The following is a 127,047-nucleotide window of genomic DNA, read 5'->3' as shown; positions in this document are numbered from 1 at the left end:
GGCCCATTTCTTCCACACAGCCTTCCAGCCACTCTACCTCAAGTCTGCAGCATTGCCTGGGGTTATTGTGGCCAAAGTGCCAGGACCCAGCACTTGATCTTGTTGAACTTGGTCTTGTTGAGCATCATCCCCCTGGTCTCAGCTCAACAATCCAGCCTGTCCACATCCCTTTGTAGGGCCTTCCTACCCTCAGGAAGACTGTCACTCCTCCCAGCTTGTCCACAGACTTACTGAAGGTGCACTCAGTCCCCTTGTCCAGGTCACCAATAAAGATGTTAAACAGGGCAGGCCTCAATACTGACCACTGGTGCACCCCACTCATTACTGGCTGACAGCTGGATTTATCTTCATTCACCACCACTCCCTGGGACCAACCCTCCAGCCAGTTCTTTACCCAGCAAAGAATGTACCTGTCTAAGCCACAGGCTGTCAGCTTCACCAGGAGAATACTGTGGGAGACAATGTCAAAGGCTTTGACAAAGTCTAGGTAGACTACACCAACAGCTTTCCTGTCATCCACTGGGCTTGGTTACTTGATCACAAGGATTAGGTTGGTCAACAGGACCTGCCTTTCATGAACCAAAGCTGGCTGGGCCTGATCCCCACGTTGTCCTGCACATACTGTGTGATCTCATTCAAAATGGTCTGCTCAGTAACCTTTCCTGGCACTGAGGTCGGGCTGACAGGCTTGTAGTTCCTCAAATCCTCCTTACAAGCCTTCTTGTAGATGGGAGTCACACTGGAAGCCTCCAGACCTCTGGGACCTCTCTGATTTACCAGAAATGTTGATAGATGGTAGAAATTGGTTTGGCATTCAACCCTGCCACTTCCCTCACTCTTGGGTGAATTCCATCTGACCCCATGGACTTTTTGCAGTCTAAATGGAGTAGAAGTTCTCTCTACCTGTTTCCACCTGAATTGTAGTGGGTTTATTTTGCTCCCATCTGAGACTGCTAGGTCAGGTGATAGAGCACCCTGAGGATAACTGGTCTGATTTTTAAGGACAGAACTAAATAAAGCATTGAGAACCTCAGCCTCTTCCTTGTCCTTGGTGGTCATTTTCCCAGCCACATCCACTAAAAGATGGAGATTCTCCTTATCCCTCCTCTTACTGTTAATATATTTATTAAAAAAAAGGTTTTTTTTGTTCTCTTCTAGCCCAGCAGCCAAGTTCAAGTTGGGCTTTTGATTTTCTAATTTTTTCCCTGCACATCATAATAACTTCTTTCTACTCTCCGCAAGTTGCCTGTCCCTTCTTCCACAGGAGATAGGTTCACTTTTTCTCCTAGAGGCTCAGGAAAAAATTCCCTCTTCATCCACACTGGTCTTCTTCACCGCTGGAGGACAGCCTGCTCCTGTGCCTTTAAAACTTTTTTTCACGAGGGGTAACCAACCTTCCTAAACCCCTTTACCCTCCAGGACTGAACAACAAGGGATCCTCACTACCAGCATCCTGAATAGTTCAAAGTCTGCCTTCCAGAAGTCCAGGGTGGCAGTTTTGCAGGGCTTACAGTTTTGCCTGACTTCACCAAGAATCAAGAACTCTACCCTTTCACGGTCACTCTGTCCAAGAACCCTTCCTGATCTTCTCATCTCCCATGAGCCCTTGTCTGTTTGTGAACAGCAGTCCTAGCAGAGCTCTTCCACTGGTAGGCTCCTTACCAGCTGTCAGGAAGTTGTCTTCCACATCTTTTAGAAATCTCCTAGAATGCTTCTCTGTGCTGTCTTGTATTTCCAGCACAGATCAAGGAAGATGTAGTCTCCCAGGAGAACAAGATCATGCAGATCCTGCCAGCTGCTTGTAGAATGCCTCATCTGTTTCTTCATCCTCATTAGGTGATCTGGAACAGACTCCCCACCAGCATGTCCATCTTGTTGGCCCTCCCCCTGATCCTTACCCATACATAGATACTAAACCTTATCATTCCCAGCCCCCAGGATTATGACACTGAAACTCTCTCTAACACAGAGATCGATGCCACCACCCCTTCTTCCCTGCCTGTCCCTTCTGAAAAGCTTATAGGCATCCATTATAGCATTTCAGCTGTGGGAGTAATCCCGCCATGTTTCTGTAATGGCAAATAAGTCATAGTTCGCCTGCTGCACGATAACTTCAAGCTCCTCCTGTTTGTTCCCCAAGCTGCATGCATTGGTATAGATACACTTCATCTGAGCCATCTGACTCACCCCCAGACCCATCATAGTTCCCCTTGACTCATCTCTAGTGAGCCTGGTTTTACTCCCTTTCCCCTTCATACCAAGCTTTAGGCCCTCTTATTGAGCCCCAGTAGCTCCTGGGCCAGGATCTTCTTCCTCCTTTGAGACAGGTGAGACCCATCAGCAGTCATCATGCCATACCTCTGGAAGAGAAAACATCCTCCTCCCTTGCAGAAACATAGCAGCTTGTGTCACGTATTGTCCTTTTGGTCTTTCCCCTGTATTACTAGATTTCCTTTTCTGACAGAATCTCTTTATCCCTGACAGCTCTTCGGAAGCTTTTGTTGGCCTTCACCTCTCATGCTGCAGAAGGAAGTGGGGGTGATATGTACTATCAGTGGCTTTCAGAGACACACTACCAACCACAAACATGTCTAAAAGAGGACTTCAGTCTTCAACAAACGAAGCGTTGCAGTCTGCCTGTTCACAGGTCATAGATGAGACAGCCTCTCTATATATGGTCCTTATCCCACTTGTCAAACACCATATGTCATTTCTCTACTAAAAGTTATTTAAATTGTAACATATATATCACTGCCAGACAAAAACAGGCTCCTCTGAGGACACATTTTACTGTCTGCTTCTTTGGGCATTGAGGAGTAATTATTCCAGCCTCACTGCTAACAGAAATAGGGTCAGCAATGGAGACGAGTGTTCTCCCCACTGAACATGAGCACAGGTGAGTGAGTGGCTGGCATGGCATCTGTAACTGGGACACTTTGTCTGAGCTCACTCAGTGAACAGCAATGGAGAGCAGCTGTCCACGGCACTGCCTGAAGCAGCCTTGGTTCCTGAGAGGTAAGTTCAGAAAGCTCTGCCAACCCTTATGTAGTTCAAAACTGGAAAACATGTGCCTTCCTTGGGGTTGGCCATTCTCTTTAGAGAGAACAGGATCAGACCTTGGACTAGAGAATGGTGTGGATTCTGCACAAGTATGGCAGGGAAAACAGCACCTGCTCCCTACATGGAAGATGTCCTACACCAAGAAAAGGTAGAAAGAAGATGCTGGTGTGAAGTGTTTGCGGCCTGTTAGTCTGAGTGGACACACCTGCATTTTGAAACAAAACCTTTCTTGTTGTAGTTCCATGGCCAAACTTTTCTCTCAGTGACAATCTGTGCAGCCAGTGTGGGCCTGCAGTCACAGGAGTGGAAAATCTGGTTCTCCTTGCTTGTCTTTCTTTGCACTGCAAGCATATGTTGGAACCTGCATTGGTTAGTGACGGCATGTTCGGATGGAGAATACTTCACCCGTTGTAAGAGAAAAGATCTTTTCAAGACCATTTAACTGAGCAGCTCTCTGCAGCGTGCTCTGGGAAGATGACAACTGAGTCTGCAGTGCAGTTCAGCTGGAGGGCCCAGTGCCTCAATGGCAATGTCCTTTGAGTATTACGTGGTAGACAGCCCTTCTGCTGCCCTGGCTTGTGCCTTTATCTTGCCCTGAGAGTTTCCTCCTTCTTGTCCTCCTGTCCTCTGTTGTCCAGCCTAATGAAAGCTGGAGGCTGAATTGCTTTCAGTATTAGGCTTATTTCACACCTTTATTTTTTCTTTCTTCATCTGAGAGGTCTGTTTTCCTCTGTGGGTGCTATAAATTGTGCTACTGCAGAGATTTATAGGCAGTTCTGTATATCTATCACATAAATAACTATTTTGTACGGGAGTAAGCAATGCGAGTGTGAGAGAGGAGGAAAGGAAGGAGAATACGTAAATCAAAAAACTTTTGGAAAGCAAAAGTATTTTGCAGTGTCAAGACTGGATTTACAGGTTCACTCAGAAGGAAAGGTTGCACCAAGCCTGAACATTTTGGCATTTTATTTTCCATTCCCATCAATGGCAGAGGGAGCCTTGCAACCAGTAGCCCTCGATGCGAATCCTGTGGAAAAGGAGAGGACTTACAGCACAGTTGCTACACTTGCTCTCTCTTCCAGTATCCTGGCTGAGAATCTGCAGCACTCGTTGTGAGCAGCATCCTAAGACAATCTGATGAACCAAACAGCACAGCAGTCCTCTCCTATTTCTTAACAGCTGCACTAATTGAGTAGTAAAGCATAAATTCCCTCACTGATATTTGAGATATGATCAAATCTGATTTGGAGGAGATGTTCTCAGATGCTCAGTGGCTTCAGTTCTCCAAAGGTATACAATCATTGCTCCTGGCTGTTTGTTATACATTTCATGAATGAAGGCTTTGGACTATGCCTCAAGCAGAGATGTGTAACTCTTCCTGTCCCCACCTTTGTAGCTCATTTGTGTGATATTTTATAAAATAAAATATCAGAAAAGGATTAATACTGATCCTGAGCTCTCTGTTCCTTCACCAGCACTGGATTAATTACTGAAAATGGATGTATTTCATCTTGTTAGTACAGCTCTAGTGCTGCTTTAATATCACAATGGCTGTACTGTAGGAGATTACAGTCAGATGTTTGCAGAGGCTCTCTGATCAAGGGATGCTGCAATTAGCCTATTAGGTGTGCCTGAAGCTTTTCTTTTTTGTGTGCATCAGTGATTGAAATTGCACTCCGTAAGGATGCATCAAGGCACTACAGGGAGAACGGGGCACTTCAGAAGACATTGTTCAGGTTGTGCTGGAGGAAGCTTTTTGCAGGGCAGTATTTAGGTGGGAATGGGAGAGTGCTGATCTCTCAGCATGACAGCCCCCATCCTGAGCCAGTGGTGTGAGGAGGAGCAGGGAGACATCACAGCAGCAGTGTGGGGTTGGACTGCTGGATGTTTTCCGTTGTTGCAGCAGTGTCAAGGATGTCTCATGGAGGTGGGAATGGCATCTGCTCCTCCCTCAGTTTCTGCTGGTCATTATGCCTGGGCTGCCATACCTAAGTAATGAAAGTGGAATCAAAGTGCTGTATAAAATCACAAGGGAACTAGATTTTCTTTCTGTAGAATACAGCTGAGATAACAGCTTGCTGCTGATGTGCTTATCTAAGAAAAAGTCACAGCTCCTTTACCTGGCACAATTCTTGAACATGAATTTGTTCAGTAGTTCCCCATCAACTCTGCTGACGTTTTACTTGTTTTAAAACTCATTGCGAGTACTTGACAGTTGGAAGTGGGAAGTAAAACCAACCAGCCTGGCTACAACCAGACACGGAGAATGTGAAGCACATTCTTTCTGTTCTTTTTCACTGCATCTCCCAAACCCTTCACTTTTCTCCTTTCAGTCCCGTGTAAAACTCCTCACCTACAGCCAGGTGCTGGACTGGCAGTGCCAGCAGCTTCCTGTGCTGCAGCGACAGCAGCTTCCTAGGATACAGGTGCTCTGTACTGCTGACCTGTCTCCATGCTAAAATGGTTGTCTGCTGGTGTCCTGACAATTTAGGAGTAAGTATGAGGGCTGTTCTGAAAGTAATGCCTCCTCTTATGTGACATTGACTTGTTACATCCTCTTATTGGATGCATTGGATCATTGGAGGCAGATTTGGTGGCACTGCATAAAGGTTGAACCTTTCCACACATATCCCATCACATTTAGTTGCTGTGGGACAGATGGCAGCAGAGGTGCAGGCTGACACATTGGTGTCTGGTATGGAAGTGCATGAAGCAAAGGGGTGGAACTGAATTCCTCCATGAGGAAAAAATGGCACCCACTGACACTGATCAGTACTTGCTGAATGTTTATGGAGACCAGCCAGTTGTGTGAGCACAGTGAGAGGTGGGTGTTGTGTTTCGAACAGAGATGTTACAGCTCAGGAGTTTACATGGGTGAGCAAACATTCATGTAAACAAACAACTTAATGGACAAACACGGCTGTGCTGAAAGGTGAAGAACTGGGTGAGTGAGTGAATGGGGGTTATTCATTCCCCTGGTTAGTGAGTTCACTCTGTGCTAAATCTGACTTCTTATTTAAAGCACCATTGACTTTGTGGCAGCAGCAAGGGAGAACTGGCAGGCTTTGACACAAGGTCTCTGCATGGAAAGGACAGGGAATGCTGCACTGCTTGCTGGAGGACCCTTGTTTTCCCAGGAGATGTAATAGCAGCTCCTGTGCTGGATTCGCTTGTGTTTGGCTCAGACTGAACCCCAGAGCTTTCAGTATCATCCCTTCTGTTGTGGAGTACCTTACACAGATCATTCTTTGGCTCCAGGCCCCCTGTTTTCCTGCTGGGGAAGTTTCTTCACACCCAGCCCTAGCACAGTCGCTGAGGGGTACAGAAGCATGTCTCATCTTCCTGTGGTTGGGTATCTGCTCCTGTCTCAGAAGGAGCTGCTGGTGGGGATGTGGCACATTGTCCAGACCAACTGTTTGGATCAGAGGCTTGTGAGCATAAAGACAGGAACGAGGAAGCTTGGGATGAGAGAATTCACAAAGGTGGGAATGAACCAGGGACACACGTGGTGGATGGGATGCACTGACCAGACCAAGGCCTCCAGCAGTGCCAGCCTATGTGTGTCTGCGTGATGCTTCTTGCCTCAAGGATCAAGGGATCTGCAAGCCACAAGGCAGTTCTGGGCTCCACATCAGGGGAAGTTGGCCTGGTTTACAGCCTTGTGGGTGGCAGGGGATGGATGAAATGATTTGGTATCAGCACATCTTGTATGCAAGATCTTCAAGGCAATAGCAAAGCAGGCTGATGGTCTGTTCTCTCATTAATTGGATACAAAAAAGTTGTGAACTATTATCTGGGCATCAGGTGGCATCTCTCTAGATGGGACCATATTTTGGCTAATTGATTTTACTGAGCAGAGATGGCACTAGAGAACCCGTGCTCTGTGCTGAACAAAGAAGCTGTGTCTCTGTCTTCTTTGCAGCACAGGTGCACTCTTCTGTGAGTGTGCAGGGCAACGGAGTATTGGACTCAGTCTGCATGAGATAAATCCTGTCAGTGGAAGGGACACGTTGCCTGTTTAGAAACACACACTGACTCAGCAAGGCTTGTACAAATGTTTTCTTTGGACAGCTACCATACAGCCAAGTAGCTGCTACTACACATTTGCCCTTTTATGCCACTTTAGACAAAGGATTATCTGTTAGCAAAATGGTTTTAATAACATCTCGAGAAAAAATGGTAAATGAAAATCTTGCATATGAGATAAAAGTATCTCTGTCTATGAGAATAAACACGCAGAGTTCATCCTTTGTGAGACTGAGATCTTCATCTTCAAAATTAAAGGAAAAATGAAGATTACAAAAAATTCAATAGAGGTGTGACCTGCCAGTTGCTTCTTGATGGTTGTTACTTGCCCGTTCCTCCTTGCTGGTCTAAACGCCCTACAGTGCTAATTCCTAGGAGTGCAAGAAATAGAGGGCAAGAAAAACAGCTTGGTAGGTGAAGGTGTGACCTACCTTGTCTTGTTCCATAAAATATTTGCTGACTGCCGTTGGAGTGAGGATACCAAGTGTCTGACCTTCTGATGCCTCATTTACAACTTACATTTGAGATTTGTCTGCAAAAGGCCTGAGCTGTGAAACTGAGGCTCAGGTCACAGATGTGTCCACCTGCAGATGCAGAGGAGGTTTTCTGTTCCCAAGTAGGATATTGCCAACGGGAGAGCTCAGCAAAATGCCGCCCGTCAGTTACAGTGTATCCTGTGGTTGCTTGTTTGTTACATTGTGCAGCTCTGCATACCTCTGACTGCAGTCTTCTTTGTTCACTCTTTGTTCAAAACCTCACCGGCTGACACATGCACCCAGACGGACCTCTTGAGGAGCAGGAATTCTGAGCAGACCTTTGGCTCTGCAGAGCCATGGAATCTAGAGGTCAGCCATGGGTCTGAGGCAGGTGAGGGGTCTTATGGGTGCAGATGTGCCCGGGTGGATCATCTTCTTGAGCAGCTGACCAAGCTGAGAGAGGAGGTCGCCAGGCTGAGATACTTTCAGCCATCTGAGAGGGAAATTGATGCTGGGTATCACATGTCTGTGTGGGCAGACTGACAGACAGCCCAGTCTTTCGGCCTAGCCAGGGAAGGGTGATAAGCAGGCTTCTGATCAGGTGGGATAAACACATGCAGGGTGATTGGGGCTGGACCCTGGTGTCAGCACGGGTCAAGAGGTTCTCCTCACCCTTGCTCCTGAAGTCCCAGTAGCTGCTAGATTTCTCTCTCTGGTGTGAGAAAGAAGAAATGACAGCAGCTTAGAACTGGTAAGGGGTGATGACATTAAGAAAGTCCAACCGAGGACCCAAATCACCATCAGTGCCACTAATAAAAGTTGAAGTATCTTGGTAAGTGGAGACTCTTTACTGAGGGGCACTGAGGTGCTGATCTGCCACTTGGATAACCTCTCTAGAGAGGTTTGATGCCTGCCAGAAGCTCACATCAAGAAGACAATAAAGCTAAAACTGGACAACTATTATTCTGTCCCGGTATTTCAAGCCAGGTCACACAAGGCTGTGATCAGGAAATTAAAAAATATCAAAAAGGACTTTGTGTCCATTGGTAAGGGCTCAGGAGCACAGTGATGTTCTCCTCAGTCCTCCCAGTTGGAAACTTGGATCTGCGCTGAAGCACGTGGAATGAGCCACTGAATGACTGAGGGAGTGGTGATGCCCAAGGCTATGGCTTCTATGACCCAGGTACCATCTTTGACAAACTGGGACCAGGAGCAGCAGGAATATAGTAGGCTAGTTGCACTCACTGCAAGGGCTTTAAAGTAGAGCTGCTGGGGGAAGGAGATGTACTGCAGAGTGACAGAGGGGTAGGGAAAGCTGAACTCTAGGAAGGCAACTGATGTAATCTACCTGGAATTTTACAAAGCCTTTGACGTGATCCCCCACCACTTCTCACTCTCCAGATTGGAGAGATATGTATTTAAAAGGTGGACTATTTGATGGATAAGGAATTGGTTGGAAGGTTGCAGATGGAGGTTGTGGTCAATGGCTCTGTGCCCACGTGGAGGCTGGTAATGAGTGGTGTCCCTCAGGGGTCCATCTCAGGACCAGCACTCTTTAAGATCTTTATTAATGCCATAGATGATGGGACTGCGTGCAGCTTCAGCAGTTTTGCTGGAGGCACCAACTGGGGGAATTTACATTAGATGTTGAAGGAAGTTTCTTTCTGACAGAGAGTTGAGGTGCACTCTTCTGTGAGCGTGCAGGGCAACGGAGTATTGGACTCAGTCTGCATGAGATAAATCCTGTCAGTGGAAGGGACACGTTGCCTGTTTAGAAACACACACTGACTCAGCAAGGCTTGTACAAATGTTTTCTTTGGACAGCTACCATACAGCCAAGTAGCTGGAACACATTGCCCAGAGAGGCTGTGGAGCCCTTTACATTGGAGGTCTTTAAGGCCAGGTTGGATGAGGCCCTTGGCAATCTAATTCATCCATGTGGGGATGAGAAGTGGTTACACAAAGTCCAGGGAAAGAGCTGTTCTCCATCTTTTCATCCCCCAGCTTGTCTATCATAGCAGCGGTTGCCACAACCCAGATCCAAGGTTTTATGCCTTGATTTGTTGAACCTCATGAGGTTCACTTTGGCCCACTGCTTGAGCCTCTCTAGGTCTCTTTTAATGGCATCCCATCCCTTGAGGGATGTTGACTGCACCCCACAGATTGGTGTCATCCTTAAGTTTGCTGAGTGTGAACTCGATCCCACTGTCAGTACCACTGATGAAATTATTAAAGAGCTTTGCTTCCAGTACTGATCCCTGAGGGACACAATTGTGACCAGTGCCCTTCAGCATCTTGGTAGCTCTTTTTTAATGTCTAGTATGATTTTTAATAGCTGGATAGAATCACAGAAGCAGAGTAGAGGATAGGGAGAAGGAGCCAAGTTCACCTGGCATGAGGAATGAGGACTAAAGCAACACAAATGCCCGTGTGCTGCCCCTTCTGGCAGCAGCAGTCCTGACGTACCAGCTGGGACTCAGCACTAAAACTGTGCAATAGGGAGACTTCTGCTCAGAGCTGGCTGGCGGGATCAGCACTGTCACTGATTTCTCATTCTGTCCGTAAAGCATCCACTGTGTGAAGCTATCTGGTGCACAGACAGTTTGAGACCAAAACACCTTCTTCCTGCAGCCTTGGCTGTGCTGATATTTGTAAAGCACCAGTAGTGGCATTTCTCAGCAAGTGTTTTTTCCATTCAGTCACTCTTAGCTATCAGTCCCCTCTGCTTCAAATATCTGAAATATCTGCAGCCTAATTTTTATTTTTTTATTTTTCATTTTTTTGCCTCCAAGCCTTGAAACTGTTGATCTCAGCAGCTGGCTGCCTCATCTCCCCAGGGCAGGTCTCCTTCCAAGGAACTCCGTGATTCATCTGCAGATGGCTCCCTGGATCTGCAAGCAGCTCCAACCTGAGCCAAGGAAACCAGTGACTGCAGCACTGAAGCCACAACATGAAGCCAGCGCCCTTTCGCATCCTCACATTGGTGACCTCGTGCTTCCCATTTACCTGGGCTCAGTGCTTAGTGGGGAAAGTATCATGCCTTGCAGACACATCAAGACATGAGGGACTGGAGCCAGCAGTGACAGAAGGCACTTACGCTGTTCCAGCGCAGGAGTTCAGATCCAAACCATGTCTCTGGTCCTCACGCCAGCTTGCTCACCCTGCAGGCTGACCTTCCACTGATCTTGCAGCTGGCAGTAGAAGCTGGCTTGCTTGGTGCAGGCCTGGAAATGCCACCCTCCCCATCAGCAGCGAGCTCTTCCTAATGCCAGTGCTTATGCAAAGTGAAGATTTACAGCATTACTGCTGATGCAAATCCTGATGGTTCTGATGATGTACAGCAGCTTTTTGAGTTGCTGCATTTTTGCGATGGATTTATACAAATGTGACCTGGACCTGACCTTCCCTGGCAGCTCCTCTCATGTAATTAGAGATCTCCTGTCAACAAATTCATACTGGGATCCAAAAAGTTTGGTGAATTCCAGATACTTGTTTTTGGCAAGCTGGGGCTCCAAGCAGCCTGGTGTGGCTTCTGGAGCCTCATTGCAGGGGAGGTGCAGGCACTTGGTGGCAGGCAAAGAGGGAAAATTGCTTGCTACTTTATCTTCCCTTTCTTCTCCTTCCATTCCCTTCACTTTGGAGATACATAAAGGTGCTGGCATCCAGCTAAAATAATAGGTTGTAATGACCCCCCCGTTATGAGGAGGTGCCCTTCCTTTGAGGTTTGCCTTCTTGAAAATCAAATGTATGTTTTGTTGTGGTCAAAGTGCTGCAATCTACCACCTCCACTAGAGCAAGATCATTCTGGGAGGCTCTCATGTCAAATGAGAGGACACTGTGTGGCCCTTGCTTCCTTATAATGCTTATAACACAGTGCTCATCCCTGCAGCAGGAGGAAAGCAAGTGGGAAAGGGAGTGGAGGTGCACTCCTGACCCCATGGGGCATCAGCAAACAAAGGGTGCTGAGACGCTTCACCCTTAGTTTTACTTAGCACAACTGTAGCCTGAATGAACAAGCAAACTGGTTGTAGGGACATGGTGAGCTGCCTTGCAATGTTCACCGATGCACTAATTTGCTTAAAAAACATTTTCCAGATTCTATCCATCAAATGCATCAAACATACACCCACAGCAGCGCAGTGGAAATGTTGTTGGACCCACCACAGTCAACTCATTTGAGGCTCATACAAAAAAACTTGCTCTCTGTGATGGTCAGCAAAGAGAAGCTCTGCTGCTGTTGTGAATGGGTCAGTATCAAGCTAGTGATTAATCCCTGTGGTGTATTTTGTACAAGCTGCTAAGATCTATTTCTGTGGAGCCAATAGGTGAGAATGCCTGAGAGTGCTTGCCATAAGGATGTGAGCAGTTTATCCCTTTCTGAGCAGAAAAGATCTGTTTTTGACAGGAGCACTTCTCTGTAAACAGATGACTTGGAACCAAAAACCTATTAGGAAACAAATCAGATATATCTCTGAGGAATGCTCAGCTGTTTTCTTCACCCAATTCCAGATTTTTTATTTTTATTTTTATTATTATTATTATTTTTTAATTTTCTTCCCACAATGTTGGGTAAAATGTAAATAAAATATGGTGTGCATCGTTAAAACCATTTGCTATGCATAGCGTAATGAGGTCTGATCCAGCCTCCATTCAAGTGAATAGTTAAGTTAAACACAAACCCAAGCATTCATAAAGCAATCTGGGGATGGGGGCATATGATGGCTTTTTTTTCCCTGGAGCTGGCATCCCAAGGAGTGCGAGAGAATACATGTGTTTGGACCTGTGTGGGATAAGTTCTTTCACAGAGAAAATTCCTTGTCAAGGGCTTCTTCTTCCAGTGCCAAGCCAGCTTATTCAGGTCTTACACTAAATCAGCTGGACTAAATAAGTACTAGAATAGTGTTTGTGAAACTCTTGGAGACAGAGGGTGAGGTTGTTTTGTTCAGTATCTCTGCTGATTTCCTTCACTCCCGCATGAACCACTTCCCTGGCTGTTGGCTGTCCCTTTCTCTGTGCTTTCTGTGTCACAGCAGTGATGGGTTTCTATATATCCTGGAGCAGAAAGTGTTGCTGGTTTTGGTGAAGAATGAACAAAATTATTAATGCCATGGAACTGGAGGAGGCTCAGACCACACAGGTTGCATCACCTTTAGATGAGAGTGCTTCTCGTGGAGCACCTCTGTGCTGCCACTGGTTGGGTTTTGTTTACTGGGGTGGGAGAATCAGTTTATCACCTCTTGTACTGATGTCCCAAAATCTTGACAGTCCTGACTAATGGAGCTCTCGTCTCCTCCCTTCAGATCCTGAAAAAACAAGTCAATAACTTGCATGACTCAACACCTCTCAGAACCAGGCTCTGTTCCTGCTCTCCTCCCTTCTCTCATTGCAAAAGAGAACTGAGGACAAGATAAGGCAAATGTTTGTAGCTAGCAGCAGTAAGGTTTCTGTAGGCTGAGCCACAAGCAGACATTAGATATATATAAAGCTTCAGGTTGCATCTTCATCAATTGGAAACACAATAAGTTAGAAACTGAGGGGTTTAAGAAATGCCAGGAAGGGACAAAACTTTCCCCACAAGAAAAAGACCACCACCACAGAAAGCAGGAGTTGCTATATCTGGTCAGCTCCATGGCTTTTTGAGTGGGGTGAGCAGGGGGTGACAGCAGTGAAACTGAGCTGCACAGGTGGACAGTGGCAACAGATCTGTGGGAGTTTGGGCAGGGTGTGTCAGTTCTTTCGGAGATGCTGGCCTGCCAAAATATGATGCTTACTCATATCACAGCCACAGACAATGCTGCCACAAGGGAAAAGAGAGCACAGCATAGTTTTCTGGGAGGAGAATGAAGTCAGAAGAGCCAGAAGGGCATAAGTCAGGAGTTGGGAGCTCACAGAAAGTCTTTTACAGGTTCCTAAAGTTCAGTTCTCCTTCCACATCCTAAGAGGGTGGCAGACACAGTGCTCATGTCACCAGTGCTCCTACTGGGAGAGGGCTGCAGAAGCCCACAGCTTACATCTGGAACTTTATTTCTGGACCACATTTTTCTTTGCTAGCATTTTTTATGTCTCTGTGAGTGTTTGCAAGCAAGAAGCAACAACTTGTGACTTGAGAGTGCTCCAGCCACATGCAGCATATGTGGGGTCTCAGAAATAAAAACCATTGCCTTTCTGGGGAGGGAATTAACTCATAAATATTTACAGGCTCCTAGTTAAAGCAATTCAGAGCTATTAACAAGACAGTTCTGATCAAAATATGGGAGAAGAAGGTTCAGCGTGCCTGACTAAGCCTGGTATTTGCCCAGCAAAATCATTTATGAGTGCAAGGAAAGCTGCTTGCCTCCCTCTGTTTTGCAAATAAATCAAGAGTGCACATTAGAGGAACACAGCACACAGACTGTCGAGACTGCATTTTTCAACCAGTACATAAGCACACCTCTTTTTTAGAAGGGATAAATAGCTTTTCCTCCTTCCCTCCTGTTTTTTTTTTTTTTGTTTTTTTTTTTTTTTGTTTTTTTTAAGAAACCAAGCCTGAACACTTATTTGCCAGGTCACATAGCCTGGGCAACCACCAGTGCAAGTGATGCAAAGAGCCCCCCGTGTCCCAAGGCAATGCTCCAAGCCCATCTCAGCCATCTTGCTGATGGTGCTTACATCTCTGGGTGATAACGTGCTCCTGATCTCTCCTGGAGTTCTTTGTGTCTGGGTCACATCTGCAGACACTAAATCATGTCTCTGAGGGCTATGCTGGCCTCCACATAACCAGAAACTCACTGCTGCAAGATGGACACTGTCCTTGTCCAAAGGAGCCAACTTACAGACCCTGCCTTAAAATTAAACAGATTTTGCTTTTAAGAGGAATTTTTCTGTGCAAGTTTTTTTAATGGCCACATGGTAAAGGATCTCAGGGCTTGACACAGTGTTTTAAGCAGAAATACTACATGGTAATCCAAAGGATAGTAAGTAAAAAGACCACAGTAATTAGTTAAGGGACTCCAGCAGCTGGGGAAATTAGCAGGCTGACACAGATCATCTTGTGTTCCCCAATCCAATCCAATCCAATCCAATCCAATCCAATCCAATCCAATCCAATCCAATCCAATCCAATCCAATCCAATCCAATCCAATCCAATCCATACTACTCTTGGGCAGAACCCAAAGGCCTGAATAAAACCATGCAGTCAGACAGACAAGATGCTATAAGGTTTGGACTGGACTGTACAGAGTTCAACAGCATAGAAAGCCTGGCACTGGCTGCCCTGTGCCCTGTCAGCTGCTGAAGTGAGCTGGAACCTAGCACATCTGGAGCTGTTTCTTCACTGAATCTTCCTTCAAAATGTAAGTTATCACAGGAAAGCTGGAAATGTGTTAAAAAATCAAAGCCATGATATGCAAGACCTATTATTATTATTATTATTATTATTATTATTATTATTATTATTATTATTATTATATTGCTGGGGAGCAAGGTAAAAAACCCACACAATTTTTGGTGGGAGCAGTCTTCTGAACTGAAGAGCAGTGATCTCCTTGTTTCCATCTTCTGCATTCATAGCGTTCTTGCAAAGGCAGAGGACGATAATACCAGATCTTTAAAGATAAAACTAGATGTATGATGAAAGTTCTGAAGAGCCATGGTGAATGCAGCTGATATTTTGCAAACTAAGAAATACCTGCAAGCAAGATAAGCGCTTTTTTGATGAGACACAGCCTAATATCAGTGCTGTGTCAGGTCCTACAAATAAGCAGGACAAAAGTAGATATATCAATCAGCTCTGGGGCTAGAAACTTTTGAAATGCATGCTTATGTTTATCTACTTCATGTGTAAATAAAAGTACTATTCTGACAGGAAGAAAATGCTGTATAACTCTATGACAGAACACAACAGAACACAGATGGTCTTCAGCCATTGCTTTTCCCCTAATTAAATCATACACACAGAGTATAGAGGCACTGTTTAAGAAACATGGTCTCTTAAAGCATCTCCTATCTTAATGAAGCAAGTTTCCCTTGTAGGCCATCATCCACATGCAGCTAACATACACAGCATCCCACTTGGTCAACAGGCATGGGGCAGTAGGATGTCACTTTGGTAAGGCATACACAGCCCTTTCATTCACACGTAGCTGGTCAAGTTCATCCCAACTTCTTTATTTTCATTTAAGATGCCACAGAAACTTCACAGTTGAGCTCCAGCTGCAGGTTAGAGATAAATCCTCATCCTAATGTAAAAGACAAGATGTCCAGCATTGTCCAGAGCAAAGGAAAAAGAAGGGGGTGGTGGTGGTGGTGGAAAAAGACTACCTCTCCTCCGTGCTTCTTTTTCTGCTCTGTTCAGGGCTGGGTTTGATTAAAAGTAAGTAAGTGCTGGAAAAAGGCTGCAATACATTCTGTGTTCTACAGAGAGAACACAAAAACAAAATCACATTGGGAATGTTATTAATGAAACCCCATGAAATGCAGCCCCAGAGGTCTGACAGCCTGCTGCACTGCTAACTGTGCCCCCACCAGTGAGACAGGCACAAGGACCAGTTACTGCAGTGGTGGGCTGGAGTGAAACTGCAGGCAAAGGAGAAGTGCATGTGTACACGTAAGCTCCTTGCGCTTCTCCCTGCCTGCTGCATGAAGCACTAAGCTCCCACACCTCCCAGGAAAGCACCATTGCCTGTAATGCTTGGCAGGCCTCACATGGGGTCAAGTGGTGGCCAAAATGCAGGAGGAGGCCGCAGCCTCTGAGACGTGGCAGGCTGCAAACAATGGGGACAACGTCTTTTGTGCAGAGGAAGTGCACCTCCCGGGGGGGAGCACACATTGTGTTTCACGCCACAGAAGATGGAAGCTGTTACAGGGCTCTGTCTGCTAAGTTGCTTGTGTTTTCATCCCTGAAAGCCCTCAGTTCCTCAGCTCCCTGACCGCTGGCCAGGAGAGGCTTGTGAATAAACAATTAAACAATATTGTCAGTGGGAAAGGTTCCAGGAGTTCTGTAAAACATTGCGGTCAGCTGAAAACAAAATAAGGACCGATCCCTGGCAGGAGATGTTCAGGACATTAGAAGATGGAGCCTCTGCTGAGCCAAAACAAATCCCAAGGAGCAACAAAAAGTCAGCAGCCTCCATACTGAACACCGTCTTCCTTCAGTTTATCCACCTCTGTGGTGTTCCTGCTTTGGTGTCCAGGTTCTGAAGAAAGTGTTTTCTCAGAGATCAGGGGTCAGAAAAGATTCTTCAAAAGTAATAGATGCCTCCACCTCTGACAGTATTCAGACCACACACAACTGCCTACGCTGCAAGCTATGGGCATGCCTCCAGAGACAAGGGAGGACAGCTTTGGCAGTGATGTTAACTTCATATTTAAAAGTTTTGCTGCTATTTCCTTAAGAAAATAGTAATAAAGGCTCTATCTACTAGGCATAGAGAGAGGTTGCCCCAGGCCTGCACTTTATGAAAGCTCTCTTTGACGCTCTACATCAACCTCTAGCAATGCATGGACGAAGATAATCTGTCCATAAACGAGCCTCTAAAGGTTATGAGTCAGGTCAGGGAGATCTTTGTATCTGACTTTCCAGACAGCCACACAGATGCTGTTGACAGGGGATAGTGCAATGAACCTAGATTCAAAATGTAGATTGGAGTTTTCAGTGCAGATTGCAAGATTTGAGCACAGAGGATCTAAGTGAGCAAGGCTGACTTGGGGTAGGGAGGATGAAACTTGCTTTCTCCTTTTGCTGGAAAAGGGGAAATCTTCCCTTTTCTGTTCTTGGAGCAGGTAAAAAGTGCTCCCTCCCCCAAAGAACTCTCTCTATCTGGTTTCAAGAGTAGGCTCACCACCATTCCACTTCAGATTATGAATTCAACAAGTGCTGTTTTTTGTTGAAGCTTGCATCCCAGGTATCCCCTGAATAGAGGAGTTTGTCTGAAGCCAAAAACAATCTATGAACTTTCCTGTAGCTGATGTAAAATTGCTGGAAAAGGGTTGCAAGGCCTGAAGGAGTATTAACCAGCAGGCAGAAGTGCCCTAGAGGTATAGTTTTTAACTGTTCATGGTTTTTAATTCTAAGGTGACTTGTGGATGTTTGGGTTGGGAATAACTGCAAAGAATGGATACCCAAAGAAAGCATTCTGAAATACCTCTAGAAATGCCATGCAAAACAAGTATGGTCTTTGTTGCACAGAGGCCCTGGTCCAAGATCAAATATCCAAAACTTAATCACTGATGCAGTTTTAACTGCAGATTTTTAATGTTTCCGTATATTGTCTGTTTCACTTCTTAAACATTTCATGTTATGCTTATACTGTTACGCAACCATTCATTACACACATACGGCTTTATCAGAGCAATCATCAACTCCAAATGGTGAAACGCTAAGGAAGGATGTTACCCAGCATCCCAGACCAAAGTTGACAAAACTACTTTAGGACAGAAGAGGAATGTGCATTTATTTTCTTGTCAGACGATAAAGTGAATCAGAAATAAATAAAAAAAAAAAAAAAACAAAAACAAAAAACAAAACAAAACACATTAGATTCACCTCAAACTTATTTTGTTCCTTTTATTTATAATATCTGTAAGTCAGTCTGAAAAATTAAGGGGGAAAAAAACAGAAGAAACCAACTATTTCTGATCCAAAAAGCAATGCAGTTCTGGGGAAGCTGAAACCATTGGTGCTGCGCTGGGTGGGTCCAGCCTTCCCTTTCAGGGCACTGGGCCTAACCTTGTTGCCACTGCAAATGAGATGTGCCTTAAGTTTTCCAAGTGTGAACAGGAACAAATCCATGGCAGCAGTGCTGAGATGGGTGAAAATAGCAGGATACATTTTCTGGGTGAAAATAGAAAAATGAAAGACCCTACACGCATACAGACTAATATCTTTTTTCTTCTTCTGTCTCTTGCCCAAGGCCAAAATAACACACTGATCCACGTAACAAGGGGATCCCTGCTCTGCCTTGTAGTGGCAAAAACCACGGTCATTCATTATCTAGAAGGCCTGATTGAAAGGATAAGAGAGTCAGCAAAGACAGCTATGGACAGTTTTTGAAGACTACGTTACAAATTAATAAGATGACTTTATGAAGTAGCCTGGGAAAATTCACAATTAGCAAACTCCGCAGAGGGACTTACCATGTGTTTTCCAAGAAAAAATAAACACTAAAAAAATTGGAGAACGGCTTTACAGCTGCCTGGACACATTACACTGTCTCTATGTGGGAATCCTCTGCAGCCATCACCATTCAGCATCGCTTCACTTTGCTGTGTTCTTTCCCATGTACACAAAAGTGAAATGGGAGAGGAAAAGCAAAATGCAAAAGTAAAAGCGAGGAGAGAGAAAGTATGGAGAACTAATGGAGAAAGATGCTGAAAGGCCAAATGACGGGGCTGTGCTATTCCATTGGGTCTTGGCACATGGCAGATGGCTCAAGCTCTGTTGCAGATCATGTGCAGGCAGCCACCTTGGGCAGCCCTGTTGTTCACAGTCCTTGGCCCTATCTGCATATTGCCTCTTTTTCCTCTTCAGGTTCTGTGCTGTTGCTTTTGTTGCTGTAGTTTGATTTCTGACAGCAGAAGAAATGGTGCTGAGTGCATGGGATTCCACCATGGTGACACCTAGATCTCCAACTGAAAGATTTAGAAAGTGGCTCACTTTCTGAATCCCAGTATTCACAGGGAACACAGTCAGTCTGGCTGTACCTGTTGCCTCCTGGTAAGGATGCTTTGGAATGGAGCAGCCTGTGCAGGGAAAGAGCAGATGTGGCACTGACACTTCCAAGAAAGGCAATGTAAAAAGCAGCAGCTCTTTTAAGCTGAGCACAAGACTTGGAGACCAGACCAGTCCTTCCCTTCCCTGCTAGCTAGGGACCTATTCTCCCCACGTGCATCCCTGCTGTATCCTGTGCTACCAGTGCCTCACTCACACCCATGAGCTCCACAAATCCTTCCTGGGTGCTGCTGCCTTGGTTCACACTGCTCTGTCCTCAGCAAGCTGCAGGCAGCTTTGTGCAGAAATTGGTGAATGAGCTCTTCCCCAGACATCTTCTCATGAGTTCACTATGGAGTGTTCATCATCTGAGCTGAAATGCAGAATATGTTCCTAATTGTGTGCAGGGTTCTTTCCTAGCTTGGCTAGCCAAGCCATTAAAATTGCCTCGCTGCCTTCTTTTATGCTCTCTCCTTCTGAGAAGACGGACAGGTTGCTTTATTGCAGAGGAGTAGCGACACAGCAGGATAGGTTTAATGAGTCATTCAGAGCGCAGATGCTTTTTCCAGTGGCAGGGCAGGTGGTTTTGTTATCTGGAGGAGCATGCATCTGCTCCTGCCTGGCAGCCACAGAGCCTCACCCATCTTGTCCTGTCTTCTGCATTGCTAGAGGCTGAAAACATCTGCCATGCTACCTCACTGTGAGTATGTAGCAATTTTTCTCCAAACTATGGAAAAAGGTCTGCTTTTAGAATAACTTAGTGAGAAAGACTTCGCCTTTCTTTGTCAGTCTGAGTTGCACTTGCCTTGGAGAATCGCTGCTTTGAAACTGGTGAATCGAGCCATGAGCTCCAAGTGAGTAAAGGCAGCAGCTGGCTTCAAAACACAGCATTTTGCAGACGAGGAAGGGTTAGAAATTGAATGTAGTCATAGCTTTCACAGAGATTCGTACACAGATGATTCTAAAATGGTTGCTAATGGATACTTAATAGATTTTCTTAGTGACTGGCAATGAATTTTTAAAGAGTCCAAAGGGCAATGAGTTGCTTCTAGCCATCAGTTATTTCCAAGTTACTTGAAACCCACAGTGGCACACATTAGACGTGAAAAAATTTAAATCATGCATTAGCCTGTAATAAAGCTTTTCCCACATAACTTTTGTGCAAGGTAGGACTGTAGCTATTCTGCAGTGCACAATGCCATTCCTCTCCGGGTACATGTTCACAACGTCCTGCAGAACAGATGGCCATGAAGGAGGACATAGGGCGAGACAACTGGACTTTCCTGAATTTTTCTCAAGGATAGTATCCCAGGTTTGGGAAAATAAAAAGTGACATTGGTGGTGCTGTGCTGGTGTATAGGAGTTGTGGTTATAGCACTTGTCCATTATAGGCAATGGGAGATATTACTAAACCTGATAATGATTTCCTAAAGATTTAATTTCAGGGCATGTGGCTGTAAGGAGAGAATTGCTATGGAGTCACCCTGTTCTTTTTTTGGCTTTTTTTTTTTTTTTCTCTTTTTTTTTCCTTCTTCAAAGTCACATTGGGAAAAATTCTTCATCTTTGCAAAGGCACAAAATTCCCATACGAGTTCTTCACACAGAAAATTTTTGGCTAACGGGCCTCTATGACTAGCCAAAAATTCCTCCCACAACAGCTTTGTGGAAAACAGTTGCCAGCTCACAGAGTTTTGATTCGTTAACCAGACTGCTGATAGGAAGTGTTCTGGGAATAGTCTTGAATTAACTGAATGAAATAACCCCAGAGCTTTCTGTATTGCTAGCATGGTCTCTGTGCACTGAGATCCTTTGCTGGAATTGCAGGAGTGACTGCATGCCTGCTGCAGACTGGACTCCTCACCTGCATCACACTTACCTGCTCTCTCAGCCCCACTCACACCAGCACAATGGGCTGCAGTAGAGGACCAGGTTGGATAAGGCTGGTACACAGGAGGGGTTTTTATGACTGTTTGCACAGATGTTTCTTCTTTGCTAATTGCATGAAGCTACAGAGAGGAAAGCATAAGAAACAGAAAAGGAAAAAATTCTGATGTGAAATGAACAGAACTGGGAAACAAAGGGGAAAAAAAAAAAAAAAAAGGCTGGAAATACCCATCTATCATTCATCTTCATGCATCTTCTCAAACTCACGTTAACTGCTCCCCACAGTCCTGACTTTGTTTTTTCCAGAAAGATTATTTCAAGTTGTGGAATCCACAGAGCATCAGACAACATCAAGTCTGATTCATATATTCACAGATCCAATAGACAGTTTTATAACTGAATCAGTGTCCTTGGAGAAGTAACTGCACATTTGTCCAAAAGCTTTATAAATGCCTTAGCAACAGATTGAGACGGAACTTCGTCCATGACACTCCACTAAATATGCAGCTCATGAGTTTAGCAGGCCATTTCTCTAAGAACAACCTATCTTCCTCTGCTTTAGCACACAGGGATTGGCAGAATACCTTTCTGTAGGGTGGGCTGGTTTAGAGGAAAATCTGGTTTTGCAGTGATTGCTACACAGGTGCAGAATTCCATGATTTTATTTATTCATCCCTTGACCCTAACTCAGAGCATCTAAAGTTGCTGTGAAATTCTAGGCAGTGACCAGGGGCTTCCTGAAAAGCTTGAGCTTTATAGCAGTATGTGCTGCAGAAACATGCAGGAAAGAGAATATTTTTGCTCCACTTCAATGGCAACGTGTGACAGGTGGAGGAAACAAGATAGGGCTATAAAGGGCTATAAGCCTTCGCAAATGAGGTAACCCTGAAATGGGAGAAATGAACTACAGAAAGAAATCCCAAGGAGCTTTGGTCAAAAGGAGAAGGTAGAACACTGCAGAGTTAGAAAGTGCTTGAGAGATAAGGAACACAGAATCACAGAATCATAGAATTACTAAGGTTGGAAAAGACCTTGAAGATCATCAAGTCCAACTGCAACCTAACCATACTACCCTAGCTAACAACCCACCACTAAATTGTGTCCTTGAGCAATACATCCATTTTTTAAACACATTCAGGGATGGTGACTCAACCACCTCCCCAGGGAGCCTATTCCAGTGCTTAACAACACTTTCAGTAAAGGATTGTCCTCATATCCAACCTGAATCTCACCTGGCACAACTTGAGGCCATTTCCCCTTGTCCTATCACCTGTCACCAGTGAAAAGAGACCAACCCTGGTCTTGCTGCAGATACTTTTCAGGTATTAGAAGAGAGCAATAAGGTAATAAACAGCCCCAGTTCCTTCTGTTGTTCCTCTTAGGGCATATTCTCCAAGTCTTTCACCAGCCTTGTTGCCATTCTTTGGACCTACTCCAGTACCTCCATGTCCTTTCAGTACTGAGGTGCCCAAGACTGAACACAGTACTTGAGGTGAGACCTCACCAATGCTGAGTACAGGGACAGAATTACCTCCCTAGCCCTGCTTATCACACTGTTCCTGATACAAGCCAGGATGCCATTGGCCTTTTTGGCCATCTGGGCACACTGCTGGCTCATATTCAGCTGACTGTCCATCAGCACACCAAGGTCCCTTTCTGTCAGGTAGCTTTCCAGCCACACCTCCTCAAGCCTGTAGGGTTGCCTGGGGTTGTTGTGACCAAAATGCAGGATCTGACGCATTGCCCTCCTGAAACTCATGCAGTTAACCTTGGCCCATTGATCCAGTCTATCCAGGTCCCTCTGTAGTACCTTTCTAACCTCAGGCAGATCAACACTTCCTTCCAACTTGGTGTCATCCATGAACTTACTGAGGGTGCTCTCAATTCCCACATCAAGACCATTGATAAAAGACGTTAAATATAAGCTGCCCCAGTACCAAGCCCTGGGGGACACTGGTTGTGGCTGACCACCAGCTGGATTGAACTCCATTGATCTCAGCTCTCTGGGCCTGGGTGCATGCCCATCCAAACCGTGAGCAGCCATCTTCTCCATGAGGATGTTGTGCAGGACAGTGTCAAATGTTTTACTGAAGTCCAGGTAGGCCACATCAACAGTCTTACCTTCATCCACTAACTGAGTCACCTTGTCATAAAATGACATCAAGTTTGACCACCTCTATGTGGCTCTTGTGAGGCCCCACCTGCAGTACTGCATCCAGGCTTGGGGCCCCCAGCACAGGAAGGATGCTGAGCTCTTGGAGCAGGTCCAGAGGAGGACCACTGTGATGATCAGAGGACTGGAGCACCTCTCCTATGAGGAAAGGTTGAGGGAACTGGGCTTGTTTAGCTTAGAGAAAAGAAGGTTCTGGGGAGACCTCATTGTGGCCTTCCAGTACTTGAAGGGAGCATATAAACAGGAGGGATAACAGCTGTTACAATAGCGGATCATGATAGTGCAAGGGGGAATGGTTTTAAACTAACACAGGGGAGGTTTAGGTTAGAGATTAGGAGGAAGCTTTTCACACAGAGAGTGGAACAGTTTGCCCAAGGAGGTTGTGGATGCCCCATCCCTGGAGGCAGTCAAGGCCAGACTGGATGTGGCTCTGGGCAGCCTGATCTGGTGGCTGGTGACCCAGCACATAGCAGGGGGGCTGAAACTAGATGATCTCCATTGTTCTTTTCAACCCAGGCCATTCTATGATTGTCAAACAGGATCTACCATTCATGAACTCTATGCTGACTGGGTTTGATGCCCTGATTGACCTTTATCCATGATAGCTTCCGAGATTATCTGTTCCATAACCTTCATTGGCACAGAGGTGAGACTGGTCTGTAACTACCAGGATCATTCTTCCTACCCTTTTTGTAGATGGATGTCACACTTGCCTGACTCCAGTCCACTGGGACATTCCCAGTTAGCCAGGACTGTTGAAGGATGATGGAAAGTGGCTTGGCAACCACATCCACCAACTCCCTCAGCACTCTAGGGTGCAATCCATCTAGCCCCATGGATCTGTGAGTGTCCAGCTTTTGAAGCAGGTCCAAAACTGTCTCATCATAGACTATGCAGGGCCTGTTCTGCTCCCCATCCCTCTCTTCCAGTGCAAGGGGCAGTGTGCCCAGGGAACAACTAGCCATGCTATTAAATACTGAGGCAAAGATGGCATTGAATACCTCATCCTGATTCTGATCCTTGGTCATTTTGTACCCCTCTGCATCCATCAAAGATGGAGATTCTCCTTAGCCCTCCTCTTCATGTTAATGTATTTATAGAAATATTTATTGTTGTCTTTCACCTTAGTGGACAAGTTCAGCTCTAGTTGGGCTTTGGCCTTTCTTATTTTCACCCTGCACAGCTTCACTGTGTATTTGTAATCCTCATTAGCTGCTTGCCCCCTCTTCCAGAGACGATAAACTTTCCTTTTGTTCCTGAGTTCCAGCCAAAGGTCTCTCTCTGTTCAGCCAGGCCAGTCTCCAAACACAGTCAAAAAAGAGGTGAGAAGGTGAGGTGGAGAGGGGAAGGGTCCTGTTCCGTGGCAGCAGAGCTGCAGAAATCAACATCTCCAGATGAAGAAAAATGAAGAATACTCTGTTTTTGAAAATGACACTTTGCATCTGCTATGGTCAAGCTACCTTTTAGGCTTGATTTTTTTCCAGGCAGGCAGATTTTCCAGATCACCTCTAGACATTTATGAGAGAAAAGGTCTCTTAATAACACATCTTCTTGCAAGAATCCATCCCACAAGAATTTCCAATAATCCCTTGGCCCTCACATAGCTTAAATATGGATTTTCCAGCTGTAGGAAGCGACTTGTTAAGCTGAGCAGTCCCAAATCCTGGGATAGCTTTTTACAGCACAGCTCACATGCCTATGGTGCTTTGCACAGTTTTCTCAGAAACACGTGTTTTTATTCACTGTAATAATTTAGAAGATGGACTAGATGATTAATTTGCCTGTTCTGGGCAGAGCTAAGATATGTTAATAGATTTCCAGATTCCTGCTGCACCAGAGAGACAACAGCTGTGCAAGAAGAGATCCTCCTGCATCCACACACCAGGCTGAGTCTGCTCCTGCTAAGGTTAGTCATCGTTACTGTTCTGGAGGGCTGGCATGCTGGCACATGGTCTGTAAAGGGCTTCAGGTGTGTATGGAGTTTGGAAGATGTGATGTTGTCCCCTTGCTGCATTTATTTTCTGTTGTTTTTCTCATGTGCTTTGGGACAGATCTGTGCCTGCTTTCCATCTCTTTGGTCTGTCACTCACCCAGGTTTCAGATGGGATTACAAGCATTTCCTGACCACCCGTGTTGTGTGGTCATGTGTCAGCATAGGAGTTAAATGCTAACTCCAACCCATATTAACCCATGAATTATCACCTTAAAAAAAAAAAAAAAAAAAAAAAAAAAAAAAGAAAATGTTTTTGAATTAGTTTTGCTGTTGTCTCCCTCTGGTTTCTTACTGCCCAGCTCTCCAGTCTGTCCAAGCACAACCTTCTGGCATGTCAGCCGCTCCTCCCAGCGTTGTATCACTGGTGTGCTTCCTGAGGGTGAACACTGTCCTGTCATCAAGGTCATCAATGAAGATATTGAACAAGACTGGGCCAGCACTTACCCCAGAGGAACACCACCAGTCATAGGTCTCCAACTTGAATCTGCACTGCTGATCACAACCTGCTGAGCTTGGCCAGTCAACCATTTCTCAACTCACCTCACCGTCCACTCATCTATCCCATACTTGCTCAGCTTTGTTATCAGAATGTCATGGGAGACAGTCTCTCAGCTCCCCAGATGCTGACATTCTTGACTAGCTTGCAAACTTTAGAAGTGGCACTCTGAATGTAATTGCACAAAATACTGTGAAAGAGACCTGTGTGAAAATAAAAACAGCTATTCATGGAAGGTCAAACTAGTGGCATTATCAGCATTGCTTTCTTCTTCCTCTTCTTCCTCTCTTGTCTTTTGTGTGTGTGTGTGCTAAAGCAGGAAGGTGAATGACATTTTTCATCTTGGATACCAAAGTCTTCTCCTACTGAGCTGCTTGTACCTATCTTTGCACCTTCTGCTGGAAGATCAGCTCTGAGCAGGATTCTGAGGGAACACTGCTTTTTAGCAAACAAACAGGATAAGGACTGGCAATGGTAATCTTGCAGATGTTTGCACATGTGTGATTCCTACCTCTTTTTACTACCACTGAAGCCTAGTGAGCCAAAACATGTCACCTGCTATTGCTAATCAGTTCGTGGAGGATAAGAGTTTGAAAACTATTCAGCACTGGGTTAACTCTTCTCTTTCTGGGAGGCAGGGTAATGCCAAGAACAGTGGAAGAAAATTCCTCAGGATTCATAAGGAAATCTGTTTTAAGCAAGTGTGTAAGAAGAAACTGTGCTTGACTGCAGAGAGTGTGTGCAGTGGGCCGAAGGCTCAAAGGGAATAGGATTCAAACTGCTTTGTGCTGACATTACTCTCTAGATCAGGTGGACAAAGAGCCCTCTGTCCATTAGGGCTGTGTTTTCATTTTCCATTTCCTCTCCACAGCCTCCACACTTCCTTTTTCCAAAATTTTCTCCCTTCCTGGTGTTAACACCTCTCAGTAGCTGAGTGTCATCATGCCATTCCTTTCCAAGAGTCATCACTTCTAGTCTTCCCTCATCAGCTGCTGGTGTTCATTCACAAAATGATAGGAAATGCAGTCAGCACTCCTGACGTGTCTGTGCTAATGAATGATGGATCATCTTTGGAAAGACCTCCAGCAGCCTGGACTCATTCAGATACTTTATTTCTGTTCACCATGTCAGAGTTTGCTGTTTCTCATGTCAGAGGCTGCTGTGGTGAGCAGATACAGAGCAGCTCTGTCTTCTAAATGCTCCTGTTGCAGCTGTGGGGGGAAAGAGGACCTTTCTAGGACCTGCTGATACACTGGGATGAACCTTGGAGGTCAAAAATTCTAGGTATTTGCTAAAGGCGGCCCCATCTTCATGCCTGGAATTCTGAGCATTCCCCTGCTCTTTCAGAAAGTCTCTCCTGACCTTTAAAGCAAAGGCCAAACTCATCCTCCAGTAAGCTCATATCCATTCCTTTAGCTTTCCACGCTCTACACAGTTCTCTGCTTATCACAAACCTTGTGGCACAGCGAGGATTTTTGCATGACTACATCTACAGACTTTGCCAACACCTCTCAAGGACAGCCTTCTGCTGAGCCAATTCAGAGGCTTTTTCTCAATAGGTGTAGAAGGGGCAAGAAGGCCAAAATGCTTCACCTGTATTTGCTGTCATCCTCTTCACTTTTCCTTTGGATGCCAAATTATTTGTTGAAAAAGGAATATCCCAAAGAAAATCACATTTCCCAGCAGCTTAAAGTAGTTGGGTACCCAACTAGGAAGCAGGTAAAATCAGCCAATATCAAACTAAATGGTTATTAATCTTAATTTTGCTTACTTTGAAAACTACCCTTGATAATATGAACAGTTCTCTTGTTTTCAGGGTGCTGCTTCTCCAGGCAATCTCCAGGGTTGAGAACATGCCTAGAAACACACATTTTCCCAACTGGTTGTGGATGAGCACCTGAATTCAGAGCTCCAGTTCTTTCTATAATTAAAAGGATTTGTTATTTCCGCTTCTGAGGTCTCAGAAACATATTGTAGAATCACTGAATTATTAAGGTTGGAAAAGATGATTAAGATCTAACCATCAATCCATCACTTCCATGGCCACTAACAATGTCCCTAAGTGTCACATCTACACACGTACTGAACACCTCCAGGGAATGACATGAGCAGCTCACTAATTATTTGTAGGAGATGATGAGGATGGAAATGCTTCTCTGAAACATGTCTACACAGTTTGGGATTCTCATTGGTGGTAAAGAAGTTTCAAAATTTCCTCATAATCAGCAATAATTCTACACAGGATGTTCAGTATACGGTAGAAAGCTTTTCCTTGGAGGTCTAAGCCATTATGTCAATGTTATTTCAACCTATGAAAATTACATTTGAAAAAAGAAAAGAAAGAAAAAACAATAGTGTTTTGAGGGTAATGAGAAGGATGTTTGTAAATCCATGTCTGATGCTCAAAACCAGTGCTCACCCAAGTGCTATCACTGTCCTACAGTCAGAACTGCAGCCTTCCTGCCCAAGTCACTGTCTGTCACTTAAGCATCTCAGAGACCCAGTATGAGTCCTCATCACAGGGGAACTTTGTCCCTTATATTAATCCAGACTTCAGCCTTTGTTTTTACATTTGTGTGTTTTCAGAGGTTGCATATCACCAAAGGCAGGCTAGCTTCCAGTTGAAAAGGATAGGGGTAGTGCCCACTTTGTTTTATACACAGCGTTCAGAAGATTCTTTTCTGGTTTTGATGTTATCATTTGGCATTTTATGCTGGTATCAGCTGGGTCAGATTTGATTTTCCTCACAGTGTGAATGATGCTGTGGCTTCAGGAGTAGAATGACACTGATAACACAGCAGTGCTTTGGTTGTTGTTGAGGATATTTTGACTTCTTGTGCTGTTCTGCCATCAAGGGGGCTGGAGGAGTACAAAAGAAGCAGGGCAGGGAGGGAATGGCAATTGTGTTGTGCATCACTTGTTTTGTAAGCATATAGATGTATATGTATGCATGTTTATTATACATATATAGTAGTTATTACTAATTAATACCTTCCTTTTCTGTCTTAGAAAATAGTTTTTTTCTCAACATTTGAGTTCTACTTTTTTTCCTGATTCTCTGTCCCACTGGGACTGGGGTGTGAGCAAAAGACTGCGTGGCTCTGAGTTGCCTGCAGGGTTAAATCACATAATATTTGAGGAGAAATAAGACAAAATTGTGATTATAAGGATGAAGGTGACTTTCTGAATTTCATCTTGTGTGTTTCTGAGAGCAGCTTGAATGATCTATTTTAGTATAGTTTTAAAGTCTGTTGTCTCCAGCAACTGATTTGTCAGGTCTCTCATTGTAGAAGAAATCCTCACTTCTGTTGGGTGCTGCATGGAACACTTCAGCAAACTTGGTGGCTTCATGGCATGGGAATGCTCTTTTCCTCCAAAGAACACTGATCTGTTTGAAGAACAGTGCTTGTTTTAATGAACAAATAATTTTATCAAATGGGTCAAAATGGTTTGCTTTGTGCATTCCATTTTAACTACTGATGTGCACCACTGGACATCATGAGCATCCACCCTGAGGCCTGCTGTCGGATAAAGTAGGAAACCCTATGCAGGTTTCAGTCCCTGATGCCATGTGTGCCCCTTCTATGCCCTGATGCCATGTGGAGATCTCTGTGAAGTCAGTAGAACTTTCTTTCCACCTTTTTCAGGAGTCTGAGATAAAGCAGCAGATCTCTGAATTCAAAGGTGGTTCAAAATTACTTAAACAAGAAGGCTTGCATGTGCTCTGAGGCCATCAGCTCTGTACCTTTAATTATTCTAGAAACAAATCCCTTCCAACAGCACCAACCTTGTCACTCTTAACATCACATTCCTGTTTAGTTTTGAATATGCTTGCAGGGAAAAAAATCCATACTGCCTTTCCCTCTGCCTGTACACAGAGGTGTGAGTACACTGCAGTGAGGCCAGTTTTGACCCACTGTACTACTTTCCTTCATCTTTGATGTACTTGGTTGTTTCAATTAAATTAAACGTTATGCTGATTGCTTCAGCAAAACATAGCTGTGGCCATGGCCTTGGCTTCTGTGAGGGAAAATAAGAACACATTTCCAGGTGTGATAAAGGGGAGGAAAGAAATAAGCCCAACTAAACTCATGACAACAGGAAACAGAGGGGCCAGCAGCCGGATGGCTTGGGCTCCATCCTGCACAAGTCCAGTGGAAACCAATACCTGTGAGTTGGAAGTTCACAGAAGTTCGTGTCAACATGGTCACTGGAGCCCTACTCCACTGCAGGTCAAGCTTTTCATCTCAGTATTTATTTGCCCCTGGAAAGGACAACAGGCCCAGGTGGGATAGCCAGGGAACGTGTCCAGTGAATAACTATGTTATGTTTTTTCATGGGGTGAATTCACACTCTCACCCAACAGACGTCTCACCCACTAGTGAGTTTGATGCAGCACGTACAAGCCAAAATCCTTCATAATGTATCTCTTGTTGTCAAGTCAGACTGCTCTAACAAATGTCCCTCTGTGCTCTAGCCATATTTTGGAAGTGCACCGCTCTGATTCTTGTTTTCCAGGCAAAGTCCATTCCCTCCATTCTCCTCCTAAGTACTGCAGGCTCACCTTCAAGAGCACTCCATGGGTTCACAAGGCCCCACTCATTTTCCATAACCTCCCTCAGAAGCTGTGTAAATCTGGGCTCATGTGAATGGTAAACTTGCTAACTCAGGAAACAAAATAATTACCTATTGAACACAATTTCAGCATCCTACTGTCAAACAGGTCTTGTGGTGCCTTCCTCATCTCCAGTCCTGCAGAAAATCAAGTCTTGTAGTTTCATGCACTGTGGTCCAGCAATGTTTGACCACAAGTTTTTCAACTTTACTTTAAATTCATTATATCCACCTTTCTCTATGTTTCTCCCGTTGGTTTATGAACACTGAACATGTAGTTTACCCTCTTCCTTAATTGCTAGTTTTTAGTCTCTAACTAAACATTCATAGCCTCTAACTGCATTCTGATATCATTTTCTCTTTCTGCTTTCTTGTCCAAACTCTTCTCCAGAGAATGAGGTAAGTACATTACATACCAGATCAGGCCTGAGTTGACAATGACTCAACTGGGCAACAGCTGCTTGATTAAGGGACTTTTGTGTGCTGCAGAAATGGCCTCATTTCTTGGTGGAAATGCTCTCTTGTGGAGATGCTCACTTATCACTCTTACTTCTGCTGAAATGAAATACTATAAGGCATTCCCCACGTTGTTGACTTTGTGATGGAAAGGGAACAGGGAGAAGAAAATTACTGCCCCTTATTGAGGTGAAAATCGGCTTCTGCAAAAGTTGCCTGCCGTCATGTACAACCTGTGGCAGAACCAGGAAGATTATTTGTATCTTCTGAGCATTGGCCCAATATTTCACTCAGCCAACTATATTATTTCCTCTCTTTTTGTTATTTGCATTGTGTCTTGGAGCTCTGGGGTACGCACAGGACTAGAAGTGAAGGCATGGGTTAGTGCAGTGACCAAACCGCTGCACGGTATCAGCACAATGGCCTCCTGTGTGGGCACCAAGCCATGGGAGAGGGTACAAGGTGGGACCACAGCCACAGCACATCTCAGCACAGTTCTCCACTGCCAGCTGCAGGGACAAATTCAATCACAAATGGGTTGTGACAGGGCAGGGAAGAAGGAAGAGGCAGAAGCCCACCCAGCCTGGTGATCTTATTGCAAAAGCTCACGTAGCTTAACTGATGAATAACTGTATCTGTTTTGTTTTTCATCATATGCTTGACTTCCACAGAGTGTTAACTAATGAAGTCATGCTTTTCTTTATTAAAATCACACGTATGTCACTGTTAGTTCATAACAAACAACATGGCTTCATAGTAAATTATACACACAGTGTAATTTTTTTCCACTCTTAATGAAAAACACACTGTTTGGTTTGGGCCATCTCCAGACTTTTCAGTTATGAAGTTACTCACAGAAGGTGGGAACTTGTGGGAGGCTGCTTTAAGAAGCATTACTAGCAAAGCCACTTACTCCAAATATTGGCCATTCTTTTACTTTGTTTGGATGAAGAGTAATATTTTCAAAAGTATCTGAGCTACTTAGGAGACTGTGGCCTACATCAGAAATAATTCACTGGTTCATGCTGGGGTGGATGTGATGTTTTTCCTTCAGTACTTGGTTTTTCGCAGTGATACAAAGCACTGGAACAAAGGTGCCTTTTACCAGCAGTTTCTTTTGGTTCCTGAACCAGGATAACCTGAATTGGCACAAGCACAAGTGGACTACTGCAGACACATTCATGCAAAGAGAGTTGTGTTTCTTGCATCATACTCAGCAAAATGACTGTGGCCTCACTAATGAGTGGTGTGAGACACTTGAAAGAAAAGTCCTTCTAATGTTCAGTCAAAGCATTCTACCTAAACATCATGCTTCTTCAGATGGGTAAATTCTGTGAGGAAATAGCCTGAAAATTACTTACAGCAAATAAAGGAACTGGGCACTAGAAATTAACAGAGACAATCGTGCTACATAGGCTTTTTAACTTGATTTTGTATGGATGACTTTGTAGGTGTTTTGCTCATATAACTACTTTTTGTCTGCTCACTAGCAAAATGGCAAGTTTAGCCATACCTGTGCTGCAGGAGTCTTCCAACATGCTCCTCAGATACTGGGGAGAAAAAATCCCTAAATCCTGCTGCAAAGTGGGAGGTGTATTCATCCTGCTGGTTGCATCTGTTGTGGGAGATAACTCCTGGTCAGCCAATGCAAGCCAGAAATGTCCATTTGCCAGGAAATGGGTGAACATTTCTACTGAAATGGGAGAACATCAGACTGCTGGGTTTTCCACCCCCCTAGTGAGGACCCTGTCACTTGAATGAAGTCATATTCACCTTTGGATATATCCTTCTCAGCTAAGCTGTAGACATCAAGCACCACCAAGTGCCATAAAGCTGACGCTGGTGCTCCCTCACCTCCATCATCTCCTCCAGATTCTGCCTCCTCCACCTTGCCAGGTAAGATCTAGCCTCTGCAGCCAGATATTTTTCTCCGGCTTCACTGTCTGCAGGCTGGATTGAGAAGCGGTTGAGGGTAGTTTCCAAGGACTGCAGTCCTAGGGCAGCTTAGGTTTACATGGTTTGTTTGCAAAGGAAGCTGCCATCATGGAAGTTGACTGAAAAACATAATTTCTCCCTTTATTTTTGCCCTCTGTGCTTTTCACACTTGCTCAGCTTTGAGGTCTGCTCTGCCTAGAAAAAAAAAAAGTCATGCTGTGTGGCTTCTCTCAGTTTTCCATGAAGAAATACAAAATAATAACAAAACCCCCCATCCTCTTGAGTGAAAGTCTTACAACCTTGCAAGTTTCCATGGAATTTATCTAAGCAAATGTGCTGCCAGTGTTGCAATTGTGTTTTATTTGTGCACTTAGCATAAGTCATTAAACATGTCTCATGTTCCTAGGCGATAACAGCCGCCACAACACAGATGCTATGCATGCTTCCATTTGAAAGAAGGGAGATCTGGCCATCAAGCCCGCAGTTCCTCTTGACGTCTGCTTTGCTGGGGAAACCAGGAATGGCCAACTTGGGCTTTGATCCACATGAACCAAGAAGCAGTGCAGGAACACTCCTGAGCCCGCTGACAGGCTTCTCTTTCCACCCCAGGGCAAGCAGGCCTCATCCCACCATGTGTTTATCAACACTGCTGTGAGGAGCCTCAGGAGAATGGACACATGTTCTGGAGACTAAACAAGAGCTCATCCCAAGGCATGGCCATGCAAGGATACAGTGATTAAGTTTTGGAAATAAAGCCCTTAACCTGCTCCAGTGTAGGAAATCATTTTTTTCATGGTTTCTCTTTAAGCAATGCCATGGTGGCAGCCAGTGCTCCCAAAGGACAGTGCATCTGTGATAATAACATACGTATGCTGCTGGCATCCTCTTTGACATCATTTCTAAACAAAATAATTGTCACTAGCATCCAGTTGTGTCTGAAGCTCAGCCTTCACTGTCAGCACAGAAGAGAGGGGTCTGGGAGGCAATAGCAGCTGGCCTATCTCAAACGAGGCACATTTTTGAGTAACTCCCTTGAACTAAGGAGTGTTTACATATTTTGAAAAAGCAGGATTGCAAAGAGACACTTGAGGACAAGAAGAATGTACAAACTTCAAAATCTGTGGCAGAACAAGCCTTAAAATATCCAGATATTGTGAGACCTGGGAAAACAGAGAACTGAAAAAAACAGAACCAGTGTAAGTCCTTGAAGCATCTTTCATATCTTTTAGTGGTAAAACACCATTTATATGAAAACAGTTTAAATTCGCCTTGAGTGTGGGTGGGAAATGGGAAGGCTGATCCTTGTTTCAGTTGGCTTTTTTAGCTCTTAATAAATGAAGTGCACCTAAAACAACAAAGTCTCTCAGACAAAAAAAAAGGAAAAAGAGGAAAAAGTCATGCCATGAAAAGAGCATTATTCATTTTAAGAAGTTAAAAAACAACAACAACAAAAAACAAGGACCAACAGAAAAGCTTGTCTGAACTTGCCAGAAAGCCTTTAAAACACTGACTTACAAAATCCTGCAGTGAAGGTAGGGGTTCTCTCCCATGCTGCCCTTCCCTCTCAGAAATTCTTCACGTCTGCATTCTCCATGTGCTGTGTTTGGTTCCCTTTTTGTACCATGAAATTACAAGGAAATTGTACCAGTTGTGGCACACACCTGGAGAAGGCTCAGTGGAAACTAACACTAATTGAAGAGCCTGAAGAGCTCTTCAGAAGGGCAGTAAGAAAGAGGAAGTCATAGAATCACTGAATATCCTCAGATGGAAAGAATAAACAATAATCACAGAATCATAGAACCACTGAATATCCTAGGTCAGAAGGGACCTCACAGCCCACCCTGTTCCAGCCCCTGTTGTTACCTGGTTGCCCCTCACCACATCAGGCTTCCCACGGTCCCATCCAACCCAGCCTTGAATGCTTCTATGGATTGGGCATCGCAGCTTCTCTGGGCAAATGAACATTGGGTTCATCACCTGGCTCACACACAGGACCATCCAAAATTCAGACCTATGAATTCTATGTCTGAGAGCATTGTCCAGGTGCTTCTTGAACTCTGGTGGGCTTGGTGATTCTGCAATGGGCTTTCCCAGATCTACAGGCATGTGAAGGCCACAGAGCTATGCAGAGGAAGGCTTCAGGTAATAGTGGAGGAGTCTCACTGGTAACAGCTCTTACTGGAACTAGCTCATCTGCAGCAGCTTGGTGCTGGGGTGAACACAGAGAAACTGAAGCACTTTGCTAGAGTGCTTCTAAAGCAAAGCCAAAAGCCTGGTAGGCACCTGAGGGAGACTAATGGTGGGGTCTTCCAGCAAACTGAAGCTTCTTAGTATTTCCCAAATGCTGAGAAGCACAACTGGAGCTGGCCTCCTGCTTCAGCTCATGTAATTCCCATGGGCTATTTTTTCCCTACATACTGGTTAGGAAAGAAAATAGAAATGCTTTTAGACCTGGAACAAGAATGGTACCCACAGCAGTGAGATAGTAAGGAGCTTTCCCTACAGAGGCTGTCCCTATCATATCTCCTTCCTATGCTTCTCTCCTGAAAACGAGGGCCAGCACTGCAGCTGGCTCCAAGGGAGGAGGCATCCTTACTTGAATTGCTCGGGTCCAAGGTTCCCAAACACATGTGGGTCTGTCATCCCAGGAAAGCAACGTCAGTGTTCATTGCAACAACCAAGGCTGGAGTCCCTGCCCAAGGAGCATGCTGGTGGAAAGGGATACTATTCTGCACCAGTAACATGAGGACGTGCACACCTCATTTTTCATCCCAGAACAGGATTATAGTTTCAAAGTTCTGATGGTCCTCAACATCTTTGTGTACCAGGCTGCAGATGGTACCGGGTGAGTGAGTTACCACCTACAGGCTGTGCTGCAGGTTCTGGGCACTGTCACCCCAGGAAGTCTGTTTCTCCATGCTCATGTTTGGTATGCTGCCCACTGCAGCCCCATTCTGTGTTGCTGCATATGTTGTGTGTTTAATGTTAGCAGATCACCATATAAGCAATCTAACTTTGCCAACAAACTGTGATCCAGGTCTTAAAGCAAAAAATCCCAGAGGCATTGCAGTCCATTTTCACAAAGTGTGATTTATTTAGCAGTTGTGTATTTTGGCTTCCTGGTCATTACATCCAGCAGTCAACCCCATGTGGCTGCTTTACATTACATATGCCATGCCATTTAAAGCCCATCATCAGGGCATTCGTTACTCATGGATCACCAAAGAAGTTTCGAGAGAGGAAAAAAAACTAGACTCTTCCCTTTTTATGTTTCCGTAAGATACTTAGTAATACCCTATTAGTAATACCTATCAGTATCTAGGAACTTTATTTTTGCTGAAGCAGGCACTTCGTTTTGCTTGTTATGTAAGTGATCGGCTTCTCTAACAAGGCAGGGGGTCAATCAGCCCTGAGACCTCCTTCAAAATGTTAACGAAGTGGGAATTAGCACAAAAATAGTTATAAACCAGTTATGCCCTATCTGCATGGACATATTTATCTCCATATTTAAGCTCTCCAGCCCTGGTTTAATCAAACTGTGACCTTATATGTTTAAATTAAAATTGCGGATGTATTCTGGGAGAAACATGTCAATGCACAGAAAGAAAAAGAAGGCAAGGGTGAAGGGAGGAAGAAAAAGAGAGAAAAGAGGGAGAAAGGAAAATAAGAGGGAACGGGAAGAAGAAGCAGCAGGCTTGTCTCTTTGTGGGATGACTTTTCTAAGCATCGTGAAGAGGCCTGGGGTTAAGAGGTAAAAATGTGGACATGGAATAGAGAAGGGTGGGCAGGTTGGAACCAGGAGCAGAAATGATTGTATGATTTCTGTGAAACAACCTGCCCTTCATTGTCCCTGCATTTTGTCCCCGTGCCTGAGACAGGCAGGCTCGTACCTCTGCACAGACACACTACGTGAAGAATTCCCCTCCACACCCAAAAACACCATCTCTCCCAACGAAGGGCATTTCTTGCATGCTCCATATTACACATGCCAAATACTTATTGTACTAGATACAACCTCTAAACATTTACAGTAAGTGCACTTAACGGCAAAATTGTTTGCCATATCTCATTGGCTCTCTCTGTACTTGCAAGATATAAACATGGTTTTGTTTAAATGGGAAAACAAATGGGCAGATTCCCGAGTCTCTCACATACACTTCTGGTTATCAGCAGTTTATCGCAGGCGTAAGGGAACATTTCATGGAGGCCCTTCTTAAAATTCTGTCGGCTTATCGGTGTGTTCGATTTCCTTTTACTACAGGACACAGCAGCATACTTTCATCTCCTTTTGTGCTTTTACATCTGCCTCTTTTTCTTCTTCTTCTTCTTCTTCTTTTTTTTTTTTTTTTTTTCCTTTTTCTTTTTCCCATTGGAGACCTACTGTCTCTTTCACTTGCAGATTTGGAACAAAGCAAAAGGGTCACACCTTAGTACTAGTTGTGTCTAACACAAGTGGCAACAGTCTTTCAAATATTATCTTAGTCAAGACTGATATGTACCTACTGAGTTAGCAAGCTCAAGAACCACAGAATCATAGGGTGTGGAAGGGACCCGTTTACATTGTCCAGTCTAACCCCCGCTAAAGAAGACCAGACCCAGTACGTACCCAAAAGAATCCATGCTAGCTACAGGCCTCCAACTAACACTCTGTGCTGCTGATCACAACACTTTGAGCCCTGCCAGTCAGCCAGTTTTAAATCTACCTCACTGTCTACCTATGTATTCCACACTCCTAAGGTTACCCACAAGGATGTTAGGGGAGATAGTATGTCAAACTTTGCTGCAGAATGCTAGTGTAGGATTCCAGATCTGGGGCTTTTCTACTCTGTCAGCTTTCACTCTGATTTAGTAATGTTAAGCATAGCACTTGCAAATTGTTATGCAGGCAAGCCATGTAACAGACCAAAAAAGAAGTCCATATTTGACATGTATGATTTCTGCAGAATGTGGAAATATTAACTGTTATTTCAGGCTGACCTCTGTGAGCCCTAACCCACCTCAGGGACCTGAAGGACCAAGAGGTACCATGGGACAAGGTCACACCTCAACATAAAGTGAAGGCCATGTCCTGGAGAAATGACCTTAATGCTCAACTTTGGCATCAACCTTCACTACAGCCTTCATTACTTCCCTATAAATAAAAGTAGTAGTGTTTGTATCAAAGTCTCTCCTGTTGATGGTGTCCTCTTTAATTCCAGCGTGGTTTTAGTACCTAGGCAATTACAGCAATGAGGATGTACACGGCTGGTGGTGACAGCATTGCAGAAACTCCAGCTGGTTCATAGTAGTTAAGCCTGGGATCTGCTAGCATACTTCCAAGACAATGGGAAGGTCAGAAGAAGCTGTATAACGTGCTTTCTAATCTGGGATGCTTTGAGCTTTCCATGGCAGACTGCTCCTGTGACCTGGACTGGATGTGGCTGGGTCCATGGATGTACAGCCCAAAAGATATATTCCTTGGAGCTACCTGAACTTACATGCAACATATGGGGAGAAACTTAAACTGACACTGGCAAGTTACTTGGGAGCGGAAGCAAAACTAAGACCTCAGTCATAAAAATATATTCTTCTGTCTCTGACACGCAAATCACCCAGACTTAGATTGCAACAAGAGCATTTACTGCATGCCTGCTGAACCAGGGCAAGCTTTTGCTGCCAGCTTTTTAAAGTAACGCAGCATTCACCACTTGGGGAGGACAGAGTTAAAGAGCTGACCCTGGGGCAACTATTTAAATAACCCAGCTGCTGGTGCATTGTGGACAGGTGAGGTTGGATTTGAGGAAGCCCTGAAGAAGCTCTTTAATGGTTTCCCTTTTCTCCTTGTGTCAGTTATGTGCCCAGCTTTCAGCATCCTAATCAGCAGCCAGCATGAAGCTACCAACATATCCCAGAGAACATGAAACAATAAAAAGGTTGACAAGAAATTCACTGTGGTAACCACAGAATGTTCTCAGCTTTTCGTGTAAATGCTGTGACTAACAGCTCCATAAAACAGCCTGTCACCCAGACTGTAAGAGCAGATGTGATAGCAATAAGGAATTAAAATCTTAGTTAATAATCCCTCAATAAAGGGCAATCTTTTCTATTACTTTCCAAACCTGCGCTGCTACTCGATAAAAGAAATAGGAAAAAAAGACATTTTCTCTGACCTGCAAGTGACTTCATCAGCCATTTTGCCGTTAATACCCAACTCCTGCTGCTACAACTGCTGAAACACTTTTACATTTGAACTTCGAGAGGATTTACTCGGACCAGAGGCAGCCAGCAACACAAGAATTTTAATGACTGTGGGAGGACTGTTGGTATTTTAAGAAGTCTTCTAAAACACTTCGCAGGATTGGAGATAAGAAAAATAAGTGGAACAATTTTTTTCCAAGTACTTTGAACCATGTTCTCACACAGCAGTCAGTGAACTCTACATCTGCATAATGAAGATGGTAAAACCTGAATGGAGAAGAAAAAGTTGAAAAAAACCCCAAAAAACGGAGACGAAACCAAATGGCATGGGAGCCACTCTAAAGGAGAGAGCAAAAATCCTTCTGCTCCAAGCTCTTGATTTTATTTTCTTTGCTCACAGCAGCTTTAATTTCATTAGCTTGCAAAGAAACAATCCACAGATCAGATTTCTTAAGGATATAGGGAGATCATGTCAATAAAACAAAGCACTAATTAAATCCTTAAACAGCAGCCACATGCTCAGTTAGTCCCTGTAGTGGAATCTTAGAAGAAACTTTTGCATCTCGTTGCCTTTGATCGAAAGCATCGCACTTCACTTTCTATAAGAAAAAGCCACATGCTGCCAGAAGTGCTCTCAGGTTAATCTATCCCACAAGTGAATTTTATCTGCTGTTAAGAATCCAGAAGATCAGGTCCAGCTTCTTGAATAACAGAGTCTCATTGGAGAAGGTCTGACTGACGTACCTGGCAGCATCTGCCACCTGTTGCAGTTGTGATGAGGACAGAAAAGCCATCCTGGGTATCCATCTTCACGTGGGCCCTTGGGACCCAGCAGCACATCATGAGCAATCATGTTCCTGGTTACATTATTCAGTCACTGCTTCCCCAGAACCACCACACACTTTCAGCACAGAAAACTGGGGTGAATGAAACTGCTGTTTCTCAGCATCACCCTCCCAACTCACTCTGAAAAGAACATGCAAACAGCAGTTGAAAGGACAATAGGAAATGAGAAACCTCAACCCAAAACACAGTGTGCGTGATGCTCCTCTTTTGTGTGGAAGGGAGGAACGTGAAAGAGTGCTATCTTTGGATCCAGGGAGCACTCTTGAAATAACAAAAAAATATGTTTCTCAGACGCCCCCTCTCTGTGGAGACACTTTTACCCTCTCCTTTCTTCTGCCTACCTGCACTAGCCTGCCCATCATGCAGGCACCATGAAACATTTGTGCTTACCAAGCAGATGCTTTTAAATGGAAAAGCTCATTCTGCCTGTTCTCTTTCTCAGTACCGTCACATGAACAAAACACGAATCGACCTTCAGATTCACTTGCTCTTATACAGTCAGAAAAAGACCTCTGCTTTGTCCAAAGGAAGCACCACATAGGATACCTCGGTCAGCTGGCAGACAGTGCTTCTTCTGTCCCCTCTCCTCACATCTTCAATACTGTCCATACAAATTTGGCTCAAGAGTACAAGTGAAATTCAGTTTTACTGAAAGCAGTGGCAAAGCTCTCACTTTATCCAGTGGAGTCAGATTTTGCTCACTTGTTCTTCCCTCCATCTTACGTTTTTGAAGCAATTTCTTTTCCCCCCATGATTTTAAACAGCGATGCTAAAAACTCTGTTTTGTAATAAGCTGATACTCTCCATTTCTTTCCTTCCCACATGGGAGAATATTGCGCCTTACATTACATTCCATCCAATACATTACACTGACTGATACACCTCAGATTTTTTCTTTTTTTTTTTTCTTTTTTCCTTTTTTTTCTGCTCTATAAAGAGAACAGTCCTAGGAATTTACTGCTATATATATATATTTGACACCATTAGAAGAACATAATTTCTCAGGGAAAGGTCCCATGTTCTTTATCTGCAAAGTCCCACCGTTGCTTCTGTTTATTTCTGTCAGGGAATTTTGACTAACACCTTTGATTCTTGGGAAGTGACATTCATGTTAGTGGCATTTCTGTTTGAAACAGCCACATATAATAAAGAAGTCCATCTGTTAGCTTAGCTTTTCATAAAAATGTGCAAGTGTGGCTATAATATACAGAAAAGTTCATCTATTTGCAATAGACTACTAAGTATTTGGTCTTGACTTTACAAAATAGAGTTGTACCTTGGTTCCTAGTAGCCCACTGCTTTTGAAATGCAAGGTAAATAAACTTAAAGACGCCCCATAAACATTTCTAAGTGCAAGACACAGAAATTGCTTTGTTTCTAATTACAAGTATCTCCTTAAACAGTATGCTTTTTTTTCATGCCGAAAATCACATTCCCTTCCATCATAAGAACGAAAAGCATTTGAACAGCAAAAAACCCCGTTTTTTTTAAGGCCTACCAACATAACTGTAGGCCTAGAGATGTGTCCTGCTTTAAAAAGTTGACCCTGAAAAACCTGGGACCGCTCACATGTTACACATTTCATACCACACTTCAAAGAAGAACATTAAATACCTTGTGACTAGAGTACTGTTTATTTCATAATCTAAACAAACACTGGAATACAGTCTATGCTTTTCTACTTTCCTGCAGACTTTACAACGAGCTTTTTTCCCCCCATAATTAGATCAATGCGCATACACACAGAACATGCATGCTTTCTAACACCAGTAACGAAGGTAAGGAGAGTCAGTTCCCATCATCTTCCCGTTGCCTGTATTAGAAAAAATACTTTTGCTTTTACTGTAGTTATGGCAGTGTGGCTAAGGATACGAAGACTACAGCACGGTTTTACTCCCTGCACAGAAAATGTTCATCAAAAGCATGCTGATGGTGATAAATATTACATGTCTATTAAATGAAAGGCATACTTTTATCCCCTTTACTCCCTTTTTAAAAAGACTAAGTGGCTACATGTAAATGCAGTGAAGCAGGTATAAGCTTAATTAATCAGTTTATTCAGACTGGCACCAAGGCGCTGCAAGGGCCAATGAAGTCTCAGCGAGGCTCCCCAGGGGCCAGCTCTGCTGCGAGGTCTCTGCTTTCCACTTCCACAAGCAGAAGGCAAAGGTCTCACAGCACGGCGATGCCGGCACAGCGCCGCACCGGGCTCACTGGAAAAGAAGCGCTTGTGGTCCATTAGTGTTTGAGAAAATCTTGTGAGTGGGTTACCTCCCCAGGGCAGCTCTGTCGGCGTGGCGGCCGGCAGGGCCTTTACACCACCGAGTGGTCGTTGCTGTGGACGCCGGCCAGGATGGTGTGGTTGAGCGAGGAGGCCGAGCGGTCGGAGCCTTCGGTGGGGCCGTTGGCGCTCTCACTGCGCTGGCAGCAGAGGATCTGCTTGAAGGTTGCGCTCATCTCCTTGTCCCGGTAGGAGTAGATGATGGGGTTCATGGCGGAGTTGAACTCTGCCAGGAGCAGGAAGAACTTCTCGTAGGCCAAGACATTGCACTGTGGGCAGCACACATCGAGGAGAAGCAAGACAAGCCCTGGGGTCCAGCAGATTATGAAAGCACCTAGAGGGAAAAACAGAAGTCAAAACACAACAGAATTGGTCACACACCGTGTGGATCCAGTGGTCAGCAGCCCTATCCACTGCAGGGACTTGGAACTGGGTGATCTTTGAGGTCCCTTCCAACCCAAGCCCTTCCAGGATTCTACAGCAATCCAAGTGGAAGCGGTGAAATTTAGTTTTCTTTTTCGAGATATCTTTCTCATGCTATTTCCTGATGAGATGGCTGCCTTTCAGAGACCCACAAATAGTTATGAGCAGCCTATCACACGAGCAAGGTGCTTCTCCACTCTCACCATTTGTTTTCTGCTTGGCACGTACACTTGCATTTAACACTGATGATGAGGAACACCTTTTTCTTTAGTTAGAGACCTGTGACTAATCAATCTGCTGATCAGCAGAAACAATGCTGTAATTTACTTCTCTAGCTAGTAACAAAGAAAGCCATTTTGTGACTGCTGTGACTGAAGCAGCAGTAACAGAAAAAGTGGTGCAGGCAGCAATTCTCAAGAGAAAAAAAAGCCTGGGTCATGTCAATCCATTTCAGTCCCATTATGTAATGGAAAGTCCTAAACATCCTTCTTGCACTGAAATGTCGTCCTTCAACAGATCTTTTCTTAGGGCTCCATTCAGCAGAAATTCAGTGGCTCCTCAGGCTTCAATAGGGTAAATACCAAAGAGCCTTACCCTGATTAAAATGCTTCCCCCTCCCTTCCCTACTTTGTAAAGCTCTGACAGGGACAAAGCCCAGAATATAATTCTGCGTTCAATGCAGAAATGAAATCAGAATGACTTGAATTTTTCCAGGAGTGAATGGCAATGCTTATTCCAAGGTTAAGGATGTTTAGAATACAGACACCATGGGGAAGCCCTTGCACAACAATTATGTCAGAGCAAAGATGGTGCTCCTGAGATTCTCCAGGCTGACATGCTTGGTGGAGGTGGGAACTGAAGCTTTATCATGAGCCAGAGGTCTCAGCACAGGAGCTGCCATACGGGCTTCCCAACACTACCCAGCCAGCGCTGCTCACAGTGGGTTCCTGTGTCACTGTGGTATGTGCTAACACACCACCTCCTTCTTTTTGGCAGCAGTATGCTCTGTGGGTGTCATGGCTGATCTCAGTCCATCTATTCGCTGTGCCCACCAAGAAGCTGCTGTGTTACACCTTTCCCTTTGGACACACCAACCTCACTTAGGTCAACAGGAAAGTGGTTTCCAAACAGCTTTGCAGGGTGTGCTGTGCTACAGACACTGGATGCCAACCAGGAAAGCACAGACAGGCTTTCAACACACCAAAAATCAACTCCAAACTGAGCTTGCTTGCAAACATCAGTGGCACAGTGCCCCTCAATGCCTATCGTTTTGCTGGCCAACAACACTCCAACAGGGAAAGTATCTGGAGGCGAGCTGCCAGCTGCCAGTACAAAGCCCTGACTTCTTCTGCCAAATGACTTTGTTAGGGTCTGCCAGTAAATCTACAGAAGAGGGCTGAAATTCTCCCACGCTGAGGTGGCATCAGACACATGAATCCACTCCATAGCTATTGTCTGCATGTCTTTTGGATTCCAGCAACCCTTGAAAAAAGTATATGAAGCCAGGGCCAAGAACTTTTGTTCCTTCCTTACATCTATTCCCTCAAGAGCAGAAAACTGCATCTCTTTATGTGCACATTACCCAGGTTGGTTCAGAGGCTGCCATCCATGCAAAGCAGCTCTGCTGGGCTGGTTCCTGCAGAAACTAAGCAAATCTTGCGAACTAAACTACTCACTGCAGAAGTGATGTGCGCTGTACTCACACTCCTAGCCAGCGAGGCAATGGTGGACTTTGTTTTAGCTTGAGCTAGAGACTGAAGTCTGATCTCAGGTGGAGTCCTGGAAACCCTGAGCTCCACAGTGTCTTGGCTAGGTCTCACAAACTGCACTGTTTATGAAGAAATACATGGCTTCACACATCAGAGGTAAGTCCCTGAGTTTCCAACTGGCTTCTTCCACACAACATCCAAGACTGACCTTTGGGCAAGCATAGCAAGTTCCACACTTTTGAGCAGACGGCCCATTTGGTATTGGGAAGCAAATCTATGGAAGCCAGCCCCACTCAGTCTAGCAGGCTTTGTTTTTCTTTAGCCCCTGGGATTTTCCTAGCACAACTTTCCACCATGCTAATGGCTCCTGTGGCTTATTAAGTGAATGAGCGCTTGCAAACGGTGACACAAACAATGACTCGGGTTTTCTCGCTTGTTATTTAACTGTCAGAACCCTGGAAAACACTGGACAGCATCACACACGGTGAGGGCATGTTTGAGTGAGGAAAGTAAAAATGCCAGGCTCCCGTTACTTCAGACGTCATCTGTTAAAAGTGGAATTATTTCCCTGGAATGAAAAAGCTTGAAATTTATTTTTTCAGCTTCTTTCTTGGAGTACTCACCAAAAGTACTCCAAAGCAAAGCGCTACAAGCTGAAAGGGAGGTTAAATTCTTCCCTTTTATGAAACGAGCTGTGCACTGATTTCACAAACACCGAATACCTAAAAATATCACGTTCAATAAAACAATGAGTTCTGCGTGTTTCCTGCTGTCTACATACTGAAAAGGTTTCATCATAATTCAAAGTGTTGACATATTCTTCTGCTCAGGAGCACTGCTGACAGCTCAAGCAACTTGCAGGTCTATCTCTACGTGGCACAGACACAGTGAAACCCACACTAGAATGACATACAAAGAAGATCACCTGCATTCAAAGAATCAAATCAGACCATCTGTGTGGACATGTCATTGTCCTGCCACAGCACTAGGAGAGCCCTGTAGGCATAAATGAAGTGCAGACAGTATGTCCCAGAGGGGCTGAGGAGCACAGATGCCTGGTCACCCTAGGATGCATAGCTGAGCTCAGCCCTGGGGCTTGGGAAGATGGACCTGATGAAGAAGTGTCTGTCAGGCTGAGAGGCTGGCTAAGAGGTGGGAAGGCATGGGGAAACTAGAAGAAATGGCACAGCGTCTTTTAAAAAGATTTAATGAGATGAGAGGTGAAGTCTTGCTATAGATCTGGAAGCACATTTTACAGCAGAATATGAGACAGAACAAAGCAGTCAAGAAACACATCTCAACTTCTGGAACTTGCTGTGTGGTACATCATACCCAGAACTGAAAGCCCCGCTTCCTGAGCACCATTTTGTGCTGTTTGCTGTGCTGTGGCAGAAGCCCACTGAAAGCTTTCCAGTGACCACAGTGAAACTACATCAAGTCTGCCCTGAACCCCTGTCAGGTGTATTTCTATAGTAGATGAAAGCTTGGAAACTTGTGGCATCACATCATGATGCGTCTGCAAGAGCATAACACCATTGTGGTCAATAGACATGAAACCAAGCTTAATAAATCATACAAAAACAAGTGACTTGAACAAGGTAAGAGAAAAGAACTCCAACAAAACATTAGTGTAAAGGAAACAAGCTACATGAGAATAAACACGGACAAACCCATCACTCATTGCTAGGAACTCGATCCTCTCAGGATGATTCTGCAGGACCAACACAACAAACTTCAGACATCACAAGATAAAGTGGGAAAAAAGAATATGAAAAAACACACTTGAAAACATAGAAATATTACCTCAAGGCTAGATGTGAGATCACCTCTGTGTCACAGCATCCAGCCATGCCTGCTGGTTTAGCTTATCGCCAAGAACAGACCATTCAGGATGATTTGGTTTCCTACAGGGCAGACTGTCTTACACTGATGCCTGCATTTGCAAAAACTTGTTAAGAAACAAAGCAAGTATGAATTCCTCTCCTGAGAAACTAAAATAACTGGAGGGAAGATTAGACACTGTGGTAAGGATGTCGAAGAGCAAGGAGAAACACTGCCAGCTTGTCTTAAGTATCTTCTCTTTGTCTTTCAGTGAGCTGAAGGGTAGATCAGAACCAACCTTGTCCCATCCCCAGGTCCAGGCCCCATACTCCTTATACTCCTTCCACAGCCATGTGCCCCGCAGTGATGTCCCCGTGGTAGCAGTGAACACAATCCAGCCCTGGCAGTGAGGGCCCTCATGTGGTCACCTCCCAGTCACCAGGCAGGATAGCTGCTCTTGCAACTTCACACATCAGCAGACGAAGTATTTTCCTAAGCAGCAGCACTACTTTTTTTTCTCTCTCTCTTTTTTTTTTTTTCTCTCTGTCTTTTTGCTTTGAATGGCATAAGACAGTGTTTGTTCCATGAACGCTCATTTTCCTCTTGCTCACAATAGTGAAATAAAAGGAGCGCCTCTGCTCCTGCCAAGTCACACACCGCTCTGCTCACAGCCTGGCAGCCGCTCCTCTGCCCATCAGGCTGCTTCTCACGAAGGAGGAGAAAAGCCCATTTCAAGCAGAAAGCAATGAGGCAGACAGAGATGGAAGGAGGGTGAGGGAGGTCATCCTCAAGCTCTTGCCCTCGCAACTACATCCCTCTCCTGAAACACTCCTGTTCTTCATCCTAAACCACTGCGTGTCCCTCCTGTGAGCCCTCCTCCATCCCTCTGGGTGTGCACCCAGACTCTGCTGCTTCCCCGCACGGCTTCAAGCAGCCTGCTGGCTCCTCATGCAGGGGAGATGTGGAGGAGAGAGAGATATGGAGAAGACCTGTTTTAGAGAGGTAGAGAAATATGGAAAGGGCCCATCTCACAGAGCTCTTCAAACCCTGGTCTCAGAGTGAACCTGGGCAGCCACACCACTTCTTCCACCAGGACCAGGAGGACACTGAACATCACCTCTGGTCACCAACAGGGAGCAGGGTCTCGCCACACTGAATCCAGCAGCACAGACGGCTGGCGGGTGGCTGGGAGAGGAAGCTGGAAGGTGAGGAAAGCACAGCAAAAGAAAAACAAATTGTTGCATCCAAAACAAGCTGCAGGCAAGTGGTGGCCTGCCTGCTGTGCAGCATCTGCCACCTCTGGGAAGGTGCAGAGGAAAGCTGGCGTTGCAGCTGCCTTGCTGATTGAAAGCAAACACAGAAGCAGAGAGCCCTAGCTCTGCTTAACAAAGCTTCAGCCACCAAGGGCTTCAGAAATGGCTGGCATTTTCCATATCCCCACACAATTGCACCCTCAGCAGGGACAGCCACTTGCTCATCAGCTGCAGTACAACTGCACTTCTTCATGCCCTCCCCATCTGTAAGCTGTATCAATAAGCCTCCTTATCACACTGCATACCCTCGTGTGCATAGCATGAATAGAGATAAATACTGTGTGACATAGAGCTTATTTATAGCTACGCATTGTTTCCCTCCAGATAGAAATATTACAGCATTAAATGCAAAATGAATGCTGAATTATTATAAATGCAAAGGACCTGCAAAGACCATTCATCGTGCTTCAAGCACACAGAGTGTAGGCGTCATTCTTCTAATTCGAGTCTGACATCATTGTCCTTGATTTGCCACAACATTACTACAATATAGCTTATGGTTCTTGGTGAATGAAAACATACTTTTGTTATTATTTGTAGTTGTTGCTGGAAACAGCACTGGGTAAGGATTACGCCCACCCATGGGACTCTTATGTGAAAATATAAAATGTGGCTGCCACAAATGGTCTGGATTAATACAGGTAAAATAATCCCATGCTAGATTCATAGAAATCTGTACAAATCAAGATATGAGAGTCACGTCCCTTCATCCACTGACTCCACAGGTCGCTGTCAGGATGGCACTGGAAGAGCATCCTTGCAAAGTACCCCAGGCAGGATGGGGAGCAGCATGCAATCTTGTCAGCACAAACTGTCTCATTGAAAAGGGTGCTGCCCAAACACTTTATTTATTTAAGGTGTCTATATTCATGGAGTTTCCTGGATGAAAAAGTAGCACACTTACATTACCACTGATTGAGTGCAAAATGTCGCTTTGTTTTCCTAGCTGAGAAACAGTGATGCAGTGGAAACTTTGGGTTTTGCACCAGACGGTATGTGTGAGGGGCAGGGGGAATATCGCCAGTAGTGTAAAATGAGAAACGAAAACAAAGGAAAGATAATTAAAATCTGCACCTTCGTGAAAAAGCATCCTGCATGTACCTCTCATAAGATGGTTTGGAGCAGGAAAACCCAGGGAAATGGGAGAAAATTCTCAGTAAAGAGGCATACAGGAGAACCCTGGTGATATGTGCTATCAGCCTGTCTTTTCTTACACTGTGCTTGCCCCATCTCTTTTCCAGGGAGAACACTTCCTTCTTGTTAGAGAAAGTAAATAAAATGAAAAAATCTCCTAAATTCACACACAGTCAACCACAACTGATAATCTTCTTGGCGTACAAACTCTTCTGTTGTTTTTTGCTTTCTCTAGTCTCTCTCAAAGTTCACAAGCAATGCAATTTATCATTTAAATACTTTGCCCTATAAATTCTTCTTTGAAATCTTTAAGTCTCTACTTTTAAACCAGACACTGTTCTGCATCCACATCTGTTGCACAACTGAATGCACATTGAAGATACACCTGACTCAACACAGCGACTCATGAAATACTGACAATAAATGCTATTTAACACCCCCAGTATCCTTAACTGCCTTGCAGCATGGAAATGTGTATACAGAAAACACCAGTGGCTGGTATGGTTGTATCACCAGTCCCTACCTCCATTATGTATTTCTGCTTTTGGGGTGGCTGACATCTTTCAGTCTTCCTCCTTCTGCCAGCTTGCATAGCACGGTGCTCACAGCAAAACCAACTTGGTTTATAAGGCTGAAGTAGAGGAAACACTGAGCAGGTTTCTATGATCAGATCTAAGAAATGACTGCTGGTGCAGGAAGGGCAGTGCTCTCCTTGCAGCGCATCATGCGCTTGCTGCCAAGTGGTCCTGGAGGTAGGGCATGTCCACCTCAGCCTTCTGGGTGCCCTTCTGAAAGCCCGAGCTGCTGGGCATCTTCCCACTTGGACTCTGGATAGCCTTTCCACAGAGCTTTGCACCAGCTGCAGATGTTTTAGATACAAGTCTCCAGGTTCCTGTCAGTCTTGCCAATGTCTGAAATTTCTGAAGTCCAAAATGACAACAGACAGAAAAACCTGAGGATGGCCAATATTGAAGTAAAACATGCTGAAGAGAAAAAGGAGACACGGGCAGCAGCAAGCTGTCAGAACGGGCTGGTTCACTTCATGGGTACTCACTGAACTCTGTACCACGTTAGCACTTGCATGGTGTCATTCTTTGCCTGCTGTGAATTGAGTTTGCTGGTCTCTGGCCAGCTGATCTGGCCACAGAAAAACAATCTTTGGTTGACATCTCTGCAGGAGAAAACTAATGCAAATGGAGGAGACTGGGGCTATTTTTCAAATGATGGGCGCAAACCAAAGGTGTTAGAGTATCCCCTCATTTCAAATGTATGTTTTGGTTTTAAAGGACATCTTCCAAAGAAAGCATATTCAAGATGCTTTCTGAAAACAAAAGCCTATCCATATCCATTTGAATCTCTCAAATCTTAAGGCTGTTAAGAAAAAATGGATATTGCCACTGATCTAATGACTACAGAAGAGAGGCAGCCCTCTCATTTTTCCCTCACGGAAGACAAAACAAAGCCATTTAGCCATAAAAAATGCATCTTAGACAAAAACAGGAAGTCATTAAGTGTCAATGGTCAGGATCCCAACTGATTTTTAAATTCATAAAGATATGTGAAGCTAATCTCTGAATAAAGGCCCAGCTGTTGCCAAAGCAATTTGAATATTTATCTCTGCGTAAAGACAAACAGTAGTCCCTGTGGAGTTTCACTGTTGCCAAAAACCTGACACACAGAGGAAACCGGAGTGTCTTTTGCAACTTCCAGTGTTCTATGAGAGCCTTAATGCTTTATAACAGACAAAAATGCTCATGCAGTCCCAAGCCAGTGGCAGGAACAGGAGCACAGAAGTCTTGCTGATGGCAGGCTCCTGGGGCAAATATCACTGATGCCCCTTGGTCATGGTGACACAGGACAAAGAAAAGCAGGCAGCAGAGCTATGGAGAAAATTACGAACAAGAAACCACCTTTCAGCCCACATGAGTTGTCCTACTTACACCACCTAGCTCAAATTCTGCCTCCTCGTTAGTGGCATGAAGTCATGACTTGAGGGGTTGCTCAAGGTCATTACATGATTCACCAGATCGGGAGCAGGTGGGTCAGAGGCAAGAGGACTGGGCAGGGCTTTCAGGCCCTTGACATGGGGACCTGATGAGGGTTTCTCAGCAGAAAGCAGCTGCTCTGGTCAGAATCTAAGCTCTGGTATCAGGCACCCTGAAGTAGAGGTGACCAACAAGCAGCTCAAAGGTCTTCCACACCAGGTGTAGAAAACATTCCTCATGTCCATCTACATCTCCATGCAAGATGCCAAATGCCCCATACCTGCCGTGAACACGGTGGCAAGGCAAGTGAGAAAGCTGATGGACAGAGGTCACCTCAGGTAGGACAGCTGGCACATGCAGGCCAGGCTCTGCTCTGACTGCGCCTGCGAGGTATATTTAGCAGGAGTGTCCCTTTGTTCCTGTACCTGCAGGTTTTAAGCATAGAAAAATATTTCACAGTGATGTTGAAAAAAAACCCCAAGCCTGTATCCTGTACTTTTCTTTTGGAAATCCATTGGCTCACTGTATTCTGTTTCCCAGTGATGGTCACAATGCGACACTAAGATAATACACTTTAATTGGTAGATTTCAAACAACACTGCTAGAAGAGGTAGTTTAATTGTGTTTTCTTCTGTTGTTAAGGACATTAAGCACTCCTGGTATTATGTTTGGATGGGGTCCAGTTGCAACACAAGTTTCCAAATGAAGCATGGGTGTATGCAACTTAATGTGCAAAGGCCTGCTCTGATCTTACATAACATGAAACCAGTTATATTAGAAGAGACATATTAACCTCTATCTGTTTCCTTAATAGGAATAAAAGCTGCTTCTCCCTTGCTAGTACCAGACTTTGAACAGGACAAAATGCTACAAAAGGGCAGAGACACTTGAAATGACAGCATTATATAATCAACTGCCAGAAATCTGTGTGTGCTTTCTTTCGATAGAGCCATAGTGAACTGATCCGACGATAGCTGGCTGGTTAAGGTGCGGCACACGTCCCTTGAGGCAACTGTGTTAAGTCCAGTTACTCACAACACAGCTTTTAGAAGCATAATCCACCATGACAGCCATGCAAAACTAAGGGCACAGCTCCAGGGTAATGTGGACAATGGGGTGGTTAAGAAGACTCCATAGACTCCGGTGTTAAGTCCTCTTGGAAAATTAAGTGTTCTTAGGTCCAAAATAGACCTCCTGCTCCCTGTATGAATGCGAACAAAATAAGACACTGCCTGAGAACAGCAGCAACTTTCGGGTACCACCACATCATAGAATCCCAACACCCAAGAGCCCGACACCAAGGCAGTACAGGGAGAGTGTCCATGCTGAAAGGACACTGCCCCTGCTATCAGACAGCAGCTGACACATCCACAAATAGCAGCAATAAAACAGAGGGAGGGAAAAGCTGTGGGACAGCAGAGAGAAATGGAGCTGCTCTGCAGAAGGGAACCACTGAGTGATTAACTACCCAAACTCTACTTGTGGTGAGTATATGCTGACAGCTTATCAGACAGCCAGATTCCAGGTCTCAGCACTTAATTCTATCTGTGCTCATTTAAACCTGTCCAGATGAGGCTGATAACATGGGCAGAAAGCACAGCTTTTGGCTCATATTTCTGAAGACGAGATATGATTTAAAAGGAGGCTCTCGTGGATGCCTCTGGTTTCCTTTTGAACTTCCAGTGTTTGCTATCTGGACAAGATCACATTATTCTGTAACTAATGTCCTAGGTATCAGAGAGGAGGAAGATTAGCGTTTTATCAACTGCAGTGAAGCCAGTCTCAGGACTCATTAAAGGTATTATCAAGAAGAAGGAAGCACTGCAAAAGTGTACGGTAAGAAGTGTTTTTCCATCAGAAGGATATTTGCTATCCTGCAGCATACAATTTTACTGCAGAAAAGACAGCATTTTCCATTCTTAAAATGGGAGATACAGTGAACAAGCCAGGAAATGTTTCACTGCTATTGGTAAATACCTGAAGTCCAGAGGCAGCTTCTTTGTAACTTCCTTTGTCCATGCCCTCAAAGTATTGATATTGATTAAAACTCTTCAGGAAAACCCAGAGCACCACCCTGATAAAATTTAGCCTTAATTTCAGCTCATAGCTTTGAGAATCACACTGCCAAAACATGCCTTAAACTGAAAAAGAGCATGCTTCTTCAGCCAGTCCTCTCTCACAGCTGTTATTGATGGGAACACGGCCACTGCTGAAGAGATGCTTTGCACAGCTCTGCATTATGTTATAAAGCCAGCAGGGGCAGGCAAAAACCAAAGCAAGGGAAGAATTCAGAACACATCAAACACCTCTTATTGCTATGAAAGAGCCAGTCCCAGCCTCATCCCCAAAGAGGGTCATTAATACTACTCCTGGGTTGGATCAGAGATGAGTACTTTGAGTTTCCTCACATTTGTGTACTTACTGATAATGTGAGTTTGATTCAAAGCATTCAAAGACTCATTCCTGTGTCCTCACTGTTTTTCAGGAGCAGTGCTCTCCTGGTCTAAATTAACCCCTGGTAGGCAAAGCACGCCACCTTGAAATATCCAAGAATAGCACTTGCCTTTCAGCTACTGTGTTAGCGCCATATCCTGCGTCACTGTGGCTCAAAGATTTCTGTATAAATAGCTTCTGAAACCACAAAAAAAAGAACACCATCGTACCACATGCCACACTGAAGGATGCTCAATCAATCCATGTGTTTCTGGGGGTATGACTGCATTAACCTCTGGCAAACTGCTTGCTTCATTGTCCCCGTAAAAGACTGCAGATTTTGGCTATGATAAAAAGGATAACTATGATGAAAAAGAAAAAAAAATAAAATAAAAAATTGCACAAGGTCTTCTCTTTCATTTCTTTCATTCCCACTATTCATGAAAGAGAAACTATACTGTGGCAGAGTGCTGCGCAACTTTCCATGGCACAATCGATCTGGTTCCCAGCCACCTTCATCCAAGGATCCTTTAAATTCAACCCCTATCTACTCAGTGAGGAAGTGGTAATTCACACCACTATCGGGTAGAGTTGGGCAGTACTGTCCTTTTTTAAAGTGACCACTAATCTCAGGTGTGTGAGCATGCAGGTCACACCACCAGGTGTCAGGAGCAGAAGATACCCATGAAAAAAAATCTATTCCTGCTTGGAAACCCTGGGACTGAAAAAGAGTATGAAGAAGACTGGTATCCAAAAACCAAGCCTAACTTGTTTTGCACGCTAAGGACGGGCCTTAGATCCTCCTGATCCTTCCTACTGGTCCTGCATGCTATGCCCATGATGCGCTGTGTGGATCTCTAAGCCAGAAGAGGTTCTAGATAAAGGATTTTGGAATTGCTGCAAAGAAATGAGACAGCATATAGTCAGGGCATCACCCATCAAAGATGTCATAGCTTCAAGAGCGACTGTGAAAAGTCATTAAGGGTCTCTAGGAGAAAAATAAAAGGCACCTCCATGCTTTCTCCATGGAAAGGAACAAGAATGTTCTGTGACATTATCAAAACAAGTTATTGGTATCAAAAGGAACTGTTGTGAGGTTTTCAAAAGCAGTTCTTAGTATACATCCTTCTACTTGCAACAACACAGGGTTGTGATCAAGGATACAGGTTGAAAACCAGAAAATCCAGCCAGCATACATCTGCTGATAGTCCCTGATGAAAGAGGAAGTGGAGCACCAAGGTTGTTGCCAACACATAAACACTTTGTTCAGCTGGACTACCTTCAGCAGCTGCAGAATTTGGCATTCAGCTATTGGCAAGGGAGGCACCAACTTAGTGGAGTAGTACAAAAAGCAGAACGGAGCCACTGGGATTAAAAAAGATAGCGCTGGTACCCAGAGGACAGGTAGTGCTTGCTGGCATGGCTAAGGGGTTCCAGCATGTGTCCAGTGGATTGAACCCAAGCACATAGGAAATACATTTTACTGAAACACCAGAGCATCAACACTAAGTGTTTCTTCTACAGCACAAACCTGAAATAGTGCCTTCAGGATCACTCAGAGGTTATGATTCAGCAGAGCTCACCTTTTGACCCACAGAGTCATAGAACAGTTTGAGTTGGGAGGCACGCTTTAAGGCCATCTAGTCCAACTCCTCTGCTATGAACAGAGACACCCATATGGACATCAGGTGCTCAGAGCCCAGTCCAGCCTGACCTTGAGTGCCTGCAGGGATGGGGCATCCACCACCTCTCTGGGTAACCTGTGCCATTGCTTACATCTGATAACTTTGGGATGGACACACTGATGTATGAGTTTGCAGGATTTCTACAGTTCTTTATAGCAGATAGTTATGGGATTGCATCTAAAGCATACAGGAAGCGGCATGGGTTAAATGGGAGACCTCCAAGGCCCTCTGCACAGGAATTTTTCGGGGAAAAAGAAAGGAAATGAATTAATACACTGTAAGCAAACTGCTTGCAAAATCTTTCTGCTCAGCAAAGTAACTGCATCCAAGAAGTACTTCTGGTGCTCTACGTGAAACAAACAGCTTTTTTTTTCTACTTCAGATAAGAAGAAAAATCTTGAACCGTTCAGTAACACGCTAAAGTAAGCCAGTCAGAGCTGACCTCACTTTCCTTCAAAATGTGTCACAATAAAAAGAAGTACTAAGGAACATCTGCCAAAAGGCCAACTCAGGAGAGGAGTGAGCAGGGGTGCCCTGCTGCAGCACCCATCAGCCTTGTGGACGTGATGCAAGGCTCCTGGTGGCCCTGTCTGCCTTCTCACCATGAGCTGTCTTCTTTGTGTGCTGAATACTCAGAAGTACAAATCTGCTGACCAAATCATTCCTTGCTACAACTCTTAGCTAATTTCTACCGGGAGCAATTATATTTAAAGTGACCTCCACGGCACTGAGCACAATGTCTAATCCATGTACATGCCCTTCATTTCCCAGCGAAGGAAATAACGTAACGTGAGCCCCCTCCACCTCCACCACAGAACCATTCAACTGTGAGGGGAGCTATGAAATGATGAAACATTTTCGGATGTTTCTGTCACTGGTATCTCTCGTGCTGGCTCAGGAAGTTTTTGAACCTATCTCTAACCCTAAGAACCCTTTTATAACAGCTCTTTAAAGTGCTGGCAATGTGCCTGACTTTTCCTAGCACTTTGCATTTTCTTTCTTTTTCCTGGGGCACTGCAGACAGAGGTCTTTAAACTATGAAAACATGTTTCCAAGTACACAGATTTATTTATTTCTTTTTTTAAGCCAGTCAGTCCATGGCATGGAGGTAGAGGAGATGGTGCTGATGCACATCTCGTATTGTCACAGATTTACAGAGCACATGCAACATCAAGTATGTTTAGCTCTCTAGGCAATACTAGTGCCTTCTCCACCCTTCTTAGTAAGTCTGCTGTCTTAATAACAAAATAACAAAGCATCAGAATCCTTCTTATGCTTACTTTTTGTTTGCTGTCATTCCTGTTGAAGAGATATTCGGTAAAACTGCTACAACCAGCAGACGTTCCTCTTTCCTATTAGCAAGCAACAGCAGCCCAAAGACGTCAGAGCTTCTCTAACAAAGTTTTTTGCAAATATAACGTTTTCTGTATTCCTTCTAGTTAATTCTGGCAATGACATATGCAATGGAGAAATCTCATAGCTGACACCTTGCAAGATCTGATCTGCTGTATGAACTGGGGTAATGCATTCACCAGAGAAAGAACTGCAGGCAGAGGGTAGCAACTAGCTGTGATGGACCATAAGTACCAGCAGTCCATAGGCAACATACATTTGAATTCAGATGCTTCGAGCCACCACTCACCTACTCAGCTGGGCAGACAAGGTGGTCCTCTCCCCCAGGTGGTGCTCCCCTACACATGGAGAGGTAAACCCACACTTCCTTGTAAAATTAAGATCCATATCCATAAAGGAAATGCAAGAGGTTAAATCCTCAGTGCATGCTCCTGAGCAGTTTGTTCAGATCTTCTCATTGTTTAAATAAATCTGTTTTTAATACACACTGAATAAAACATGAGATAGGATGCCAGTGGCTGTGTAAAACACAAGACATGAAGAACACTCCCTGAAAACATGAAAAAGGAAAACCTCATGGGAAACAGCACCCATCACTAATGTATGCTCTGTAATGTGATAAAAAGCCTCCTTTCTACTGTTCACATGGCTTAATCTGGAGCTCGCATGCCTGTGTGGTGGAGCAGCACTGTGTATCTAGAAGCATTTAGCTCTCCATGAGCAGTGTATGGCAGCATATGGTGTGTGCACACTGCAAGGCCAAGTGTTCTCCCCCAGCTTAGAAATGCGACATTAGTTATTTCCAGCTAATTATCTGGCTTTATTTGTTTGTCTAAATGGATGCCTCCTCACTCTACATGGGAAGAAGCTGAGTATCTTCAAAACCAACACAAGGAATCCATCCAGAGGGATGTGGACTGTCTTGAGGAATGGGCCCTCAGGAACCCACTGAGGTTCAACAAGGCCACATGCAAGATTCTGCATGTGGGTGGAGGCAACTCCAGATATGAATAGAGACTGGGAGAAGAATTCAGTGAGAGCAGCCCTGCCAGGAAAGATATGAAGGTATGGATATGGATATGAGTTGGAGCTGAGTGGGCTTTCAGGTCCCTTCCAACCCAGCTCATTCTGTGAGATTCTATGACATGCATCTTTGGCTGAACAAAGATTAATGCTGATTACCCTTAATGGGGGCATTAACCCACATGGCCTATATAAGCTACAAAACCTATTAGCTAATACACCCTCCCTTCATTTTCACCTTTTCAGGACACAAAATAACAAAGTGAAGGAGGATGAGCTGCAGCACGCTCTGCTGTTGAAGGGAGGTGGATCCAAGTCAGAACAGCACCTGTGGCTCTGAGAAGGCAGGTGAAAGGCCAGCTCACTATACTCCTTGCTCCACTACACTACGTAACAGGTACTTATATTAAAATAGTAACTACAAAATCATCGGCTCTTTGAGGAACAATGAATACATTCCATTGTTCCATACTACAAAAGAGAGCTTTGTTGAAATAGATGCATAAATCTTCATAAAAACATCACACAGCTCCTAGAAACTATGCCAAGCATTGTAAGAAACACCAATTTATTCTCAGCCTGCACTGCAGCTGGTTTATGGAAGCCAGGCTGATGACATTCTTTCAAAGGTAACTTCCTTGACTTTGAGGTTTTACACCTGTCCCAGTGCAAAACTCTTTCACACCAACACTCACACCTGCCATGAAGGGGCACTTAGAAGTTTAATTTGCAGTCGGTGAAGTTACCAAATGGACACTGATGCTTTATGATAGCACGCGCTTGGGGGCTGCATCAGAAAAGCACTGACCAAGCAAGCCTTTTGCTGTTCTAAATTACATATAAACACTCACTATAAATAGACTCAGCTGTCAAATCATATGCTTCCAGCGAAGCTGTAGGCACACACATGGAGGCACAGCACTCAGCTACCCAAAATGCACACACTGACCTCTCTAACTCCTTTAAAGCTTGAAATATAGAAATTTCTTGTTCTTGCATGGAGGCTGCAGCAGCTGAACATCTCAGCCAGAACACTACATACCACAGTCACCTCCTGCCCTAAGATGGAAGAGTTGCCTGCAGTCTCTTCAATTGCTCTCTTCTGCTCCTTCAAGGAGCAGGAAGGGCAAAGTTTCCAAGTTATAAATGGTTAATGTGAGTTCAGAATGCTTAAAAGGTAGTTTAGATAAGAACTACAAGCAATACGCAGAACCTTCTTTTGTGTGCACTGGGATGCAAACAAGAGCTGCTGCATAGTGGAGGCTGGATAACATCAGTACAAAACAGAGAGAACTTTTTTGATTCAGAAATTGGAGAACCAGATATCCCTCTACATTGCTAATGCTTCAGAAATCACCCATCAGAAAATAAAAATACAATATTTTTTGTAAGATGAAAAGGGGAAAAAATACTCTTAATGTTTTTTTGGTTTTGTTCTATGCAATCCTTACACTTCTGTTTCTTTGGGCATACACACAACAAAGGCAGGGATCTCCTGGGCCAAGAGCTGGTTTGCATTGAATGTGTCTGCATGGGAGTGGTCCCAAATGCTCATGTTTAGCGCATCAAAGCCTAAACTGGAGTCAGGAGAGAGACAACTGCTGCACTCCGATCATCTGCCACAGAAAGAGCTGCAGAAAAAGAAACCAAGCCAGAAACTACAAACCAAACAACAAAATACATTCTATTAAAACCTCCTCAACCACATAAACATGTGAAAGAATGCTGTGTCTTAGCAATGCGAGGCACGCTGCCTACGCTGGGCAATACTGTTGTATTGGTCAAGTTCTTTGCATCCTAGTTATGCACTGGGGATACAACAACATCGATTTTTAGACTGGTGCAGCTTTCTGCCATGTCACTCACTGCCCCGACAACAGTCACCGTGCCTTTCTGCCTGTAGAAAAGTCGTGCTTTGGCTCCCTCAGCCTGTGCCTTGCCCCATCCATGAGGCTTTTCAGAAAACCTCTTTGTAGCCCTTTTCCCAATGAAAGGAGAGAAAGGGCTACCTTCCACATCACTTAAGGTGGCACTTTCTTATTATACATTGAAAGAAATACATTTCCCCACTAACGGTTTGCAATCTGGAGGTTGGTATTCCATTACTTAATAAATGACTATGCTAGCAAATGTTTAAATGTAACCCACCTGTAACAAACACTGACATTGCAGCTGACGACTAACAAGCACAACAACATTGGCTTTGTAATAATGCTATCAGACCCTCTTTGTTTCTCATCCTGCTGCCAGCTGAAGAGAGAAATCAAATCCAGGCTGTTCTTCAACTGCTCACTTAGACTGAAATGAAATGGTTCTCCAGTAACTATGCAGATGCTCCTTTGCACAGCTACTGGGAATCAACTGATATGTGCGCGTGTATGGACTGGCAGGTTACAGTGGGTCCCCAGTGCTGGTACAACTGCAGCACGTTGGGTGTGTGAGCAGAGTGTCCAGTGACATCTCCTCTAAAAGGAGCTGGATGCAGTTATGATAGAAAATGAGTCATTAAATAGCTTTATTTTGATGATTAACAATGGTTAACAACTTAAAAAAACAACAACAATAATACAACCCATGCAACTCAAGACACCCAGTTACACATCCAAAACCACTCAATATCTTTTTTTTCTTTCTTTCTTTTTTTAAGTATCCTTTCTTTTCCTTTTAAGGACTAGAATTTCATTTTTTAGTTTGTTTAACAGAAGGGTGCAGCAACTGTTCTACAAATACACCATAGATTTATACAGCCTTTTTTTTTCTTCTATACACACAGCTTCTGCTGGGAAAAAAATTCAACTCTTTGTTACTCCTCATACTTCTAGAAAAGCAGAAAGTGGGCACATAGAGGCAACTTCAAACAAGGGGAGAAGAGATTTATCAATACCATATGTAAGAACAACTTCTTCCTGTTGCTACAGCAGTATCAGAAAATAGGAAACAGCTCCCAGAGCTGCTTTTAGGTGAACAAGGGAGGCACTGAGTCCAGGGTCATAGGAAACAATTTCCATGAAAAGGAGATAAATGCGTCAGCTTGGCCGCTTTTCTTGCTTGTAACAGCTAAATTCTCTCCCTCTCCTTCAGGAGAACACTTCCTCTTCAGAAAAGGAGATATTTCTAAAAACTTTACTGCCCTTGTAAATCCACAGCCATATTTGCAAAAGTATACTAATATACAAAGTCATTTATTGAAGCAGAAAGACCTAGGGAGACATCCCTTAGCCCAACACAACAAAGACCAACAGCCACATTCCTCCTCAATTCCCTCCCTGGGTTACTGGAAGTGTGGTTTTGTTGGTTTAGTTGTTCCAAATAATCCTTTAGGCTACCAGCACCGGCATCACAAGGTTACTGCTCCAGCATACTGCAGCAGATGCCCTCTGGACATCAAGCACCTTGTGGAAGGTCCCTGAGTTTGAGCACCTCACTACTGAGAACAGCCTCCCACCACCGACAACACTTCAGAGCGGAAAAGAAATGACTTAACAAATGATGTCATCACATCTGAAGCCCTGTGACCTTCCATACCAGCTCAGGGTCCTTTTAACTGCTCTCCAGGTCTTCCTCCTAGCTTGCACTGATTATGCTTTTTGACCTTTCTCCCTGTGCCAGCAATTAAAATAAACAAGAGAGTAAATTTCGAGGGAAGCCAAACTCCCAGTGAGTTCAGGATTTCCGATAGAGTAGCTATAGGGAGTGGGGAGGAGGAGGAAGGGCAAGTAAATGCCCAGACCCAGGCCAACACCATGCTTGCCATCAGCCTCGTCATGGCCCCGGCCACGATGCAGCAGGCATGACCACCTGCTCTTCTGCAAGCACCCGCATTTTCCATCAGCATCTCTCTGACAACCTGCAGTTACAGAAAGAGGGTTTATTTTTCTTTTTCAGGCTGAGACAAATGGAAGGGCTCCAGCATGAAGGGTTTCAGAATGAGACCTGCAGACAGCACAAAGATTTTCTGCTGTTGTCATTACTTTCACCATTAAAGAAGTGCAACAAGTCTGCAAGTGCATGGCTGAACCTTACTCATAGAATGGCTGAAAACATAAATTAAAAAAGCAGACTTTTGTCTGAAACAAAAAAAAAAACAACACACGTCCATCTGTGAGCTCAGTGATGGCATCCACAGCTGTATGAAACAGGAAGCTGTGCTGCTAGTAATGCCAGAAACAGAAGCGCTCCAATCACATTTGTCATTCACATTCAGCTTCAAAATGCATGCATTGACAAAAAAAAAAAAACAACAGGCCTTCTCCTTTAACACGTTTCTCATGTGGAGACTGCAAGCAGGGAGGCACAAAGGCTGTTGTCTGAAGGCTGCAGTCACTACCCACAAGCCAGGAAGAGGGCAGATGATGCATCTTAGATGTCTCCACATGCATTCCTACTGGAAACAATTATATATTTTGATGTTACGAGCCATATAAACTACAGAGGCAGGAATAATTTCAGACAGAAAATTCTCTTTTTTATTTTCAGGACCCAGAGTTCTTGCTCCTGTTGCCTGTGAGGAACGAAGCAACATGCCAGCAGCACCCTTCTCTTCTCCCACAAAACAGCCTCTTGTTCAAAATGTTTTCCACTGCTCCAAACAAACAGTCCTTCAGAGCCTTGCTGAGTATGGATTTGCAATGTGACAAGTGAACAGCTGGCATTTTTCTGCATGCAGCCCTAAACTGAGGCCTAGCTGTAAATTTGGCCTTGCTCTCCTGGCTTAGCACTTCAGCAGTTTCCACCCATACACAAATGCCATCCGACTACCTGCTTTTTTATTGATCGAAACTTCTAACTTCAGCTTTTATTTTTGTCAGGTTGCTGAGAGTTCTGGCTTAAAACAAATGCTTCACAGGCGTGTGTTCATTTCAGTCACTTCAGAGAGGCCCAGGCTGATGGGAACAGTCATGGCTGCTGTTCTGCTAAGTGGAATTAAGGCAGCAGAGAGTGCACTATGGTGCTGGTTCATTCTGGTTTAGTGAGGATTTCCACTAAGTGAATTCAATACTGTAGCCACTGGTTTGTTATTTCACCTGGACTCAAGTGAAAAGGCTGGGGATAAGGGTGTGACTTCCAAATGCGATCATTCATAATAAAGATAAAAAACCAATTCCTTTGGCCTTCCAGAGAAGAAAATCTGTTTTTGAAATTTATTTGTAAGGACTTTTTTGAAAAAAAGAAACAACCAATGCAAGAAATTACAAGACTTTTTATTTTGCTTTCATTTTTAAATAAAAAATAACATGGGTGTAAACCTTGAACTACTCAGGTTTTATCTCTCTCTGGCCATTCTTAGAGGAACCCAGAGAGCTCTCGTTTGCCCTTTAAATTTATTTCTTCCACGAAAGGTACTAAATTATAGTGAAGTCAGGGGAAAGACTTTTATTAAACAAGGTCTCATTTCCATCGTGTGTAAAGGAATGGATTTACTAGAGGGCTTTTTCCCCCTCAAAAATAAAATAAAATAAAACCACATTCCTGCCTTGGGAAATGATGGAAGTTCCTCAAAGCGCAGTTTCAAAGGGTCCCAAATGAAAATAAATAATACTTACTCTTAACTGAGGGGGAAAAGAAGGGGAAAAGTTTCAAATGGTTTCCCCAGGGTGAAGTGATGAATTACAGAGGGATACCTGGAATACTTTAGAGAAAAGACAGTTACCAAGGACATATCCGCTTTAGCTAAGGATGTAGTAAATTCAGTTGGGAGAGTCAGGGAAGAAATTAAAGAAAACATTATGAACCAAAGTTCCAACACACCCCGTCAGGCTCCAGGTTCACAGAAAGAACTGCCTACTTCCAAGGCACCAAAAAATTCTCCTTTGGAAGCGAGAGCTTGCACGGGCTTGTTTTGAAAAAGGAAGCTAGTCAGGAGGTTTGTCGCACAAAGAAACCATCCATGGTGTAATTTCTGCATGCCACGTTTCTTTATTTCTCTTTCCAGTACCCTCACCTGCCAAGCAGTGCTGAGAAGTTATTTGGCTTGGGGCTACAAGGCACGGTCTGATAAGATCAGCCGGAGTACATTTGCAGGAATAAATACAGCAGTAAAACTGACCAGCAAATGAGATTGAGAGAGACTTGTTAAGTGTCAGAGAGCACACAGACTATTGCTGCTTGTAGCAGCATAGAAAAAGCAAGAAAGCTAGAAAAAAAAACAACAAGCATCAAGTCCACATTATATGTATTGATGTATGCAATGCAAATTAGACTCTTAGCAAGTTTTCACATTTCCAGTACTTCAACTGGGAGCAGAAACCCATCCCCCTGATTTTTAATTAGACTTTCATGAAAGGTATTAATCCCTTTGTGGAACTATGCGGTATCTAGTTAGTACAGCAAGAGAGCTGTATCCAGAAAATCAGAATATGGACACTTACATGTAAGAATATAATAACTGGTAACTTGCTTTTCTTCTAGATAACAAACAGCATGGAAATTTTAATTTTTGTTGGCATTAAATCACAGTAGCTTCACAATTACACAGTGCAACAAATATCAGCAATAATCTAAAGACTGCTATTTTCCCTCACCTATGTGCAAGTTGAAGGTACACTTTTTTTTTTCTCTTTAATTCCAACATCAAAATATCATTAGAATAGAAAAGAAATATATATATAAATATATATATATATATATATAATACACTTATCTAAAAGCACTGGGACTGTGCATAACTGCACTCTGTGTGTTAGAACAGAAAGTTATTGACGCTCAGGTTCGTATTACAAGCGCCAGCCCCAGAGTTTATTGCCCTGTTTTTCCACCAGGACTAAATCAATACACAAGCGACATTACTGTGATGCAGGGGTCAGTCTGGGTTGGTAACTCTGAATGAGACCCCGTGCTGGCCACAGGGTAACCTGGTATTTATGGCTTCACATTCCCTCACTTTCAGAGAAGATGGGAAATGTCCTCATGCTGGCCAGACCTCAATACACAGCTCAGCTCTCCCCAGAACACACAGCATTAGTGAAAAAAAACAACTGGATGCTGCTGTTTTCTCCAAACAGGGTCACCAATACTTTGTAGAAGGATGTTTTCAATGAAGATGACAGGCTCATGGCCAGCTGAAAAAGCTGCTAAAGACTGTCTGTCTTCCTGCCAGCACATCTCCTCAAGGAGAACATGGAACAGTTAAGCTGTCCCATTCCAGTTGCAGGGCTCAGAGTTCAACCCCAGCCTCTCGGAAGCATCTTCTATAAGCAGCATATGCTACCATAACTGATGTTCAATTTGAACCCTAACAGTAACCTTCCATGGGCAGGGAAAGTCTGCTGAAAGTCAAGTGAAGCCATGACCAAGTCCTGTCTTAACAATATTGATATCAACTCAGGACCATCTGGCAATGGGCGAAACATATTTAATAAAGGTTAGGTATGTCAAAGCCTTAAGGTTCAGGAGCTAATGAAGACAGGCAATGTCTGTTAGTCACCTGACATTGCATGAGAGGAAATAAAGGCATCCCCCTGTTGAAACTTGGAGTGCTTTCATTCAGGCTGTAGCACTAGTTATTGTTCTTTTCATTTTCTACTGACAATTTAGAAGTCATGCTGCATGAAGAACTATGCAGTTGTTATACTATGGGGGAGGAAGTGGGAAAAGGTGTACAATGCATGCCAGGAGAGACAGCAACGATACTGAAAACATCTTTTAAAAACATACTTTCAAAGAACTCCACAGTTTCGATCAGTAAATCAGACAGAAAGGTTATCAATACTGTACTTTATTTGCCTTGGTTGCCTGTCTGCAGTATGTTGAAATTTGGTGCATTACTGTAGTAGTTTGCAGCTTTATATCCCTATCTGGTACCTAACCGAAAGAAAAGCTACAAAAGTACAAAGAAAAAGTAAAAGTAAGTAAATAAATAAGATCTCTCATGCAATTCATAACTGTGTCAGAAAGAAGGGTCAGAAAAAAAGCTCTTACTGAGCAGTTCCAGCCTTCCAGATGTTTACACTGAACTTCCAGATGTATATATTGCATTTATTGCTTCAATATAGAAAGGCGAGGGACTATCTTCAAAGATTCCTTTAAATCAAAGTAGTTTAGACAAAAGGAACCTCCACTTTTTTTTTTTTTTTTTTTATCTGTGCTTTCCAAATTTTGCAGATTAAATCACATCCCTAGAAGCAAAGCAGATAGTCTTACAGCCAGTGAAGGCCTAAAGTGTATTCTCAGTTCCCGGGAACTTAGGGGGTGAGCAGAGAAGAATTCTTTGTTTGCTCTTCCTGTGTCAGGGCATAGCTGTGCTGCTCAGCCCAACAGGCATGCCTGATTTTGGCCAAACACCACTGAGAAATAAGGCAAACTGGTGGGACTGACTGTGGAAGAGTTGTTGGTATTATTACTTAAAATTTGGTTATAAAACTTTAGTATCATTATCTCACCGACAGCAGCCTCCCACCCTGTCTCGTGGAGAGCTACTGACTAATTACTGAGAAAGGACGGGAAAAACCACTTCACAATTTTAAACATTCTGCAGGGGGACCACACACCAGGTTCAGCTTTGTGGGTTGTTTTTGGCCTTAATTATCTCTTTTGTACCATAACAGTGCCAACAGAAAGGTTCTCAGACAAAGGCTACCATCTAGACATAGAAGATTGCCCAAAGATATGTACAGAAGAATAAGGAAGAGTTATTTACCTTATGAAAACAGGAGCCGTAAGTAAGGCAGAAGACCATACAGGCTGATCAGGACTTGTGATCTATGCTGATACTTACCTACTAAAAAAAGTTTATAAAAACATCTAAAAACACCTTTTATGTCTCCTTTCACGCCATAGAAAGCTAAAGCAGAGCTCTATCAGCTTGGAGCTCTGGAATTCACTGGTAGTATCTTCCACCACAAAAAGCAGCTTAGAGTTGTCCTTAATAAAACACAAAAACTGGGAGGGCAGAAGGGGTGAAACCAGCTTTCGGCTATTGCATCCACAGGGTTTCTGCTTGTTCATTTGATTGCTCATTTAAACGTAACAAATGATAGTGGTGAAATGCAAAGTGTCACTGAGTTGCAAGCCAAGCCTCTGCTTTGTGGCTGTGTGTGGTGTACGGATCAGCCCTGCCTTTGCCCCAGAGTGTAGGGAAATGTACGCTCTGGAGAGAGAGCTTTATGTTCCTTGGTACATTCACAAGATTTCAAAAGCTGCCTTGTTAGAAGGGGAAAAAAAAGGGGCTTAACTATGAAATCACTTCCTTCTGTTTAAAATATTTCACTCAAGAGGAGAAAGAAAAAAAAAATAAAAAGCCAACACACAACGACAAGCAAAAACGGAACAGCAGGGAAAAGGGAAGGGGAAGGAAGGAAGGAAGGAAGGGAGGAAGGAAGGGAGGGAGGGAGGGAGGGAGGGAGGAAGAAAGGAAGGGAGGAAGGGAGGAAGGGAGGAAGGGAGGAAGGGAGGGAGGAAGGGAGGAAGGGAGGAAGGGAGGAAGGGAGGAAGGGAGGAAGGGAGGAAGGGAGGAAGGAAGGAAGGAAGGAAGGAAGGAAGGAAGGAAGGAAGGAAGGAAGGAAGGAAGGAAGGAAGGAAGGAAGGAAGGAAGGAAGGAAGGAAGGAAGGAAGGAAGGAAGGAAGGAAGGAAGGAAGGAAGGAAGGAAGGAAGGAAGGAAGGAAGGAAGAATAAATAAATATCAGTTCTCTGCCTCTGATGCATTCCTAGGACTCAGCACCCTGGGATGATGTTGGGTGCCAGACCCTGACTGCTCCTGATGCACAATCGGCCTCTTGTGCACAGCCAGGGACATGGTGCTTCATGCAAGCACTCTAACAGAGGTCCTAGAGCAAGGAAGGATGTGTGTGCTTGTATGATGCCTGACCACCTGCCAGTGCTCACAGGTGTACCCAGATCCAGGCCTCCCTCAGATCTCTGGGGTCCCATGGTGGGAATCACTCCAGCTCCTTCCCCACTCAGCTGTGAGCAGAGCTGCTCACACACTGCCTTTCTTCTCTCTACCTTCAGAAGAAGGTGGTGTCTGCCTCCTGTGTGATGTATTAGCCTCCTCTGCATCATTCAAGATGGCGGGGGGTCTTTTCCTCTCTGCTACAGAGGCTCACTGATGCAGAAAAAAGCAGAGGTCACAAGATAAACATTCTGCACACTGCTGTGGGCAGCCCTGGAGATCCACCCACCTTTACTGACTTTGACAAAGCAGACACAAACTCTGCCACTGCAGCACTGTCTTTGGAAGGACGTGGTTGGGAAATACCACATTTGGGAATTCAGTCTGTTGCCTGAGAAAACTGTAAACCAGATTTGCAAGCGGCACTTCAAGCAGCACAAGAACACCAGTGCATCAGGGGCTGCTGCAGGTATACTCTGAGCGCAGGCTTTACCTAGCCAGCACTTCCAACTGTTCAGAGCCATAAAGCATATTTCCACTGGAAGTGATTATTAGGAGATGTGGGACAGGACTTGTGTGCTGGTGGCGAGTAATAAGCTTTTCTCGTGGCTAAGCTGGTCACCTGCTAAACGCCCTGATGTACAAACATTCAACCTCCGCAGTCTCTGTAGTTGTCCCCATCTTCATCTTGCAGCTGTGCCTAAGAGGCAATAGCAAGGTGAAGGCGTGGTTTTAATTGTTAGCTGTGTGACTTTGGTTTGTGCAACCAAACCGCTTGCAGATTCATTTCTCTTTGAGATTTCATAAAAGAACCCATTGTATCTCACTACAAATAGTGTCTTATGCGGATTAGCAAAGGTGCTGCCGCAAAACACAACACTGAATTTAGGGATAAGAAATAAGGCCCTGTTTGAATTTTATGGAAAACATTACATGTACTACCTTCAGTACTAATACATTTTACCCAAAAGAAACAACATGTGGAATCAGAGATATTGCTGATCTCCAGTAGCACTTAAACTGGAGTCACCCTCATCCTGGTGAATGTTATTGAACCAAAAAAGAACAGAGAGGAATGCAGTCACTACCTACATTGCCATCTATTCCCACACATGCTACGTAATAACTATAGTTTGTTGTCTATTCAGTCACTTGTATTTATTTATTCCTGCCAGAATGCATTTTACTGATATCAGTGCTTACTGTCCCCCACTCATTTTTTTTTAAAGCCTGAAGGAGTCCTTTTCCTCAGAGGAAATACTTGACTGGCGTATGAACAGCAATTAATTCAAAACAGGAAACTACCTGCCTGTAGCTCACCATCATCAGCTGCAACAAAGAACAGAAGGAACTGCAAGGAAAATCACCAGGAAGTGATACCTGCCATCCAGGATGTGCTTTTGCATAAGATGGCAGAGAATCTAAGATCAAACCAAATACACTTGTCCAAAAAGACAGAAACCTTTAGACTTAAAGTGCATTACAATATTTGCTTGTTGTTTCCTCATTTGCCAAGCCCTGAACTTTAGGGACCTCCAGAGAACTGTACCAATACCTCATGTTATATCTTTCCCTATAAATAAAAGGACAAGTACTTTAGATGTGCCAAACCATTCAGCAGAGACATGAGCATACTGTAAATAAAGTCTTGTTTAACACATGAAATCACAGAATCACAGAATTGTAGGGGTTGGAAGGGACCTCAAGAGATCATTGCGTCCAACCCTCCTACTAAGGCAGGTACCCTATAGTGGGTCACTCAGATAGGCATCCAGGCAGGACTTGGATATCTCCAGAGAAGGAGACTGCACAACCTCTCTGGGCAGTGTTTTTCAGTGCTCCATCCTTACCGTAAAGAAATTCTTCCACATGTTAGTATGGAACTTCCTGTGTTCAGGTTATAGGCAATTACTCCTTGTTGAGCATCCTTTCAACAAGAGCCGGTAGCTCCTTCTTTTATTTCAGACACAAAATACTGCTGTAATACATACATCACTTTTAGGTTGGCAAAAGGAAAGCAGAGGTATTTCAGTGTATAATGGACCCTCCTCATTTGGCATCTTCCCATGCCAATAGGTGAACAGAGCCTGTAACAAGCTGCTAGAAAAGGTTTTAAACTTGCATTGCTCCACAAAGCCCTTATGTGTCAAGGTCCTGTTATTTTCATCAGTTTCATCTACATGGCTGGGTGACCACATCTCTGATATCCTTTTCCATAAAAGCTTGATAATACCCACTAAGTAATGAATGATGAGGCTTCTTATTGCCCCTACCTCTTCTACTATCTTGCGAATGATGCTGACCTCCTAGAAGCTGGACATGCATTACTGCAATCACCTGGTAAGAAACAAAGGGGGAAAGGTAGAGGGGACAAAGTAAACACTTACCAAGCACAATGACCACAGTCTTCAGGAGGCTCATCATGGTGTCCCGATTCCTGCGAGGTCCAGAACTGTGTCTGGACATTCTCATAGTCCTTTGGCGGACATACCCAAAGATATGAGCATATAGGACTACCATGACCACAAAAGTGACCAGGTTGAAAATAGCCCAGAAGACCAGGTAGGAGTCACTATAGAGCGGTGCCATGTTGGAGCAGTGAGTGATATCACAAATACAGTTCCATCCGACACTTGGTATGGCGCCCATTACGATGGCCATAGTCCAGATAACAACAATTACCACCACCACTCGCCGGTTGCTCATCCGAGTATGTAGCTGCATGCGAAAGACTGTAATGTGCCGCTCGATAGCAATGGCCAACAGATTGGCCACAGAGGCTGTCAGGCTAGTGTCAATGAGACCCTGACGGAGAAGCCAGGTGCTTACAGTCAGTCTTCTAGTATTAGGTCCCGTGTTAAACATTAAGTAAAAGTAGGCCAGCCCTGCAAAAAAGTCCGCAGCAGCTAAGTTGGCCATTAAGTAATAAATAGGAAAGTGGAATCGGCGGTTGACATAAATAGCCACCATAACCAAGAGGTTGGCCAGCATGATGAAGATGCAGACGGTAATCCCCAAGCCCATTACGAGCTTGCTGACAGTGTTCCATTCAGTGGCTAGATATTTTCCACTCCGGTTATAAAAGAAGGCAATGGTTTCATTGTAGTAGCACTGTGGTTCACTCATGGCTGTGGACTGCAAGAAGAGGGGGGGTGGGGAAAGAGAGAAAAAGAACGACATCAGAACTGAAAACATATGATTGCCTCAATGGACAAGGCATGCAGAGAGAGCAGGGAGAGGCAGTGGAGGCAGAAAGGGAACATGTTTCTGAACAAATTTACTTTTCCAGAACAAACAGCATTCCAGAAATCACAAACGATTGCTCTGAGGAGTCTAGTAACTGCAACCAGATTAGAAACAACCAGAAATACTTCCATCTGCTCTGGGAATGAGCATGATTTCTGACATAGCTGTAAATTACATAATAAACATTAGAGCTTCTGTCCAGGCAGACCTGCTGAAAAACACACTTAGTGAGACAGGCATACAATTCATAATTAAAAGAAATTAACTCTGTGACAGAACACTTTGTTTATGTTATGAGTGCATAAAAGCATTGTTTGGCGGTAGCTGTGATATATGACAAGTTCCTCAAAGAGGAAGAAAAGTTACTGCACTTCCCAGGAAGTTTTGGTTCACTCAGATCTCCATCAGGGACATTTCTTCTTGTTCTATTATCATCAATTACTCAAAGTGCAATTCCCAAAAGGCAAATCTCACAAAAAGAAACTCTTCGGTCTAATATATGGGATCCTTGTTTAGAGTGGTTTATCAGAAAGATCTCAAGAATGAAATGGTAATAAAAAGAAAACCACCAAGAAGTTTGTGTCTCCATCTGAAGAGACTCAGGAAAACTGTCTTTGGTTTTACTGCTGTCAAAACTCCACTCACCGAAATTCATGTTTGTTTTTGTCAATGCAGAAAAAGAGGAGTCTTAGCAAGAAAGCAAGTATTACGTCCAAACAAATAACAGATCAAATCAAAATGTAAAAATTTCTTCCCATTAAAACATGCAACAAACAAACAAAAAAAAACCACCCAAGTTTTGGACTGTTCCAACTATTCTGAAGGAAACGCTTCAAGCTAAAACAACCTTCAGGTTGAAACTAAAAATGTACACAATTAGGAAACAGCATTAGTAATTGCGCTCCAGTTAAAAGTAGTATCTGATGAAAGATTTCCTTAGAATTACTCAAAGCTATTTCTCTTTAGTTTCACCTATTTGTCAACACAACTAAGCTAATTCCAAGGAAGCGGTATACAAACCCTTCCATCCATAACCCAAATGCTTTACGTAACAGCTAGATCTGTGGGACAGAAAAAGCTTTTTCCAAAAATGATTTTAATTCTAACCTAAACGTTGATCAGAAGCATTTGCAAGCCCGGGATAATTAAGAACTAGAGTAAACAGTACTTCTCAGCACACTGACTATAAAACTTAAATTGCTCCTCTAGGATACATCAACTCTTAGGTTAAAAACCTTTCAGCCTTAATTATTTAAGAATTTTTAAAAGTTCTCATATAGGATTTCTCCACTGCCCAGAAAAACTGATTTACAAAGCATGCTTAACAAAGGGAGACTTAGAGACATCTGGCTTTAATTCTTTGCTTAAGGACTGTGTGGTAATAACAGGTCAAGTATAAGAAGCCTTGAGGGAGGGAGGAAGTCATAGGAATGAATTAGTGGCCCTTATAAAAGCTTGCCAACATCTGCATTAATTATGTGAATGGCCTGGTTTTTGCCCTCTATAGGAATATTTGGATGCAGTCTTGCAATTTCAATTGCAGAGGAGGTCAGGACTCCAAACTCTAGTGAATGTTATCCTGAATAAATTCTCTCTTTGTCCATGTGTTTATTGATCTAATTTTTTCCTGCAGCTGGCTGCTGCCCATACTTGACAATTTTCACTCTGCTGTTGCTCCTGCTGAGAGAGGCAAAAAACACCTGGCAGAACGCACAATTTAACTGTAGAAAATCGAAACGTGGTAGGTACTCCTTTCCTTTCTCCCTTGTTTCAATTTCATTTTGCATACGGGCTTAGACTTCGAAATACTGCCCTGATATTGTAGCACCCGCCCTGCTCTCCTCATATGAAATGTGAAACAAGACAAGGCTCACTGTAACACGCACCAAGCGCAGTGCATTTGTCTCATTCACAGAATGCCAAGCCAGGGATGAACAAATGCAATGCACATAAGAGTATGTAAAATGTCACAGACTGAGCCCTGTTAGGTTTGAAAACAGGACAGTGCCTGAATAACCCTGGATTAACAGCACGACGCCGACCTTTTTCTTCTCTCATTTTGAACAAAATGCTCTGCTGGTGTAAAGGATTCTGAAAGAAGTTTTGTGTTCAGGCTGTGATAATCTCAAGCTTGGAATCCTCATTTAAGAGCAATCTTTTCAGTCCCAGGGGAAAGAGTGGTGTATCAGGATCTTGGTTGTGCAGGTGCTTGCTTCTGAGATTTGAACTGGGAGCTGATTTATGTCCACCAGTGGAGTTTCCAGGTACTGTAATAAATGGGTCTGTTTGTGGGAGTAATAAGGAACATGTTGGTCGCTGACCAAAGTTCAGACAGGGGACTTCCAGACGATCAGCTTTCTCAGATGCCAGCAGATATCCAACAGGAAAGTTTTGACCTCACAGGTCACAAGCATACAGAGATCCCAAGGCATCCCATTTATGCGTGATGCTGCTGTCTGGAGGCAAAGGCTTGAGTAAAAGGAAATATAATGTACCCCAGAGTACTGAAAGTGTTAACATCCTACAACGGCACATGCAAGCAGGCAGACTCAGTCCCTCTCCTGTCCCTGCAGGAAAAGGGGCAGGGAAGTTTATATTTTAATTTCCTGAAGTTTCACTCAGTGTGTTTCATTGCCTGGGTAAGCCAGATGTGCAGTGCCCCCAGACTTACCTCATCCACTTAGTATATCTCAACAGAAGTTTAAAACAAACGGAGCTGCAAATTGCCTACGTTAACTAAACCCCAACGACACATCTGTGCAGGAAAACATCTGAATTATAAACCAACAAGATAGATAAACGAAAATGGAGTAACAGCAGGCCGAAATCAAAGCCTCCTCTAAACAGAAGAGGTTGATTTAATACTCGAGACACAGTTGTCCCAAGTCAAAGAAGAAAATCCTGAGTACATGGGGTTAAGTCTCTTAAAAACACAAAACCCAGTCACAACCACAACACAGCACACACAGACCAGGAAATCTGGCACCAGCACTTAATAAATAAAACTCAACCTTCTTCTACAGCCAACACTTATTCATCTGCCCTGAGAATACTCCCTTGGCACTGGCACCTCCAGCCACTATCTGCTACTTGCGTCCCCTCAGCTCCTCTCCTGTGATGGTTCACAGCCATGTTACTAGGGCAGTAGTGGGAAGACTGAGAAGAAATGTGACTTCATCTCCAGTGTTTGGTGCTTGATCCAGCCTTCTGCTTCCCTGGCCCCTCCAGCACAGTGGAAAGAGTGAGGTAAGGAACTGGACCAAGGTGTGGGGCAGTCCTGCTGATGGGATGTTCTTGGGTGAGCAGCTCTTTGTCACCTTCACCTCTTACAGGAGAGACTGGAGTGGAGAAGGCAATGGCTGCCCAGAGCAGAAAGGTGAGAAGGGAGCTTGGTGGTGAGTGGCAGCCCAAGTGGGGAGGGCTGTGCACCTGGTGAAGGGTAGGGTGCAAGATGCACTGACTGATGCTGTCCAAATGAAGTCAGCACAAGGTGCTTGAAGGGCAGATGATCAGCTTATAAACCCCTGCAATCTGAGAGTTTGCAAAGATCCTTAATTCACTTAAGGAAAAACCCCAAAAGACTTCCCCCCACCAAGAATATGGGCACACTTGTTTCTCGCTGAGAGAAAGAGAGATGAACATTCTTAGAATACTAAGGTCTGACTTTTACAGAGCCTTTAAAACTTGGAAGCCACAAAAATGTTTCCATATCCAAGTGAACACTTTAAAATATTTTAACCCTTCCAAATGCAGTCTGCTTCTCTCCTTTCCCCTCATACTGAATTAACCTTGACACACTGCTGTTTTCTTACCTAGAACACAATGAGAAGATGAAAAGCCAATAATCTGGCAAGGAAGTCTGAGGAAGATGACAGTTCTGCATAGTATGATATACCAAGTGAAAGCCAGAGACCTCAAATTTGCAGAAGTCATTCAACTTGCATGCAATCTCCTTGAAGTTTATGAGACTCAGTGGAGACTCATCTTATACAGGATGAGCTTTTAATTCTGAGGTAGTTGCCCTTGGATCCCAAAAATAATATTTATCATTCTCAGTGTTATCCAGAAACCCAGAAAACATTTCAGAGGAAAAGCAGAATTGGGAATGGTGAGTTAGTACTCCAAAATAGCAATAGGTGGCTTACAGCTCTATCTTTAGAACAGCAAGCACTGAAGAGAGAAGCAACAGTATGCTATAAATTTGGCTAAATACTCTGAAATTTACCAACATACCAGGAAGGCTAGAGCAGAAAAAACTTGGGGAAACTGCCAATTTCAAAATCCACAAAAAGGGTATCAATTAAGAATATCTTTAAAAGAAGCACAGACGAGTACATTCAGGAATAATTGAATCAATATGTGAATAATTTCTCAAGCTGCAATTGCTAAACCACGGACTTTATAGAAGTAAAGCTGTAACAGATGAGGAAAAAAATCCAATTTGCAAGAAAAATCTCTCCACTATCTAATGAAAAGCATAATCTGTTGCTGAGAATGCAGAGGTAACAAGAGGTTTGAAAGTAAAGGGATAAAAAGAAAGGTATTTCCTTTAAGTATAAGAGCTTGATAGGGGCCATTAACCCAACATGTCAAAATCAAGAAACTCTTGAGACAAGGGAACTGATTCATCAAAGCCTTATGCAATTATTTATGTCTGTAAAATGAAGTAATTACCACCAAGACATAGCAGATCTTCACATACCCCTTCCAGAACTGCATTAATTGTCTGATAGACTGGTATAAAATCTGAATGTTAGATTTGGTGGTTCAGTCACAGCAAGCCACTTCCTCATTTCAATAGAAACATTTTTCATTTCTCACAGCTGAAAAAGTAGGAGAAAATCAATCCCTTTGCAAGGAGATCCCTTTAATTCTGCCGTGACGTGATTAAGAAAAAAATAATACATAGACACTGTGGCAGCATCTTAAGAACACTTTTGTAGTTGATTCTACTGCTGAGTTTCAGATCTAATAGATACTGCAGCTAGTACAAATTGAACTGAGAAGTCCTGGGCTATCCAGCAGCTTGCACCTGAAAAGGGTAACCTAACCTATCTAAGCACTCGTGGCACCAAAGAGACCCAGCAACACCGGAAAAAGAAGCAGTTTTGTTGCTGGAAGGTATAATTCACAAGTGACACGGATCCTGATGGAAGCTATGATTACATCAACCTCCACAGATCGACTATAAAACCAAGAAGGGTGTTGACTTACTTTAGTGCTTATTCACTGTGATTACTACAAAATCAAGGTCAAAAATAGCTTTTGAAGACTGAAAAAACAGAACGGGCAAGAGCTTGAAGTCCAGCAAAAGCTAAAAATTCTTTTCCTCTGGAAGCTAACTATCCAGTCTGAAATGCCCAGACTCAACAGTACAACTTTTCAGGATAGACAGATCAGGAGTCATGCCATTCAGACATGATTTCTCATTAGTTCAGAGCAGTGATGGTGAGAAACACTTTTCCAGCAGGCCCACAGATTGCTAGCTCTCTTGATCCAAACTTCTGCTTTTTCTTCAGCTGCATGAAAGAAGCATGCATATGCAAATACAACTCCTTTCACTGCATAAGGAGATTTAGGAAATTAAAAAGCTAACCGAACTGGAAAAAAACATCCAACAGAAGACAGAGAGTGAAGCCATCACTCCAGCAACATATCATGTAATTTAGGCCCTGCTGTTTCATTGTTCACTTCCCACAGACCCAACGTTTTCATATAGACTGAATCCTTTCCAAGCTGTACCTACATGCTCTGATGAATGTTTTTGAACTTATTGGACCAATTGATTCAGGGTGGAGTTCCACATCACCACACTTCCCCTTCCATTAGCTGAATGGCTTGAGCATTGATTACTTGCTCCCAGACCACTCAGCACTTCTCTGCTGCCCTGATTCTGCCTTCCAAGCTCCTCTCAAAGAGATGCCATCACTACAATGCAGAGATAGAGCAAAAACACACTAATTGGAAAGACAAGATTGAGCACGTCTCGCAGAATGTTGAGGCTGGATGTTCCATGCACACTATGTAAAGAGTTTTTGTGAAGCTCCTTGAGTTTCACTCTCCTCTAGAGGAGCTTTCCTGACTGCTTGAACTTTCCAGCTGTCCCTTCCTCCTTGTCAGAGGGAGCTCAGCAAGGCCTCCTGGTACAGGCCCAGTACCTCTTGGCTTTGTGGGAAACACAGCAAGGTGATTACATTCCATCAACTAATATGTCTACTGGAATATGCTTCCTCTTACACTTTAAAAAAAATGTGTGCTATGACATACACCAGACTTCTTCAATACATCACGTGATGCCCTCCTGCCTAACTCTTAACTTGATCATCGCAGCCGACATCTGACCTGTTTAGTTATTCCTGCATCAAGGGCAGCTCAGGACAGGCCTACCCAGCCCCAGGAGGAAAGAGCTTTTGCTCCATGTGTGATGCCTTAGAAACCTTCAAAGGGGAATAAACCAGAGGGAAAACAGAACAAAACAAAACGGAACAAAACAAGAAACAAACTGAACAAGCCTCCACAAAACCCACTCCTCCAACATCCCAACTGAGTTCCCATACATAATGAAACAAAGCGTGCATCCCTCAGGCCGAGTTTGGTGCTCTACGAGCCAAGCTGGGGATGAGCTTTTGGCTCCAGCAGCTGAAAGACCGGTCTTTTATGCTGAAAAAATTCTGGAGGCGACTGGGGCTGTTTGCATCTCCAGGGCACACCTTCCATCGCTCCTCACGGAGCAAACCAGTCCTGCTAGCACTTGGGAGAGGTTAGCCTACAAACAAAATGCTTATTCAGAATTATGTTAACGAGACCTGCACATTTCACTGTGGGCTGGAAACCAAGATTTCAAAATGGGAAGGGGACCGTCTTGCATTTACTGCTGCAAACACATATATATATACTTCTTGAAATACACATCGAATAGTTTTGGTTTCTTTTGCTTTGATGCACTCTTATGAAATGTATAAGCACAGAAAGAAAAAGCTTTCTCGCTCAGGGCTCAGGCAGGAATGGTCTCCCTGTCAGTAACATGCACATACTGTACCAAGAAGCTGCCTGTATTGGTCCATTTTGAACAACTGGAATCGTACTTTAAACACCAGACGATTTCATTTACTATCACAAAAAAAGTCAAAAATCCAAAAACAAAAGAAAACAAAACCCCAAACAAAAAAAACCCAAACATATTTTTGTTTAAATTTTCCTGATGGTGTCTGCCTGTACTTGGGTAGGTGTATCTCCAACCACAAACTGTTTGCTTCTTCCTGTCTGACCATTTCCTTTTTGTTCTCTCATTTACCTTAATCACCACCCCAGAGGTCTGTTTTGGTATGGAGGTTAATCTGTTTAGTCACTTTGAAGGGAAGAGAAATGCAGTGCCTGTACCATCTGCAGAAATTTGGGCAGCAAATGCAAAATGTGAAACATGCTGGGTTTTGCTGTGGAAATGGGTGATGACAGCTGTGCCACCCCACAGGAGCCTGTTCTCAGGCACCAGTGTAAAGAGGAAAAAGCTGCCGAGGATGACCATTCTGTGGCACAGGTAGCTTAAACTTCTTCAACTCTAATTTCAACAAAAGGAAAGGAAAATAAAGAAGTATTCAGTGGCACTGAGTGGAAGAAGTGGTTTTTGGCTCTGGTAACCACGCAGCCATGAAAGGACACTATAATGGAATCTGCTATGGGTTTCTTTTTGGAACAGCTGCAAGGCGGTTATTTAAATGTATTCATTTACTTCTAGCATTTGGCTGGTAGAATCCACTGCTGGCAAAAGCAAAGAGAGAGTGATGAATTTTGTTGTTTTCTTGTTTTAAGCATTTCTGAAGCACTGCTGGAAGTCTCTATTTCATTAAACAAGTAAGGCTCACTTCATTTCGTCTTCAAAGCTTTTATAGCAGAGTTCATCTCATGCCGTTCACAAGAAAAGAAGATACTAATCACTCTGCAGAGTAAATTGCTCTGTTTAGATCACCACTTGTTGTGTTTCCTCTTTGCAAAACGCAAAGCCCTCGGGGATATTAAATGTTTCCTGCAGCCTCCTTTAACTTTCTGCTTTTCTGCATTATCAGACCAGTCAGGTTTCTGTTATCTTCTCGCACCTACAGAGCTGAAGCATGAAGTTGTCAGATTTGCAAAGAAATAAAAATAAATAAAAAAACAGAAAGTTTTGTAATTTTGTTGTTTCTCTCTCTTAAGGAACAGAGCAGTTTGTGTCTTGCTTGCAATCAATAGACTCAGCCTTACAAGAAAACTCCGTCACCAAAAAAAAAAAAAAAAAAGGACTGTTAAATATGGCAATTTTTCTTTTAATTGACTTGTTTGATAGATCAGGAGTGCTGTCCCAGGACCATTTTCTATTCCACATCTCAGCTGCAGTCAGTCAAATGACCTTGAAACTTTTTTATCCTTCACAGTTAAACATGGCCAAGAAGCATTAAGTCCTTATCTCCGGTGAATGCTGGAGGGGGAAAGAAGGTTGGAGCAGAGCTTCAGAGAGATCAGTGTGTGGGAGGATATCAAGAGAAGTTACTGTAGAAAACAAGTGTTGCTTCAGTATAGGCTTGTAGAGATGCATCAAAATCCCTTCTTGTGCTGACTGACTGGCAATAAGAAAGTAGCAGCAATGTTACACCTGGTATTAAGGAGCAACTTTCAAAAACCTTTCCAAAATCTGAGCCTTTTTGTTGACTCAGAAAACGAACTGCATGAAAAATGCCGATTTCAATTAAATTAGCAAACACTTCCCCATTGCGGTGTCACCACAAGCATCTGTAGGATCAAGCCAAAGCCAAAACCTGTCAAAGTGGGCTCTGGACTACAAAAAGCACTGCTGAGGTCTCTGGGATTATCCTGCGTGGTAACAGCCTATTCTTGCTTGTCCTTGTGCACTTAAAGGACTGATGACAATCAAAGGAGTATTTGTTTCTGTGACAAGTACATTTATACTTATTTATAATGCTAAAGTGTCCAGACAAAAGGAAACCAACCATCCTGGTAACACTAAAGAAAAGATTTAATGCTAAAAGATAAAATAAAAAATAATAAAAAAATAAAAAGTTGAAGTAAAGTAGCAAAACACTTATTTTTTTTTCTTTTTCTTTCTTAATAATAAATGAGATGCCATCTAGCTCACGTAGAAAGCATGCAAAGCTACTTCCAAGTTGTTTTATTTTTTTAATCTTTAAAACATTAGCCCCTAAATGTCTTCTGCAGCTGACTGTGGTATCAGCTTAGTTTTAAAAGGAAAAATAATGTGCTGTAGAAAAAGCAGCATTCTAACAGATGCATTTTTTCCTAAACAATAAACAAAGCTCATTTTAATGTTCATTTAGCACAAATGCTAAAGGCAAGTCCATTCACTAGGAAGCTGCTTCACCTCAGTAATTCCACCTAATGATCTCCCCCTTAAGATGTGTTACAATGTCCTTTTCTGTTCCTCACCCTCAGCAACACAAGTCTCCAGGCTGGCTTTTTGGAGCCATTTCTCCTTTGCAGAGGTTGTAGTCCTGTAATCATCATAACCAGCAAGGCTTACTGAAAGCTGTGGGGAATTCACACATGCACTTAAATCTTCCCATGTGGGTATCATCTGTGAAACTGGAATCTGCTTTTACAGTAACAGGTTCAGAGAATACTATTTTACAACCCACATCAAGATACCAGTCTTTCCTTTGCTACCTGTTGCCATTTTGTTTTTGCTCCCAGGGTCACATCCTATGGAAGAACGGCCTCTGAAACCTGGACATGGAAGGAAGAGCCACAGAATCACAGAATCACCAAGGCTGGAAAGGACCTCTCAGATCAATCAGTCCAACTACCCACCTATCACTAGTATTTTCAACTAACGCATCTGTGTTACCAGCCAATGTCCAGTATAATCTTCTTGCTTCTTGTCTTTGGTCTAGAGATCCAGATCCTGTGCATGATATACTCAGCAGAACGTCCCTGCACATACTTCCAAAGTGTGCATTTATGGTAAATGCAACAGAACTGTGACCATGTAGTTTAGGATGCCATTTTCAATCAAACCCTTTAAAAGTGATAGCTTTTCTCCCACTCGTTCTTATACCACATTTGACTTTATTTTCTCAAGAAGGCATTTATCCTGAACAGCAACTTCTGAACAGCTGCACACATTTCTTACACACCAAGAAGCTTGTGAAGAAAGAACCCATGGAGTCAGTAGTTCAAGTGCCTTTCAGAGCATGCAGGGGATGGGATGAGGGAGCCTTTCTCCAGGAAGGCAGAAGAGTCCATCAGTGGCCAAGCACCCTGCAACACAGCCATGCAGGATCTCCTTCCTGCCAGGTGTACTGACCTGCTAGCAAAGAGATAAAATCCTTCTCTGACACTAACACAGACTTGAAAAGCAACAAAAATAGTTTTAAAACGTACTAGCTCTTCATCTGAAATCCAGGAAGAAAAGGAGCACAAAGAATTCCCCCTAAAAAAAGTCTCAGGTTCAGCTCCACCACCCATTAGTAGGATTTTTGCAGCTTCACAGAGGTCCAGGGATCTCTGCAGACTGCAGCATTTCTTGGTGCTCACTGCTAAGAGATTCAGTTCTCCCAAGTCAAAAGATCTTTAGCAAAAGGAAAAAAAAAAAAAAAGAAAAGGAAATGTTAGATTGCCTATTTTCTGATGGTATCACCCAACTTAACCAGCTGTGGTTTGATGTTCAGTAAAGTATATATCTTTAAAAGTTTTAAGTTCCAACAGACACCTGGGTCTCAAGTCAAAGGGACTTTCCAAGATAAAACCTTCCTTGGGCCTAACATCTCTTTTTCTGTTTGTAATATTTACTTCACAAGCAGGAACAAGTACATGGTGTTCAGTGCATGGAGCTGAAGAAATCACTTAGGTATTTATAAATATCAAGTCTTAAGCACGCACTTTGACTCATGAAAGTAAGATTAGTAATTGTTAGTAATTGTAAGTATATTATTAATTTTATTGATGGTTTTGGCTTAGAACTGTAGATCTTCTGACAAGAGCACTGAACCTGAAATCTCCCATGGTTTTATTCCAACTGAACCCCATTGCGGCCTTCTTCAACTCTGTATTCATTATGCACAGTAAAATCAAACCACATGGCAGGGAATGCCTACATGGAAACAATATAGATCATAATATGTCATATCTTTTCTTCTACAAATAGCAGTATAACACAGTGTCATGCCTCAAAGTATAACAACATTCTTAGCAAATGATGAGTGTCTTTCATACAACGTTTCAGGGAAAATTCCCTCGATGACTCAAAACTGAGAGAGAGAGAAAAAAAAAGCAGGGATAGAAAGAAAAAGAAGTTCAGACAGCTCAGCTGCCTGAATTTCATTGTGATCTCCTCACCTCAATCACCTCAGGCTGCGACATCATGGAGGATGGAACCAAATCGGTGGGGATATCCATTTTAGCTCAAAACGCTCCCGCTGTCCTTGCACCCCTCCTCTGCAGCCACAAACTTCTGGTAGGAACACAGAGATGCTTCCTCAGATCCTAGTCATGCTGGCATTTGCTCCTGGCAAGAAGAAAAAAATGGTTAAGAATAAGATGAGAGCTGGGTATGCAGTCAACACCCAAGCCCCTCAGTTGCTGCAAAACTAGCCTGGGAGTTTGCACAACCCAACCAGCTCAAACGGCCACTTACAATAGACTCGCAGGAGGAATTTCAAAGGGCACCAAGTAATTTGGTCCAGAACATAATTCACTTGACGGCACAAACTAGAACTCACAGAAACTAAACACAACGAGCAGAGAAATGTGCAGGCCCTGCACACATTTCTAAAGACAGATGGTCACTTGAGAGTGCTATAGCCACAGTAACATTTTTTCCCCACTGAGAAAAACAACAGGAAAACCTTGCCGAGGATTACTCTCGGGTTCACAACTGTTATTGTCTTACATTTTAGTGATCACAAATGTTCTTCAACTTAAGAATTATGACAAACTTATGGTAGGTGAGTTTCAGCTACACTTATTCTTTCTGGCAGATGCATACTGCAGGTGAATATACTGAGTTGATGTGTAAAGGCTGATCAGATGATACAACAAAACAAACAGCTTTCTTCTTAGCTATCATGTTTATCAAGGCTTAGATCAGCTTCAGCCTACGTATCTATTCCTATGTGCAAAGGAAACCAAACAAAAGGGTAGAAAACTGCAAATGGCCACTAAATCAAGCCCACTTAAAAATTCCAGACTTATGCTACTGCAGCCATTAATTTTTTTCCACAGTTATGCAAGATGTACACAATGCAGCCCACAGACTGGCCACCAAAAAGGGTTTTGGAGAAAGACCTATTGCTCATAGCATCTACCACTTCCTACTGTGTAAGTCACAGTGGCAAACCACCCCCGCAAAGCGTTCTCAGCCTTCATCAGATACACCTAAAATGACCCCTGATCTAACCGGTATTTTTCAATCTCAGACCATGGTGCAAGCACACAGCCAGAGCTACCAGCTTTTCTGGCCTTTGGTCCCTTTTCTCAAAGCCAGCCCATACTTACACAGCCAGGATGGAGCAGGTAGGCTGCACTACACGTGCTCTTCTGAATTGATTTTGTCTTTCTGTGTGCTCCTGAGTTCAAACTCAGCCTTCACGTACCATTCTGGAAATTACTCCTCCTTCTCAAAAAGCATTATCTTCAAATGCCTGCTTCACATTTCAACACATCCCAGCATGCCTGACATCACTCGTAGCTGCCTGGCTCGTCTTCCAAGCTCTAGGATCATTTTTCCCCTCTTTATATAGCTTTCCAGTGAACCCTATTCCTTCTTACTCATCTCTTGCTAGCAGCCTTTCATTCTTTCCACTCCTTGCTCCAGATTTTTACTACTGTGCTCATACAGAGGACAGAAAATGGAGATTTAGCATTCCTCCAAGAAAACCTTCACTGGAAATCAATAGCAGATCTTTCAGGTTTCCCATTCCACTTCAGAATAGACTTTTGCTATACTTTCTGAAATTCACTGATTTTTTCCACAGTGTGTGAGAGATGAAAGAAACATCATTACAATGTCAACTTGAAACTGCTGCCATTCTGACTTAGGGAAGTTTTGCTATTGGACCAAGATTTCCAGTAAAACTTCATCAGCAGCCTCAGGGTCATCAGCTGCGAGATACTGTCACAACTCTAACTCAAATAATACCTCTTTAGACCTCTGTTTCTATCCTTAAAATATGCTAAAGAGTAGCAATGACCCTGCCTATGCCTTACAACAGCTCACGATTCGTTCCTACATTCTCCTTTCTTGCTCCTGAAATGTTGTCATTCTTGCAAACTGGAGAACAAAACACACCACATGCAGACTTCAGAGAGGACTATCTTGAACAAAATCAGGTATACGCTCAGAATTCTGCTTACCACACATAAGAAGGAGATGATATAATTATTTTTTATTAGGGATTATCACAGAACAGAGGAGAAAACGCGAAAAAAAGTAATAATCTTAAGCCTGTTTAGCCTTGAACTAGCTCCAGATAGTACACCAAGAACAGAGAAAGCCCTATCTTGTACTGGGCCCCGAGTACTTCAACACAGACGAAAGGAAAACATGTCTGCAGTCACTTCATCATCTCCCCAGGAAACTGAAAACACAGGACCAGTGAAAAACACTTTGGTGTGACCATTTTGTGCACCCACCCAGCTGCATTTTCACCGCATGCACTGCACTGATCCCTCCCTTAGGCAGGAAAAGGAGGGTTCTTCTGCACATATCTCACATGGCAAAAGGTGCCTCCAAGCGGTACAGTTAAAAAAAAAAAAAAAAAGCAGGACGCAAAAGATTAAAGCAAAGCAGGATTCACCCTCGATATCTTGAATGCCACTCATGCCATTAAATTGGTTGCTTCTTTTTCTCTGCCCAGCCAACAAAGCCTATAAACAGGTAGGAGTGGGCAGACGGAAGGGGGCAGGGAGCCTGAAGGATGGGGTCACAACTGCTTTTGCACCGTACTGGAGTTGTTCGACTTCCTGAGCATAAGGTAGGCAGTGATGAGGACTTTCTGCCAAATGGTTATGCTCCTAAAAGCATTCCTGCTGAAAGTGGATCAGACTGTACAAAGGACTCTCCCCCTGCCCCCAGCCCACCCCAGCTCCTTCAGCAGTAACAAGATGCAAAGGGGACTCTGCTTTCACAGCAAACAAAGGTGGCTCCTAACTTAATACCCGTGTGAGCTCTGGGTGCAGCCTTGTGTTTTTCAAGAACTGCAAATAAAGGCAACAGGATCTCCCAATGAACTCCACTCCGGAGCATTGTGGCAAAAAATGTAATCTCCGCTAAAAAGGAAGTCCGAAACACAAAAGCACAGGAGTGGCTTCTTACTAATGAGGTTTTGATGGCTTACTGCCTACAACACCGAAAAAAAAATCCCCAAATCTGGAAACAGCTTCTCACATATCACTCCCAAACACTGGAACTGGATGCATTGCATGCAACAGTCTGTGATGTCTTCTCTTGATAAGTGCTGCTGTCTTTGCTGGTGCCACTGAGAGAACTACCAAGTGGGGAAAGACGTTCAGCACTTATTTACAATTAGTGAAATGAAAGTTGCTCAACTCCAACAAGCAGAATTTCACCATAAATGCAACATTTAGAAGGTCATTTATGTTAACACGCTGTGTTCTGGGGTAACTCTGAGAAGCTGCTGACACTTGAGAGAGTAGCACCTATCTAACACATGGACCAACCATCCCACCAAATGGAATGTGGTTCTTAAACACATTATGATTAAACACCATAATTTCTGGATCACCCACCTAAGAACATAGGAAAAAGAAGCAACATAGTTCTGTCATTGCTTCCAGCTATTAGGAGAAATGCAGTTACATAGCAGAAAAACACTGATGGAACTACTTCTGAAAGACCTGTTGCAATGACAAAAATAACTATCCTATTTTTGCAAAGACCTTCAAAAAAAGCCAGCTGTGTTTTCAGAATCTGAGTCTGCCTCCTGTGTCGGTTCATATCAGACTTCTGGCACCATTACAGTTGTTCAGCCTTGACACCTATCATCGCAGCATCCCTTCGTACCGCTGCCTCTCTCTACAGACTTCAAGTTTCTGGATTAGGTGACTGAATAGATGCTGATTCAGCATGATCTTGCAGCTACTGTATTTGGCTCAGCTAAACAGGGCTACTCTCCCTGTCCATCTCTAGTGAATAAAAACCTAACTTGTGGTTGTAAAGAGGACAGTTTTAAGTACTAATTGACCCCAGATGGCTAGGAAAGTCAAGGAAAATAAAAAAAAAATTGAAGCAAATTTTAGAAAGGCAAGATTAGAAAAAGACCTGATACATGGGATTCCTCTTCCAGATGTCACTCCAGAGACATACCACATTTCACATGGCATCCTCTGGCTTGCCATCCAAAGAGCCATCACCTGGCACCACTCACCTTCAGGATCCTCCTTTGCCAAACAAATCTTGCCTGTAAGCTTGAGCATGTTCAATACACAAATAAAAGCATGGCTCTCCCGTGGCAGCCTTACAAAGCAAGAAAACACAGAAACCTGGTGCAGGGAAGGGCTGTAATGATCACCTACCTATCTACTGCTTCATTGTGCTTGTTAAAGTGATGGCAATAGCATGATCCACCTCACAAGGAAGCTTTGCCACTCAAGCACTTCCAGGGAAAGCATCTAGGGAAGAGACAGGTCATGCTTCTCCCTGCACTCTGCAGGGTCTTCATATCCAAGAGACTGAGCCATATCTCTGCACAACGTATTTGCACCAACAGGCTTGGTTTGACACTACCACACTTAACACTTCACTGCCTGCTTTAGTCTATGGAGGGCTTGTGATTTCTCTATCTCATACAGACGAAATTGCCAGTAGTAACACAGCTCTTCCAGCCTTCTGTTTTTCAGTTTTAAAAATATCTTGCTTTCCTCTGAAAAAAATAAAATACACCCAACTAACAAAAGAACAACTATAGATACACTCTCTGGCACATTAAGTAAAAATGAAAGGCAGAAATTTCATTTCAATTTCATGCTTCTAGGAAAAGAGAAGACACTGTACTGTTATTCTTTCCTTTACTACAGTGATTGCTAGGAACTACTGCAAAAATTTGGACTTTCTTTTGCACACTGTAAGGTATTAGATCCCCCGCCTAAAATAAAGTTATTACCTCTTTTAAGTCCTTGTTATTTTGGGCCTTTACTGCCTCTGACATTGGCACTTGGAACAGCAGCCACACAGATTCTATTTACATCAATGTACTTTTGTTCCTTAAAATTATTCAGAAATTCACAGTAACTTTTTGAACTCATTACAGAACCACAGAATGGCTTAGGCTGGAAGTGATCTTAAAGATCAGCCAGTTCCAACTGCCTGCTTCAGGGCTGGTTGCCACCCAGCAGGTCAGGTTAGAACAGGGCCCATCCAACCTGGCCTGCAGCACCTCCAAGGATGGGCTCCCACAGCTTCTCTGGGCAGCTCTGCCAGGGTCTCACCACCCTCTGAGTGAAGAATTTTATCCTAACATCTCACCTAAACCTCAACTCTTTTAGTTCAAAGCAACCCCCCCTTCTTCTATCACTACCAGACTGTTGGTCTCCCTCCTGCCTGTAAGCTCCCTTCAGGCACTGGAAGGTCACAATTAAATCTCCCCAAAGCCTTGTCTTCTCCAAGATAAACAACATGAACAAGCCCAGCTCCCTTAAACCTCTCTTCAGACTCTTCAAACAACAAAGCAGAATGAGCTCCGTAAGATGGGGAGCTTCACCAAATGGCCCACCAAAGCATACTGACAAGCCGAATTCATCCAAGTGGTTCATCCATCTCTACAGTACCATTTCCTCCCAATTCTGCCTTCTCCTGCTCCAGGATGCAGTGATTAAAAGTGCCAAAGTAAGTTAATAGCTATGCTTCCATATTAAGTAAAAGAAGCATAAAATAAAATAAAATAATAATTAAAAAAAAGTTAGTTTCCAGACAGATGGTGTGGCGTCTTGCTGTATTCTTACCTTAAATCCTTCTGAACAGCCATAGCAAGTTTGCTGGTCTTTTTCTTCTCAGTGAGACTCTTTCCCTGTGGTCTCCCCTCTTAAATATATGTAGTCTCAGGTCTCAGAGGAGGGTTCTCTCCTGCCCTACCCTCAGCAGATGTGTCAGTGGTTTGGAAGCCAACTCAAAATTAACCTGTCAGGCTCTGCTTGCTATGTGTGCATTAGAATACATGTTTTACAGCAGTTTTTACAACCTGGTTGACACCAGCTTGGCCTGTTTTCTTGATGCCTTTCTCCAGCAAGCAGGATAAAGGTTGTCTTTGGATCCACCACTCATTACTATAGCAGTAAGAATCAGAATAATTCTAGTAATGACACTGGCTAAACTGGCTTAATAGCAGTGAATGTGAAATTACACTGCCAGAGTAAAAAATGAGTTTCTCACTAACAGCGTGGAAGACAAATATCTAGTTCTAATATCACATATGCACTGAGTATGCCATAGCAATACTTGCAGCTATTCAGCACATCTTCAGATCCAGTGCCATCAAATGGCATGAGTTACACTCGGTACTACTGCTCATGTAACATTATTCTCATTGTAGTGGTGGAGAACACTACTTCTTCTGTTTGTCACTCCTTGTCACTGGACAGGTTACTTTAAAGAGTACAGAGCTACCAAATCTCACCCATTCATACAGAGAACTTCCAAATGAATGCAATCACTGTGGAAGTGGATTTGCAAGGTTTTACTGAGGGGTCGTGGGAGTCTGGAAGTGGGAGTGCAAAACAAAAGGGACAAAGCTGTCCAATAGGACATTTCTAAGTCCAACTCCACTGCCTAAAAATGTGTTCTGTTGTAATTACCTAACATATGGAAGCATTCAGGCGCAACGATGGGCAATCTCTACTGCAAAAAAAGGATCATGAAACGTACATCACATTCTCTTTCCCACTAGCAAGAGCTCATGTCACTGAAATTAAAACCAGCCCTAAGCACTTGGTCAAAGTTTTCAACTTGAGAAGACCTAGAGCAGACTGCAGATGCAAAGAACTACTCATTCCATGCTGACAAAGCAACCAAAGCACTGTCTGGAAAGATGGCTAAGTTTTCCATGTTCTGTTAGACTATCACGTTGTACGGGAGGTAAAAACTGTTTCACAGGCACTAGTAACAGACTTCAAGATGCTTATGTAAATAACAGCCCATCCCCAAAATGCCATACATATGTTGCCCGAATGGCAACTGGAAATTAATCCATACCCAGGAACGTTTTTCCATCAGATCACAGTGGAAAAAGAAACCATTTATTTTTGGTAATGAATGTTTAATTCACTTGGGCATTGAAAGCCATTTATCTGCAGGTGCAATTTAAGAGATGAAATACATTTTTCTGCAGGCTGATTGGGTTAATCCACCAGCATCAACTTCCACCCAGATCGTGTCTGTTTCCAGAATGTCCCTACCAGTGAAATAATGCATTGTTTGTGTGCAAACATTTCCAGAGCAATTATTAAAAAAGAGATTTATTTTCCCAACACAACAGAATAGACAAAACACAAAGCAGCTACATAAAATACCATTAAAGCTTAAAAGGGAAAGGAGGAGGCTGAGAGGAAGTAAGGGAGGGAGATATGCAACAAGAATAATGCTGTATTTCACTGTCATCAAGAAACAACTTGTTAGTAATAATCTGGCAGTTACAATGGAGTCTTGAGACTGAAAGGCAGAATGGGGTAGTGCTTTCTTTCTCCTCTTTGGTAATACAACAAAGCAATGGGGTTTTGCAATCAGAGAGACGTAGAAATATAGAATTGTTTGAGTTGGAAGGGAACCTTAAAGGCCACCTAGTCAAACCCCCTGCAATGAACAGGGAGGGATACCTACAGCTCAATCAGGTGCTCGGATCAGCCTGACGCTGTATGTCTTCAGGGTCTGGCAGCTCCAGCAAGCTGGAGGGGCATTACCAGGGCTACAGGAATGGGCACAGGATGCCCTGGGCATCCACCCACTGAAGAGCTGTCACAGGGGGACCAGCATAGCTCCTGTGGAAGGAAGCATGGCCTCCAGCAATGAGAGGCCTCCAGCACCCATGCTGCCCAGACTGCTGAGGAGCAGGAATACTGCTGGCCTGGGTCACAAGAATGGATATCCCCTCCTCCAGCTGCTCAGAAACACCCCTCTTCTCCTGTGGGCATCATCTGCTTTCTGGTTCAGACTTACTCAATCTAAGCACTTGTAACAGCAGCTGAAAAAGCAGGACAGCAGCTTCTACAAGTTCGGGCCTAGCCCAGGCACTGAACATGTCAATGCAGATTTATTTTTACCTGTTTACATTGCTGCTGCTCTGTCTGCAGAGGGAGGACTCTTCAACAACTGTCTTGAAAGCAATTCAATTCTTCCCAGAAAACTGGTGGTTTTGTTTTTGCTGAGGTCTCCTCCACCTAATACATCTGTTTCTGTGCTTGTATGGTGTTTGCTTTGATTGCCTTTTGTCAACCACAGTATAGATTCTGCATAATGCCTGCACAACCACATCTTAGCTGTCACGAGAACGTGCATTTGCTGTACACCACCTTACAGATTGCCTGACTGAGAGAAGAGCTTCAGGCCACTGCACTTAGCTCCCATGCAGACCAAACCAAACCAAAATAACAACAAAAACCACCCTGGGAAATTTAATTTCTACTTGCCCAGTCAGCAGAAAAGTATCTATTAAAAAAATACAGGTATGGAATAGCTAACTTACTGAGATAGATAAAATGAAAATGCAGAAGTCCAAGAGTGTACTACTAAAGCAGAAAGAGGAAATAATCTTTTCTACTTTTCCTTCTGCCAACTCACACCTGTATGGCCCTAAGAATCTCAAAAAAGGTTCTGGAGCCTGCAGCCTGCTTGCAGCTAAAAGAGACTTACACTGAGACACTGCCTCAGTCTTTCACGTTCAGGAGAATAATACAGATATTACCTTTTCCTTCTACAAGGAAAAAGATGAAGTTTTCAGCAGATGCTGGAAAGAAAATTGTTTCAAGCTACTGAAAAAAACTGCCCTTGCTGTTAGCAGGAGCCTTTCACAACACAACAATCAACAGAAGATCTCAAAACTACATCGCTTGCACTCGCAGCCCAGCCCGTGCTTCAGAAAGAAATGACATCAGTCAAGCCTCTCTGAATAGGGGCTCTGTGGCTAAACAGGGGGAGATCGTTGTGCTGGCCTCCAGAATTAATGATATGATTGCTGCAGGCGGCTGCTAAATCTTTCCATGGCAGAATGCAACCAGCTAAGAGCTGGGCAGAGATTGCAGAGAGGTGTGCCAGGTGGAGCCGGTGCACTCACACCAAGCAGCCTCTCAAGGTCTGCAGAGACAGAGCTGGGTAGGACTGTCCCTTCTTCACCACAGAGCAGCACAACTCCCGTGTTACTCCTTTTCCACACACTTCCCTCGTTTACAGAAGAAAAAGAGTAGCACCGTGCAGCGGCACTCCCTCCAAAAAATCATCTGCTCGTGTAAAGAATGCGTGGGTCAGGAGATAAACCTTCCCCATCATCCCACTGAAGCAAGATCAGAGTCTCTCCCCATTCCCCTCAAAACCCCAAAACCCATCAAAAATCAATCTGAATACATATGAGAAAGAAAACATTTTCTTTCCACAAATTTGCAATGCAGAAGTTTCAGCAGACTGTACACTACCCTGAAGCTTTTATCTTGCAGGGAAATCTTTTCCATATGCCAATCTGGCTTGACTGTCACCATGCCTCATAGCCCTTTGAAGATGACAAAGGCAGGCTGACCACAGCTATGCACTGGGTTCCACCAAAGGGCAGACCAAGCGTCTGTAATTAACCTGCGCTCTTCTGCCTTTCTCCCTCAGCTATCCTAATGCTGATCTGCAGAAGGGACCTCCAGATGTCTTGCTGTGACCACCAAGAAGGGTCTTCAGAGAGTACATTACTCCTGAACTTGCAAGCTATTCAGTTTTAGGTTTTTGTTCTTGTTTTTGGCTGTTGTTTATTCTGGCAAGCCAAGATTCTGATCCTGTGCCCATGAATTTCAGTGGCAGGCAGGCAGACTCCCACTTCCCAGGCGTTTGCTACAGGTCCAGCCGGGCTGAAGACAGCCCTGACCCCACTTGTTCTGCTACGCATACCCACACAATTTCCTGCTGTTGTGGTTACTCATGGTAAAAGGTATTTGAGGGGATGGCTGAGAGATGTCACTGCAGTGTTGATAGAGGCAGAATGGATCCTTGTTGGGCCCTCCCTGACATTTGCTTTCAGATTAATGGAAATGGCCACGAACATCTTGAAGAGAGAAAAACAAACATCTTACCTCCCTGTGTCAGAGGCAGTACGAGGCTCACTTTAAAGGTCTTCTCTAAGGCACATAAACATCTCATCATGAAGGCAGGAAACTAAACACTGCTGTATCTAATTTTAAAAAAGGAAAAAAAAGAAAAAAAGAAAAAAAGAATTTTCTTGGCCTTTCTGGTTTTTTGTGTCCAAAACAATTAACTCCTTTGCCTCTGGATATTCTAGGGGACTTGCGTCTTTACTATTCTGACTTCTGAAATAAAAAGCAAATGCTGCATTTCACTAATAAATAGAAAACACATTTTGAAAGGACAAACCCACAGTATTTGGCTTCAGAACATGTGAAATCATAAATGTGCTCTCCCTAAATCTTGTCAATTATGGTAAAAACTGGACTCACATCAGCTGCAGGCTAATCCACAAGGCATGCAGCAGCACATCAGGCTTCTCTGTGCACTGCTCAGATGAGCTTAAAGGAACCCAAGAGGAAATCTTCCTTCTCTACCCAAATCTCATCATTTTCACTAACGGCGCCATCACCACACCATCCACAACCCAACTGTGCTCCTTTTCCCCACTAAACACAGGACATGGTTTCTCACTCTGTTACAGTCTGGAGGCTTTGAAACCATTTCTACAATTAGGCAGGACTTCTGCCTTGTTTGCTTAGGCACTCTTTTTTAAGAGTCTTTTTTGTATGTCCCTGACTGAGGTCAGTTTGCACCATCCAGTGCAATTCACTCAGCTTCCTCTCCTGATTACATTCATATTATTTCTGTTCTACACCCATCTCTTGGACAGCATTTTCTTGTTGTTTCTAAATCCAAAACTGTACTTCATCTTTTCTCAAAGCTTCCACTTCTCTGAAATGCTTCTTCTGAGAATTGCCTGAAAAGTTTAAAAAACTTCTGCATGGCTTCTTCAGTTTTTTTATTTGGTCTATTTTCTTGCAGTTCCTCCTTAAAGCCAGCACGTCAGCTGCCTTCCCCTTATCATCCAGAACTTCTAGACTTATTTCAGTCATTATCCACCAGCAGGGCTACTTCTCCCTATGGCTTCCATTAATGTCCGCAGGTTGAAGACTGCTTAGAGATGGCTTCTAGTTTGCTACTCAGGCAGACTGCAGAGCCTCCTCCAGCTCTCACCTTGGTGCTGAGCATGCATCAGCCTCAATGTCCAGGGCTGGCAGCATGCACGTGCAGGTTTCTTTGTCTGCACTAGGTGCTTCTTCACCATAATGATCTGCTCAAGACACAAGCTGAAAAATCTACTATCCAAAAATGCTCTTTAAAGCACAGGTAGTGACCACAGCATCATCAGCTGCAAGAAGCAGTTGTCTGGGACAATAAAATATCCCTGAAAGAGATTTTCTGATTTCCATCATTCAAGTCCATCCAATGCGGACTGGGAAAACTCCAGAGTTACCAACCCATGCCATTACTGAATTGCAACATTATCTCATTACTCTAAAATAAGCTTCATAAAAGGACCACCAGAAAACAAAAGAAAAATGTTAGTAGACACCGCCTGCTGGAAAGTAACGCCAATCTGCTCTGGCTGATGTAAACAACTGACTACAACGTGGATGTTCTCTCAGAGCACAACCACAAGGAAGCTGCTGTCATATGACAATGTTTTCATAATCTGCACTTTCATCGTAATGGCTTCTAAAGAAACAAATGCTTCTAAAATAAGCCATTTCCAAGCAGTTTCTGAAACTCTTTCAAAGTGGAATATTCTTACCAACAGACTTGTGAAGAGTTTAAGTAGCAGGGAGAAAAGTTCAAAGTCAGCATGAGTAGCTCATCATTTATGATGCATCACCAGCTGTCACCAGCATCATTAGGGGTGGAGGTGTGAAAAAAGAATAACGTGTTGCATGCTTTTGTTTTCTTTCTCATAAACAGTCACTACAACTACCGATCAAGGAGCCCACTGAAACCATTCGTTTGGACAGCAAGCAGCATCCTTCACACTGCTGAGCCAAGTGGGGGCACGGCCTCACACAGCTAACTGGGAGAATTTCTCTATGAGAGAACTCTCATCCCTGTTTTGCTCAGTAATTGGGATACCGATGTCAGGCAAAGACACTTATTATCAAGGTATACATCACCATATAATGCTATGATGATTTTCTCCAGCTATCACTCCACAGCAGGAAAAGCAGCAAAAAAAAAAAAAAAACCAAAAAAAAAAAAACCAAAAAAAACCACCAAAAAAACCCAGTGTAATATGATACAACACTTTAATGGATCAACAACAGAGGCTCCATCCGCTAACCCCACCTGACATGACCCATCCCTTGTTTAAAACACGAAAGAGAAGTACTAGTCTGGCATTCCTCTGAAACAAGTTTGTGTTTAGAAGTTAAGGCAATATCCTTTTCACTGGATAAAAAACATCTGGATGATAACAGAATGTCACAATTCCCTAAACAGCTTTGGGGGGGGGGGAGGCAAAGTTAAAGCAAATACTTCCCCTGCCTCACATTCACAAAACAGATGTTCAGTCTTCAGACAGAATGAATGACCACAAAATGCAATAATCTGGAAGTGCTGAAGCCAAAGAAGTCCACAATTAAGCGTGCCAAATCCCAAACCCCAAATTACAAATGTACCATCTTAATACAGATTTGCACGAACCCCGAGCAGTGGTGTCAAGCAGGAGGTTAATTAGTGTATCTGAAACAGAAACTTGCCCACCACTCCCCACAGAATAGTACACTGAAGACAGCAAGGCACTGGCTCTTTGTGGTTGAGGCCAGCACCAATGCAACTGTTCATCAATCACACAAAACTAACTAGAAATAGCAGTCATGCTGCTCCAGAAAATTGTTCCTAACATCAGCATCAGTTCAATTGACTTATCATGGCAATTTATCATGGCAATTTCTACAGCACTGCATTTTGCACAGCTAAGCCGAACGAAGTTTGAAAGAACTAAGAATTGACAACGAGAAAGAAATATCTTAATGGTGGGGTTTAAATTCCCTGTTCTCACGTCACTGCTTTTTTTCCCCAAGGCCACAAACAATCTTATCTGATGGACAGCAGTGACCCAGAAATAAGATCTTACCTTTGATCTCGCCACAATGGAGTAGCAGCAAACCCAGGAGCTCAAGACAACAGAAATCCTAATGTTGACAAATGAAAGGTAATTACTTCTTGCCCACCATGCAAGCTGCTGGTGTGTGCTCCTAACAATAGGCAATAGGAATCTGTGAGCCTGCGATGCAAAAATGGGGCTGGCCACTATTTTTCTGGTGGGGATCAAAAGGACTTCCTTTGTCCCACACCACACTCCCCATCACCACCCCACCTCAACTTGCTGCAGTTTTTGAGGGACAGCTTTTGGGGATCATCAGGAACCAGCGTGCTCCCCCCACCGCTGTCCCAGGAGTAGCAGCTGCCAGAGGTATTTAGTGGAGAGCTGCAGCAAAGCATTGGGCTTTGGCCTCAGGTAGCTCATGCTGATCATTCCACAAATTCAAGATTTATAAACACAAATCAGTTCTGAAACATGCCCTAGAAGGATACACCAACATTTAATCACCTGCCCCTCCGACCCTTCCCCTACCAGTTATCAAGTGAGGTTCAATGCAGCTCGGGCTGTTGCCTATCTGAATACACAGGTAAACACAGAGGCTTAGCGCACAGCTTGACTAATTCGCTTTAAGAATCAACTGGGATTAACTCTAAATTGTGTTTAGCTTTCAGTGCATAGAAGAGGTCACGTGAATTAAGTAGGCTGTTGTAAATTCACACCATTCTTGAGTGATTACTCAGTTTCTCTGACCAGGTCCTCTGAACACATGCTGTCCAGCAGGAACAGCATACTTTGGTCAGAATGTCTGGGAGATACCAAGAATTCAAGAGAAAAGAGCCAGGAGGCAGAATGCAGTCAATGCAAAACAACAACAACACAAAGAGAATACTTCAGCACTTACATGAGACGAGGGAAAAGTTAGTGTCCAAGGACTACTACCTAGTCTCTCTGTCTTACCGTTTTTCAGATACACTGTTTTTGCGCATCTCTTAAGGAACAAAAGAGGATAAAAAAAAAGAATTGTGTAGTAGAGCAGTTGTTTGCCTCAACCTTTTTCATTGGAATTCACATTAGCAAGAGTACAAACACTGAAATGAACACTGCAAGGCCTCGTTCCAACAGCTATCAAACTATGAACCATAAAGCACTACCAGGGAACTTTTTGTGACGATACACATAAACTAAGGAGCCCTGGGGATCCAGACCAGAGGGGTGGACGTACCACCATCTGCCCACATGCCAGAACATTTGGGCATCCCACAGTGGGTGTTCACTGTACCAAGCCCAGTGGGAGGTGCTGGCTCTGAGGAACACTCCCTCACTCCCATGTTGGCCAACCTCATGCAAATTACAGCACTATGGAAAAACCCAGTACTTGCCCCTTGGCCAGCTTCACAGATAGCACCACTGGTTGCTCCAATGATGCCCTATGACTGCCAGGAAGCCTAAGGCAGAGTAAATGGCCAAGTCCTCAAGGCTATATGGTATAGCTATACTGGCACCCCCCTCTAGTGGAGACGTGGCTTGTATCAGCAAGAGTCCTTTCTGCAGAGTCATGGGGTGAGGGGGGGCAGGCAGGGAATTTAATCAAACCCTACACAGAAATGGAGGGGGAGATACGTGTCACCACCTGGCCTTGCAGCTCCCAAAGAGGATGGCATTTCCCCTCCCTCCTGCCCTGCGTGCCTGAAGATGCCCGAGCATGAAGCAGCCAGTGCAGCTGTGGTGCCAAAGCCCTTCCTGAAGTTTGTGCCACTCTGACAAAGGAAGAAGCAACTGTGTTCCTAGAGCAGTCATTCTTCTGAATGCACTCACGCCGTCCTTACGGAGCATTAAGAGAAATTTAGATAGAACTAGAATATAAGAGTCAACCAATTCCCTCCATCAGAACATCGTCCCCAAAAATACGGACAACTGTTTTCTGCTCCTAAGAGATTTCATGAATGTGGAGGAAGCAAACATACAGGACAGCATCAGGAGAGTTTGTTGAGGCTTATTAGTTTTAAGGCATTTCCGTGTGCTCTACAACCACGTGATTGCTCCTGTCCTCAGGTTGTCATCAGCTCACACAGCTCTCCCAGGACAGTCTTCTCCAGGCTGAGCCTCTCAGGAAGCTTTTGGTTGTGAAACTCATGCAACCTGAGCGAGGAACAGAAACATATGGCACTTCTTGGGGAACCAGGTGGCAAACTACGCACTTCTTATCAAGTATTTGCAAAAATGCAATGGTTTCTAGAGACACATTTTAAGCCCATTCACTAATTACCTGCATTGCTTTGATCACAGTAATATCCTGCAGCCTCAGCCAGCTTCAAGCCTCAGCTGCACGGGGCATTTGAATCAGGATGCTACAACACTGTCAACAAGAAGCTGACAGATGAGGGCTGCAACCGGACTGACTCCAAGAGCTGTCTCCAGTTCATATGCTTTCTGTGAGGGGATGCGCTCTGTTCTAAAGCAAAGTTTTTATCGGTTCCACCCAAGGAAGAGCAAAATGAACCTGGCGTGTGGCCAGACACATTTGGGACAGCTCTCAAAGCCCCACACAGACACTGTGCTCAGGGCTGGTCCAACACAGCCTGTCTGCAGCATTTGAGGAGGAAAAGCAAGCAAAAGCGGTGACCATTGAGCTCTGCAGTTACACATATCTTTCAAGTACCATATGTCCCATCTACTATGCTATGTTCAATTCTTGAACACTGGATATCTAACCAGACACCCATTTTCATGAAGCTGGCTACCCTGCTGCTGAAGAAAACAATAAACCAGTCCAGCTTTGTATTTGCAAAAGTGTAGCAATATTTCAGATCATTTTTAACCATCATCCTGAATTTTACCATGGACAGAAACTGCTAAATGTCCCCAGAATCCCACACCAAAAGCCAGACCATCACTCCTTGGCTGCATCTAAAGATTCTGTGGTTGGCAAACACCTGACTCCCAGCAGGTCCCAGGTGTTGCTGTGGCACAGAGGACAATATATTCTTTATACCTTGGCCTGGTTTCTCCTGACAGGACAGGAATGCCTCGGGACATTCCAATGTGAACTCTGAGGACTCCAAAGATATTCTCTAGTACCGATAAATTGCCAAAAACCCGTCAGTTCCAGTCAGTCCCACCATAAATATGTGGCATTAGTATGGAATTCAGGGTCCAAGACTTTCCTTTAGGACTTACACACTTATTGTCCACAGTTTGAATCTATTCTGGTCCATTCCCTTACCAATTTCCCAAATGCTTTTGCTCCTTAATAATTAGTTTTATATGTTTAAACTAGCAGACGACAACAGAAAGGTACTAAAAAATTGAATCCTCTAAGCACAACCTGAGGAAGCGTAGCCAAACTGTCCCTCTACACCCTACGCTGCAGCCACATTACCACATCAAAGCAACACCTCTTCACCACAGCTCATCTCACAAGGTACATACCTTGTAAAGCTACAGACCTGCTCTCCCTGGGGAGTCACGGGAAACAGACCTGGTGCAATATGCACAGAAATGGCAGTAGAAGGCATCCAGTGCATGCAGCTGACTTCTACTAGCCGCACTGTTGATAAAAGTGCTCACTAAAGTATAGATAAGAAAAAAAAGAAAAAAAAGAAGAAGAAAATTAAAACAAAAAACAAACACAAACCCAACCCTTCTTCTCTGCTTAGGAGATTTTCAAGGTGTTAGAACTTTATAAATTCACAGAATCATAGAAGTGCAGAGTGGCTTAGGTTGGAAGGGACCTTAAAGCCCAACCAATTCCAACTGCCTGCCATGGGAGCGCTGCCACCCAGCAGGTCAGGTTAGAACAGGGCCCATCAAACCTATCCTGGACTGCTTGTACAGATGGGCACCCACAGCTTCTCAAGGCAGCTGTGCCAGGGCCTCATTGCCCTTTGAGTGAGGAATTTTATCCTAACATCTCAGCTAAATACCCCTTCTTCTTGTTTAAAGCCACTTCCTGTTGTCCTATCAGTAACAGACTGTGTATAAAATTTATCTCCCTCCTGATTCGTAAGCTCCTTTTAAGTATTGAAAGGCCACAGTGAGGTCACCCCAGAGCCTTCTTCAAGCTGGGCAAATTGCATCACAACTGTGTAGTGAGAGATCAGATCAAGAAAATGGATGTGTCCGTGCAGGTCTGTGAGCACCTGATGCAGTCCCAAGAACCAAAGGAATATGATGTGTTAACCACAGTGATGACTGCCATGGTGTCAGGGTGAGAAGGCTGCTTCTGGGGGCACACTGACCTCTGCCTGATGTAACTGCTGGTGGGAGATGCCGACCCACAGCACATCTGACCATTTGCTTCTCCATCCCCTAACATCCCAGGAGACCCATTGTGCTCTGCAGCCAACAGCCCTGGAGACCAACACACATGCAGTGAAATCCATCCATATGGAACCTTTCCCAAAATCCCACTGTAACAGATAGAACAGCAGCGATTGCACTTGTAAGGTACATGGCTATTTCCCATGGCATGTTAGCAGTTCTTCTCTCCTGGAAATGCCAGCCCAAAATTCAGCCAACTACGTGGCAAACGGATGTGATCTGTACCATATTTCCTGGGCTTCTCAGACACCAGTAGGTCTCTGAAGGAGTTCACGTTAAGCTTAGCACTCTTAAATAATCACTCAGTCACCGAAATAAGACATAAATTTCTCTACGCAGCGAACATTCAGTGCTCATCCAACTGCTTGGTTTTGTTTTTTAATATTTTTTAAACAGAGCTGTAGCTAGCTTCTTCATGACAAGAAAAAGGAAACTGCCCTAGTTATACATACATTTTTCCATCCAGGCTGAGAACAATCATCTCCAAATGGCCAAATAACTTCTAAGAAAAGTCTCTGGAAACTGCTGCCATAAATAATGCGCTGGCACCATTTTGTATTGACACACACTCCCTAAAAAGAGGGGGAGGAGGCAGGGAGGGAGGGCGAGGGGCTTACAATGAAAAACAGTATGTATTTCCTTCGCCAGGCTTTTACCACTCTAAAAATTTCCAGCATTTTGCACAGAAAGATCTGGCCTTTGATGTCAATCCAGTGCTTTTTTTTTTTTTGCTTGCTCCTGCAAGCACTACAGTGTGCAATACATTTTCTATCTGGCAAAGAAACGGCATACTGTCTGGAGGGTGCCTGTGAAATTCACCCTACTCGGGGGTCACTACAGCACACAAATTCCTAAGGAAAAGGCAAAATGGTGCTTGGGCCTCGCTTATACTGGTGTATTTCAGGGAGATGAACTTCATGCACGACAATCAAACTCACCAGCACTGATCAAAGATCTGACTTCAGCAAAGGTTTGCCTGCTACCCAAAGTCAGAAGCAAAAACAGAGACAGTATTAGTCTTGCATACTTGGCACCTTTGTATTTTTAAACAGAAGGTGAAAACACCGTAGTTTACCCAGCTTATGCCACATGGAAGCCAAAAAAAAGAAAAAGAAAGAAAAAAAAAAGTAGTTCCAATGCCTCTCAAAGTAACATTAAAATAAATAAATAAATAAAATAAAATAAAATAAAATAAAATAAAATAAAATAAAATAAAATAAAATAAAATAAAATAAAATAAAATAAAATAAAATAAAAGAGCTGGCACAGAACTACAATGCAGTTGTTGCCTCCAGTAATGGTGCCCATGGCCCAAACCCCACCTCATCCCTAGGGAGATGCAGCCTTCCCCATGCACATCTGAAAGCACTGCTCCTGCTGACCCACTGCCTCTCAGCAGCCGGCTCCACAGCCTGTCACCACCCAGGTCTGCTGGCCATGATCCTCGTGGGTGCCAGGATCAAAGCACCAGTGGTTAGCTACCACCACGCTGCTGGCACAGGCACGCACACCTTGCCCACAGTGGCATCCATGGCTGCTGGCATCTGCTGGGAGCATTCATTTTGTTTTTCAAAAGAAATTCCTTGCCCAGGGGTAAAAGCACCAGCACTCTCCCCTTTATGTGCACTAACATAATTGCTGACATTATCTGACTCAAGAAGCTGAATCCAGTCGAACATATAAGGCAGGACTCAGAAAAATGTGTTTAACAAACCACTCCGGGCTGTGCCTGTCAGGAAATGCTGAAGGCTTTATACTACTCTAAGCAGGGCTATTGTTCCTATATGCAGAAATGTGTGTACAAACCACCTCAGCAGGTCTCTTCCAATGGTCACAGGGTGGCCACATGGGATGTGGATGCACTCACACCACTCAACCTGGCACCAAACAGGCTCTTTTTGTTACCAGCAATAGGCATTGCACAAATGGAACCTATGTTTTCAGGAGTAAAAGGCACCACTCATTTAAGATTAAGACTACATTAATCTTAAATGCAACCTTCAGCTAAGCAGTGACCAAGCATTTGCAAGCCAGGCTGAACAGCTCGAGTGTATAGAAAGGGTGAGAGCAGAGGGATCTGGATATACAAAGACAGACCTTCCTGATAGTTCTCCTCTAGCTTCATAAATAACTGTGAAGTCACTTTGCCTGGAGGTGCCCAACAAACCTGTATATTCACACTGAGACACACAGTGGGCACGGTGTGACAGGTTGATGGTTCAACCAGATGATCTCCAAGGTCTATTCCAACCTTAACGATTCTATCTGTTCTACAAGCAGAACAAGGCATCCAACCTCTTTCTGAAGTTCACTCTCACTTCCCTCAGAACAGCGGTGAAGGAACAGGAACGAGCCGGCAAAGCTTCTACTTGTTTTATGACAATTAAGCTTGGAAGACAAATGAAGAGAAACAAAAATTCAAGTTCCCTGAAATGTAAACAGAGAAGCTGCTCTTCTTCCCCAGGCAGAGCTTTTCCCTGTGCTGGGGCTAATTGCATAGTTCTGTCAGAGCAACACATCAGCCTTGGGTCTGATCCAAAGGTGTTCATTGTAGATCGCTGATATCAATGGTCCATTGATGAAGCGAGCTGTGAAGGATACTCAGACAAAATGCAAAATGGTTGAGTTCAGCCTCAAAGGCAGGCTACGTTTCTGCAGTATCACCTAGTGATGCACGGGAAAGCAAAGCTGCACACACACATAATCATTACCACTTCAAGCCACTGTCACCATCAGTCATTCACAATAAGTGAATGGGCACATAATCTAAAGAAGAAACCCAAAAGAAACACAAAAATCCACTACAGTTCTCTTTCAGTAACTCCAGTGTTGTGTTTGTCTTTTACAATCACATTTCTATTTTGAAGTTCATCTCCTTTTCTATTCCTACTACTGTCAATATATATATATGTATGTATGTATAGATACATATATCTATATACATATATGTATATATATGTATGTATAGATACCCATATATGTGTGTGTATGTATGTAATTGTGCAGGAAGAAGCAGTAAAATAATACACTGCATACAAAGATCTAATTCACAAGCAACTCAAGGAGATGCAGGGATCAAACACTGCTTACTCTGTGTTCCTTTCAGTAAAACAGTGGTACACATACGCAATGTTTCTTTGCGAAAAGATGGGGAATTCCCACAAACATTTCAGATTCCAATTTATTCTCAGCAGTGAAGACAGAAAGGACAATAACTTTGCAGTACGACCTGTTCCTGTTCTCAGTGTCTTGTAGGTCCCTTCTTGGACCATCTCATCAGCGACAGAGCTACAATCAGCAATATGGCTGTTCTCCCCTCCAGCCATCTTCACAGCAAATGGCACTCTGATGGTGCTCACAAGTTGCTAGCAGGTCACCACCTAGAGGTGCTCAAGGCCAGCTGACCACCAGAGTTGCTGGGTTCTTGAAGTTGGGTGGTGCTGGTCTCCCAGTGACAAAAGATACTGGGAATAAATGCTTTCTTTTCAGTTTAAACCCTTGAATACCGGACAAAGCAGGCCCAATACAGAGAGGCTACGGAAAAACAATTAACTATTCATTAAGGTTTTATTAATGGTTCATCACAGCAATGTAAAATATGACCCTGCCAAAGATACTACCCAAGATTCAGCTCCTGAGCAAAACACTTTCCCCAGCACCCCTTCCCCGACTCCCCACACACTTTCTTTGTGACATTTAGCAGAAGAAAACGACTGATTTTAATTTTATCCCGCTCCTTAGAAGAAATGAATTACGCCTTTAGTTACAACGCATTCTCCCAGAGTTACTGGTGAAAGCCATGTGGCCAGAAGTATCTTTGCTCACAGGGCGAGGACGGACTGCTACTCACACATCCAGTTCACATACTGAAGCTGGGCACACAGTCTAGCATTACTTCAGTTTTGCATTGCACATGTGTTTCGTCTCAAGGGCTGTTTAATCATTCCATTCTCAGTATTTGTTTTGAAGAGAGGGAAAGAAAGCAGACACCAGTCAGTACTTTTTCCCCACTCAAGGCAGCAGTTACTAGTAACTTCCCAGAACAAGGTTTATGGCAGCAGCCAAGGGTCCAAGCAGTGCAACCTGCAGTAGGGAGTGATAAGAGCAGCACAGAACTATTCCCCAGAATTCCCAAATAATACCTCCTCAGTTATTCGCAGATGCAAAGACAGAATAACCACATGTAGAACTGCAGAGGATGGGACAGTGCCAATCTTTTCTAAAGGACAGCATCTGATTTTGAGTATCTGGATGTAATAAAAACAATGGTAAAACCAACACATACTGAACTACCTTCCGAGCACCCATCAGTTAAGGAGAACTGCAAGGCACGCCTACAGCCCGTGCTGCAGGACAGAGCTCCAGCTGCACCTCTGCAGGCAGAATACTGCTCCAGTCCATGGCTGAAACTGCCAGCACATATTGTTTTAATACTACTCTGCCCATCCTAACACGGGAGTAACGAGGCTGCATGGCTGCCAGACTGAAACACGACTCTCAGACCTGAGAGTGACTCACTTCAGACCAAATGGTACAGCGCACCAAACCTGACTTTGCATGCCAGAGCCTTTCTTTGAAAAGATACAGGAGCAACAGCTTTCCAGCAGTTTGAAGGCTGCAGCTGCCCCGCTGCCCGGGCACTTGGGGAGTGCCGGCTGCCTTTGGAGGCTCTGCCTTGAACCCTCAGAAAACAGAAAGAAAAATGCATCAGTAAAACAAAAACAAAAAAAAAAAAGGGGGGGGGGGGGGGAAGGGGGGGCGAGAAAAAGAAGTGGGGATTAGAGAGGCTTCTAATTTATTCACAGACGACTTAAACGCAGGAGAAACCAGAGCGCTGTGAGCTTGTTTCAACGAGAAATCCACAAGTATATATATATATATTAGACATTCCAACATTTTCCTGCTCAAGGGCTGCACAGAAGACTTTCATATGCTCTCAAAGGAAGGTTCTTCTGGGTTTTTCCCTCCGCAGGTCTCTAAAAAGAGTGAGGAACGAAGCGGGTCCCCCTGGTCCCACCTCCCCCTCGCTGCAGCTTGCAGCAGGCTTTGTCCCGGCGCTCCCCTCCACCCGCCGGCTCTCCCTACCGCTGCGTTTGCCATCCATCCTCTCCCGTCCCGCACCTCTGGCCCGCGAGGGCAGCTCCCATCCCACCTCCACGGGCACATCGTCCGAAGGACTGAGGGAGTCAGGAGGGAGAGGGGGCAAGCATGTTTAGCTCGGACTTCTTCCATTGCCTTAACTTGGTACAACCAGATCCAGAGGGACTCAAAGGTGGAGGGGAGGCGGGGGGGGAGGGGGAGGGGGGGGGGGGAATAGGAAAAAAAATCCCAAACAGAACAGGACGGGCCCTAAGTAACCGAACAATGGCAGCAGTGTTAGTGCCCCTCAATCCAACAAGTGCCCATTACTCCTTCTGGGCCAGCCCCAGAGACGCTCGTCCCGCAGGAACGGCTCGCTTTCCACACACTCACCGCCGTTCAATCCACTGTCCGAAACACAAAATCAACCGCGAGCGGAGGGAGAAAAAGGCAACCGAGGATGCGGAGGCGGTAGCGGCACCCCGGGCAGGGCAGGGCGGCGGGCGCTTACCTGCGGGGGCTGCGCGGGGCTCCGCGGGCGCGGCTGGAGGGAGCGCGGCTCCGCCGCCGCCGGCCCGCAGGGAGGGAGGAGGAGGAGGAGGAGGAGGAGGAGGGACGGGGAGGGACGGGACGCGCTGCCTCCACTCCGCCCGCCCCCGCCGGGTTGGAGCCAGGTGTGGCCCCGCGGACCCCCGCCCGCCCTGCCGCAGCCCCCCGAGCTGCGCGGCGGTGATGAGTGGAGCTACCTGGAATGAGGGCCGCGGGGCGGTGTGCGGATGGGCCCGGAGCGAGCGGGCTGCCCCTCCTGCAGAAGTGCCCGGAGCTCCCGCCGGTGCCTGCAGCAAGAGTTTGGGAACGACGCTTTCAAGCTGAGCCGGTCCGCAGGATAAGCGAAGCCCTGCAGTTGGAAAGGGACAGGGTTGCAGGATGGGTACTTTTCCAGGCTTGGAGGAGTTGTTTCTGTATAGAAAAACAGGTTCAAGTGACTTCTTTTTTTCTTTTCTTTTCCTCGTGAGTTGTCCAATAAGGTCCGATTTAGTTGGATTGCAGTAGCATCTAGAGGCCACTCTTGCATGTGCATGCGTCTAGTGCAAAGGCAGAGTATGCTGCTGAGGTTCAGTGCTCTGTGGCTGAAACGGCTCGGTGTTTCCACATGCTTTTTGAAAGGCTTCTTAGAGAGACTGCTAACAGCTAAACGTGCTGGCTGCACCTCCAGCATCACTTGAAGCTTCTAACGAACGACCCAGCCGAATTTAAAGCACTCCCCGTGCTTCCCAGGAAACCAGGCACCAGCAGATTTCTTCCTCTGTGTTCAAGGCAAGCTACCAAGCGTTGGCCAGTGAGCCCAGGAAGGATATTCTGTCACATGCTCTAATAGTGGCTTAGCATCTACACAACATGTACTAGAATAGCTCTTGGTAGCTGTGCAAAGGCAGCATCCTGTCTGGACCACAGCTCAAACTGTCCAGGTGTCCCCCAGCTCGGATTGCTTAGGTGTCCCCTGGGGAAGAACTGGGGTCACTCACATGGCTACAAAGCAGGTCTTCAGAACATAAATGTCATTCCTCCAATGCTGTGGCAATATGCTTTTTGTAAGTAAAAAGCTTTTCCTTGGCTGTACAGTGGGATGTGTGCAGGTATGAAGGCACTTTATAGAAAGAGCTACTGCTTCTGTGTATTGGATATCTCCACTTCTTCCATAAAAACAATGGGATGGTCACACAGCTTTGCTGGTCAGTAGCGACTCTGGTTAGTGCAGGAAAACAGCAGTCCTAGCTATGCTGGTGGGAAAAGGCTGCCCCGCAAGTGAGATGGAATGACAGGAAGGCAAAATGAGGGCATACATTAAAAGAAAAAAAGAGTATTTCTTAGTTCACAGAAGTGATGAGACTTGGAGGTGTTCACGAAACGTGCAGATGTGGCACAGAGGGACATGGTTAGGGGGCATGGTGGGGACGGGTAGACATTAGAGATCTTTTCCACCCTTAATGATTCTGTAGTTCTGTGATCTTTCTAGTTGCTTTGACTTCTGTTAGTAACTTCATGCAGCCTCTCTGAGCCCTGAAACAGCAACTCGTTACCCATATAGGGCCTGGGTAATTAATATAAGTAACTAATTCTCATTTTCTGATTGGAAAATATAGGCGGTCTTCAGTTAAGTCTTAGAAACAAGCAAATAGAGACGAGAAGATCACGTGGCCCAATGGAGTTCAATGAATGTAACTTCCACGAGGCTTGGCTCTGCCGTGCGGCAGTCTGCAGCCCATTCCTCTAATCACATACAGATGTACCGAATTGCTTTAGATAGGGAAGCAGTTTCCACATCCTTCAGTCTGGAAAAAGCGTCTGTTTCCAGAACAAACCACATAAGTTCCATGTGCCTGATTTTGTGAATTGATTCAAATCGTAAATATGCTGAACGCGTATGCACATTGATCTATTTACATTTAATTCTCGGCGTTCATACAGTTTGAACTGAGTGTCTGCAGGATTAGTCATACAGGCCCTGAAAGGTTACATATCTCGTTCCAATGCAGTCCGGGCCTGGAAAACACCTCTGGTGTTTTTAATTAAAAAATAAAAATTTGGGGAATTTACATTTAAGACATCTCTTCGTTCAGGTACTTCCCTGTGCAGCACACTGTGGAGTGCTTCTCATGATGGATAATTTCATGCCAGTTGGAAATACGTTGCATCTCGTAGTGCAATGGATGCTTTGAAGGAAGCGTTATCTGCGACCGTAATTGTTGGCATCTTAGTGACAAAATAAAGGTGAATGTCAGTGTTTCTGAGATAGGAATAACAGAAGAACTTGAAAAATAGACTGGGTTTAAGGAAGGTTTTTTATAAGAAGGGTGGTGAGGCACTGATTGCCCAGAGAGGTGATGGATGCCGTGTCCCTGGAGACTCCCACGGTCAGGCTGGACTGGCTGTGAGCACCTAATGGATCTGTAGGTGTCCCTGTTCATTGCAGGGGAGTAGGACTAGATGGCCTTTAAAAGTCCCTTCCAAATCAATGGAATTTATATGAATCTGTATTTTCAATGCATGGGGTGAAATGGCCTCACAAGTAAACAGCTTTGAAAGATATTCCAATTTCCTATAACACTGCATTGTGCATTGCACATTATGAAGAGTAACTACAGCAACGTGTGCGGAAAATATATGATCTCTGGAGTCTGACACATCATTTATGGTATATTTAATTATAGAGCCCCAGTGCTCACAGGTGTTTGAGGAGGGTGCAGAGGAGTTGGAACCAATGACAACATTATCGCACAGTGTGCTGCTCTTCTGAGCAACTTCAGGAAGATTGAAATCTTGCAGAAATCAGCTCTATTCCGATGTGTGGCATCTTCACATCACTGCACTTCTGCCCTGGTTCAGCCCCATGCAGCCTCATGTAATGCTTTCAGAGGTGTTGCATGCAGCATTCCATGAGCCAGGAACTCTGAAGCCTGGAAAGTGCTCCATTGAAAAGCATGCCAAGTCTTCCTCCCAGTCTCGTGCTGCTGAGACCTGAGCTCATCCTAGTCCTCCTGCAGCATAGCTGTCTGCTGGAATGTTAACATAACTATTGCACCCGAAAGCCAAACTTTGCCTTTGGGAGAAGGCTTTCTGCCCATCCTGCACCATCTCCATGGCATCAGGACATTTGGAGCAACCCACTGCCAGGCAGGAGAGCAGCACACATCCAGGTGTCCAGCTCTTGGTGGAAAGGGAAGGGGTTTGCCCTGACTCATGTACCATCTGGGTAGCTGTGAAACGATTGCACTAGGATGTGCAGGATGCTTTGGGAAAGTTAATAGCAGACAGGCAAAAGAGCTCAGTGTGTCACTGGAATATTCACTGCTAACTCAGCACTGCAGATCATAATCTTGTTAGCCACATAGCCCCTCAGCTAACACAGGAAGCTCCCCAAATGCATGTTTTATCCCCCTCTGCACTTTTGCTTGGCAGTGAATGGTGCTGTCCCACCAGTAAGTTGGATGCCATCCTCCTTAAGAGGATAATAAAAAAATGCTTCAAAAAGTCTGACGGATGGCTCCGTACTGTACATAACCTCACACGCCAGTTTGATCTTTTTAAAGGTCAGGTCAGTGCGTAGTTACTGGAGCATTTGGAGGAAAAAATAAAATAAAATAAAATAAAATAAAATAAAATAAAATAAAATAAAATAAAATAAAATAAAATAAAATAAAATAAAATAAAATAAAATAAAATAAAATAAAATAAAATAAAATAAAATCAGGTGAAAAATTCACTCCTACATTTCAGTTGGGCAACAGTATTTATTGTAAGTGCTGTTACTTTGGCTGAAATATCATTTACTCCCTTCTCTTTCTTCCAGAGCTTTGGCAACCAAGAATCACTAACAGTTTTCCAAATGGTGCTTTGCCCACAGTGGGATGGGGAACACACTCCCCAGAGGAGATGCTTAGGGCTGGAAGAGGACAAAATGGATAAAGAAAGACCCCCAAAACACAGGACAGAACTTGCAATATTAGCTGAACTGTGAAGAATTCGGGTATATTCAGTTAATGAAAGTTTTCGCTTGAAGGTAAGATTGGGTCATTTATGTCTGCACAATAACAGCCTCAGCACTGAACATATGAATGCCAGATGGCTGGAACTGTTCCATTAATGAACTGATGCTTTCATTGTTCTGAATTTGATTTTGTAGCTTTTTTGCTTATAATGATTTGATTGCACCATTAGAAACCTTCAATAACCTCCCGGTAAATTGTTCAGTTCTCAGAACGCAGAAGAGGAGATGTCTCTCAGCCTCCACTTTTCACCAACTTCAAATGGGGCCCGCAGGTGTGCAACACCTCTGGCAGTCAGGCTGTTTCCTTAGTGCTGCCATTTAAATAATGTATGCAGGATACATGCACAATGTATTCTTACCAGGCTCAGGTAAATTCATTCCAGGTGATGCTTTGTTTGAGTCAACAGGGTTACCTGGTGATGACAACAACAACAACAACAAAAGAAAAAAGAAAAAGAAAAGAAAAGAATAATGGATGTGTATTTAGGGAGAAATTCCTTCCAGATATGTGAAAATAGAGGAATGATGTCAGGCTCTGGGAGATACAGTCCTCTCCCAGAGCATACACTCCCTTCATTAAAAATCATTCCAATTAAATAAACAAACAGCCTCCAGGTTTACTGAATGGCCAGTCCAGGGGCTCACTCCGTAGGTCTGTTACCATGGGTGCATTCCTTTTTCTGGCTTACACCTCCCCTGAAAGCTCGCTCTCAGCTCCAGCACTCAGCTCCATGCTAGATGCAGCTCTACTGTGGCTCTGAGGCCATTCGTTGCCACAGACAAACCTATGCATTTCTCTGTCCTCAGTAGCTCATCTCTGTCTTCCAAGTGTGAGCATGGCTTATGGAGGGGGAGCTTGGAAAAAGGGGAAAAAATATATATAAATACTAGGTTAGTTGCATGTAAAGGCTTCTTACCAAAGCTGGGTTTCTGCTGTATGTTTGATTTGGAGATCCTGGAGGGGCTGCAGTCCCTACTGCCAATGGTAAAGCCAGCAGTGTCATTTCTTCTTTTCCTTCCATGCCACTTCTTCAAATGTTGTACTCCTTACCCAAGCTAAAAAAGAAAGTAAAATACAATTTTTAAAAGTGTGGAGGAAAGAAGGAAATCCCTCTTTCTATTTAGAGGAGAGTGGATGTGGAGGGACCCTCGGAGACATGTTCAGCTTGCTGCATTCCATAGGGCCTCCTGTTTCACCTTGTTCCCACACCCCTCCCCTGAGGTTTTCCTGATGTAGATTTTTGGAGTGGGATGATTCTGAGAAAGAAGTGGCTGAGAGATGTTTTGGTGGATAGACCTGGATAGACTGGATCGATGGGCCAAGGTTAGCGGCATGAGTTTCAATAGGACCAAGTGTCGGGTCCTGCATTTTGGCCACAACAACCCCAGGCAACCCTACAGGCTTGGGGAAGTGTAGCTGAAAAGCTACCTGATGGAAAGGGACCTTGGTGTGCTGATGGACAGTCGGCTGAATATGAGCCAGCAGTGTGTCCAGATGGCCAAGAGGGCCAATGGCATCCTGGCTTGTATCAAGAATGGTGTGGTGAGCAGGACTAGGGAAGTCATCCTGCCCCTGTACTCGGCATTGGTGAGGCCTCACCTCGAGTGCTGTGTTCAGTTTTGGGCACCTCAGCACAGAGAGTATGTGGAGGTGCTGGAGCAGAACCAAAGAAGGGCAGTGAGGCTTGTGAAGGGCTTGAAGAATATGCACGATGAAGAGAGACTGAAGGAACTGGGGCTGTTTAGTCTGGGGAAAAGGAGGCTGAGGGGAGACCTTATCGCTCTCTTCAAATACCTGAAAGGTGCTTACAGTGGGAGCAGGGCTGATCTCTGCTCACTGGTGACAGGTGACCAATGGCCTCAAGTTGTGCCAGGGTAAGTTTAGGATGGATGTCAGGAAAAACTTCTTTATGGAAAGGGTTGTTGAGCACTGGAATAGGCTCCACAGGGAGGTGGTTGAGTCACCATCCCTGGATGTGTTTAAGAACTGTTTGGATATGGAGCTCAGGGACATGATTTAGTAGAGGGTTGTTAGAGTTAGGATAGTAAGGGTAGGTTGTGGTTGGACTCCATCCTTAAGGTCTTTTCCAACCTGAGCGATTATATGATTCTTTGATTCTATAACCCACACTGCACCCTTACATCTGCTCTGCCAGTTGCTGGTGGGGGATGGCGGCACCCACCCTGCCCTGCTATCAGTCTGACCTGCACGCTCTGTGAAATATCCCCTCTCTGCCTCACACAGAGGAATGACTTGAGGTCAGCTCGGCCTCTTGAGTTAATTATTAAGGCCTGGCTGCTACTGCAATCTGTTGTCATTTAGGGCTGAATCACTGCTGGCATTTACAAACCTACATATAATGTTTGCAGCATTTGTTTGCAAATGTTCCTGACGTTCCTTTGTGCTGCCTTTGCAGGGTAGGCACAGTAAGGGCAACAATGATAAACAAGTAGAAAGTATTTGCTTAATGTCAATGGAGCTGGGGAACGGACTTCAACCACTCAAACCATTTTAAGCTCAGTGGAAGCCTTGCCCCATAGTTTTAAGAGATGAGCACTTGTTCCTTCCAGTCACCTCTGTTTTTTCCAAGCAGCTATCAGAAATTTACTGGCTCAGACTGTGATATTTGGATGTCCACTTCTTGTTTCCTTTACTAAGAAGAAAGTGTCCGAGGAATTGAGGAAGTTTCATTAATTTCCATCATAATTTAATGGAGATATTTTCATTCTGATTGTAACCTCTTCAGTACCGATAGAAACCTGAAACAGCTCCATTTTTCACTTTTGAATTGTGCCATGAAACAAATGTGGGGCCACATCACCTTATGGTTTTCAGTTTTGTTTTCAGGAGCAGGGAGAAGACACAGGAGGATGCACAGCCAAGGGAACCTGTGAAGGAGCTGAGAAATGAGAAGACCGAAAGCCAAGGACTCCCCACACACCATCGCCCTGTGCCACCCCTTGCTGCATGAAAGGGGGAGGAGGTGGATCAGGAACAAAATGTCTCTCTATGAGTTTTTTTTTTCCTTCCTGTTTTTATTTTTCAATACCAGAACCACTAATTAGAAGCATGCTAAATAGAAATAAAGTTGAGTTTTCCTGACATTGAATTGTTCTGTTTGTTCAATTTAACTTCATGACAGAAAGGAGAGGAAAAAGCCCACCAGGTTGATGGTTCCTATGGTTTTGTTGATGGAAGTAATGCATATCGTGTTGTACAGGACTGAATATCTGAATTAAGGCTCTTATTCTACAATGGTGTAAAACCTTCAAGTCAAGAATAGGTGGATACATTTTTTTATGGAAAACAGTCTTTATCAGTCACCAGTTTTGCACACAATGTGTATAAAAGGCATATTATGTGTCACAAGTTGCACAAGAGGTCAGACTGAGTTTTCAAATATCAGAATTGAATGAAAAGGTTGATTCTGCACGAGCCTGAGCAAGAAATATCCTCCCTTCTAGAAGTCAATAGCTATGTTAAGTGGAAAGGAAAAAACTGTGCTGCATTACAGGAGCAAAGCACTGACCTTTCCAGGGGTTAACAGGCAATGTGCAGAATGGAGATTTTTTGTTCATTAAGAGGAAATATGAGGGTGTAATTAGAAACAGGCTGTACTGTACGGTTTTGCCTACTACTGCTATTCAAGACAGCAGAATAGAGAAAGACACCCGCTAGTTTGGAGACTGAATTAACAATTAGAAATTCAACAATGAGTGATTAAAATAGGCTCTTTATTTATTTTCCCCCAATAGGAGTTAGGAGACCGATCGGCAATTGTGTGTTTGGGTTTAATGTCAGTTGAATAATGGTAATTTTAAAAATGTGAGATTTTGGTTTATTTGATGGTACAGTGTAATGGAGAACATACACCGCTCAAGCATTTCATTAAATGAATACCATGAAAAGAGGCAGCAGGATAATTATAAACATACCGTGGAAGGTAGATCTATTCAAACTGTCCTGGAAACCTGTTCATGGAAGAATCTGAGCCAAAATTCAGTCTCCATCTCAGCAGCTGTGCATGAAGGCTAAAAGGAAAGATATTTCCCCCTCTTTGAGGTGGATCCATGAGCCCTGTGAAGTTTAATGAGAACGTAGAAGCATCTACTCCACAGAAAGGTGGAGATATAAATCATGCATTATTAAAATGCTCAAACAGAAGCCTGGGCTTTAGCATCAAGAGCCTTCACAGATACACTGAGTGTTTTAGCCTTTTTCCCTTCTTAGCAAAAGTTCTCATGACAGCTGTGAAACACTGAGGTTGGGCAGGATGGGGTAGGCCAATGTGCAAGGCTGCTCAGCATTATATACTGAGAGCACTAACTATGAATGGCACGTGCTTGTGGCCACATGCTTAAGGTATTCTGAGTAGAGGCTTTAAAAATCTGGCCCATTTTTACCAAGGGCTACCACGTCAGGAAGTATGCTTTATGGTAACAGAAGCAAATCCTGACTCAGGTTGCATTATGATTGAATCACTGGAAACAGACGTTCATCGTGCCTCTTTCCATTCAGCTGGCATCTACATGACAAGGTTCATAAAAAGATCAGATATCCACCTCCTTTTCAGGCAAAATGAAATGGGTACCTTGCTCTGTGGTCACAAATCTACCATCCCAGCGATGTATCTTATATTCTGATACATAGCAAGAAATCTGTGCTTGACACTGTTAGGAAAATATCAGACTGCAAGGACAAGAAAGGAATTCCTTTATGCTAGGGGCCTGTTTTCCCTTCTTCAAGGCATGTTAAAGGGCCGTGAATAGCCAGATGACCAAAGTGAAACCATGGATTAACATGGGTTCTTCCCAGCTGAGGGAGAACACAGGTAAATGGCAGCAAGTGTTCTTTACAACCCAGAACAGGCGAGTACCTGGCCCTATAAGTAGTGTGTAAATGAATTTGGTTGTTTTCCTTTACCAGACCAACAGTGCTTCCCCGCTTGGTGCGCAGGAAAAAGTGGCCACTTGTTTTGTATCCCATGCTCTTGTTTCAGAGTACAGACCATCATAGAGGAGGTAACTATTTCCCCTTTAGGGAGAGGAAACTGATTGCAAGCTTAGGAAACACCAGATTCCAAATAAACCCACTGTGCATACTCCCCAGGAAGTGAATAGGAAACAATGCTGAAAATCTGTATGGAGTGCTGATAGGTAATAAGGTTATAAAACTTTGTAAAAATGCTATGGCAAAATGCTTAAAAATTCTCTTTATGTAAGGACTGGTATAGTGTGTAGTCTTTACATTAAAAAAACTAATGATCTGTATAGTGTGCAACATAAGCTTTTTTAATACCGTGACTTACTGCAGCTTCATGAACACCAGTAGAATAGCTTCTAAATTTGTTGCATTAAAAATAATACTCTCAGCCCTGTTGCTCTTTCTTGCCTTTTGAACTGTGACCTATTCTCATCCCATCTGATCCATTCAAACTTCTACTTACTGCAGTCAGTGGAAGGTTACATTTTGTGGAGACCTGATGCCTAATGAGAAAATCTCTGTAGAGTTATTCACACAGTAACATGCCTCTCTTTGGTGAACTCCAGAAATCAGTTGCTGCTCCAAAAAAAAAAACCCCATGAACAAACAAACAAACAAACAAACAAAACTGGTTATGTAGACAATGATGAGTTAATACCTGAGGTCAAGTTCAAGTTCTCAGTGTCAGGAGAGGGCTAAAGTGACTTAAGCAGCCTTAAATGAAGAGGTCTACATAACTGTCTGCATGCCAAGGTAGCAAAGCATGTGACTCCCATTAGAACTTGAAAGGAGTATGATACAGCAGAATCCCTCATCTTCAAACTAGCAGCATACCCCCATATTTCAGCACATTCCCAGGAAGGCTGGAGCAATGTGCTCGTTGTGACTTGGGGCGAGTGGTTTCCAGATGCTCTTTTGGTCAGTCAGTCAAGCAGGAGCTGTGCACAGTGCTGCTCCTCAAATTGCAGCACTCCTTATGCTGCTCATTCTGCAGAACAAATACTCATGCTCCCCAGGATGAAATTTAAGAATAAAAGGCAGCAGGACTTCCTTGCACTGCTTTCTAGTGACTCAGGAGGTTGTCTTTTGTGATGCTAAAGATTTATTGGCTTTATGATACTGGATTCTGGGTACAAGGTTTTCTCTCAGAGTAAGGGACTCCCTGTACAGAGCACAAAGAGCTTGTTTCAGTATCCCTGGTATTATAAGAATATTTCTTCCTTTTTCCCTTCCCATGCTGGTTGGTTGTTTTCCATCCTGCCTCCCAGGGACTACCAAGAACAATAAATTTACTTCCCTTCTTCTCATGCATAGATTTTGTTAGAGGACGATTCTCTTTGAGCGAGTAGTGAGTGGCTGTCTGTAAAAGGATCTGTCTTTAATATCTTTGTTATCCACAGAAACTCCTGGCAAATAGGAGTGGTGGAGGAAGTGGGGGAAACTAGGGGAGAAGTGGAGGAAAAGAACCGTTTGTGCTGCTCTAGAATCCACCTGTGAGATGGACACCTGCGCAGTCCCAGTGCCCTGGACTGCTGGAGGAGTAAGGGACAGAGGACTTATGGAGGCTATATCTGAGAACAGAGCCTCTTTGGGTTGGGGTACAGAGTGGAGCTTAGAAAAAACTCAGAAATTAATTTCTGCATTTAGCAAAGGATATAGTGCCTTCCGCTTTCCTTTCAAATGCTCCATTTAAAGGCATCCATACAAAACCTGGTGACAGCAACAGCAGACATTATAAATTCTTTGGCTCAGAGACTGTTTTGACAAAATAATGTCTGCTTTGAGTGGAACCCAGGGGCGTTATCATAAAAACATGTCAGTGCTGTTGGAACACTGCCACCCTGTAGATCTTGGTTTGTTGGTCACATGTAAGTCCTGGGTTTGAGCTTCAAGTGGCACAAGAAGCCCACTGGCAATAAGTGTCACTGCCACGGGCCACATGCCTTGTTATATACTCCTGTCAATGCAGATGTTGACCAGGTTTTGCTTTAGTTGCACAACCCTGCCATGATGCTACAGACATATGTAGGTGCTCCGTGATGACATCAAGGTCACCAGAATTACCTCTTTTCTTGTTGGTGATGGATACACCGCATCTGACATCAAGCAGTGCAGGAGACAGCCCCTGCACCTGGGGAGAAGAGTGAGGACATGAAGCCTGGGCCTGTGTGGCACAAGGAGACTGATCTCCAAATGTGACTTAGTGCCTGGGCTGGGCTGAGAGAATGATCCAACAGCAGCTGGGGGCCACTCTGTGGTACAGCAGCAGATGGGATGGCCGTGGAAAGCCAGGAAACCATTGAATAAGCACAGCTGGAATCCATCAAGTCTCCCTCCCTGCCTGCAGCAGGTCTGCAAGCAGACTAACTTTACACATCCCCCTCCTCTGCCCCACGTAGCCAATTGTTGGGGGTCGCTTGTATGGGGGTTTGTGGGCCCTGAAGGTACAGGCCCAGCAAACAACCCTCTTTAGATATCTTCCTTTGTGAATATTGTGCTGAGGAGATGAATTTGGTGGTCTTGCATGGAGTGCAGGAACTGGCAGCACAAGTCTGGGAAGGCTGTGTGCTGCTCCGAGATTATAAAGTAGCAATTTATGGAAAGGCAGGAAGAAAACTGAATTTTGCTTAAACAAGTATCTGGCCTAATAAAATTTAAAAAGACCTTTTGTCTGCATAGGTTTCACTGTTTCATCTTGCAAGCAATGTTATCTGAAAAGCAGGAGAAGTTTCCATTTAGTTCAAGGACAGAGGCTGTCTCCTTTCAGTCCGCTCTGCACTGCAGAAATCAGGGAGCAGCACCACTAAGTTGTCTTTTCAATCAAATGGCCTTTTATTCCCATACGTGAGAACCTCCTCTAAGGTGAGCACTTTAGAAGAGAACGTACTTCTCTGTCATTCTGAGTATTGCATGCAGTTAAGTTCTGTGGGATGGTCTCCATGCATGAACAGCTTCCTGTGACTTTGAGAGGCTAGCACAGGATATACAAAACCAGTACTGAGGGTGCCAGAATGGATCATCAGCATAGCCAGAGAAACACATTGCTCCTTTACAACAAATAAATGTATAAATAAATTCATGTATTTGTCCTGGTTGGAAAAGCCACCAGGAAGTCATTATCCACCTCTGCTCCTTTATTTAATATTGAGCTGAGCAGCACTTCCCTTTCACTGGGCATGAGCATTAGGCTGCAGGAAAGCTTATGACTACTCAAGCGCTTGTCTCTGTCAGAAGGCTATCTGTCTCTGACTAGCTGCCCACTTAACCTTCACTGCAGCCTAGTCCCTTAATGTTGCATCTGGAAATTATTTCTACTCTAGCAACACTTACGTTCTCTTCTTCCTCCCAGTCTCTACCCATGGATGTTAGGACTGCACATAGGCAGATATGTATATGCTGTAACAGAAATTGATTGTTTCTATAGCTTGCAATCTAAATAAGCAAGAAATGCTTAGTAGGAGGGAAGGAAAGTTACATTCATCATCAACTCAAGAAGATTCAGTGGTATGCTCCAAGTTGTGGAAATAATTTCTGTTGGAGTTAAAAATCGGAAACAGGAGTCTGGAGATCAAAAGTGCCAGAACCAGGAAAGTAGACTTCTGCAAAACTTGCTCAGCTCTGATTAAAGGATATAAAAATGCACCTTAAAAATGAAGCCTGCAGTATTGTATGCTTGACATAAATCAAAACATGAGCAAGTAAAATCCCTCTTTTCTCAAGCCCAGATTCCTCATGGATGTGCAGACACACACGAAGATGTATTCAGAATTTAAGTGGGTGAAGCTTGGTTTATTCCCCTGGAACTGTGCCTGTTTATATAGGGCTGAACTAGAAGTATTGTGTCTTTGACAACATGCTCCATTAATGTTTTTGTACATATGCATCTGCACCGCAATTTCCAACTGTTGTCTATTCCTCTGTTTTTCAGTTGTTTAAACTTTTCACCTTCCTGCTGAGTTCCTAATGGAACAAATTCATAATGCTCTGGGTTCTGGTTTCTGGTTTTTTTTTTTCCTCTTTTATTTTTTTTTTCTTTCTTTTTTATTTTTTTTTTTCTTTCTTTTCTCTTTCTTTCTCATCCCCATTCTTTCTTTTTTTCTTTCTTTTTTGCTTCCTTTCTCTCCTCTTTCTCTTCCTTGTTTTTATTTCCCTATTTCTCTGTCTCTCTCTCTCTCTCTTTTATTTTTCTTTCTTTTTTTTTTCTTTCTTTCTTTTTTTTTTTTTTTTTTTTAAGATTTGCAAATAATGTTCAACTCTTTGAGCAAAAGCTTTAGGAATAAAATAATGGGACTAATACTTCGGTGCTTCCTCAATCTGAGGTTCCTCTTTTAGTTTGAAGAGCAGAAACTGCAGAGCAAGACGCTACTCAGCACAAAAAAAGTTGACAGAAGGAGCCATTAAGCAGAAACAGAACTCCTGTCTTTTAGCCAGAAGGCATTATAATTTCTGTGACAAAGGAGATCATATTGCACTGTTGTTCCTACAGTCACAATAAGAGGAACAGTCAGTTCTCAGAAATGTGTGATTTTATTTTAAGCAGTTTTGCACAGTGGAGAGGGCTGAGCTAACACTGCAGCTAGCCTTCTGCAAATAAAAAACAGAAAGAAATTTCCAGGGTCAGACCCTCCTGCCCTCTTTGGTCCTTCAAAATACAGCTGAAGGGTGCTAGGGATAGCATGCCAACCTGACATGACTACGTGACTATGCACACCCTCCCCAGCCTGCCTGAAGTTGACCTCCAGAAGCTTTTCCACAGAGCACAGCAATGGAAAATGCCTGGCCAGTTTCTTCTAGTATTAACATTCGTCTTTAGTCCACATTGTATCTTGTTCCTACAATAACAGAGGACATTAATGCACTCTATTTAGCTTAAAGCAGGAGCTAAAAGATCTATGACATGCTAACTACCTCCTAGATAGGTACACCTTTATGACCCCCAACTTTTCTTCTGAAACAGGGCCAGCATCTTCAGAGAGGGAGGAGGAATGCAATGGAAAATGCAGAGTAGATATTGTAGAAGGCAGAACATGCGTTGGAAAAGATGTTGAGAAAAATTTCCCCTTTACCAGGGGGTGTGTTTGACAGGAGGGGGAAAAACACACTGAAAGAAAAGCTGAAGTTATTCAGAGACAGTACAGCCCCAGCTGCTTGCAGGACAACTAGATGTCCTGAGAGAAGCTGAGAAACATGAAAACTTTCTGAGCAAAGCTCATTAAAAAAACAAAACAAAACAAACTAGGAAAATAATGAAAAATTGGAAGCAGTCTGAGAGAAGCAATGCAGAAAAGGTATGCCAAGAGATACTGAAGATCTAGTTATTGAGGCAGAAACTGCAGTAAGGTGGGAAAACATAGAGCTTTGTGCCAAGTGTAAGAGAAGAAGTGTAAGAGAAGAAGAAGCATGCCACTGTAAGAGAAGAAATGGGTCAATCAAACCAAAGGTGGAAACATTCTCAGATTTGGGTAGGAAAAAATGCGTAACAGACAAATAAAGCAAAAGTCACAGAACTTTCAAAAAATCAAAACCCAAACCAAAACCTCCTGTGAAATATAGGAACTTAACCCAGATATCATTATTATCAGTCCACTAAAGATGTCAGAAACAAAAGCTGCAATTGCAAAGATGAAAGACAACAGAGCCGCAATCAAAAATGTCTCAGCCATAACACTAATCACATGCGACATCTGTGACTTAAAATATGATGGTGGTGGAGCTCATCATCTTCATCATCTGGAAAAAGAGAACTCCTATTGCACTGGAGATGCAAAATTGCTGTCAAAATGCCCCCAGCACACAGTCACAGCAATGGAGATGTCTGGAGATAAGTTACAAGTTGTTTTTATTCTGCAAAGTTTCCTGGAAGTGCTTCACCCCATGGGACAAAAGAAGTGGTGGAAAGTTTTGAGAACAGCTCTCTGTAAACCAGAGATGTTTACTAAGTCCATCAGAGGTGTGTGCTTACAAATCCCTAGCTTTCACAACTCCCAGAATAACTTCAAGATATCTTTTCTGTCATGTATATTTTGGTCCTCGACAAACTTGGTTGCCATTGCTGCTAACACTAAGAAAGAGAAAAGTGAAGTGCTGTATTAGAGAAAGAGCAAACAGTGATTTTGCAGGAACACTACTATAAAAGGTGGATGCTTTCCCCTCCCACTAATATTAGCTCTTGCATAAATGGATTATGGTCTTATGTGTAGACAATACGAATCCTAGCGCATGTGGACTGTTAATAGTTCATCGAATCATAGAACTGTTGAAGTTGGATGGAACATTTAAAGACCATCTAGTCCAAATCACTTGTAGTGCAGAGGGGCACCTATAGGGACATTGGATTGCACAGAGCACGGTCCAGCCTGACCTTGAATATCTCTAGGGACAGAGAATCCACCACCCCTCTGGTAACCTGGGCCAGTGCCTCACAACCTTTATTATGAAAAAACTTTTTTCCTTATATCCAATCTAAATCTCTGGTCTTTTAGTTTCAAGCAGTTTCCCCTTGTTCTATCACAACAGATCCTGCTTGAGAATCTGTCTCCTTTCTTCTGTCCCCTCTCTTTAGATACAGAAAGGCTTCTCTCAGGTCACCTCACAGTCTTTTCTTCTCCAGGCTGAACAGTCCCGGCTCTCTCAGCATGTCCTCATTGGAGAGACTTAGCTCAGATTCAGTTAAGCCAAAGAGATTTTCCTCAAAATACAGCTGATCAGCAGGCATAATCCTGATTTTTATTAATATTATTATTATTACTATTATTTTTTACCTGAGCAGTACAGTAACTCCCAGCAGAAACCAGAGAAAATGTGCAACTAAGAAAGACAGGAAAGGTACCTGTAATATTTATGCGGAGCAGAATAATATTAAATCAAATATGCATGTTCATAGAACCCAAAGTGAGAATTTTGAGATTATGTTTATCTGCCAGTGGAGATAGATGGGAGCTGGGATTTACAGAAGTTTCAGATTTGAAAGCTAAAAAAACTCCTGTGCTTTGGAATGTTTTGAGGGTAGAAGGCTTCATGGCCAAGCAGGAAAAATCTTCTCACCAGCCAGAAGGAACCTCCGGACATACCTGGAGCGTGAGTGCTGAATGGGCCACAATACAACGTTCCCTAAAAGCATCTAGCAGATGTCCCTATGTGTAACTAACTGCCATACAGGGTCCAGGTTTTCAGGACTTCACAGGAAAAAAGTAAAGGCTCTGTCTTTGCATGACTGCATGGAGCTCATGAGCCTCCAAAGATTGTTCTTTGGAAGAGATAAAAAGAACTATGCTTTAGAGAAGAAATCTCAAGGCTTTCTGGACAGATAATGGAAGGCAGCTGTTACATTACATGGGCTGTGATCCATGATCACACCTCTTTTTATGTACTTAACATGTCCAGGACTTATCTGAAGGATGTAATCCACTATGCAACTGTAAATTGACTGCATCTCTGACTACTCCTTATTCACATAGCAGATTAATTTTTCAGTTGTAATATAATACCAGATCCAGATGACATTTACATTGCAGCTATTGTTAGATGACTGCACTGTGTGCTTCACTCAGTCACAAGCAGGTAGGAGTCTACTGCATCTCCTGGAGGACACCCTAATGGACTTGCTTGATTTTTTCACCACTAGCAACTGGCAGGTGAGCACTCATACCTCCATGGTCACTCTGTAGCATGGCAATCAACCTTCACTGCTGCTCAGATGTTTAACTTACATGGTAGTATAAGGATGGATGCACACCTACTCTAGCTGATTTTCTTGGTATTACCCCAGAGCAGATCTGGGATATGATGCACATGTTTTCCTGTTCATTTTGCAATTGCTTCAGTACACCAGAGTGCCTGAGTTCTTACAAACATATTGAGAATCATACCAGGGTCTGCAGAGGAAGAAAAAGGTTACCTAAACCCTTCCCCTCATGCTGCCTAACACTGGAGGCTGTCAGGTGCAGACAGAGATTCTCAATCAATGGGTTTTGATTCAAGGCTGCCTCCTACAATACAGACAGAAAGCATTTACAGATGCTCCCAGCACAATATTCAAAGGGTGCAACAGGGAAATATGTGGATGAACGTGTGGATGTAGGGTTTGTGGTTTTTTTGTTTGTTTGTTTGTTTTGGTTTGTTTGTTTGTTTTTTGTTGTTGTTTTGTTTGCTTGTTTTTTGGTGGTGGGTATTTTTCTTCCATCAGCTTGTTGTGATGCAGACAGCAGACTCTGCAGAGATTCTGCTGTGCTTAGGAGAGCAAGCTCTGCACACACTGGAGCAACCTGCAAAGCTCTTGCATTGCCAACAGCCATAGGCCACAGGCCGGCTTTAGAAAGATAAATGTAGAATCACAAGGAAAGGCAGTCAGTATTTTTAATGAACATTTCCTTGGCTTTGAGTTTTGTCACTTTGTGGAAACTTAGGCAGCAGAAAGAGAAAGAAGGGGAACTCCTCCTGTTTTGCACCGTTGCTTTTTGCCAGGGACTAATCATCACTCATGCACTGCAGTTGTATAACTTATTATCCCAAATTTAATTAAATCCCTGCAATCCTTAGAACTCTGTACAGTTGGGATGCCAGATTTAACCATTGTATTTAATCAGTCAGCAGCGGAAGAAAATTCTTGCTTAGAATGTGCTCTGAATCTCTCAGCCTCTCCTTGTATCTTCCAATACCCAGTTTCTCCAGTGAAGAAAACCTTGCTGTTAACAAGCTGAAATCATGTAAGGAAGCTGTCTGCTTTTCCTTCATGTGAGCAGCATCATGGGAGTCCATACTCTGCCACCCATGACTCTGTATTAAACATAGCGTGTACATAATTTATTTGACTTCTCTGGCTCACCCTGTGCTTGAAGAAGGAAGCTCTTCTTTCTTCCTTACTCTTCACCTTGAAGGGAACAGCTACTGCAAGCTGAACTAGAATGTCTGTTACAAGTATTTCTTATATATCACATGACCTCAGCTGCTTCTGAAAGTTTGTGCCATAACTGGATTGAAATGGGACTCCCAAGACACTATAAAAAATGAGAACTGCCCAAGTGCCTTAGTAATACTTTCTATATTCAGTCAGAAGCTGGAAAGGTTAGAGAGGGGCTGCCAGTCATTAGCGTGAAGAACTGTTGTAACAAACAGATTGCTGCACATCTTTCTTTATGTCATGTGCCATTTTCCTCCAGCAGAGCAGCCATCCCTTTTTCTTTCTTTCATCAACTAAGAAGGACAGTATTTTAAAGAGCGTGTATGTTAGCCAAAATTGTCTCAGTATTCTCAGAAGAGGGAAGACTAAAGCAAGCCCAAATTTTTTCATGCACAAAAAATCTAGAAGTCTGCTTCTCTGGATATTGTTTGTCTCAGTGATGCAGTCACTTTGGTATGAATCTGATTGATTTCATGAGTAAAGTAACAGAACTTTGGCTAATGTACACTACATCTATTGTGAAGCAAAGTAGAGAAAATAATTGAAGATGGCTCCTTCTCTGTTACCCCGGATGGCTTTTGAGTGCTGGCTAGAATAAAAGCCAACAAAAAAATAATAGTTTTGTCACTAATGCATTCAGGCATGACTCTAAGTTCAGATCAGGAACAGAACAGTAAGGAATGGAGGTGACACATTTTTTGTATTTCAGAGTAAGGTCACATTCCAAGCAAAGAAAATATGAAATAATCTTCATACTCTGAATGGTTAGCAGGGGACAAGATGACTTGTAGGAACTGTGATTGTGAATTTGGCCTTTAGCAGCTTTAAAGCAGTGAGAATACATAAGATTCATGCAAGTAAATACAGAGCAGAGGAGACTTGTGACACATGAGAGGGTCATGAATGTAGTGAGCCAGTTGCCTTCAACACTGAGTTGCAGGTAGGTCAGCTGTAACAAGCAAGGCAAACCACAGTTCCACAAATGCTTTTCACACCATTTAAAATCTCACTGTTAAATACTGGACAATAGGTGAGTGCAGAAGGTTTGTCTCTGAGTTCAGTACAGATTTATGTATAACCTGAAATAACAGACATGCTCAACGTGTTTGAGATTGATTTGATAAATTAGAAAGATGTTTAATAGATCTCTTCATCCTGTAGGACTTGGTTAGAGAACATAAATGAATATAAACGACCTTCTTTTTAAGGATTTTCTATCAAAATAATATGGCTGGAAGCATAAAGTGCTCCCATCTGACAGAAATAACTTCCTGTTCTGTCTCCATATCCCCAGCTTGAAATGACACAAAAAGCTCAGAAAATCTTGGGAGAATTCCATATTTACATCATGGAAGGTTTCCCCTTTGAGAGCATTTCATTTGTACTTCTATTAGAAGTCCAAATTTATCTTTATTTCTTTGTCTTCTTTGCTTCCAAAACTCATGTCAAAGTCTTGCCGAGTATGAGATACAGTAGGAGCATGTAATTGTAGCCTCTATCCAAGGAGCACTTCAGATAGAGAGTTCTGGGAAGGCTGCTAGTATGGAAATCACCTTGGAAATATACTCACTCACAAACCACAACTAAATAGCTTCATGACTAATGGCTTATAATATATTTCTTTGTTGCTCATGTAGCTGTAAAGAAAGAGCTGGAGTTCAGGTCACACCAGATGATTTTACATGATGTTGCTTTTGTTAATACCAGAAGCCTTTTTGTAGATGAATTTTATCTGTGAATTGAACAGACACAGTGAGCAGTACTGCTCAGTTTGAGGCAGGACCACAAGGAAATTTTTAAAAAGTAAATTAAAAAGGAGAAAATTTAAGAATCAAAGAAGTAGAAGACAGAATAAAAGTTGTAAGTGAGATATAAGTGAAGAGATAACAGGATAGAGGGGATGAGCTTTTGTATTACCCCTTCCAGGAAAGCTATTTAAATTTCTGCAAAACCATTTTTTCTTATTACAGTACAGTACAGGATTGTTTCCATGCTAGCCTGGCTTCCCATCTTAATCTTCTGTCCTCATCCACTGGGTGTTTCTTGAATTTGAACCCTTGCGGAAGCAAGCTCTGAGAAATGATTCATGCTAGGCTAAATGGAAACACTCAGTAGATAGTTTCCATTTAGCACGTGATTAAAGTCACACAAGTGAGCTCCTAACTGATTCATTGAGAGAGAAAGAAATTAATTCTGCAATTAAACTCTGCACAGAACGAATGGGTGTAAGAGAACTTCCAAGACATATGGAGTAAACCATTGCCTGCTAGGTTACGTCAGCATTTGAGCAGAACTTAATCTTAATGGTCTGGAAAGAGTTCAAAGCAGCTTCCATGTGACTTTTTGCTGAGTGATGCTTAGGAGGGACTCCAAGAATCAATGTGACTGCTGCATAGGATTGATCTCTTTTGTCAAAGAGATGAAAAGAAAATGAAGGGGAAAAAAGAGTTCTTTAGAAAATAAAATCTGTTTTAATTCTCTTTCACAGCATGTATTGGATAGACATTTTTAACAGAAATATTTTCTACAACACCAACAAGCTTTGGACAAACCAAAGCTTGCATGGATATCAGAGGCAAACAGTCAGGGAATCTCTGGCTTAAAATGAAAGTACAACTATTCCTTCCTAATTTCTGGAGGAAAGTTTTCCTTGAATATCAACAAAAAATGAAAGAAACTTCAAATAAAGGGGGTAGGTCAACTCATATTCACTACGTATTATGAGGAGAAAAGTTAAAAAACAGAAACAACAAAACACAAAATTAAGCCAAATAAAGTTATTATTTAAGTAAAATGGAGCAGTTTCTTGATGCTGAGGTTTATAATGAATAAAATGTTCCTCATTTTGCTGGACTCCTATAAGGGGACATAACAAGGGGGTTTCAATCTGCTGTTAAACATAGGGTAGAGCACATATTGCTTATAGAGTTGCCAAGAATGTATAAATCTATTAGAAATAGAGGACCTGAGGACCTGAGTAAAAAAAAGTTGAAAAAGAAGTACAGAAAAAATGTGAAGCCAACACCAAAGTTTTGGGATCAAACTAGAAGTCTATACTGAGCAAACCACGTTGGAATCTTTGGCCCACCCAGTTTCCCATGGTATTTAAAGATGCGGATACCGGCAATCTTCACTCATACTAACAGTAAAGGCAGTTAACGCATTTTCATTTGATTCCCACCCTCCAGGATACATGCAACTATGCAGAGTGTTAGAGATGATTTGATTTTCCTTTCATTTCCCTTACAAAAATAGCAAGCTTGGCTCAGAGATAAGTCTAACAGAGCTTTCATTTCTTAGCTAAGAGTAAAGGTAGGCCAACCTTTTGAGGTCACAGATTGGCAGAGGCCACTGAGAGCATTTTGCTTTGCAAATTCTGTGCAGACACATCATAACCATCTTAATCGTGTTTGCTTTGGAGGGTGAAGACAGATTTAGGAATAATAAAGCAAATACTAGAGCCAGGTCTTTTGGGAATGTTGCCATTTTTTTTTCCCCCTCTGGAAGCTCTGTAGCATTTTCCCATTATCAACCATGTAATTCACTATGGGACAAATTTCGTCCTTCTGTAGTAAGTCCTTTTGCAGTTAAGAAGTACTGTGAAGGTCTAGGGAGGCTAATAGGACAAGCAGATATATTCTCTGTGATGCACATAGCACAAAGTGTGTCCAAGAGATGTTTCACAACAATTATTGTATTCCATACATGTCATTAACAAGAAGATTGTGAGTTAAGACAACTCTTTGTTACTTTGTGAGTTTTCACTTTCTTTAATGGCTCACAGCAAATTGATCCTTCTCAAACATAAATACACCATGCCAGAATTGCCACAGCTGAATCTTGTCGCTTTCTTGGAATATCTTCTTTAGTTTTTATAATTCAAATTCAAATCCACTATGTCAAAAACAAGTACATTCTGACAGTAGCTTGGGAACATGCTATGAATTGCAGTTGTCTGTCTTTGACATCTCTACTATTGCTCTTCTGCCTCTATTTCAGTCTACTTGGACTAATCCTAGACTTAGGCCTCTGTCAGGAGAACCCATTGGAATTTGTCTCTTGGAATTTAAAAACAGATTTCCTGAATTTACTGCTTGCTCCTCTCCACTTCTGTAGCTCTTTCAATCCCACTCTGCTTAATCAAAAAATTAATCCCACAATATCCATCACACAAGTCAAAGTTGTACCCTGAAGAATGAAGTTTCTGAGTGTCTTGCTTCAGGGACCTCTAGGCAAGAAGTCTACGTTTGCTGTGGCCTACAGTTGCAAATGTCACTCATAGTTTTCCCTTGACACTTATCCTGTTTTATTGCACTCCCACTCAGGATGCATAGCCTTGGGTCAAGACTAAATTTTGGGGGCTAATAGGGGAAGGCTTTCTTAATCTTATTACTGAGAAGATCTGTGGCTGTTGTCCCCATCTTGAATGAATCTGGACTCTGCTTTCACCTGCCAAACATGAAGCATGAAATCGAACTTCAACATCTTGTTAAGATTCAGGCTTTCCTCAGTAATGCCCATAAAATAACATTCCCACTCTACCACCAACAAAGTAATCAGATGTTAAGTTTGCTCAGGGCAGCTCAGAGAGCCTCAGTGAATACACTCCCTCCCTTTGCCATCACCCTAATCTTAACCCTTGTCCACACTAAAGAACAGAAAGCTACAATAAGATTCTTAGCAATTGTAGGTATCTTTTGTCCTAAATGTCTTGGGGGAGGGAGTGTCTCAAAAAGACATTGTTACCGTGTGTCTTTAACTTCTGCTTTAGGAAACAAATTTTCTCACTCAGCCTTATTGGTTATCGGGATGAGATTTATCATTGCTGCTGGAATGCAACTCCACACTGAAAAAA

The 127,047-nt window shown here is 43.6% G+C and overlaps 1 protein-coding gene and 1 long non-coding RNA gene across 8 annotated transcripts; one reads left to right on the top strand and one right to left on the bottom strand.

Annotated features, from left to right (window-relative positions):
* Positions 1-35,914: 35,914 nt before the first annotated feature.
* Positions 35,915-104,837, bottom strand: LPAR1 (lysophosphatidic acid receptor 1). 6 transcript variants are annotated; one of them, XM_072360098.1, is made up of 4 exons: positions 104,507-104,837; positions 81,400-81,568; positions 69,198-69,945; positions 35,915-42,438 (listed from the first exon to the last, which is right to left on the bottom strand). In XM_072360098.1, the coding sequence occupies exons 2-4, from the start codon at positions 81,457-81,459 to the stop codon at positions 42,137-42,139; spliced, it is 1,110 nt and encodes a 369-aa protein (XP_072216199.1). In that variant the 5' UTR covers positions 81,460-81,568; positions 104,507-104,837; the 3' UTR covers positions 35,915-42,136. The 6 variants fall into 6 exon arrangements, with proteins under 6 accessions (XP_072216199.1, XP_072216198.1, XP_072216200.1 ...); XM_072360097.1 differs by lacking the exon at positions 104,507-104,837 and adding an exon at positions 104,272-104,385; XM_072360099.1 differs by lacking the exon at positions 104,507-104,837 and adding an exon at positions 104,154-104,294.
* On the top strand, positions 104,196-111,245 carry LOC140264372 (uncharacterized). 2 transcript variants are annotated; one of them, XR_011906045.1, is made up of 3 exons: positions 104,196-104,231; positions 108,112-108,321; positions 111,158-111,245. It is a non-coding gene; the product is annotated as an uncharacterized lncRNA (long non-coding RNA). The 2 variants fall into 2 exon arrangements; XR_011906044.1 differs by having other exon boundaries at positions 111,146-111,238.
* The last annotated feature ends 15,802 nt before the right edge of the window (positions 111,246-127,047 follow it).

This window comes from Excalfactoria chinensis, chromosome Z, assembly GCF_039878825.1.
Source record: "Excalfactoria chinensis isolate bCotChi1 chromosome Z, bCotChi1.hap2, whole genome shotgun sequence".
NCBI lineage: Eukaryota > Metazoa > Chordata > Aves > Galliformes > Phasianidae > Excalfactoria > Excalfactoria chinensis.
This window is presented reverse-complemented; position numbering and strand designations above follow the sequence as displayed.

Coding starts and splice junctions, on each gene's coding strand:
- LPAR1 (XM_072360098.1), bottom strand. CDS start 81,459: ATGGATATCCCCACCGATTTGGTTCCATCCTCCATGATGTCGCAGCCT. Junction 69,946..81,399: donor CGCAGCCTGAGGTGATTGAG/GTGAGGAGATCA, acceptor CTCTTCTTGCAG/TCCACAGCCATGAGTGAACC. Junction 42,439..69,197: donor GACTGTGGTCATTGTGCTTG/GTAAGTGTTTAC, acceptor TTTTCCCTCTAG/GTGCTTTCATAATCTGCTGG.